The 121896-nt window shown below is 43.3% G+C and overlaps 1 protein-coding gene across 1 annotated transcript; it reads right to left on the bottom strand.

The window, feature by feature from the left end:
- Nucleotides 1-371: 371 nt before the first annotated feature.
- Nucleotides 372-94382, bottom strand: Gldc (glycine decarboxylase). Its single transcript, XM_070033232.1, has 25 exons — nt 93922-94382; nt 93280-93358; nt 69639-69774; nt 60329-60493; nt 57204-57281; nt 55428-55575; nt 54860-55056; nt 54058-54154; nt 48670-48775; nt 47798-47937; nt 46403-46483; nt 44697-44794; nt 43863-43947; nt 43648-43689; nt 42124-42266; nt 31160-31235; nt 24224-24349; nt 21798-21947; nt 18050-18162; nt 17386-17527; nt 14742-14853; nt 6329-6424; nt 3367-3539; nt 1819-1899; nt 372-1094 (listed from the first exon to the last, which is right to left on the bottom strand). The coding sequence occupies exons 1-25, from the start codon at nt 94183-94185 to the stop codon at nt 951-953; spliced, it is 3072 nt and encodes a 1023-aa protein (XP_069889333.1). The 5' UTR covers nt 94186-94382; the 3' UTR covers nt 372-950.
- Nucleotides 94383-121896: the final 27514 nt, after the last annotated feature.

Genomic DNA, 121896 nt, shown 5'->3' with positions numbered 1-121896 from the left:
TAGACTAAGGGATTTGATGTGTATATGTTAGTGCGTGCACATACACACATGCACATGCTAGCACACACTGGTACTGGGGCTTGAATTGTTTGGGCAGGGCCCCTTAGATTTTTCACTCAAAGCTGGTACTCTACCACTTGGGCCACTGATCCATTTCTGGCTTTTTGGTGGTGAATTGGAGATAAGAGTCGCATGAACTTTCCTGCTCAAGCTGGCTTCAAACACTGATCCTCAGATCTCAGCCTCCTTAGTATAGGATCACAGGTGTGGGCCACTGCCTCCTGGCCCAGGCTACAGGTTCCTGCTGCCCTTTAGTTCCTTCCAAATTTGGGCCATGAAAGAAGTCAAAATAATAAAAGTGGAGAGCAATCTTCAAATTGATTTTTTTTATTAGAATACTAATACATGCAGATAAAAAACAAAAAACAAACAAAAAAAACCACCCACAAAGAAAGAGGAAAACACTCCAAAATGCTATTACAGATTAGGCAAATTAGTCAGGAATGAGAGTTCCCTCAATGTGTACAAAATGTAAACATTTGCCCTGGGAATTCCTGCAGATGGCCCAGTCCACATGGACTTATTTGGAACAAAAAGATGTCTATTGAATCTCTAGTAAGGCTAACATTTGCAAACTTCTCACATTTGAAAGTTAAAATTGCTAGCACATCCATACTTTCCTACACAAAAAAATGAAATGGTTCCCAATCAAGGCAACTAGAATATCACCTGGTACACGTGGAAGCAAAGTATGGAAGACAATCAATCTGCTGCCACGCACTAAGGCTACCTGTATTTACATTTACCTCACCAGAGATTACAAAAATATACAGTATATAAACCCCTACTGAGGCTTGGGAGACCAAGTATTTCTTGCTTATAGCAAATGTTCCAGTGGATGGCATCAAATCAGTCTCTGAACTTAGCGAGAGGGGCAGGGGGAGGGAGGTCTAAGAAGAAGCCCTTTTTTGTTCAGAAAATGGGGATTCATAAACTTCCATGGGTGGGCAGGTACAAACCAGGTGCTGATCTCCATATATGTCATCAATCCGAGCAATGGTGGGCCAGAATTTGTTCTCTGGTTTCACAAAGGGCTGGAAAGGACGAAAGATGGAAATGTTGTAGAACATTCTGTGCTTCTCTTGGGGGCAAGGGGGCTAGTTACAGTGGATAGTCCCACAGCCCCAGATACTATCAGTCTAACAATGACTAAAAGCTGCACTGTCAAAAAAAGAAAATCCAACCTTTGAGCACTATTACTATGCCACCCAGACTTCAGGGAGAACTTTCTCCCACTAGGAATTGGAATGCATAAAGCATATGGCCCTTGAGGCCATCTCCCTGTTGGATATGGTAGATGACACTCTAATATACTGATGGGAACACCTATTCTCATTTTCTCCTCCATGTCCCTGTGCCCAGTGTTGATGCTCTGACTGACCTCTGACCCCTGAATACCAATTGCTTTGCTTCCTCCTCCTCGCCCCCACCCTGAACTCAGCCTGGGCACTGTCCCTGAGCTCTTTCGTGCTTAAGGCTAGTGCTCTACCACTTTGAGACATAGCTCCACTTCTGGTTTTCTGATAGTTAACTGGAGATAAAGAGTCTCAAGGTCTCATGCCCCTCAGATCTCAGCCTCCTGAGGCATGAGTCACCAGTCCCCAATGCTTTGCTCTATTGATCATGATTTACATTTCTCAAGATGGCCTATGTACGGTTTCTATTATGAGACTGTAACAGGGGGAACCTCTAGGGCGAGCAGGTGCCTATGCAAGGGACCATCATGACAATGGACTCTTTCAGCCTCAGTGAACTTACAAGTGGGAATGCTGCCACCTCTCTGGAATATGGCCGGTCCCAGTGGGAGGATGTGACGCAGGTCAAGGAGTGTGGAGACATCTGAGACAGAAATACAGGCGGCAAGGGGTCAGACCAATGTGCTGTCCCCTCCCCCACCTACCTCAACCACTGAGCTTCCACCAGAAGCTTAAATTTGGGGGAAGGAGGTAAAGGAAATCTTTTCATGGTAAACTTCTTCAAACAGTGAAAAAGCAGAGTAATGATACACTGGATAAATCCACCACTTAGCAGCAAAGCCAATAGAGCATTTTATATTTGGTTTACCTTTTAAAATAGAAAATATATCAAAATAGTAAAGTAACAAATAAATACAATGATAAATATTAGACACTGCAAGCTGACTACACATGCCCTCTTCTACAATTCATTGCCTGCTTTCCTTTCTCCTCAGTGACAAACTTTATTGGAACTTGCTCTTCTTATGTTTTATTCTATGTACATGTAAGTAAACAGCATATGTTAGTTCAGCATACTTTGAAACCTATTTATCTATAAGTATCATGTTCTTCGAGATTGCCATATTTTAAGACTCAGCAATATCTAGGATGAAAAGAAATATATGTGACAATAAAAATACACATACTGCTGGGTGCTGGTGGTGCATGCCTATAATCCTAGCTACTCAGGAGGGGTGCTATGTGAGGATCATTCGTGGTTTGCAGATAGTTCAGGCAGGAAAGTCTATGAGACTCCAGTAAATCACCAAAAGGCCAGAAGTGATTTATCTCCAATAAATCACATACCCCAAAAAAATCAGAAGTAGAGCTATGGCTCAAGTGGTAGAGCACTAGATTTGAGCAAAAAGGAGCTCAGAGACAGTGCCCAGACCCAGAGTTCAAGCCCCAGGAGTAGAAAAAAAAAAAAAAAAAAGCAAGCATATATTTATATACTACTCCACTCTCCCGAAAACATATCTAGCAAGGTGCCTGCCTTCTGCAAGCCATTGCCCCTGCAGCCCACCTTCAGTGAGGTGGTTGTGGGCCCGCAACATATTCTCCATTCGTGACCCTCCAGCTCATTCGTTTAGGCACTCTGACCAGTTACCAAATTAACATGCATTAGTGCAGGTACAGCACAAACCTTTCTGTAACTGGGGTTATACACATTACAAAACATCCAGGTTCAATGAAATACCAGTTCAGTTGTTCTCAGGTACCTGCCCTAAGAACTTGTGTTTATACAGTTTGTGAGCCAAATGTATAAATTCTATTTTGTTCCAATACTATGACAGTTCAAAGAGACACAAAAATGACAAGAATTCTACCCTGAACAGAGTCCCTCCCCTCCTGTGGTAATCAACTGGGTGCATGTAAGATATATAACACCCCTATATACCTGAACAAACACTGTCAGTGTTCAAGATGGCTTATAATTAAAGACTGAGACTTTTCATCTCATTTTAGGAAAGAATATTGCTATCAATGAGAGTCCAGAAGTGGTAGCACACTGTCCAGGTGCCATTTTCTACTCAGGGAGGTTTTGAATCAACTGCCAGCACATACACACCTTCAGTGGATTGACCCTGGGGTCAATGCGGCCCTCCTCGATGTCAGCAATTTCCTGCCGAATGTTGATCATGGCATCACAGAATCTGTCCAGCTCTGCCTTGTCCTCTGACTCAGTGGGCTCAATCATAAGAGTCCCCGCCACAGGCCAGGACATTGTGGGAGCATGAAATCCTGCAAAAGGAGACAGAACAACTTGCCTCACTCACTCTGGCCTCTCCCAGATTGGAAAAGCCTCTCTCTCTCTCACAACTACTGAAAGAAATACATTTGCATGCATACACATGGAGATTCATGTCTGCGCTGCTTATAGAAGAAAAACAGAAACAAACAATATCCCACAATGGGGAATTAGCTTAGCAATTTTTTTTTCTTTTTTTGTCCAGCCGTGGAGCCTGAACTCTGGGCCTGGGCGCTGTCCCTCAGCTCTTCAGCTCCAGGCTAGCACTCTACCACTTGAGCCACAGCTCCACTTCTGGCTTTTTTCTTTTTGCTTATGTGGTGCTGAGGAATTGAACCCAGGGCCTCTGGCATGAAGGCAAGCACTGTACCACTGAGCCACCTTCCTAGCCCAGCTTAGCAAATTTTACAGAACACCTCTTCAATAAATATACAACCACTGAAAAGAACATACATTATTTTATTTATTTATTTATGCATTCATTTATTTTTGGGGGGTCGTGGGCTTGAATTCTGGGTCTGAGCACTGATCCTGAGCTCCTCAGCTCAAGGAAAGTGCTTTACCACTTGAGCCATAGCACCACTTCCAGTTTTCTGGTGGTTTATTGGAGATAAGAGTCTCACAGAGTTTTCTGCCCCAGCTGGCTTTAGACCTCGATCCTCAGATCTCAGCCTCCTGAGTAGTTAGGAGGATTACAGGCATGAGCCACTGGTGCCAGTTACATTCATTTTCTTTTATTTAGATAAATATTCATTAATAATTAAGTTAAAATAAAAAAGCAAACTATACCACCCAATATTACCCCCTCCTTTTTTTTGTGCCTACTATGTTTCACACGTCAGGATAATTCTGGCTTTAGAAATCCTATCAAATATCATAATAGTGCTAAGAAGGGAAGGAGGGAGAGAAAGAGGGATTTCTGCTGCCAAGTTACAGAGCTGCCAAAAAGAGATTATGAGGAGCTAGTTGCTAGTTCCATCAAGAAATGCTTTCTCAGCTGGGAGCCAGTGGCTGACACCTGAAATCCTCCCTACCAAAGGCTGAGAATCATGATTTGAAACCAGCCAGGGCAGGAAAATCTGAGACTCTTATTGCCAATGTTTGACCAGAAAAGCCAGAAGTGGAGCTGTGGCTCAAGTGGTAAAGCACCAGCCTTAACCACAAAAGTCCAAGGATAGTGCCTAGGCCCTGAGTTCAAGCCCCAGGATAGACACAAAGAGAGAGAGAGAAAAATACTTTCATGTTTAATATTAGTATAACTGCATAATAAGAGCCAGTGGTTCAGGCCTGTAATCTTAGCTACTCAGGAGGTTGAGGTCTGATGATCGTGGTTCAAAGCCAGCCCAGGCAGAAAGTCCACAAGATGCTTATCTCCATAAACTATTCAGAAAAAGCAGGAAAATGGCCTGTGGCCCTGTGACTCAAGTGGTATAGATGGCTAACCTTGAGCACAAAAAAGCTAGTGACAGTGCCCAGGCCCTGAGTTCAAGCCCAAGTACTGGCAAAAAAAATCAGTGAAGAGAAGAGTGAATCACACACATGGGATTTACATTATGATGCAGTAGTAAAACTATTAAATTTTTAAAATTCACACTCCTTAAAACAAGTCATTAAGATTCAAATAGAAATAGCATTAACACAGAGAAGGCAAAGTTCTCTCCACCTTCATATTTTTGAGAGTTAAAAGATCTTTGATATTATTATTCATAATACTAATGTTACGTTAATGAAGGAATGAGGGCTGTGTTAAATAACACATAATATACCAATAAGGCTCCCACATCTGTCAAAGAAAGGTACTTTTTCTTTTTTGGTTTGTTGATCATAGGGCTTGAATTCAGGGCCTGAGCTTCTGTGCTCAAGGTTAGTGCTCTACCATTTGGGGCTACAGTGTCACTTCCATTTTTCTAGTGGTTAATTGGAGATAAGAGTTTCAAGGTCTTTCCTGGCCAGGCTGACTTTGAACCGTGATCCTCAGATCTCAGCCTCCTGAGTAGCTAGGATGACAGGCGTGAGCCACTGGCACCTAGTGAAAGGTGCATTTTCTTTTTTTTTTTTTTAAGTAAGAATTACTTATTCAATAAATTCCTTCATTTATTGACAAATTTAGTTCAAAGTTTCATTCATTTTTTTATTGTGAAAATACTGTACAGAGGGGTTACAATTAAATGGGCAAGGTAATGAGTACATTTCTTATCAAGTATTGTTGCCTCCTCCTTCATTTCCCCTTCCCATCCCTTCCCATCTCTGCCTCCCTGCCCCGCCCCTGCCTGCATTTCCCCCCCACACCCAAAGGTGCATTTTCTTTGTAGAACCAATACGCATCTATTTTCTTCCATCTCTGAAACAGCTATTCCATGGCCAGAGTGGTTCTAGAACTGCAGTGCCCTTTTGTGTCTACACTTCCACAGATTATTTGTTCTACCTCATTCCCTATTCTACCAACTTATATTTTCATGGGCTCTGTTTATGGGATGCAGGATAGGAGTAAGAATTTATCAGAAACACTAGCAACGAACAGCAATTATTTGCTTGGAATTAAACAATTAAAGATAGGTTTTCCGGGCTGTGAGGGATGCAATCTATTTTTTAATATCTTTAGAAGGGCAGAGCCAGTATCAGAGTGGAAGGTTTTTCATTATTATTTTAAAGGTTGCTAAAGTCTAGGCTCCCCATTGATTCCACGGATCAATTTACTGTGATGCCTATACGTTCTGTTTGTGCTTTGAGGAAGTAATTCAAAGCCAACAAGGCCAGCTGCATGAATGTCTCGGCCACTTACCGTAATCCTGGAGTCTCTTGGCTACATCCACTGCCTCAATATTTGCAGACTTTTTGAAGGGCCTTATGTCCAAAATAAACTCATGAGCCACATAACCTGTCCAGGAAAATGGGTTTAGCTCAAGATTAGTATCGGCTTGCTGTTTTACCCAAGTAAATGATTCAGCTCTTTATGAATATCTGTGAGGATCAAGAGACTAAGAACATTCGGTAAGTTTCTCTTATATTAAGAATAAAGATTTCATGTAATCTTAGTACATTGTATGTCTGATTGGCAATGACTTAATGGAAGATGGAAAGCATTACTGAAACATTCCACCAGAGATGTCTGGAGATGAGATTATTTCTACTCTGAGAACCTTAAAACTACTTGGAACAATACGCATGTCTTCACATTCCTGGTCCTTTATTTCTAGAAATAAAGATCAGTTGATACCCTGCAGCGACTTTATCCTCAATGTCAAATAACTGTTTCTTCTGAATATATGAAAATATTTTTAAAAAATAGAACAGGTATGGAATTTTATATGATTTCTTCAAAGCAGCTTGTGAAGTTTTGATTTCAAGCTGCAGACTGAGAATTAAAAATAGGCAGCATTGTCACGCTGGGCACCAGTGAGCGATTCACACCTGTAATCTTAGTTACTCTGGAAGCTAAGAGCTGAGCCAACCCATGCAGAAAACCTCATGAGATTCTTATGGCCAATTAATCATTGAAAAGCTGAAAAGTGGTAGAGTACTATTCTTGAGTGAAAAAAAAATCTCAGTGCACAAGCCCTGAGTTCAAGTGCCAGGACCAGTACCAAAAAAAAGATACTATCAAACAAGACACCAGGAGTGGTGAGGAGTTCATGGTAGTGTGGGACAGCTCACTTTGTTCTAGTTTCTCTAGGCCCAGGAAGCAACCTCCTCAGCATGAGCTACTAACTGATGAGGATAAAGCAGTAAGTCAGCATTTAGACAACAAAACAACATTCCTTCCCAGATTTTGTGGTCCACCAACTGATGTTTCCTTTGAGGAAAGTTTCTACCCAAGAGACGTGAACGTATCCTTTTTAACCTGCTTTCCTAACTCTCACCCAACAGTGAATCAATCCACTGACAGACTAGCAGAGCAGACCTGAGTTCTCAAGCTTGGGAAGAATAGCTCCAATCACAACAATGAACAGCTCAATACTCAGCTCCACTAATAGCCTCAGAGTTGAAGAGGAGTGTGTGTGAACCACTTGCTTTCTGTATAATGAATAAACTGGGATACATTGCCTTTGCTTGTAATGTATCTGAGAATCAGAATACATCCGATCTGCATATTTTTTTAAAAATATGCTTTCAGGACTGGGAATGTGGCTGAGTGGTAGAGCACTTGCCTAGTATGCATGAAGCCCTGGGTTCAATTCCTCAGCACCACATACCCAGAAAAGGCTTGAAGTAACACTAGCGCTCAAGTGGCAGAACATAGCCTTGAGCAAAAAGAAGCTCAGGGACAGAGTCCAGGCCCTGCATTCAAGCTCCAGGAGTGGCCAAAAAAAATAAATAAATAAAATAAAAATATGCTTTCTAACAATGGTGGAGACAAATCAGTTAAAAGTGTGAACAAATACAGCCAGGGTATTTACTATGTAAAAAAAATGAACCATGGGACTTGTGGGCAAGGACAGAAGGGGGAAAGCAAAGGAAGGGGTGACATTGTCCAAGAAAAATTGTACTCATTATCTGAATGGACTTGAAACCCTTCTGTACAACTCCTTAATAACAGCAATGAAATTATTTTTTTAAGTGTGATTCAAAAGGAGAAGAAAGAAATAACCAGTGGAATGTTTCAGAAGGAAACCATGAAATTTTTTCAAGACCTTACTGTTCATTTCAGGCCTCCTAAATGCCCAGCTACACGTCCCCCTTTTAGACTCCAATGGCTCTGACGGACATGCAGAGAATGGGGGGTGGATGGGATGTCAGCGTGGGAGGAGATGCTGGAGTTGCTTGGCAGGGAGAGAGGAGTCTTCCAAGCAGAGGTTTGGTAATAGCTGAAAGGCACCAATCAGCCAAGCCCAACCCAGCACTGCTAATACCAAGACTTTATCTGCAGAGGTCCCCACCACAGCCAAGTGGTTTGGGAAGGGCTCCATTTCAAACATGAGGCTCAGATGTTATTTTCTGAATCCATACTCTGTTGCATCAGATGGAAACTGTAGTACAATTTCAGCAGCTCTCTTTCTACGTAAGCACTGGAAGGGGTGAAATTTAAACTTGGAGGTGTCACAGCCAAATTCCAAGATGCTAATCTTTGTTTCTTTTAAGAGAAGATCAACCAATTTCCTATGACATATGATGAGACAGGGCAATCTGAAATTGTGCAAACTGATCAGTGGAGATTTTCTTTTCTTTTTCTTTTGTCAGTTGTGGGGCTTGAACTCTGGGCCTGGGCTCTGTCCCTGAGCTCTTCAGCTCAGGGCGAGCATTTTACCACTTGAGCCACAGTGCTAGTTCTGGTTTTCTGGTGGTTAATTGGAGATAAGAGCCTCACACACTTTCCTGCCCAGGCTGGCTTTCAACCTCAATCCTCAGATCTCAGCCTCCTGAGTAGTGAGGATTACAGGCGTGAGCCAATGGCCCCTAGCTAGATCCTTTGTGCCTGGGTTTACATGTGCATCCTATCTCCACCAAAAGATCACGAGCTGTTACCTTGATGAGTTACTGTTTCTCCTCTCTTTCCCCTCTCGCTGTGTACTGTCTCTCTCTTTTTCCAGGGTATTGCTATGTAACCCAGTTTGGTCTTGAATGTATGATCTCTCTGCCTCAGCTTCCTGAGGTATACACCAACACTCCTGGCTTTCTTTCTACCTTTTCTTGACTTTTTTTTTTTTTTTTTTTTGGCCAGTCGTAGGGCTTGTCTGGGCTTGGGCGCTCTTCAGCTCAAGGCTAGCGCTCTACCGCTTTGAACCACAGCGTCACTTCTGGTTTTCTGGTGGTTTATTGGAGATAAGAGTCTCACGAGGGGCTGGGAAGGTGGCTCAGTGGTAGAGCGCTTGTCTTGCATGCATGAGGCCCTGGGTTCGATTCCTCAGCCCCACATAAGCAAAAAGGAAAAAAAAGCCAGAAGTAGCCTACGACTTGACCAAAAAAAAAAAAAAAAAAAAAAGAGTCTCATGGACTTTGCTGCCTGGCCAGGCTTTGAACCATGATCCTCAGATCTCAGCCTCCAGAGTAGCTAGGATTACAGGTGTGAGCCACTGGCATGCAGTTGAGATTTTCATTGTTATGAAAATCATTTTTAGCTGTTTATTGCGGGTCTAAGAGGACTGGGAAGTGGAGGTTGTGATGTTGGAACCAAATTCCCCTCAGGTACTGGCATGAAAACAACATGGGAATGTGTGATGTGAAAACCCTCCCTGAGAGCAGAGACTAGACCTTACTCACTCAACATCCTCAAAGAGCTTGTCTAGGAATGCTGGAACTTGGTAATTACTTTGGAAAGGCTGAGTGGCCATCAGCTCCTTAGCTCTTCAGTGGTACTCCAGAGACCATGACTCACCAAGTCAACACTCCAGCCGGTTTTCCTGACAACAGGTCAGATACTTAGCCTTGGACTCAGCAGGGTCACTAGCAAGAGGGGGATACAAGGGCCCAGCAGCCTCTAAGACCACCTGGAAACCCCTGTAGGAACAGGAATTTGTCTAAAGTAAAACTGGGTAGGCATATAGGAATCTAAAAGGTTCAATGCTGCTGTACTAACAAAGTTGCCACTCCTGCTGACAGGAACTGCCTTCGGATCTCAAAGTAAGCTGACTTCACAAGATACGACATCAGTGAAGTTTTGTTTCCCGCTTTTAGTTTATTTATTTTTGCCAGTCCTAGGGCTTGAACTCAGGGCCTGGGTACTGTTCCTTAGCTTCTTTTGCTCAAGGCTAGTGCTCTATCACTTGAGCCACAGCACAGCACCACTTCCAGCTTTCTCTGTGTATGTGATTCTGAGGAATGGAATCCAGGGCTTCCTGCATGCAAGGCAAGCACTCTACCACTAACCCACGTTCCCAGCCCCTAGTTTTGTGGATTTTTTTTTTTAAATCCTCTATGGGGCTCATGCCTGTACTTCTAGCTGTTCAGGAGGCTGAGATCTGAGGATCTTAGTTCAAAGTCAGCCCACACAGGAAAGTCTGTGAGAATCTTATTTATAATTAGCTAGCAAAAAGAGTTGTGATTCAAGTGGTAGAGTGTTAGCCTTAAGCAAAAAAAGTTCAGGGACAATGCTCAAGCCTCAGAATTAACACAAAAATATATTAAAAATCCTCCTTCAAGGTTTATTACCTTGGGGCTCGGGGAATGGCTCAAATGGTGGAGCACTTGTTTGGGAAGCATGATGCCCTGATTTCAAACCCAGGCCCCACAAATAAATAAAGTACCAACCTAAGCTATAATTCCAAGTCAGGAGGATAAACCAGAAGGATTATGAGTTTGAGGCCAGCTTGGTAGTGAAGCCAGTAGGGATAGGGATGGAGAAATAGGAGAGATGGGGGGCAGGGGATCTTACTTGAAGTTATTTCTTTCTTTCTTCAACCTAGTAGAATAAATAATTGGCTCTCTATCCCAATTGTTCCTGTCACTTCTTACTTCAAAAAACCATAAACCCTGAAGGTTTAACTGGTATTCAAATCTCTCATAGAAATGGCTCATAGAAGCAAGACTGGAGTTCATTAAAATGACTGCCTCATAGTCATCCCTAATTCCAACGTCCGATTTAGAGCTGGTAACTATGTCTTCTAGTATTGCCTACACATTTTAGAATACAATGTGTTTACTGGAACATTTCTATTTTGGGCACTCAGGAGGTACACTGGCGCTTGGTTTTTAGGACATAAAATACTGTCTCAAATTGTGAAATGAATGTGTTTACCAGACCATCATGAGACAATTTTTGGTTTCATGAACTTTGGGATTGAGTAATGAAGTCTGTAATCACCAATTTATTTCTGCTTGGGATAAAAACTATTTGTTATTTAATTCTTAAGTAAAATGTCAAAACAAATGGAAACTTCATCCATCTCTTTGGACTGCAAATCCCCTTAAGGCATGGAGAATCTGCGCCTAAACAACAATGCAAATATAAGCACATATTTGTCCCTCTCTCTTCTCTCCTGAGACACTATAACCATCATGACTCAGCTGGTGGCTCTTGCCTGTAATCCTAGCTACTCAGGAGACTGAGATCTGTAGATCACAGTTTGAAGCCAGCCAGAGCAGGAAACTTCATGAGACTTTTATCTCCAAAAAGTGGGTCTGTGGTTCAAGTGGTAGAGCTCTAGCCTTAAGAGAAAAAACTCAGGGGACACAAGCAGGCCCTGAGATCAAGACCTAGACCAGGCACAAAATACAGACAAAAAGCTAAACTACACTGCACAAATTGTGGTCATATTAAGCTACTGAATTGTGTACTTTCAATAGGCAAATGGCTTCATGTTTTTGTATTTTACAAAATTCTTATATTAAGCAATATTCATCATTTGAAAAACTGTGCAAATATTTAAGCCAATCTTTTTTTTTTTTTTTTTTTGGATCCGGTCGTGGGGCCTGAACTCTGGGCCTGGGCGCTGTCCCTCCACTCTTCAGCTCAAGGATAGCGCCTCTACCACTTGAGTCACAGCGCCACTTCCAGCTTTTTTTGTTTTTGTTTATGTGGTGCTGAGGAATTGAACCCAGGGCCTCAGGCATGCAAGGCAAGTGCTCTACCACTGAGCCACCTTCCCAGCCCTAAGCCAGTCTTTAAAGTAATTATACAAATGGGATAGACTTCACAGCACAGGAACTATATTTGAATTAATTAGTACCTCTAATAGCTTCTTTCATACCCACTTCAGATAGTTTATTGTGTTGCTTAGAGACATATTGTCCACCACTTTTTTTCCCCTGAGGAATGTTCCTAATCAGAGCTCCTGATTAGTTCTCTATTTTCAAACTCTAGAACCACCTCTCTGGATTTATTGTACTGATAAGGTCAGACCAGCCTTTAAATTATAGATCACAGCTGTAGATGCACATTCTGTGTGGGCTGGAAAAACAAGAACTCGACAGTATCGCTGCGCTGTTGCCAAAGGTCTGGGCCAGCTGGTGACTGATTTCTGCTCTATTTCTGTTCCATAGGTCTGCCTGACCTCTATTCCCTCCCCTTTCCCAGGAGCTTCCATTCACTTTGTTGTCAATGTAAAAAGAACACATAATGCCATTCTGTTGAGACAGCCTTACAAAACTTCCCCAAACCATAAAAGTCCCCTTTTTCTTCCTACATTGTCTGTTAAGCCCCTTTCCATTTCTGCTCATTTTCTATATCACCATTGTGCCCAAACTACTTTCAACCAAAGGCTTCATTGTTGAAGATAAAGGTTCTCTTTAAACTGCCTAATATCAAGATGAACTGTACTCATAATCTGACTTGAGTTGAAACCTCTTAATATAACTACCTAAAAGTAAAAAAACAAAAAATAAAAAACTCAGCCAGTCCTGGTGGCTTACACCTATAATCCTAGATACTCAGGAGATTGATCTGAGGATGATGGTTCAAAGCCAGCCCAAGCAGGAAAGTCCATGAGACTCTTATCTCCAATAAACTATTCAGAAAAGACCAGAAGTGGCTCTGTGGATCAAGTGGTAGAGCATTAGCCTTGAGTCAAAGAAGCTCAGGGTCAGAGCCCAGACCCCTGAGTTCAAGCCTGAGGATTGGTACAAAAAAAAAAGGTTCATATCACAAAACCAGACATGTCATTCATATCTTAATGAAGCCAGGTGAAATATAAATACACAAACTAAATAATATAAAATTAAATTAACATCAGCCTCATGCCTCTTACAGTCTGCCTCTGGTTCTCCTGTTATACAAAACCACTTACTGACTGCATGGGGGAAGGCCAGGCGTGGACACTGAGGAAATGAAGCAGACACTAACCTGCCCTTCTGGAGGATGAGGTCTGCCATGGAGGGACAGACACCCCTGGGGGGAGAATAACTGTTCTGGGCAGGGAGCTAAGAGGAGGCAGGTGCATTCTCCAACAGGAAAGGGAGGCTTGAGGCAGAGCCAGAACCAAAGCAGGTTTTCCAGGAAGAGGAACTAGAGAGCCCCGTCGCAGTGCATCTGCTGGCCTGTACAGGTGCTTTGCTCTCATTTCTCAGAAGTAAATCCTAGAGACTGCACATTGGATTCTGTGGCTCTAATCAAAAATCTGCAAAAAGCCAGGCATCAGTGGCTCATGTCTGTCATCCTAGCTACTCAGGAGACTTAAGATCTGAGGAGCAAGGTTCAAAGCCAGCCCAGGCAGGAAAGTCTGTCAGACTCTTTTTTTTTTTTTTTTTGGGGGGGGGGCGCAGTCGTGGGGCCTGAACTCTGGGCCTGGGCGATGTCCCCCAGCTCTTCAGCTCAAGGCTAGCGCTCTACCACTTGAGCCACAGCGCCATTTCCGGCTTTTTTCTTTTTGCTTACGTGGTGCTGAGGAATTGAACCCAGGACCTCATGCATGCAAGGTAAACGCTCTACCACTGAGCTACCTTCCCAGTCCCATCTGTCAGACTCTTATCTCCAATAAACCACCAGAAAACTGGAGAAGTAGAGCTGTGGCTCAAGTTTAGTTAAAGCTCTAGCCTTGAGCTGAAGAGCTTTCCAACACCTTTAAGTTCCAGGCTACCTTTCTACCCTTACCCTCATTGGTTCCTCCTCTTACCCAACTTAAACCCACCAATACTCAGGCCATTCAGCAAGTCCCTTTTTTTCTGGCTTACTCTGTATCTGTCTACTCAGGACCTGGCCTGCATATTTTCCTTCCAGACTCATCTCAAATAACTGCTTTCAGAAGGCTCGCTTATCCATTCTACCCTGCTTCTAAATTGTTCTGCATTCTTGGGACAACTTTGTAGCACTTTATAGGTCATGGTTTTTCTGTGTATATCTCTCAGTGGTGTGGGGTCCTTGTTGAATTGGGCAGTGTAGACTAAGTGCTTAAGAAAGTCTTGTGTATAGTGACACTATTGACTAACTTGAAGTTATTTTCAAGAACACTACACCTTTCTCTGGTGTGAGTTAAGAAATAGAAGTTTCTCTCCCTAGCTGGGCACTAGTGGCTCACGCCTTGTAATCCTAGCTACTCAGGAGGCTGAGAGCTGAGGATTGTGGTTCAAAGCCAGCCTGGGCAGGAAATTTGTGAGACTCTTCATGTCCAGTTAACCACCAGAAAACCAGAAGTGGCACTGTGGCTCAAGTGGTAGAACACTCACCCTCAGCTGAAGAGCTCAGGGACAATGCCCAAACCCAGAGTTCAAACCCCACGACTGACAAAAAAGAAAAAAAAGAAGAAGTTTCTCTCCCTTTTCACAAAACCACACCTAGGTCAAACTTACTTTGACAAAGGGAAAAAGCAACATGAATTAATACTTGCCTCTTGCACCCCTAAAAAGGACTCTATAGTGTTTTTCTAATCGCTTGGCCATGTAGTTGGCATTTAATATAGCCATTTCCGTGGCCTGTTTAAGGCCCTTGCCTCCCATCATCTGCAACAAAAAAAAAGAGTCATTAATCACTGAACAGGTGAGCCCAACCACACACCACTAGCTAAATCCCACCAAAAACAAAAAGGACATCAGCCTACCATAACTGTGGATTAAAGATAAATGGATAATTCCCCTAGGAAAGACCTGTCAGTCTGTCTAGGCCTGAAATAATTTTAGGTTTTCTCTGATAAGCATTAATTTTATATTTTTAAGAAGCCATAAGATGGGCACCAGTGGTTCACTCCTGTAATCCTAGGTACTCAGGAGGCTGAGATCTGAGAATCATGGTTCTAAGTTAGTCCAGGTAGGAGACTCTTCTCCGTTTAACTCTTAAAAAGCTGGAAGTAGAGCTATGTCTCAAGTGATAAAGGGCCAGCTTTGAGCAAAAAAGCTCAAGGACAGCACCCAAGCTCAGTTCAAGCCCTAGAATTGGCACATGCACATGCACATGCGCGCGCGCACGCATACACACGCACACACGCACACACGCACACACACACACACACACACACACACACACACACCATAGTACCAATGCTTATAATGGGGAAAGTTGGCTACTATTATTAGAGCGGTTATTAGGTTTTTGTTTGTTTACTGTGAAATTGAGGTATCTTGGCCAATGACAGGAATCCCAGGAGATCTCAGTCAGAATCTCCAGCAAATTGATTTTGTATGGTTTGATTCCTATGGTCCACCAGTGGAGGTTGTTTATATTTTAACTGCCAGGCTCAATATTATCTTTTTCTGGTCCCTGCAATGATCTGGGGTAAATATCACTAGGAAGGAATTTAAAATGAAGATTATGTAGATTTTCATTGCCAAAGGAGCTCATAAACGATTGCAGTTCAACTTATATCAAATTTATAACTAGGTTAAACACCAAATAAGACAACAGTAGTACTCAAGTACAAAGTAAGGAGAAGACATGTGTCTCTCCCAAGCTAGTAAAGAAAGGATTCCTATAGTAAAAGTTAGAACTTGACTTGGAAAATTTAAAAGAGCAGAATTTGGATAGGCAGAAAAAAGGGAGAATGTACTCCAAGCAAATAGAATTAACAAAAGCCAAGGTGCTTGTAAAGGTTAAAATTTGTTTGTGACTTATAAATAAGTATCACTATCCCACAATGCTGTGAAATTTATGTAATCACTTAATCTCAATTAAAAAAAAAAAGTCAAGGCGCAAAAAAAGGCACAGAGCTACACCAAGGAGTCACTGCAGGTGAGGCAGTTGGTGACTGTGCCCTTTCTAGGAAGGACATCAACCCATATATCAGAGTCACCAAATCTTTCTCGAGATACTGACATGTATCGTATCCAAGCCCAACTCCACATACATTGAGGTGTACTTTTTTAAACTCTGAAATGGGGCCAAGCATATGCCAGTGAGAACCAGCAGCAAAGAGGCTAGGAAACTGGGAGAGGCAGAGGATCTTAGCAGAAGTGGAATGTCCAAGATCAATTGTGGCAAGGGCAGAAGAGGCTCATAAGAGATTCTGGTGAATAACAACCATCTGAAATAAGAGAAGCCCCAAGGTTGCAGAGCTAGCTTAAACACTGCTTTATTTACTTCATTTTTAAACTGAAGCTGTGTCTGATTTTCCAGGCGTATGGCCAAACTAGCCTCAGGGTATTTATTTCCTATATGTGGGAAATAATCTCCAATCCAAATACATTCACACAAATAACCCAGATTTTCAGGATCCAGGGATCAAAGGGATATGACGATTTGATTCTGTTTGTTGTTTTAGTTACTATTATTTGCAAAACAACTTGAGTATTATTTTAAACAGCAGGTCCCAATCTCTGAAGTACACAACAGTTGCTCCAGCTGTTGAGAACCTTTCCATTAAAAATGTTAAAAGGTAAGCCGGGCACCCAGTGGCTCACACCTATAATGTAAGGTAGAAGACTGAGATCAGGGGATTTTTCTTTGAAGCCCCAGGAGTTCCTGAGACTCTTATATCCAATTACCCACCAAAAACCTGGAAATAGAGCTATGGCTCAAATGGTAGAGTTGGAGATAAAAGTCTCAAGGACTTTTCTGTCCAGGCTGACTTTGAACCACGATCCTCAGAACTCAGCTTCTTGAGTAGATAGGATTACAGATGTGAGCCACCAGTGCCTGGCCAAGCCAAAGAGCTTTTGAAGCAATTTTTGTATTATCCTCCAGACTGCCAAGAATATAGTCCTAAAATTTCTACCAGGATCTCAATGAAGTGCCATAATGAGTATGTGCACTACTTTTCACTGCAAGGGACTAAATCCTTCAGGAAACCAAATGTTGTGTCCAGAACATCCACATGACTCATGGGACTTACGTGTGTCTAGAAAATGGCTGTGGTGCACCAGTTTCTCTGACGCTAAACCCAGTATGAGACCCCAGTGGAAACAGCACAACAAATAAGAGATGAAATGGATTTTAGCTATCTCTGTAGAAGATTTTTTTCCATCTGTCATCAGCAATCTCAAATCATGGATTCTATCATTTTTTTTAACCCATATCAAGCCAAACAGGTTCTCAGGGCTCACCTTAATGTAGGCCCATGAAATGGGCAAGATGGAACTGGAGCCCCATGGGGCTGCACTGATGGTCCCAACAGGCCACGTAGTCTCCTCCGACGTCATTGAAACAATGGGGTGGCTGGGCAGAAAGGGAGCAAGATGCTTCTTCCTGGAATATATTCAGGAAATGTACCAACACACAGTCGTAGCAAACACAAATTCTAGGCCCTCTCAGGAAGCCCTATTTCTTTCTGAGTTTTTGGTTTTGTTTTGTTTTTGGTGCCAGTTCTGGGGCTTGAGCTCAAGACCTGGGCACTTGCCCTGGGTTTTTTGTGTTCAAGGCTAGCACTCTTATCACTTGTGCCACAGCTCCAGTTCCAGCCTTTTCTAGTTGTTAACTAGAGATAGGAGTCTTATGGATTTTCCTGCCCAGGCGGCCTTTAATCCAATTGATTCTCAATGGAACTATTAGCTGATTTTTTAAAGAGAGAAACAGAAGCTTCAACATCTAGATTCAAGTCTGAAATATACTTCCCAGCACCAATATTGCAGTCGGATCCCTAATCCTCAAGTCCTCTGTAAGTGCTGGGTGAGGAACTATATCCTTGGCACTTGAGCAACTTGCTAGAAGACTGAGTTTGGGCCTACTCTGTCTCCAAAGACACTCTGAAACCGACAGCCCAGAACTCACACTCCAATGGGACCCATGCCAGGACCACCTCCTCCGTGGGGGATACAGAAGGTCTTGTGAAGATTTAAGTGCGAGACATCAGACCCAAAGTCTCCAGGACGACAGATTCCCACCTGCCCAAAGGGAAAGACCAAAAAGATAATAAGCATTAGGAGCTAGGCAGGACCCTGTGGATGGCTACTGTTGCTGCTGCTCCTCCTAGAGGAAGGCAGGGAGGGATACACTCTCCATTACAGCTCAATTCTACAGCAAAACCTGGGATCCCATAGGCACAGTGAGTGGGTTTCTATACAAACCTCAACTGACCGTTTTAACACAATTCAGTTTTTAAAATACAGGTTTGAATATAGCTATTCCTAATTAGCCACCCAAGAAGGTGAAGATGAAGCATCAGTAATCATGAAAAGGCAGAGCCACATTCCTATTGAAACAGGCAGCTTTGCCTTTCTTTCCCTGCACACTAGCTCTGGGTACTGTGTACATCACAGAATGGGCCCTTGGATGTTTGTTTGTTTGTTTTGGGGGGGGCGGGGGTCCAGTCATGGGGCCTGAACTCTGGGCCTGGGCGCTGTCCCTGAGCTCTTTAGCTGAAGGCTAGCGCTCTACCACTTGAGCCACAGCGCCACTTCAGGCTTTTTCTGCTTATGTAGTGCTAAGGAATCAAACCCAGGGCCTCATGCATGCAAGGCAAGTGCTCTACCACTGAGCCACCTTCCCAGCCTCCAGAATGGGCCCTTGGGCACCTTAATAGAAGAGTCCAGAGGATGACTAATTGAGTGGGAGAAAGTGAGGCTGCTGGATTTCCTGAGATGATCCAGATAACAGTCATGAACACCAAACTGGTGTATTTGCTGCTTTGACATTTAAGACTAATTTTCATTAGGGACCAAGATAATTTTGCTTTATGCTATTGAAGACAAATCCTGGACTACAGTCATGAAAGGAACAAGACAAAAACAAGGAAAAAAGAATGGAAGAAAAAAAGAAGTGGAAAAAAAGGAAGAAGGGAGGAAAGAAAAAGAAGAGAAGGAGGGAGAGAGGATAGGCAGGAGGGAGGAAACATGGGAGGGGAAAGGGAGGGAAAGAGGGAAGAAGAGAAGGAAAGAGCATAAAAAGAGGGGGAAAGAAAAGGAAAAGAAAGCCAAGTATGGTGGCCAGAATAGACCAAAAAATAAAAAAATCCCCTGTGCACCCAGGTATGACAAAGTTCTGTGATTCCCATCTAAGCAAGAGGCCACAGGTAGGAAATTTGAGGTCTGACACTGGCCTGAATGAAAAAATGCAAGACTGGGGCTGGGAAGGTGGCTCAGTGGTAGAGGCTTGCCTTGCATGCATGAGGCCCTGGGTTCAATTCCTCAGCACCATATAAGCAAAAAGAAAAAAAGCCGGAAGTGGTGCTGTGGCTCAAGTGGTAGAGCGCTAGCCTTGAGCTGAAGAGCTGAGGGACAGCGCCCAGGCCCAGAGTTCAGGCCCCACGACCGGACCGCCCCCCCCCCCCAAAAAAAAATCAAGAATAGGACTGTGACATGGATCAAGCATAAGAGTTAACAAGAATGAAGCCCTGAGTTTAAACCCGATGCCACCAAAAACTGAGACAGAAAGAAGCCACCAAGAAGCTGAGACAATTCTCAAGCACAGGAAGCTACCTTTCTTTTTTTGATAGTTGTTTGAGTGGCTCAAATTCAGGGCCGAGGAGCTGTCACGGAGCTCTTTTGCTCAAGGCTAGTGCTCTGCCACTTTGAGCCACAGTGCTACTTCTGGTTTTTGAGTGGTTAATTGAGATAAGAGTTTCACAGGGACTTTTCTGCCTGGGTTGGCTTTGAACCACAATCCTCAGATCTTAGCCTTCTGAGTAGCTAGCATTACAGGGATGAGCCAGCATTGCCTGGCAAGACTCCTTTCTTCCAATGGCTCCCAGCATTTCCCAGGAGGTTCATATTACACAGACCCTCAGTACCACTCCTCCTGCCCAAGTAATGAAGAGTAGACCCCGTGGGGCTGTTTTAAAGCAGAGGGAGCTGAAGCTAGTGAAGTAGATTATCCAAGGTCAGGAGAGATCCACTGCAGCCAAAACTTGAGTCTAAACTCCATCAGACAGGGGATCAGGAGAACTTTTTTGATTGGTTGTAGCCCCAGAGATGGCACCTCCTGACTATCTAACTCACCCTTGCTTCCTTTCAACCTTTATACCTCCTTCCAAGCAGTACCTATCACCTCCTCTAAGATACATATTCCAGTGCAGAACTTAGCAATAAGAAAGTCAATGTTCAGCCAGGTGCTGGTGGCTCTTGCCTGTAATCCTCGCTACTCAGAAGGCTGAGATCTGAGAATTGTGGTTCAAAGTCAGCCCAGGCAGGAAACTCTGTGAGACTCTTGGGGGGGGTTTTGTTTGTTTGTTGTTTGTTTTGGTCAGCCATGGGCTTAAACTCTGGGCCTGGGTAGTGTCCCTCAGCTCTGTAGCTCAGGCTAGAGCTCTACTACTTAAGCCACAGCACCACTTCTGGTTTTTCTGGTGGTTTATTGCAGATAAGAGTTTCTCAGAATTTCCTGCCTAGGCTGACTTTGAACCATAATCCTCAGATCTCAGCTTCCTGAGTAGCTAGGATTACAGGCAAGAGCCATCAGCGTCCGGTTCTGTGAGCCTCTTATCTCCAAAGTAGCACTGTGGCTCAAGTGGTAGAGTGCTAGCCTTGTACTGAAGAGCTAAGGGACAGCACCCAGCCCAGAGTTCAAGCCCCACAACAGACCAAAAAGAAAAGAAAGAAAGAAAGAACGAAAGAAAGAGAGAGAGAGAGAAAGAAAGAAAGAAAGAAAGAAAGAAAGAAAGAAAGAAAGAAAGAAAGAAAGAAAAAAAGAAAGAAAGACAGAAAGAAAGAAAGAAAATGGGGCTGGGAAGGTGGCACAGTGGTCTAGAGCACTTGCCTTGCATGTCTGAGGCCCTGGGTTTGATTCCTCAGCACCACATAAGCAAAAAGGAAAAAAAAGCCGGAAGTGGTGCTGTGGCTCAAGTGGTAGAGCGCTAGCCTTGAGCTGAAGAGCTGAGGGACAGAGCCCAGGCCCAGAGTTCAGGCCCCACGACTGGACCAAAAAGAAAGAAAGAAAGAAAAAAAAAAAAAAGAAAGAAAGAAAAAGAGAAAGAGAGAGAAAGAGAGAGAGACAAAGAAAGAAAGAAAGAAAGAAAGAAAGAAAGAAAGAAAGAAAGAAAGAAAGAAAGTCCACATTGGAGTGGACATGCAATGCCCAATGGTAGAGCATTTGAGCAGCATGTGTAAAATCCCTGGGTTTGATCCCTAAGACTTGGGTGGAAAATAAAAGAAAAAGTCAGCCTCAGGTCTGCTTAGCTATGAATTCAGCATCATAATTCAACAGGGCTCTGGAGAAGCCAGAGGGGAATTTTGTTTTGTGTGTTTGTGATACTAGGGACTGAATTTAGTGCCATATGTATATGTATATGTGTGTGTGGGGGGGGGGGGGGGGGTCGGTCATGGGGGTCTGAGGGTCTGAACTCTGGGCCTGGGCACTCTCCCTCAGCTCTTCAGCTCAAGGCTAGCGCTCTACCACTTGAGCCACAGCACCACTCTGGCTTTTTTTCTTTTTGCTTATGTGGTGCTGAGGAATTGAACCCAGGGCCTCATGCATGAAAGGCAAGCACTCTATCCCTGAGCCAGCTTCCCAGCCCCTGACTTTTATATTTTTAAGTGTCTACTTTTCTCAGTGGAATCAAAGGAGCTCCTCTCAAGATCCACACCTGAGCATTCATATTTGCCCCATCAAGGTAAACCTGTCCTCCATGTTGGTGGATAAGGGAGCACACATCTCCGATGTTCTCTTCAAACACTCCATTAGTGGATGGGTATGTGATCATGATGGCTGCCAGGTTCTCCTTGTGTTTATCCACCTGTGGGGGGAGGGAGACACAAAGGAAGAAACATTTATTTCTTGGCCAAACTCTGGCTTTTTAGAGGATTAAGAAAGATGAAGTCTTAGCCTTTGCATTCTTGGCACTGCCTCAAAGTACAAAGATAGTAATAAAAGATCCACAGCCATTTCTCCCTCATAAATTGTGCTAAAGAAATAGCCAGATCTTTTAAGGCTTGGACTCTATGGTCAGAAACAAAAAGACTCCTTAGAGTATTTTGGGATATTCTGGGGGCCAGCTTTCTAAAGTGATTTTCCTTTGGTACATTTTCCTAATAATTACTGTTGGCATTTTTAGTTCTAGACATGAGTATTCTCCCAGTTAATCTCTACTCATTTTGTCACATCCATTCTTAACCCCTTCTCCTTTATTTCTGTAGAAATTGAAATTCCTATAAGAAATGTTACAGTGGGGCTGGGAAGGTGGCTCAGTGGTAGAGCGCTTGCCTTGCATGCATGAGGCCCTGGGTTCGATTCCTCAGTACCACATAAGCAAAAAGTAAAAAAAAAAGCCAGAAGTGGCTCTGTGGCTCAAGTGGTAGAGTGCTAGCCTTGAGCTGAAAAGCTGAAGGACAGCGCCCAGGCCCAGAGTTCAGGCCCCACAACTGGACCAAAAAAAAAAAAAAGAAATGTTACAGAAAGCAGGAATCTGGACTTATTAAATATACTCATTGCCAAGAAAAAAAGAAAGAGGAAGGAGGGAAGGAAGGAAGGAAGGATTACTATTCTGATAAAAAAACAAACAGGCCGGGCGCTGGTGGCTCTCGCCTGTAATCCTAGCTACTCAGGAGGCTGAGATCTGAGGATCACGGTTCAAAGCCAGCCCGGGCAGGAGAGACCGTGAGACTCCTATCTCCAATAAACCACCAGAAAACCGGAAGTGGCGCTGTAGCTCAAGTGGTAGAGCGCTCGCCTTGAGCTGAAGGACAGCGCCCAGGCCCAGAGTTCAAGCCCCACGACCGACAAAAAAAAAAAAAAAAAAAAAAAAAAAAAAAAAAAAAAAAACAACAACAGGGGCTGGGAAGGTGGCTCAGTGGTAGAGTGCTTGCCTTGCATGCATGAGGCCCTGGGTTCGATTCCTCAGCACCACATAAGCAGAAAAAGCTGGAAGTGGCACTGTGGCTCAAGTGGTAGAGCACTAGCCTTGAGCTGAAGAGCTGAGGGACAGCACCCAGGCCAAGAGTTCAGGCCCCAGGACCGACCAAAAACAAAAAAAAACAAACAAAAAAAAAAAAACCAACAAAAAAAATCTCCTTTATTTTTCTGTTAAGGAAGGTGAGTGTATATAAAAGATTTATTTACTTCTTGGGTTTTAGTTGTTGCTGCTGCTTTTAAAGATTCTTTTCTAGTTAGCAAATCAGATCAGTCACATGTGGAAATGGGAGGAAAATAAGTCATATTCTACATCAGAGATTTAATAATTACAACTACCAGACCAGAATATTTGTTGGGAAAAAAAAGTTTGTCTGGTGATGGAAAGACTAGGGGGTAGATGAAAGATGAGCAGTGTGTATTTTCAGCTTTCCTTTGAAGGCAGTTACATGACGTTCCCAGTCTCCATGCCTAATAACCCTGACAAAATCACATTGCTATTCCACTGATTTCCTTCCCTCTTAAGATGCAGCCTCCAGTCCACTGGTAGAAAGCAGATACGGTTGCTAAGCAACGTCTTCCTGCAGGTTGGGAGGTTGGGAGTGGGGGTTGGTTGTAGGAAACAGGGTGGAATGCTGCCTGGAATCTAGCTCTGTATGGCTGGGTTAGTAGCAAACATTAATAACAAAACCCCTACCTTTGTTCTTCAATTTCCAATGCAAACAGTGAATCTAATTAGGATTATCAACTTGATTAAAGGCAGAAGATGGGGACTGAGAGAAGGTTGGGAAGAAAGAGGCAGGCAGGTCCTGCAAGAAGCATACCCTTACTACCACTGTGAATAATTCATTCAGTGACTTTAAGGCATGAATTAGAGAGTGGGGATTTCAGTTTAAAATTGGTGAAGGGAGGGGACCAAGCAGACATCATCAGCTTTATTGGGGGCCAAAACTATGACCATGGCTTTAAATTTTTTAATTTTCTTAGAGACTGTTAGGATTCCTGATTTTACCCCATTTCCCCCAGAACCACTCAATGGAGGAATTGACGTCCTTTCATTAGAACACAAGAGAAGATACTGTTGACCCAACCCATCAGGTCCCTCCCCCAGACCTCTCCCCACCCCACACCTCCTCCATCTGTTGTTTTGGGGAGGCTGCGTACCATGGCACTGAGGTGAGCCATATCAATATTCCCATATTTATCCACCTCCACAGGCTGAATCTTCATGCCTGCCATGTGAGCACTAGCAGGATTGGTTCCATGTGCTGATTTCGGAATGAGGCAAACCTTGGGAATAGAAAGAAAGGATACAAAGAAGAAAAGCAAAGATCATTAGGCTATTAATCGTGACAGAAAAGTCCTACAATATGCTAGTAGCACAAATTAAGAAGGGCACCATCTGCTTTGATTGAAACTGACCGATAGTGCCTCAAACATCTGCTATAATTATTATTGTTATTACACAATGTCCCAAAGAGGAGTTTCCATTTGAGTCCCAATATTGTTCCATAAATGTCTTCTCTCATCCCAGCACACTAAAAACAGGCATGTGCTCCTGAGCCTTATTCAAACCCTGTGTCAATGATACCGTGTGGGAAGCATCTTATAATAAAACATTTGACTGGAAGTTAAACCGGAAAATTCAAATGCCCATATCTCTGTACAGTGTTGCTCCTGGCTCACCAGGACAGACAACAATGACCGAATCCCAGCACCAATGCACCAACACACCAACATGACAACCTATATCAGATGCTTACTCTGCTACGAATTTGTGGGCTACACTATGAAACATAAAATAAGCATGAAAACTAATCAAAGTATTTGCCCTGTAATCACAGGACTTGCTCACTGATAACACTGTTGCATGTAAGAAATGAATGTCTGGAAGCTAGGTGCCAGTGGCTCACACCTGTATCTCTAGCAACTCAAAAGGCTGAGATCTGGGAGATCACAATTTAAGGGTTTACTCAAGCAGAATAGTTCACCAGACTCCATCTCCAAAATAGTCAACAAAAAAGTAGGGCTTGGAGGCATGGTTCAAGTGGCAGAGCACCAGCCTAGCAAGCAGGATACCTTGAGTTCACACTCAAGCTGCCCCATCTCCAAAAGAGAAATCTATGTCTAGAGGTTTAGAAAGACATTTGAAATAGAAAAAAATAGGGTGCAGCTTCAAGTTGAAGAGTTTGAATGACAAGTCTCAAGAGTTACAAACTAGGACCTCAAAGATGCACTGGAATTTTATTTGTTCTTCAGGGCTGGGTATTGATCCCAAGGCCTGTGAGTGCTTGGTAAGTCCCTGTGTTAGCTTTTTTGGAAAGGTGGGTGGTAGGTTCAATGTTAGAATTTCTAGATGGAAATCACATTTCATTTCTTCCACACCATTATACAAATTCAGGCAAGCACCTATGCACTTGTAGATGTGATGAACCAACAGGAAAGGACAGCAATGGAATGCAATGAGACAAATCCATTGCTTATCCTAAAAATGGTCTTCATTTCTCTCATCCTAGAAGCAATGTTGCAATTCCTTTGAAAAGAAATGGATAGACATTATAAAAAATAAAAAATGTAGTGTTATGAAGAGAAAAACACAGTAATTTCCTCAAAAACAGCAAAGTAGTCTAGTTAAGAAAAATGTATATGTACAAAAAAGAGAACTTGGCTGGAAATGTGGCTTAGTGGCAGAGTGCTTGCCTAGCATGCATGCAGCCTTGGGTTTGATTAGCCAGAAGTAGTGCTAAGGCTCAAGTAGTAGAGTATTAGCCTTGTCACAGAGAAGCTTAGGGACAGAGCCCAGACCCTGAGTTCAAGCCCCAGGACTGGAAAAAAAAGAGAGAGAACTTGAGCCCAAGGCAAAGTGGAATTGCTAATATTCTGCTGACAGAAAGTCTGTGACTTTTTCAAAGGCCACTGGTCTTATGCTGGATATGCTGTTTTATCCTCAAATGCTTTTTTTGTTGTTTAAATATTTCCCTTTTGCAGTTAAACATTTTTTTCTTTAATTTCTCAGGGCCAATGTCACTATTTTCTCCATGATATTTTTATTCTAGAAAGGATCATTGGATAGAAGATCCTTTCAGAACAGAATATAAAGGAAGGAAAAAGGGAATATTCAAAAGGAATGTAGCTCATACTTGTAATCCTAGCTAGCCAGGAGGCTGAGATCTGAGGCTTACAGTTCAAAGCCAAACAGGAAAGTCCATGAGACTCTTATCTCCAGTTAATCACAGAAAAGTCTGTGGCTCAGGTGGTAGAGTGCTAGCCCTGAACTAAAGGAGCTCAAGGACAGCACCCAAGCCCAGAGTTCAAGCCCCAGGACTGGCAAAAGAAGATGATGATGAAAGATGACAAAGAGGATGATGATGAAGGAGAAGGAGGAGGAGGAGGAGGAGAAGGAGGAGGAGGAGGAGGAGGAGGAAGAGGAGGAGGAGGGGAGGAGGAGGAGGAGGAGGGGAGGAGGAGGAGAAGAAGAGGAGGAGAAGGAGGAGGAGGAGGAGGAGAAGAGCAGGAGCAGGAGGAAGAGGACATGTCAAAGAAAAAAAGAAAGAATACAAAGTATTTGTAAAAAGCCAAAATTAAAAGTAATGGGCCCCCAAGGATACTCAGATGCTCTAATATTTGGAACCTGTGGTTTATCCAAAGGGAGTCTAGCTTTAGGGGGTATTTTATAACCATTTAGATGGGTGTTATAGTCTCTTGATTTCTAGAGGGCCTGGGACGGAATGGGCAGAGATCATCCTGAAAGCCCTGCTGAAAGGTTGAAATATTATACCAGGTTTTGGTGGCTCATGCCTATAATCCTAGCTCTCAGAAGGCTGAGATCTGAGGATCCTGGTTTGAAGCCACATGAGGCAGAAAAGTCCATGAGACTCTTAACCTCCAATTAACCAGCAAAGCTGGAAGTAAAGCTGTGGCTCAAGTGACACAGCATCAGCTACAAAACAAAAACAAAAACAAAAAACAAAAAACAAAACTGTGGCTCTGAGTTCAAGACCACACCCACACAAAAAGACAGAAGAAGGATTAGGAGGAATGTTTCTATGCTGATTAAGTTTCTATTTGGCCACAGTGTCCAAGGCCACTAATGTGTTTCAGGCAGCTGGAAAGAGAAGAACATTCCATATATGAAGGAAACAGTCTCTGAATTGCAAATTTGAGTTAATATTTGAATAGCATGCTGATCTTAGTTGTAAAGTGTTTAAGACTATGTCTGATATTGCTGTTACATAAGATTTTTATTAGAATAATTTATAGGGCTGGGAAAGTGGCTCAGTGGTAGAGTGTTTGCCTTGCATGCATGAGGCCCAGGGTTTGATTCCTCAGCACGACATAAGCAGAAAAGGCTGAAAAAGGCTAGAAGTGGCGCTGTGGCTCAGGTTGGTAGAGCACTAGCCTTGAGCTGAAGAGCTGAGGGACAGCACCCAGGCCCAGAGTTCAGGCCCCAGGACCGACCCCCAACCCCTCCCACCAAAAAAAATAGAATAATTTATAATCAGTAAACGGTGAACTCAGACATTCCCCTTTAGAAACCTCTGCAATTTAACCTAAGAAAATAACTCTGTGTGTGTGTACTTAGTACTGGGACTTGAACTCAGGGCATGGATGCTGTCCCTGAGTATTTGTGCTTAATATTAGTGTTCTACTACTTGAGCCACAGCTTCACTTCTGGCTGAGTTCAAGCCCCATGACCAAGCAAAAAAGAAGTCTCGGACTTTGCTGCCCAAGCTGATCTCGAATTGTGATCCTCAGATCTCCACCTCCTGAGTAGCCAGGATTACAGGTGTGAGCCACTAGCGCCTGTCCAAAAATAACTTTGGGAGTGTGTGTGTGTGTGTGGGGGGGGGGGGGGTGAAGAAACAGTTTGAAAAAGAAAACCATCAAGAACCCAGGCAGTTCTATAGCACATGATTTCACCCACATGCCTTTTCAAGGAAAAAAAAAAAAAAAAGGATAGATTTTACTGGATTCCATCAGAGTCTATTGTGTGAAGACAGCTGCTTCAGAAATACTGATGTGGAAAAATCTTCCCTGATTATTTAAATAATAAGTCATTTTCTTCTTAACTAAAAAAGCTGGCCTTAATTAGTCTTTCGTCCAGAAAGATGGCAACATTTCCAGAATAAGGAGTGGTGTGTTTCTGCATGCTCATGTCTTCCCGGCCTCTCTGTTCTCCTCACTGTCCCTACAATGCAGAATCCCACTCGTTCTCTGCCCCTCCGATTAGAATGGCTTCTTAGAGACAGAATTCTGTGACAGCAGTGAGGACAACAGTGCCAGGACAAACATCATCACAAGAGGATGGGAAGAGAAGGAAGGACTGAAAAACGGTGAAAGGGAATTGGAGATAGAAGAGTATGTCGTGGAAGTATACTGCCTTGGCTAAACCAACAGATTTCTCATTGTCCTTGCCCTTTCTGGCTTGCTTCCCAACTCCTGGACCTTCTCAGCTACTTCCTGGCCTCTAAGTGGAAAATTGAGAAAACTGGGTGTAAAACATCATAGTAGAAAGAACCTGAACTCTAAATTGTCATGGGACATAGGCCTTCCACAAACAATGCAACGTGTGGTCTGTCTGCCAGCCAATGTGGATGGTCACACCAGAAGAAAGTCTGTGAAGAAGACCAATTCCCTTTCCAAGGAACCTAGAGCCTCAGATAGGTCATGGTAAAAGATGGGCATAACTAGAGCTTCAAGGGTGTCCTTAGTGCTTGCAAACCATGGAAGAAAAACAGAAAGGAATCACGTGGTGTCAACTGACTAGACAAGTAGAGATACAACATCTCAATATTCCATTCAAGCGTTGAGTGCCAGGCACTGGTGGTGGCTCACACCTATAATCCAAGATACTCAGGAGGCTGAGATCTGATTGATGTCCGAAGCCAGCCAGGGCAGAAAAATCCGCGAGGCTCTTATCTCCAATAAACTACTCACAGAAATCTGGAAGTGGCACTGTGGCTCAAGTGGTAGAGTGCTAGAAGCTCAGGGACAGTGCCCAGGCCCTGAGTTCAAGCCACACACACACACACACACACACACACACACACACACACACACACACACACACACACACACACACACACACACACACACACACACACACACACACACACACACACACACACACACACACACACACACACACACACACGAGTTGAGCTTCTAAAGTCCTTAGAAGGTTCAAAACTTTTTTTCTTAGAGTTCAAAAACATTAGGAAAGCTAGTGCTGCTGGTAGCTCATGCCAATAATCCTAGTTAGTCAGGAGGCTGAGATCTGTGGATCTTGGTTTGAAGCCAGACTAAACCAACAAACCTACAAGATTCTTATTCCCAATTAACCACTAAAAAAAAAGGAAGTAGAGGTGTGGCTCAGGTAGTAGTAGAGCATCAGCCAAGTTAACATGAAACCCTAAATTCAAGCTCTAGAACTAGTTCAAGAAAAAAGACCAAAAACCAAAGCCAAACACCAACAACTCATGCCTGAATTCCCAGCTACTCAGGAGGCTGACATCTGAGGATTGTGATTCAAAGTCAGTCTGTGAAACCCTTTTCTCCAATTAAGTACCCAAAAAAGCCAGAAGTGGAGCCTGTGGCTCAGGTGGTAGAACGAGCCTTGAACAGAAAAGCTTAGACGATGCCCAGGCCCTTATTTCAAGCCCCAGGGCTGGAAAACACAAAAGAGGAAAACCCTAGTGAACAAACCTAAATGGGATTACCAGAATCTGCATCTGTCTGAGCCATCACTCAATTTCCCTTTGCCTGATAAACTCTCTCTGAAGATGGCCAGGTTCTGCAGCTTACTGAATAATGAATGGCTTATTTTTTTAAAAGTGTCTAACAAAATCACTCCCAAGTCAGGTGTGATAGAACACACCTATAATCCCAACACAAAGGAGGCTGAAAATTTAGACTTCCATGCCTTCTTAAGATTACACAGAAAGATCCTACCTCAAATAAATAAATAAATAAAATTATATATATTTACTTAATAAGGAGAAAATCCTAATCAAGCCTTCATATATACCTATGGAAGGCCTTCATACATTCCACATACTTGTGGAATAAGGATGAATACTCAAGGGACAGAGAGAGAAAAGATTTCTTCCTTTCCCCTGAAAGGGAAATGAAACAGTGTCAAAATTCCTCATTGCAAAACTCAGGCCACTAGTCATATACAGTCTTACTGTTTTAATCCACTCAATGCCACTCTCTTGAGCAGAAACATCCTATACCCTTTTCTGGAATTCTCCTAGGATGGGCAGAAGTTTTTGCCCTGCTCTTGGATCCTACCCTATGCTCCAAGAACTTCCAACTTCACAGCTTAGCAGAAGCCCTAATATGGCACTGGTCACCAAAATGAAGGAGCTAGAAATGCACACCTCCATCAGCCACAACCTGAGGCCCACATTAGCTCAAAAAGCACAGTTTTTAGGGATTAATGGTGCCCACTAGCACCTATGGGTGCCCACAAAGGCCTCTAAGAGGCAATGTGGGTTCTGAACACTAGAATCTTTTCTCCAAAGCAAACAATAAAGAAGAAACATGAACTTTGCTCTACATCTTTTTGTTACTGCCTCTGCTTAGATCTGAGAATCATCTAATGAGCAATTTATTTGTTGAAGAAATGTTTTTTCAGCATATATATGGTGAGCACTGTGCTTAGGCGCAGCAGGGTTTACAGAGGAATTAATGTGCTCTCTGCCTTTCATCCAGGCCCAGGGTCAGGGCTGAGCCAAGGAGAGAGGCTCACCATGGTCACATTCCTACCCCTTCCTCCCCCCTGTTCCCTAGAGAGAGCAGTTCCTCAGCCAGCTGGCTCACTTTTACATGCTGGGTTTGCACAAAAGCCTTTTATCTCTGAATGTTTTCCCTCAAAATGGTTAAGTAGATGTCTTGGAGGCAAAGATCCTAACGGTCAGTTCACAGAAATTTGTTTCTTGATGATACATACTGCTTCTCCCCTCACCCCACCCCACCCCCGCCCGCCCCGCCCCATCTGCTTCCAAGAATAATGAGTATATCCCATAAGATGAACAGGGCCGGGGAGCTGAGCCTACTGCTCCCTCATGGTAACAAGTACCCCCTGTCCATTCTCACCGTTCTCTGTCTCTCTCCTTTCTGGTCTAAGTAGGCTCGGATAGTGGCCAGTCCAGCATATTCTCCCTGGGCTCCGCTGCAAAGACAAGAAAAGAAATAGCAAGGTTTTGGACTCTGTCAGTATGCAATGAGCACTAGTCATGTGTTCATCAGTGTATGAAAAATCCTGAACCACCAAAGCAACAGTCTGGCACTACAGCTTACCCAATCTTACCCAGAGGCTGACTTCTAAGTTCAGGGCCATGTATCAATAAAGTCTTGATTGTTATTATTATTATTGAAAAATTTTAAATGATATCAAAATTGGGATACACAGTGTATATAACTATCACTTAGTGTACAGAAGAACAAACTTATGGTCAAACCTTGTTTCCTATCATATCCTTCACGAATGCCTTCATGCCAAATTAGGTAATTTTTTTTTTTTAAGTTCTGGTCCTGGGGCTTGAATTTAAGGCCTGAACCTGTGCATTGTCCTTGAACTTTTGTGCCACAGCTTCATTTCTGGCTACCTTGAGATAAAAGTCTCACGGACTTTCCTTTCCTGGCTGGTTTCGAACCACAATTCTCAAATCTCAGCCTTCTGAGTAGCTAGGTGCCTTGCAGAGCCAGGCAATCTTGAAGCAAACCTCAACTATCCTATTTTATCTGCCTAAAACTTCAATAGGTATCTTTCAAAGGTAATAATTACTATTAAAATACATAGCTGCCATCACAATGATCACATCTTGAGTAATAAATTGTAGTGTTCTGGTATTATCAGATGCATCAGTCGGGATCCGGGCTTTCCCAGGCCCTGCAGGCACATGGTTGGTGAAGATTGCCAGACTCATCTCAACAGCCCAGGCAGGCACTACTTTAGCACATGTTTTAGTGACGCACATTCCTGTGAGCAATGCTGAGTCAATTGCAGACTAGTATTTAATGTCAGCACCTCACGCGGGAAGGAAGTTAAGTAATAGAGTTTTGAGTCCCACTCAAAACGTCTATGTCCTCCCTTCTAAGCACACTTGAGATGTATACCCTCAGCCCTAGTTTGCACACGATGAAACTGAGCTCTGAGTGTTACAGATCCAAAGGATGACTAGTGGAGACTTCAGTACACTGCTTGGGGAAGACACTGCACAAGGAGTTATGCACTCCTTTGCAGGCAGAGGTGTTCCTGGGAGCACACTGGCTCCCAAAGATTAAAAGGTCACTGATTTCCCTTCCTAGGCTCTCATCTACTTGACTGAACTGGGAGGTTTAGTTACAAGATCCATGAAATCCTCAGACACTCAGCGTCAGCTTTCTCGTTTATGCACGACGTCAGCCTCACTCTTGCTCTCGGTGGTGTTTCAGAAAGACACCGGCTGCTCTTCTGTTGTTCTGGCTCTGAATCTCAAGTGCTAGTGCAGTGGGTGCTTTTTACTTGGAGAACAAGAAAATACTCCACCCTTCAGCAAATCACTGGCAGTCCTAGTGTCTCCCAAAGCCTCAGTGCCTTCATCTAAAAACAGTCTGGGGGCTGGGAAGGTGGCTCAGTGGTAGAGCGCTTGCCTTGCATGCATGAGGCCCTGGGTTCGATTCCTTAGCACCACATAAGCAAAAAGAAAAAAGCCGGAAGTGGCGCTGTGGCTCAAGTGGTAGAGCACTAGCCTTGAGCTGAAGAGCTGAGGGACAGTGCCCAGGCCCAGAGTTCAGGCCCCACGACCGGACCCAAAAAAAAAAAACAAAAAACTGTCTGGATCTCATAGGGCAGATGTGATAAGTAGCGAGCTAGTCTCCATCTTACCCATTCAGCAGTGAGTTCCAACTCTGTACAACCTTCCAAAAGCCACCGGTGCAGATTGTTCCCAGGGCTTACAAACCCCCAGTGGACCTGTGGTCTTGCTATACTCCTGACTCCTACCACCCTTCAGCCATCAGGCCTTCATCCTTCCCTGAAGCATACATGGCAAGCCAGTTCCAGCACTCCTATGTGCCTTGTGTCGGGGAAGCTCTCCTATTGATCCTTGCACCCCAGACATCTTCACAATAGACTCAGCTCCAATGCTGCTTTCTCAAAGAGGCCATCCCTGCAAGAGTCTTGCCTGCCTTGTTCATTGTTGCATTCTCTGTACCAAGAAGTCTGGTAAAGAAGGATATTCACTGAGTATTGACTGAGCGAATGATCCTCTGCCTTCCACAACCTTTAATAGTTTTTGTCTTATTTTTTGTGCTGATCCTGGGGCTTGAACTCAGGGCCTATGTGCTGTCCCTGAGCTTTCTTTGCTCAAGGCCAGTGCTCTGCTGCTTGAGCCACAACTCCACTTCTGTCTTTTTTGGTGGCCCACTGGACATACAAGTCTCATACAACTTTCCTGTCTGGGTTGGCTTCAAATTGTGATTCTCTGATCTCCATCTTCTGACTGGCTAGCATTACAGTCTTGAGCCACTGTCCCCAGACCTCACAGCCCTTTTATTCCACATGCTTAGCTGAAAAAACCATGATGGGAAATGATTACAGTACTCTCATGCCTGTATGACACTGCATGCCTGTTTCCTCTCAATCAGAGGCTAAATACAATAATCATAATCATCATCATCATCATCATCATCATCATCATCATCATCAAATGCTAAGGAAATCTGTTCAAATTGAATTCCAATATTTCAGTCCAAGAAATGAATATGAATGCCATCCTTTTCCTCCTATTTTAACCAATGTATTTTCTATTTACGCTGAATTTTTCTCAGAGTTTTATTTAAGGATGAGAAGAGAATGTTTACAGCTATGAGCCAGATATGCAAAAGGAAGACAACGTACTATATAAAGGCCTGATTAGAAATGCTGGCTGTTTTTTTTCCCTTAGATATTCTTAAAATCATCTATGTTACAACTATTTTTTTTAAGTACAAATAATTTAAATACCACACAAACCTTACTACTAGGAAATTATTAAAATATTAGTGCCATCTATTGGTGGAAAAGTATTATAAAAAAATAACTGCAGGCCTGGGAAGGTGGCTCAGTGGTAGAGCTCCTGCCTTGCATGCATGAGGCCCTGGGTTCGATTCCTCAGCACCACATAAGCAGAAAAAGCCACAAGTGGTGCTGTGGCTCAAGTGGTAGAGCACTAGCCTTGAGCTGAAGACCTGAGGAACAGCGCCCAGGCCCAGAGTTCAGGCCCCAAGACAGCAAAAAAACAAAACAAAACAAAACCCTGCATAGCCAGGCACCTGCAGCTCACGCCTGTAATCCTAGCTACTTAGGAGGATGAGATCTGAGGATCATGGTTCATAAACCACTAGAAAACCAGAAGTAGTGCTGTGGCTCAAACAGTAGAATCTTGAGCTGAAGAGCACAGGGAAAGCACCCAGGCCCAGAGTTCAAGCCCCACGACTGACCAAAAAAACCCTGCTTATTTGCATAATCCATCTAGAGAGATTATCACTACTATATGTGAAGGAGCAGCTAGGACATCTGTTTAAGATGAAGGGGTAATAGCTTTGAGCTACAGAGCTGGCTGCAGGAAGGACTAGACCAGGGCGTGGGGAAGTTAGGGCCACACAAAGAAGAACAAGCTTCTCCTAGAAAATAAAGCCCTCCTGTGTATGTTCACTCAGGCAGAGGAAGGAACTACTGTATTTTATGTGTTATTCAAAAATGAGGGAAAACCAGCAGACAACGTCTAAAACCCAGACTCACACTACAAAGAATCCATGAGAAACTCCATAAAGAACAAGAGACTAGAACAGCTATGTAATTACACAAATCACCAAAGCCTTAGCCTTATCAGTATGCTTAGCATGCTCAAGCCACCTTGAGTTCAATCCTAGGACCAAAAATGGTACAGCCCATAAAATTACAAATAAATAAATTGGACTTCATCACAATTACAAACATGTACTCTTTAAAATGCTTTGTTGAGCTTGGGGGGAGGAAAGGAGGGAGGAATGGGATGGAGGGAGGAAGGGAAGGAATGAAGGAAGGAAGGAAAGAAAGAAGGAAAGAAGGAAGGAAGGGATCAGAGCTATTCAGCCACTAAACATTCATTAACAGAGACATGTGGCCCAGTTCCAGCCAATATAATATCCAGCCCAAATCTGCATAAATCTAGAACCCAAAGAATAGACAGTTAAAGATTTTTCCATCTCTAGTATGAATCCACATTTTTCTCTAATGCTAGCAGCTAGCTCTAGTCTGGCTCATCTCTGAAGTCCAATTTTCTAGCCTTTAAAAAAAAAATCACCTCTGCAAATTTTCCAATAAATTGCTTTTCAGCTCAAGAAAACCCAAGACATTTTCCATAGCTAGCAACCAGGAACTCTTTTATGGGGAGTGTTATTAAAACTCTCCTGTCACACCAATGTATTAAAGTTATTCATTCCTAAGAAAACCAACAAAATGGTTTGATTTGGGCATCCTGGAGCTTCTTTTGCTTGTAGTATCAAAATCTTCATTGATCTTCTACCCCTTTGCAAAGCTGTTTGGTTTCGAGTAAATGATCCCTCTGGATCCTAGTTACCTCATCTGTCACATGCACTGAATGCAACCTAATCCACACAGGTGAAATTAATGTTTTTTTTTTATTATTATCAGAGTAATACATTTATGTGATTTTAAAAATCTCTTTTTAAATTCATTCTTTTAAATTAATTATTATTTGAGATTGTTGGATGAGATAGGGTCTTGCTTTTTGGCCCAGGATAGCCTTAAAACAAGATCTGCCCACTGGGCAAATTCCCGAGGCTCATACCTCTACTCTGGAGTCTGAGATTTGAAGATCTGGGCTCAGAGAAAGCCTGGGCAAGAAAGTCTGTAAGAATCTCCAATTAACCACCAGAAAACCAGAAATGGTGCTGTGGCTCAAAGTGGTATAGCTCTAGCCTTGAGGGAAAGAGCTCAGGGACTAGGCACTAGTTCAAACCCATGCCTGACAAAACAAAAACAAAAACAAACCAACAGAAACAGAAATGCAAGGCTGAAATTAAGGCTGAAAACCACTAGAACGAGCAAGGGATTGAATCAGCCATTCAAGAATGTATAGGTCTGCATTCCATCACCTTCCCTTTCTTTAGATGTTAAATAAGGTACAATTCCCCTAGGTGAACAATTTGTCTGAGAACAGAAGGTCTCTAGTTTTATTAATCTTTGACTAGTGAGGATATTCAGGAAAAAAGAACACAAGGAATAGACATAAAGCCACCTAAGACTATGTTCTTAAATGATAACATGGAAACAAGCTAACTGGGAAGTTGCTAGGTACATATAGGACCAGCTTAGTTTCTGGTAGCTATAAGTATTCCTAGGATGAGATGAAGACCTTCCATTGAGTCTTTTTGTTATTGTTGTTGATTGTGGGGCTTGAACTCAGGGCTTGGGCGCTGTCCCTGAGCTATTTATGCTCAGTATGGCACTCTACCATTTTGAGCCACAGCAGAAGCTTAGAGATTAGTCTCAGAGACTTTCCTGCTCAGGCTGGCTTTGAACTTAGATTCTCAGATCTCAGCTTCTTGAGTAGCTAGGATTACAGGCGTGAGCCACCAGCGCCCAGCTCAAGTGAGTCTCATAGTTCCAATCTACAGTATGTCAGATAGAGGAAAGGGAGAGGAGAGAGAAGAAGTAGAATTCCCTCAAAGATAGCTTTCTTCACCCTGTTTTCTCTTTTTCTTGACATGTGTAATCATTCCATATTTGGGGCTTACACGTCTCCAATGTCTGGCCTTCAGAGCATTCCCATTCCAAATTAAACAAGAGCTAAGAAAGGAGGGCAGAGAGATGGCAAATAGTAAGTACCACCCCTCCTTGCCCAAAACCATCTGTGATATGCACAGGATGTTTGCCTGGGCTTCAGTTTCAAAGTTCAAAGAGAGAAACTATGAATAGTAAATAATCCAGCTGAAATTGTCCTCTGTGGTGCTCCTCAGTCAATCCCTTCTCCAACCCAGTGGCAGCTCACAATCCCTGCTTACAGATTCTGCTGCTTGGTTACTGCGGGAGAAGACTAACATGTAATTGGTCTGTGCATCAGTAATCCTCAGAGCTCCCAGATAATGAATGCAAACAGGCAGCCAGGTCTGAGAACTTTTAAAACACTTTTATTTCTTTTTCTATTTTTTTTTGGTCAGTCTTAGGGCTTGAACTCTGGATCTGGGTGCTGTCACTAAACTTCTTGTTTGCTTTTTTGAGTAGTTATTGTAAGAGTTTCATAGTTTCCTGCCCAGGCTGGCTTCAAACCACAATCCTCAGATCTCAGTCTCCTGAGTGGCTAGAATTACAGGCGTGAGCCACTGGTGTCCAGCTTAAAACACTTTTCACAGTGTGGTGTCCAGCATCACCTGGGAATTTGCTAGAAGTATAAATTTGGGGGCCCTTTCTCAGACTGATTGAGTCAGAAACCCTGGGGCTGAGCAATTTCAGAACCCTTCCAGATGATTCTCAGGCACAGTAAGTTTTGAGAGTCACTAGCAGGCCTGGTCACACTTTAGACTAAGAACCTTCTCAAGACGAGACTCTGGGAAAGCAATCCAGTGTCCATCTCAATGTTATTAATGATCACAATTTGCCAGTTTAAAAAACAAACAAACAAAAACAAAACACAAACCATTTTCTCAACTTTAGAAGCCAAGTGATTTAACTGTAATTCTGTCTTGGCTTTCACTTGTGTGTCCCATGGAAGGTGTTAACTATTCCTGTCTCCCTTAAACATTATAATTTTTTTTTTTTGGGTCCGGTCGTGGGGCCTGAACTCTGGGCCTGGGCGCTGTCCCTCAGCTCTTCAGCTCAAGGCTAGCGCTCTACCACTTGAGCCACAGCGCCACTTCCGGCTTTTTTCTTTTTGCTTATGTGGTGCTGAGGAATCGAACCCAAGGCCTCAGGCATGCAAGGCAAGCGCTCTACCACTGAGCCACCTTCACAGCCCCAACATTATAACTCTTAACCAATAACTCCTATGCACTTGTCTGCTGCTGAGGAATTTTAAGGTGGCAAAATGTTACAGGAACAAGTCAAAGTGAATCATGTTTTAAGCTCAGTGGAAGATGGAAAGGGAATTCAACATTATTTGACTCTTCTCTGCACCAAGTTATAAAGAGCTTGTGGTTTGAGCAAATAAATGAAAAATCAGGGACAAGCTTCAGCACATGAGAGGCTGAAACAGGCGTAAGATCTTGTCTATCCCAAGCTATAAAGAGACTCCCTGGGTTTGTGATTTGACCAAATAAATGAATAACTAGGATAAGGCTCATGACAGCATAAGGTTCTTGAGAGGCTGAGGCAGGAAGATCAAGAGTTTGAGGGCAGCCTGACATGCACAGCTCGCAAGAACCTGTCTCAAAAATTAAAAAAAAAAACAACAACAAAAACCTGAAATAAATGTTATGTAACACATATGGATTACAACAATTGTAAAAATTAACTTTATCACTAAGGCTATTTCCTAAATGTTGCATTTATATTTTTTAAATCATAGAGTAACACCAGAGTAAACATCTTCAGATTCAAACCTGTTTCATGACTAGACTCTTAGGAACATATAAATAGTGTAACTAACTCCAATTAGGTATAAATCACCATTCTAGGAGATGGTGTGGGACAGTTATGACCACCTCCTCTGTGAACAGCACTTCTGTGGTGATACAGTGCACTAAATTCTTTCTCTGTGCCATCCAGAAATCTTGTCTCTTCATATAATGAATATGAAGCCCATCTAAATCCCTCAGCTGTGACACTAGTCAACTGTAAATAATGTTTAGATAGTTCTAGGTTACAGAACAATAATAAAACCAGAATATACAATATATCCATGCAGAGGCTAGCACAAACAAACCAAAACAAGATTGTAACACTGTTAAAAATAACAGTAAGGGGCTGGGAAGGTGGCTCAGTGGTAGAGCGCTTGCCTTGCATGCCTGAGGCCCTGGGTTCGATTCCTCAGCACCACATAAGCAAAAAGAAAAAAGCCGGAAGTGGCGCTGTGGCTCAAGTGGTAGAGCGCTAGCCTTGAGCTGAAGAGCTGAGGGACAGCGCCCAGGCCCAGAGTACAGGCCTCACGACCGGACCCAAAAAAAAAAAAAAAAACAGTAAAAAGATCACCTCACTGATACGGAATATAAGTGCATCCTTTCCTCCTTTCCCTGAAGCATGGCCCCAACTAACAAAGTATTTTACCCTCTGACATGGCAACACCTTAGGACCATGAATATGTCAGACAAGCCTAAACATGGTACACAGTCCATCTCTCTCATTTTATGGAATGGATGCTCTATCAGTGACTCTGGGGAGCTAGATAAGATCACTTCCAGAAACTCTATCCTGATAAAGATCCCTAGGGCTGGGAATGTGGCTTAGTGGTAAAGTGCTTGCCTAGCATGCTCAATTCCTCAGTACCACATAAACAGAAAAAGCCAGAAGTGATACTGGCTCAAGTGGTAGAGTGCCTTGAGTTAAAGAAGGTCAGGAACAGTGCCCAGTCCCTGAGTTCAAGTCCCAGGACTGGCAAAAAAAAAAAAAAAATCCCTAAACCTCCTGTAAGACTGGAATGGCTATCAATAAAAAGAATGAGAAGGGGCTGGGAAGGTGGCTCAGTGGTAGAGCGCTTGCCTTGCATGACTGAGGCCCTGGGTTCGATTCCTCAGCACCACATAAGCAAAAAGAAAAAAGCCAGAAGTGGTGCTGTGGCTCAAGTGGTAGAGCACTAGCCTTGAGCTGAAGAGCTGAGGGACAGCACCCAGGCCCAGAGTTCAGGCCCCACGACTGGACCCCCCAAAAAAAAAGAATGAGAAAAAGGAGAAAAGGCTGGTGCTTCATGCCTGTAATCCTAGCTACTCAGGAGGCTGTGATCTGAGGATCATGGTTCAATGCCAGCCCAGGCAGGAAGTCCTCAGACTCTTAACTCCAATAAACCACTCAGAAAACTGGAAGTGGCTCTGTGGCTCAAGTGGTAGAGCTCTATCCTTGAGCTGAAGAGCTGAGGGATAGCACGCAGGCCCAGAGTTCAAGCCCTACAACTGACAAAAAAAAAGAGAAAAAGGAAAAAAGAATGAGAAAAATTAGGGCAAAGACAGAATATTGGACAGAACTAAAATAAGATGGTAGTTTTCAACCTTGGCTGCTAGTTGGAATCACTGAAGTAGCTTTAAAGACACACACTTGAGCAGGACACTGGAGGCTCACACCTGTAATCCTAGCTACTCAGTAGGCTGAGATCGGAGGATTGTGGTTTGAAGCCAAGCAGGCAGGAAAAATCCATGAGACTCTTCTAGAAAGCTAAGCTTTCTAGGATCCTGGGGAGGAAATCACCTTAACTTTGTAAGAGCTAATGAAAATGAAAATGACCCTAGGACACTGAAGATGTGATCACATTGTACCACTAGAGGGCGAAGTTTCTTCACTTTGATATTTGAATAAAAGTACATGAAAATTTGGTCAGTTCCTTCCTATTTATGAAATGAAAGATTTGTAGTCCTAATTCCTGGATATTGTAATCAGGAGGTCTGGAGTGGGCCCAGGAAATCATATTTTAGCAAGTACCAAGGAAATTTTGCTGAAAGCTTGTACTTTTTAAAGTCACTGTTTATAGATTTTTTTAAATGAGGGCTAGCCAAGCACCAGTGACTCACCCCTGTAATCTTAGCTACTCAGGAGGCTGAGATCTGAGGATCATCATTCAGCCCGGGCAAGGAAAGTTCATGAGACTCATCACCAATAAACCACCAGAAAACTGGAAGTGACACTGAAGCTGAAGTTGTAGAGTGCTAGCCTTGAGCTGAAGAGCTGAGGGACAGCACTCAGGTCCAGAGTTCAAGCCCCATAACCGACCAAAAAAAAAAAAAAAAAAGACTGAAGAGAGGAGGTCTTTTTAAAGTTTGTGACAGAACCAAAGTAGAACCCAAGCTCTTCGGGTACTACTAGACTGTGATGCTAGTTTTTGTTAGGAGTTACCTTGTGTGCTTAAAGTCTTCTTCTTTTATATTTTTGTTTCATTTGTTTTGGCCTATTTTTGAAACAAATTCTTGCTATGTTGTCTACACTAGCCTGTAACTCAGTATCTTCCTGTCCTAAGATCACAAGTGCTAAGATTACAAGCATACTCCACCACACACACTGCTATAATCTTCTTATTCTATTATTATTGTTGTTGCTGCTATTACTATTATTTCACAAGTCAGTTTGAATATAAAGCTCCTTGGTAATGGTATTAATTCTTTTTCTTTCTTCTTTCTTCTTTTTTTTTTTTTTCTTTTGTGCCAGTCTTGGGGCTTGAACTCAGGGCCTGGAAACTGTCCCTGAGCTTCAAGGCTAGCACTTTACCACTGGAGCCACAGTGCCACTTCCAGCTCTTTCTGGGTAGTTTATTGGAGATAAAAGTCTCATAGACTTTCCTGCCTGGGCTGGCTTCAAACCACAATCCTCACTCTTGACTAATTAGCATTTCAGGCATGAGCCATTGTTGCTCTGCTATAATCTTATTCTTATGTGATATCATTGACAGGTGTCAATTCCAAAGTGTTCATTTCCAAAGGTGTTCATTTCCAAAGATGTCTCCCAATGTCCAGAACCATCTGCTGTTCCCTACCACTAACAGTCTAGGTTGGATGTGTGGCTTATTATTACAGACAGAACAAGGTACTGTGTAACTTCAAAAGCTGGGCTGTAAACATTTCACAGCTTCTGCCTGCTTTGCCTTGGAGCACTCCATTTTTGAATCCAGACATCACACTGTAAAGATGCTCAAGAAACAACAGGAAAAAGCCCGTACAGAAAAAAAAAAATCAAGACCCTGCTCAGTCACCAACTACACTCCAGCCAACAAACCATTGCCAGCCTCTTAGCTACGTGAGTGAGGCCTCACCATCCTGGTGAGTAGAAATGTCCAGTCAATGCACAGAATGAAGCAAAATAATCACTGTGTTAAGCCTCTGACTTTTAGAGTGGGTGTTTTACAACTAGTCTTATATTAAAAAAAAAAAAAGAGAGAGGGGGAAAGAAATCCCCTTACCTGTTAGGCTGGAAAGAGATCTGATCATAACCTGTGAGTTCACATAAATCTTTCTCAAGCTCTCGAAAAAGCTGTTGGTATCCCTGGGCTTGGTCCAGAGGCACAAAGGGGTGGATGTTTGCGAATTCTTTCCACGTGATGGGCTGAAAAGTAAGAGGGGAAGGAAAATGTAATAACAACTTCAGTGATAATAATGATGACAACAGAAGTGGCACTGTGGCTCAAGTGGTAGAGCACATGCCTTGAGCTGAAGAGCTCAGGGATAGTACAAAGGCCCAGAGTTCAAGCCCCACAACCAACAAAAAACAGAAGAGCTCAGGGATAGTACAAAGGCCCAGAGTTCAAGCCCTACAACCAACAAAAAACAAAACAAAAAGAAAAACTAAAAAATAATAATGATGACAACAATCCCTAATACAAACAATGCCTCCTACGTGTAGGGACTGTTCAAAGTGCTGGGCATATTAACTCATTTAATTCTTGCCACACTCCTGTAAGGTACAGTCACTATGTGCACTGCACAAGTGCAACATGCATGCTTCACAATGGATTTATAAACAAGAACAAAAAGGTCCCTGAACAGACTTCTATGGACACATACTATTCCCGCTCTTCACTAAGCAGAACAAACCATGGCACGAAAGTAAATTTAAAAACCCCACGCAATACAACATGATTTCCTATGCATCATGTGAATTGTCACATTTTACCTAAGAAATACAAAAGAATAAGTTGCAGATGCTCACCCTTGTAATCCTGTCTACTCAGGACGCTGAGATCTGAGAATCATGGTTCAAAGCCAGCCCTGGCAGGAAAATTTGTCAGACTCTTATCTCCAATAAACTATCAGAAAAGGTCAGAAGTGGAGCTGTGGCTCAAGTGGTAGAGCGCTAGCGAAAGAAGCTCAGGGACAGTGGCTAGGCCCTGAGTTCAAGCTCCAGACTCATTACCTTACTGATGTAACTATAACCTCTCTGTACTGCATCTTTACAAGAAAACAAAATTAAAAAAAAAAAAAAAAAAGATAGGCTGGGCAATACAGAGCAGTCCACCTAAAATAGTAACAACATTAATTACTAATTACTAATTGATTATAATCAACAATAATGTTATTACTATCAATAATAGTAATTATTAATAATTAATTAGCAAGTTGTGAGAACTGCGAGGCATTCGCATACGATTGAGGAACAACAAGGTTAAGAAAAAGCACTTATTGGGCTGGGAACGTGGCTCAATGGTAGAGTGCTTCCCTAGCATCCATAAAGCCCTGGGTTTGATTCCTTAGTACTACATACACAGAAAAAGCCAAAAGTGGTGCTGTGGCTCAAATGGTAGAGGGCTGGCCTTGAGCAAAAAGAAGCTCTGGGACAGCACCTAGGTCCTGAGTTCAAGTCCCAGGACTGGCATAAAAAAAAAAAAAAAACATAAAAAGCACTTATGAAGTCACAGTCCTGGTAACTCCTCTGTAGTAACTAGAAAGCTGCCCCAGAAAGTACCCTCTTCAGAGAAAAGGCTACTTACCGTCAGTTCAGAGGCGCTGTTGAGCTTCATGGTACAGGATCCCTTTAGAAAACACAGGCAAAATGTATCACATTAGTGATTTCCTACAGTCCATGTATCAATCCCACCGTCTCCCCACACAGCCACCTCTTTTCCCTCTTGTAGCATGAGATATGATTCAAAGGAGTCTGGGCAGGGTAAGGACTAGAGGTGAAAAGAAAGTCAAAAACAATTACCAGTGGAATCATGCTGTGAACAAGGGAAATGTCTTTGTTTTCTAGTTTCTTCATGTAGCGGACAATATTTGTTTCTGAATGATAGCTGTGGATATAAAACACGAGGTTAGGGCCAAGAAAATTAGACAAGAACCACACACATCCTCATGAAAGTAAGACACACTGAGATCTATCTTCAAAATAAAGAGCAATTGTGACCATGGCAAACATGTCAACTACATCTGAAGAAAGGGCCTATACTCCCATAGACCTCAGAGGAGCTGATAAAAAGAAGCCATCAGAAGCTAAGTACCAGTGGCTCACACCTATAATCCTAGTTACTCAGGAGGCTGAGATCTGAGGATTGCAGTTTGAAGCCAGCCCAGGCAGGAAAGGTCATGAGACTCTTATCCAATTAACCACCAGAAGACCAGAAATAGAGCTGGAGCTCAAAGTGGCAGAGAGCTAGACTTGAACACAAAAGCCTAGAGACAGCATCCAGACCTTGAGTACAAGCTCCACAACCAGCCAAAAACGAACAACAACAACAACAAAAGCTATTTTTAAGCCCAAGAAGAAGGTTGGAAAGAAGAGGATATAGGGTTCTGGAGGAGAAAATTCAGCCTGGCCAACTTTATCTACAAATTCTCCTCTACATGAACTTACTGTGCCAGCAGAAAATACCCATCAGGAAACTAGATATGCTTGGCTCAATGAGGCATATTGATATCAGTGAGCCATAGCTAAGCCACAATAACCTAAGCTACACGATGGTTGCTGTCAGAAGTAGTTCCCCAAGGAGCTCCCTACCTTGTGCCAAGACAAAAGATATGAAAGTCATCAAGTCACACAAACCTGTTGAACACCTGATGTGTGAGAAACTGGCTGGTTCTCTTGAAGGTAGACCCCAGAATACCTCTTCTCTCTTCCCCCATGCTTTCAGCCACCAATTCCTATATGGAGAGACCAGAGAAGCTCAAGGACAGAAGTTGTACCTGGAAATGTGTGCAGACATCCAGGCTTCCAGGAAGCTAGGCCACAAATCACACAAAATGAATTACAGACTTCATTTAAAAGACAAAATGCTGGGCTGGGACGGTGGCTCAGTGGTAGAGTGCTTGCCTTGCATGCATGAGACCCTGGGTTCTTTCCTCAGCACCACATAAGCAGAAAAAGCCCGAAGTGGCGCTGTGGCTCAAGTGGTAGAGTGCTAGCCTTGAGCTGAAGAGCTGAGGGACAGCGCCCAGGCCCAGAGTTCAGGCCCCATGACAGACAAAAAAAAAAAAAGACAAAATGCAGCCAGGCACCAGGGCTCACGCCTGTAATCCTAGCTACTCAAGAGGCTGAGATCTGAGGATCATGGTTGGAAGCCAGCCTGGGCAGGAAACTCCGTGAGACTCTTATCTCCAATAAATGACTCAAAAACCAGAAGTGGTGCTGTGGTTCCAAGTTGTACAGTGCTAGCCTTGAGCAAGAGCTCAGAGACAGTGCCCAGGCCCTTCGTTCAAGCCTCATGAGAAAGACAGAAAGAAAGGAAGAAAGGAAGAAAGGAAGAAGGAAATAAGGAAGGAAAGAAAGAAAGGAAGGAAAGAAAGAAGGAAGGAAGGAAGGAAGGAAAGAGAAAAAGAAAGGAAGGAAAAAAGGAAAGGAAGGAAGGAAGGAAGAAAGGATCTTGGATGGTGATAATAGTTCTTAAATATGATATCAAGAACATGAGCAACAAAAGGAAAATAGATAAAATGTATTCCATTAATTAAAAACATTTGGGGCTGGGTGCCTGTAGCTCATACCTATAATCCTAGCTACTCAAGAGGCAGATACCTGAAGATCTCAGTTCAAAGTCAGCCTGGGCAGGAAAACCCATGAGGCTCTTATTTCCAATTAACTGCTAAAAAAAATCCAGAAGTAGAGCTGTGACTAAGTGGTAAGTGCTAGCCTTGAGCAAAAGCAGCTCAGGGACAGTAACTGAGCCCCAGGGCCAGGATACACACACACACACACAGACACACACACACACACACATACACACACACACACAATTGGACTGTCGCCACTGGTATGTGTGTGTGTACACGTATACACACACATACACACAAAAAATTGGACTATCACATATATATGTGTGTGTATATGTATCTGTGTATTAATATATTTATTTATATGTGTGTATACACACACACACACACACACACACACACACACACACATTCACCTCTATAGCCTCAAGCAGTAGCATAGTACCTGGCACATATTAGGTCCTCAATAATTACTTATTAAATGAATAAGCATCATATCTTACCCAGAATTGATTTGAAACAAGATGCCAATGTCATTAATCTTGTATTTGAGATAATTTCAATTAAGCACTATTAATAATCCTTCCAAATAGGTCCTTGATGTCAGAAGGAACAAAGGTCAATCACTACCATAAGTTGAACTGGGGGCTGCCTAGTTTCATATCTGAACTTACCCCCTAAAAGTCAGGACTACAAGAGTTAAAACAATCTTTGATACTATCTCTAACAGTCATTATAAAGAATGTGTGTCTCTATTTTACTTACTGCGGATGACTCGCAACCGAAGATCCACAACAAATCATCTAGATCTTTTTCATTGACTGTTTCATCCAAGGAAATACCAAGCTACAGAAACAAAAACAAAATGGGCACCATCAGTTCTAAACTCCAAGATCAGTGTGTAGTAAGGAGACCAGGTCTAAGTAATATCACCTTGTGACATCTGCATATCCTATGAAATAGAGCCCTCCTTGCTCTATCAACTGAGCTAGACATCTGCAATTCAAAGGTCAGCTTATTCAAAGACCTCTAGGTCTTTGGAGCTGGGTGGACAGCCCCTATCACCCAGTTAGGCATCAGGATGGCTTGTGAGAGCAAGGTGATTACTTTGGCTTGTGAGAGCAAGGTTATTACTTAGATCCAGTCTCCCTACTTCAAGTGGAAGTGCCATCACGGAGACTAAAATTCTCAGTCATGCCTGCAGAAGGTAGATCTAATACTAGCTACTCAGGAATCTGAGAGCTAGAGGACTTCAGTTCACAGAAAAGTTCATGAAACTCTTTTTTCCAGTTAACTAGCAAAGCCAGCTAGAGGCATGATTTAATTGGGAGAGCACCAGCCAAGCACACAAACTGAGCAAATCTGAGGCTCTTGAGTTCAAGCTCCCATGCGGGCAAAAAAAAAAAATTAAATAAAATAGGGCTGGGAAGATGGCTCAGTGGTAGAGTGCTTGCCTTGCATGCATGAGGTCCTGGGTTTGATACTTCAGCACTACATAATCAGAAAAAGCCACAAGTGGTGCTGTGGCTTAAGTGGTAGAGCACTAGCTTTGAGCTGAAGAGCTGAGGGACAGTGCCCAGGCCCAGAGTTCAAGCCCCAGGACTGGCAAAAAAAAAAAAATTAAGTAAGTAAACATTGATTACAAAAAATAAGCTCCATTACCTGACTTACATAACTGTACTTACATACCCCTCTGCATATTGCCTTTACAATAAGAATTTTTTAAGTTAAAAAGTCCTCAGTTATTCCAAGGCATCAGGGGTGGCATTAGGTCCGAGTTGAGCCTTATGGGAAAGGAATTACACCAGACCAGACTTCACATGGCTTAGACATCTGCAGTGACTGAAATACATAGCCACTGGAACAGAGTATGTTGAACCTCTTCTAGCCTACATTTACATTATTGTATCACAGATCACTTGTGTGAGTATCTTGAACAGTTTTAGGAATTTTGTGAAAACACACAGTCTTGAGGAAAGTTGAAAGTAAGTCTTAGTGTTTTATTTGACAAGGTCATAGTATTCCAAACTAGACATGAAAACTGCTTACCAAAATATTAAGATTGTGATCAAATTTTTAAAAATCTAAGTAAAGAGCCAAGATTTTATGAAGAGAACACAGGAAAGTATAACTGGCAAAGATACTGAAAGTTTGACTTACTGTGCCATCTTCAAATAACCGAAAATTGATTTGCCGCTGAGCAGCCCTGGCCAAAACTTCTTTCACCGAGCAGCCGCACTGAACCTTCAGGGTGTCAAAAAATAAGTCATGCTGGAGTTGATGCCCTGCTCGCCTGAGACCTGTAGAAGATAGGAGAACCACTAGCCTCAAGTACAGCACCCAGCTCCATGGCTACTTTTATTTCATAGAGAAATAAAGAGGTAACTTCTACTATAGGCTGTTCTTGATCCTGGCCAGTGTTCCTCTGCATACTTTAAAAATAAGTTAAATACATGATATAAGGGGTGACTTCCACCAAGAAGTACTGAACATTTAAATGAACATGCTAAATTATAAAGAACTTGTACAAGCTTTTAAAGTTCAGAAAAAAAATTAAATAGACAATCAGGAGGCTAAGATCTGAGGATTCTGATTTACAGCCAGCCTAGGCAGGAAAGTTCATGAGACTCTTATCTCCAATTAACTCACAAGCCACAGCTCCACTTCTGACTTTTCTGGTGCTTAACTGGAAGTAAGAATCTCACAAGCTTTCCTGCCCTGGTTGACTTCAAACAGTGATCCTCTGATTTCAGCTTCACAAGTAGCTAGGATTACAGAAGTGAGCATTTTTCTTTCTTTCTAAATGTTCTGTGTTCATTTTTTCCATTACAGCATTCATTCTTTTTGTTCTTTTAGGAGGGAGAAGAGAATCAGAATCCTATATATCCTAAGATTGATACTTAGTCTATCATAGATAATAAAAATGTTTTCATCTGACTTTTAATTTTGCAATCAGTATTGGTTATGTTCCAAGTTTTCAACTGTATCAAATTTACCAGTCTTGTTATGCCAAAAGCAGATATTGGACTTACCTTCAGACAAAATCAAAGTGGCATTGTGTACCCTTCTAGCAATATGCTCCAACCCGTGGGATCCATGGTAGATGGCAAACATAGCAGCCATATTTGCCAGGAGGGCCTAAAAGAATAAGGAATCAGGTATGAGAATGTGATTAAAAAACACAAAGGCTCAGGCTTGTAATCCTAGCTACTCAGAGGCTGAGATCTGACTATCATGGTTCAAAGCCAGCCCGGGTAGGAAAGTCTGTGAGGCTCTTATCTCCAATAAACCGCCAGAAACCAGAAGTGGCACTGTGGCTCAAGTGGTAGAGCACTAGCCTTGAGCTGACTGACAGTGCCCAGGCCCAGAGTTCAAGTCCCACAACCAAAAAAAAAAAAAAAGGCCAAGCATCAGTAGCTCACGGCTATAATCCTAGCTACTCAGGAGGCTGAGAGCTGAGGATCCTGCCCCAGGCAGGAAAGTCCGTGAGACTATTATCTCCAATTAACCACCAGAAAACCAAGAGTTGGTGCTGTGGTTCATAGTGATAGAGTGCTAGCCTTGAAGACACAGCACTTGGGCCCTGTTCAAGTCCCACAACAGAACCGCAGCTCTCCCCCCCAAAAAAATGATGGCAAGGAGAAATCATAGGTCTTAAGATGGCAAAACTAAAAACAGGAACAAAACAAATTGCTCCTTCTTCTGCCTTCCCTGTGATTGTTGGGAACCATTGTTAAAGTGCATGTCTACCTTCAAATTTAACCACGGAGGGCTGGATGCTGCAACATAATCAGATTCACAATAGGGAAGAATAGTCTGCTCCAAGCACAAAAGGCAGTATGCAACATTCAAAGCCAGTGGAGCAACAGATGTGAAGATGGAAGGTGAGAGCTGAGAATTTTACACTCAGTCCTCAAGAATAAAGCAGCAAGCAACTTCCAAATGACTCAAAAACTCAGGGAATACACTTCAGCTAACTTAACCTAACACCTTAAATAAAACAATTGAGGCTGAGTTTCAGACAAGATGAATGACGCTGAGCTGTAGTTTATTGGTAGTATGCCTGGCACACACTCGTCCTCTCTTTAATCCCCAGCACTGAAAAAATAAAATGTTAAATTTAATAACTAGGAACACCAGGTGAGAGCTGATGGTCAATGTTCAAAGACAGCCCCAGCAGAAAAGTCTTTGTTACTCTATCTCCAACTAACCAGCAAAATGCCAGACTGGAGATAGGGCTCAAGTGGTAGAGTGCCAGAGCAAAAAACACTCAATGACCTGAGTTCAAGTCCCAGTACTGGCACAAAATAATAATAATCGTAATACTAATACTAATACTAATAATAATGCGGGCAGGGCACCCGTGGCTCACATCTGTAATCCTAGCTACTTAAGAGGCTGAGAGGGGCTGGGAAGGTGGCTCAGTGGTAGAGCGCTTGCCTTGCATGCTTGAGGCCCTGGGTTTGATTCCTCAGCACCACATAAGCAAAAAGAAAAAAGCCGGAAGTGGCGCTGTGGCTCAAGTGGTAGAGCACTAGCCTTGAGCTGAAGAGCTGAGGGACAGCGTCCAGGCCCAGAGTTCAAGCCCCACGGCCGACCAAAAAAAAAAAAAAAAAAAAAATAGGCTGAGATCTGAAGATCGAAGTTGAAAGCCAGCCCAATCAGGAAAGTCCATGAGCCTCTTATCTCCAAAACACTGGAAGTGACTGTGGCTCAAAGTGGTACATTACTAGTCTTGAGTGAAAAAGCTCAGGGACAGCACCCAGACCCTAAGTTCAAGCCTCATGACTGACAATTTTTTTTAAAAAGCATAATATAAATAGTTTGAAGGTCTCGGATTTGGAGGAGGTATAAGTTCTATTCACATGAGCTCCTTGGTATAGCTTTTTATAATAGCTATCAATCTACTGAGTTATTTTTGCACAAAACAATTGTCAGATTCTTTTATAGCTTATCAACTTTATCCATATATAAGGAGATACATTCTTTTTAATAATTGTTACTAATTTCTACGGGGGCATGAACGCTTGACACGTCTGTTCAATAGCTGGTACTTTAGCACCTGAACCATGCCCCCACCTAACTCCTTTTTAAGTAAAATAAACTTTTATCTCCTGGTCCTGAGAGTGACAACCTCAATTTCAAATTCAACTGAAGCCAGGGACCAGAAGCTCATACCTGTAATCCTAACTCCTTAGGAGGCTAAGACAGGGCAGGAAAGTCCAGGAGACTCTTATCTCCGATTGTTAGAAATACACAATTACTCTCCAGTGTCAGAAATGAAGAGACACACAAGAGATAGAAGAGATTTCATCAAGGCAATTTACTTTTGTGCATAAGGGTGCAATACCATCACTCTCCCCAGAGTTAGGCTGGGGCACTGGGAAGAGCAGTTTGCTAGGATTTTATCCATATCCAAATTGCCCTCCTCTGTGTCAAGGAGTTAGGCTCACATTCTAAATATACCTGATCAAGCCGGGCGCTGGTGGCTCACGCCTGTAATCCTAGCTACTCAGGAGGCTGAGATCTGAGGATCACGGTTCGAAGCCAGCATGGGCAGGAAAGACCGTGAGACTCCTATCTCCAATAAACCACCAGAAAATCGGAAGTGGCACTGTAGTTCAAGTGGTAGAGTGCTTGCCTTGAGCTGAAGAACTGAGGGACAGCGCCCAGGCCCAGAGTTCAAGCCCCACAACCGACAAAAAAAATAAAAAAATAACAAACAAATAAATATACCTGATCACCAAGGTTAGGAAGAGGGCTGTTCTTTAATTTTTTTCCCCAAGGTTTACAGTTTTTGTTCCATTACAGCTGGAGAGGAGCAGGGCTGGGAACAAAGGTGGCTGGCAGATACAGTTGTAAGAGGCTGGTAAGCTCGGTGGAAAGCTCCTTGAAAGGGGTTTTACTTCTTTTAACTCCATTGATGAAGACTGCTCTTTCTAACAAGCAGTACAACAGACTGGGCAGTTAGTTTGTTCTTTTAACTCCTTTGATAAAAATTTATCTCCCTAACTCTGCTAGTTGATCTCAAGCAGCACACCTGGTGATTATAATTCCTTCTGTTAACTCCTTTGATACAAGATTCACGTTCCTTAGTGGCTGCTGGCCACAAACAACACAGGTCAAAAAGCTAGTCATTCTGGGAAATGTTATAAAACAGAGGCACTTTAGTTGGACAGAAAAAGATTAGCTAGCACTTCCACAGCTTTAACCATTTCCAGCTTTAACCATTTCCAGATGAGGGTCTCACTTTCCTTCCAGGGCTGCCTTCATACTGGGATCCTCAGATCTCAGCCTCCTTAGTAGCTAAGATTACAGGCAAGAGCCACAAGCACCTGGCTGTTTCTGCTTGCCTTTTAAAATTAAAAGGAGACACAGTTGTTTAGGGGAGAAAAAGCAGAATTGATAAGGTGGAGATAGGCAAATTAGACTATTTTTAGTAACTATCAAAAGATTCAAACACAAAAAGAAAAACTAAGAAATAAACTGGAAAAAAAGATGAAGTCTCCACCCTGTATATCTCTTTTTAAATGTTAAAGATTAGGTGCAAGATAAGGTACTATCTAAATCAACCTTCTCCATTGAAATGGTAAACATCTGGGAACTTTACAAGAATGGGTAAAAATATAAAGAACAAAAGGCAAGTTAGGATAGAGAAAGCCCTGCCTATCTTACTCAGAGCCTTCCTCCAGGGGTTAAAGGGGGAGTTAAAGAAACCAGACCAAGTGAATTTTCCCCCCCCAGCTCAGAAAGAACAAAGGCAGCAAGTTAACAGCTGTCAAGTTAACAGCTGTGGTTCTGAGTCTGGAACTCCCATTTCCTGCATGAGAAAGAGGAAATGCTTTTCGTTTTCTTTTTTATTGGTTGTGAGGCTTGAACTCTGGGCCCAGGCACTTTTGCTAAGCTCTTCAGCTCAAGGCGGGTGCTCTGCCACTTGAGCCACAGTGCCACTTCCAGTTTTCTGGTGGTTAGAGATAAAAGTCTCAGGAACTTTCCTTCCCTGGGCTGACTTTGAACCGTGATCCTCAGATTTCAGCCTCCTGAATAGCTAGGTTTACAAGTGTGAGCCACTGGTACCTTACATGTTTCTCTTTTTCTATTTCTCCATAACTTTGTCATATCAAAACAAATCTGTGCTAGATAAAAAAAGAAAAGAAAAGAAAAAAGAAGATGGTGGTGGGGAGAACAGAGGAAGAAATTAAAACCTTCACAGGGCATTACAGTATCAGAGGATCAAAGAAATAAAGACCAAGAAATTCCAAATATTTTGACAAATAAGGTAAAAATTGAATCTAGAATCTGTTAAAGACAACAAATAATGAAAAAATGTTTTAAATGCTTATTGTTTTTAGAGATGCAAATTGAAACTGCAATGAAATATTCACTCACTAGTATGACTATGACCAAAAACAAAAAACAAAACCAAACAACCACCACAAAAAATATAGAAAACTAATGGTGAACTGTGAACAACTCAGACTCATACTGATGGGAAATGACTTAAAAGAACATTCACCAGCCTCCCCTGACCCATACTAAGAACTGCCTAGCTGCAGGCACCATGGCATCATCTCCCTTCCCCTTTCCCTTCCCCAAATTCTTCACTGAAGCCAACCCAGGACTGGTAATAGGAATGGAAAATGGTGGACTGGGAGCATAACTCAAGTGGTAGAGAACTTACCTAGATATGGCTATTTTTGAAAACAACGTGGAAGTTTGTTAAAAAGTTAAAACAGATAGTACACGCAGCAGTAGAAAAACAATGTATTTTGGTTCTACTAAGACCATACTCTTATCCAACTACTAAGATCTTGTCATTTCAGGGATGTCCCCTGCTCAGTGGATCAACACAAGAAGGAATGGGTGATGAACTTGAAATAGGGAGACTGGCTCTGCCCAGCGCCTTCTTGGCCACATGGTGGATGGTAGGATTTGGCATCTTGTCTTCATAATGGAGGAAGCTGAAGCCCCGACATCTCAGGTAACGTGTGTGCCCAAATCCCTGGAGGCAGGGGCAGGTACTCCGATGGCATGTTACTAAACCTGTCAGTCCAGTGCCTGGGAATTGGGAGTTTCTGTGACCCTGCCCCCTGACCTGACCCTATTTAGGCCTGGACCAGCTCAAGCACCATTACCCCATGCCATATATCTTGGTGTTTATGTCCTGTCTCCTGGCTCTTCTCCAGTCACCATGGTGTCCCAGTTGGTTTGTTGGTATTGTTTTCTGGACTTCGTGGCTCAGTTTCCTAACAATGTTTAATGTATTTGCTGGCTGCTGATCTTTGAGATAGGAGTCCACCACAGGGTCACTGGCCTTTTAATAAACACTCCAAGATTCGACCTCTCAAAATGTGGCGTCTCTGTTTTCTCAGTTTATAACAAACTCAGTTCTGGGAACCATGAGGTCAGATGTGATTTACCTGGGCTGTACAGATGTTGCTGGTGGCTTTGTCCCTTCGGATGTGTTGCTCCCTGGTTTGAAGAGCAAGTCGATATACTTCTTTCCCAGTGGCATCTCTGGACCAAGACAATTACATATGGTCAGCACAGATAATCTCAACACCATGATTTGCCACAATGAACGAGCATCTTTCCTTCTTAGCTTAAGTGAACTCAGTGAAGTTATTTGGAGGTAAATTCATAACAGTTCCCAAACCATCTTCAAAGCACTGAGATATATATATAAGGCTAGGAACAGTGAAGGATGTCTTAGAAATAAACCAACCTAATGGAATGATGGTGACAGGATTAAAATTCACCCTAACCTTCTTGGCAGACAGAGAAAAAAGGGAAATAGATCCCTGAGAAAATAGTTTCTGTACCAGAAATACAGAGACTGAATGCCCATTACAAAAGAAAAAGGAATGCTAATAGTCTTACCATTTTTCTCTAAATGTTTAATATAATTAATAAATATGAGAAGACTCAGTTTGCAAGGCACCAGTGGCTCATGCCTATAATCATAGCTACTCAAGAGGCTGAGATCTGAGGATCGTGGTTCAAAGCCAGTTCAGGCAGGAATGTCCGTGAGACTCTTATTTCCAATTAACCACCAGAAAACCAGAAGTGGCACTGTGGTTCCAGTAGTAGAGTGCTCGCCTTGAGCTGAAGACCTGAGAGCCAGCACCTAGGCCTAGAGTTCAAGCCCTATGACTGACAAAAAAAAGAGGACCCACAAAGATCACACCCATAATAAAAGAGAGGAAGCGGGAGCTGCTTTACCTGGTGACCCCCACCATCCTTCCAGGTATCATCCTCACCAAGTTTTCTCTGACAGCAAAAAAGGCTGCATGTGGTCCCCCATAGCCCAGTGGCACTCCAAACCGCTGTGAGCTACCCAGGGCAATGTCCACCCCAAACTCTCCAGGGGGCTTCAAGATACACAGAGCCAAAAGGTCAGTAGCACAGCAGGTCAGGCTCTGAAAAGGAAATGAGAGAGAAGGGGTCAAAGCGTTGTTACCTTTGCAGAGAAGAGATGGAGAATACACAGAGAATAACGTTAACTCAGGCAGAATGACAGAGTTCACATTCAGGAAACTCTGTATGCTTGTGTACCCCTTTAACATTTACCGGGTAACTACAATGTTGTATGCTTGTGTACCCCTTTAACATTTACCGGGTAACTACAATGTGCCAGGAAACGAGTGGCCTGAATAAAGGAAGAGAAAGAAATAGGAAGGAGAATTCCACCATTCCATGTGATAATGGTAAAGAAACGAAGATACACCCAAAGACAAACATAAAAACTGCGATAGACCACCCTGAGCCCCCACAAAAGGAGTCTGCTTACCCCAGCCTCGTGCGCTCTTTCCACAAGCTCTGTGAAGTCTTCCAGCTTCCCCTCAGTGTCGGGGTACTGGAATAACACTCCACTCACGTCTTTTCCACTGAAGTCCATTTCATGGGGTAACTTCAGCTCAACAAGGACTCCCCTATATCTAGAAAGAGAGCAAAGAACAAACAGGCTTCATTGTATATAAATAAAACCTACCATTTCTTTTCAGTAAAAGAGCATTCATTTTCTGGGCCTTCTCTCAGTGTCATCCCACACCTTGCCTCTCTTCACCCCAAACCACTGCATCAGCTAGATCTCTCTCTTCTTCGCTGACCATTCCCCTCCGCATTAGCCTTTCCTGTCAGAACCCACTCCTGAGAGAGGGTCAAGGGCATTACTTCTCAAGGCGAAAAAGCCCAACGGATGAACAGAATCATCAGTCATTAGTCTTAGATGAATGGAAAAACCTCTGGAAGATGAGGAAGAACTTCCTGGGATTCCTAAAGGCCTCAAGTGATGATCACATGCCAGAAACGCCTTCTGTCATGGTGGGGTGGGTTTCCAAAGAAGAAAGCAAATATGCTACTCAGTGGCTAATTGTGTGGAGTCTGTTTTAGCTGATTGTAGTACTAAACAAATGTACCACACTTGAATCTACTCATGGCCATGAGATGAACTACATTGGTAGGAAATACACATAAATTAAACACAATTTTTTTCCTTCTGTTTTTCTAACTTTCCAAAATGCTGTTGAAATGATTTTTGTTTTTAAATTTTGAATAGGATCTGTCTCTGTAGCCCAGGCTAGTCTAAAACTTATTATACTATACAGCCCAGGCAAATCTCAAACTGTCAGCCTTCCTGATTCAGCCTCTTGTGTGCTGGAATTATAGACATATGCCACCACAGCTAGAAGAATTTAATATTTCAAATTTTCTTTTTACAAGAAGATGAAACCGTGCTACAACTTACTATAAAGCAAAGGAAAGCCAGGCATTAGCACTGGTAGCTCATGCGTGTAATCCTAGCAACTCAGGAGGCAGAGGTCTGAGGCTCATAGTTCAAAGCCAGCCCAGGCAGAAAAAGTCTGTGAGACTCTTATTTCCAATTAACCAGAAAACTGGAAGTGGAGCTGAGGCTCAAAGTGGTAGAGTGCTGGCTTTGAGTGAAAAAGAGCAGGGACAGTGCTCAGTCCTTGAGTTCGAGCCCCATAAAGAAAGGGGGGGGAGGGAAGGAAGGAAGGAAGGAAGGAAGGAAGGAAGGAGAGAAGGAAAGGGTAGGGAAGGGAAGGGAAGGAAAGGGAAGGAGAAAGGCAAGACAAGGCTCTGGTGGCTCATGCCTGCAATCCTAGCTACGCAGAAGGCTTAGGACTAAACATTGCAGTTTGAAGCTAGTCTTGGCAGATAAATCTGAATGACTCTAATCCTCAACAAACCAGCAAAAGGTTCAAAGTGGAAGTATAGCTCAAGAGGCAGAGTTCCAGCCATGAGAAAAAAAAGCTAAGGGAGAATGCAAGGTCCTGAGTTCAAGCCCTGGGACAAGCACAAAAAACAAAACAAAACAAAACAAAAACATAAAGCAAGGCAACTAAGCCCACCATGCATGTCCCCCTCAATTGTGACAATGTACTTACCAGAGAGATTTCCTGATGAAAGTGAGAGGAATAAATAAAACTCAACCTCCTCCATTTAAAGCAGGTTCACCTCCATTCAGATTGAAAGTGAGAAAGAGAGAAATGATAGAGGTGAACATGGTATTACCCAGTTTTAAAATACAAATAAAATTAATTACTTGGCTCGAGTCTGGACAACAGCTATTGTCTGTGGGTGGCAACGAGGGTCAACAAAAAACTTCTTCCTCTTGTTGTGTCTGTTGAAAAGAAAAAAAAGGCACATTCAAACATGAACATTTAAATCTCAAAGTTTCTAGCCAGACACCAGTGGCTCACACCTATAATCCTCGCTACTCAGGAGGCTGAGATCTGAGGACCATGGTTCAAAGCCAGTCCGGGCAGGAAAGTCCCTGAAACTCTTATCTCCAATTAACCACCAGAAAACCGGAAGTGGCACTGTGACTCAAGTGGCAGAGCACTAGCCTTCAGCTGAAGAATGCAGTGACAACACCCAAGCCCCAGAGTTCAAGCCCCACGAATGACTAAATAAATAATCAAACTCAAAGTTTTTTTTTTTTCAGTCTAAGAACGCAAAGCAAACATGGTACTGAGTACAAGTCTAAGCACAGTAGGAAATGTCATTCATTACTAGCTAGTGATAGCTGCTGCGGTTCCACTTACATCCAACTCTCATTCTAACCCCATTTAGCAATCTGTGTGTGTTTGTGACATGTGTGCACTGGTCCTGGGACTTGAACTCAGGACCTAGACCCTCTTCCTTGGGCCAAGGCTAGCCCTCTACCACTTCAGCTACAGCTCTTTCTAGCTTTTTACTGTCTAACTGGAGATAAAAGTTTCACAGATTCTCCTGCCGGGGCTGGCTTCAAACTACAATTCTCAGATCTGAGTCTCTTCCACAGGTAGGATTACAGGTGTGAACCACCAGTAATTTAGCACCACCAACTAGCAATTTTAAAATGGCCCAAATTTCGCATACTGAAATACACAGACCAAAGCTGGATCCAGGACCTACATCTCAGGAACCATGCCATGGTTCCGGGAAAAAAAATATGTGGATATAAACAGTTTGTGTCAGAAGCACATCTGGGTAAAAGAAAAAAAATATGTGGGATGTGGATGTAGGTTGTACTAGCCACGTAATTTCCCAAAAATACAGAAAATGAACACTCAACAAGGTCTTCCTTGGGAGACTAGGACTAGCAAATAACGGGTTTTACTTTATATTCCATTCAACTGACTGGATTTTTTTCACTAAGTACTGATACTACTTTTTTATTATTTAATATTAATCTCCTGGCTTTAATAACCTTAAGGTGCTAATATTTTTTTTTTTTTTTGGGTCCGGTCGTGGGCCTGAACTCTGGGCCTGGGCGCTGTCCCTCAGCTCTTCAGCTCAAGGCTAGCGCTCTACCACTTGAGCCACAGCGCCAGTCCCGGCTTTTTCTTTTTGTTTACGTGGTGCTGAGGAATTGAACCCAGGGCCTTGAGCATGCAAGGCAAGCGCTCTACCACTGAGCCACCTTCCCAGCCCCAAGGTGCTAATATTTTTATGCCTTCTGTTTTAATTTTGTTTTGTTTTTTGTTTATCTCATACCAAGGAATTGAATCCAGAACCTCATGCATGCTAGGCAACTACTCTTTACCATTAAACCACATTCCCAGCACCAGATATTACTTTTGTAATAAATGCAAACTTAATAGCATAATTTGAGTTGGAAGGACACAAAAATAATAACCTAATGTGCAATACTTTTTACAATTTGAGCCTAAATAAATCTGGAGAAACGAGATATCAAAGCTTAAATGGGGTTTGCTGTCAATGGCAGACACCTATAATCCTAGCTACTCAGGAAGCTGAGCTCTGAGAATTGCAGTTAAAGGCCAATCAGGACAGAAAAGTCTATGCTAATCTTATCTCCAATTTACTACTAAAAAGCTAGAGAAGTGGCACTGTGGCTCAAGTAGAGCACTCGCCTTGAGCTGAAGAGCGTAAGGACAGCGCCCAAGCCCAGAGTTCAAGCCCCACGACCGACCAAAAAAAAAAAAAAAAAAAAGTAACTATTTTGGGGCTGGGAAGGTGGCTCAGTGGTAGAGTGCTTGCCTTGCATGCCTGAGGCCCTGGCTTCAATTCCTCAGCACCACATAAGAAATAAGCTGGAAGTGGCGCTGTGGCTCAAGTGGTAGAGCGCTAGCCTTGAGCTGAAGAGCTGAGGGACAGCGCCCAGGCCCAGAGTTCAGGCCCCACGACCGGACCCAAAAAATAAATAAATAAATAAATAAAAATAAAAAACTAGAAATTGTGCTGTAGAGCCCTAGGCCTGAGCACAAAAGCCCTGGGATGGTGCCTAGGCTCTGAGTTCAAGCCCCAGGACAGGAACTCTGTGTGTGTGTGTGTGTGTGTGTGTGTGTGTGTGTGTGTGTGTGTGTGTGTGTGTGTGTGTGTGTGTGTGTGTGTGTGTGTGTGTGTGTGTGTGTGTGTGTGTGTGTGTGTGTGTGTGTGTGTGTGTGTGTGTGTGTGTAAGTATATATATGTAAATGAGGGCTGGAGTCTGCTAGGGTTAGGCTGAGTTCAAACTTCAGTACCATGTCCAATAATAACAACAACAACAGTGATAATGATAACAAATCACTGAGATTTAAACACATACACCTAAACTCACATGCTGTTTTATAAGGGTAAGTCTAAATGCAAATCTCTAGGAATGAGAATTAAGGGGGAAAGGAAGTCAAGAATTTGCTGTGTGAGTAGCTCATCAACTCTAAGCAGTTCAAAGCAAATCCTGCCCCTTATACACAAAATTCTCAGCTTTGTGCAACTCTGGAGAGAACTTAGAAATCTTCATTGTTTCTTCCTGAGATCAGATGTAATGAGAGCTCTAGCAGTCACCTGCTAGAAGGCAGAATGAAGCCTTACACTGAAGATAGCATAGATAGGGGCTTTGGTTTCTTGGAGGTGAGGGGAGTATACCATAACATATCAGGACTGTAATATTCAAGGGTTACTATGCCACATCTGAATTTAGGCTTAACTCTAGGCTTATTATGTAATATTATATAATGTTAAATAGTGACTTGGGAAAAAATACTATTATATGAGATCTTTTTGTTAACTGATACAATAAGTCCATGATAATACCTATCATCCATTCTCCTATGTGTTTATTAGGTGTGTGTGTGTACACTTATGTATGTGAGGAAAGTCACTGAGCTTGCATAGGTGCACAGCAGGAAAGGGACTGCAAGGTGTTTCCCTGTGGAAGGAATCCCAGGCTGAGTCTCTCACCGGTGGCACAGCTGCATGGCCTCTGCAGCTGCAGTGGCCTCATCCAGCAGGGATGCGTTGGCCATGTCCAGGCCTGTGATGTCACACACCATGGTCTGGTAGTTAAGTAAGCTCTCCAACCTCCCTTGAGACACCTCTGGCTGGTAAGGAGTATACTGGGTGATCCTGGTGGGCAGAGGAGGCAAACAGAGACCAGGTCTAAATGATTCCCCAATATGTTCACAGAAGCTCATGAAAAAAATACCTTCATTTTAAAATCGAGTGCTTAAATCTCTTGAGAACAGATACTTATATAGCACATTAGTAAGTTTCCTTTTTGACATTCATTTAAGGAAGCTCAGAATTAAATCATAGCAACAATGCTATCCTGTGCTTCCTACTTATGTTTGTATCTATTTTTTTTTCTTGAGGTGCTGGGATTTGAATCAAGAGCCTTATGCATGCTTACCAGTATGTTATTATTGAGCTCATGTTGGCTAAAACTTGTTATATAGTCCAAGCCAGCTTCAAATTCACCTCCACACCTAGCCTAGAGTGCTGGTACAGATATGTGCCACCACACCAGACTCATTTTAATAGTCTTATTGTTTACATTTGTTTTATGGCAAACAATAAAATCATAAAATTCAATTGAACCTATATGATATTATAAACAGGAATTTTACCTATTACCTTTCTTTCTTTTTTTTTTTTTTTGGTCAGTCATGGGGCTTGAACTCTGGTCCTAAGCACTGTCCCTGAGCTCTTCAGCTCAAGATGAGCACTCTACCACTTGAGATACAGCGCACTTCTGGTTTTCTGGTGGCTTATTGGAGATAAGAGTGTCACAGACGGGCTAGGAAGGTGGCTCAGTGGTAGAGCGCTTGCCTTGCATGCCTGAGACCCTATGTTCGATTCCTCAGCATCACATAAGCAAAAAAGAAAAAAGCTGGAAGTGGCGCTGTGGCTCAACTGGTAGAGTACTAGCCTTGAGCTGAAGAGCTGAGGGACAGTGCCCAGGCCCAGAGTTCAGGCCCCACGACTGGACCCAAAAAAATAAATAAATAAAAAAAAAGAGTGTCACAGACTTTCCTGCCCAGGCTGGCTTTGAACCGCAATCCTCAGATCTCAGCCTCTTGAGTAGCTAGGATTACAGGTGTGAGCCACCAGCACCTGGCTCCTATTACCTTTCCTCTAAATAAAAAAATCCTTTTCAATAGCTCTCAATAATAAAACATCAAAATACCTAATTATTCAATATGCAAATCTCCTTCCATTCATCCCTGCTTTTTTCTTTTTGACAGCTTTGAAATTAATATTTTATTTTAAGTTCCTTGATGAAGAAGTATGGTGGGAAGATGCACTAGCAAGCAGTACAATGTCATCATTGAAATAATTTCTTATAATATTTATTGGTGTGTGTCACATACATACACGCACACGCACACGCGCACACGCGTTCACACACACACACACACACACACACACATACACACACACACATATAAAGACAGAATAAATTTTTGCTTCAGTGAATTCATTGAACAGTCCAGCTTAGCAACAGACAGTATGCCAGATTCTAAGTGGGTGGTGAACTGGAATGAATGAGGTACACAATACATGATGTACACAACTAAAAAGGAAGGGTGAACAGAAATGGGGTCATACAAAAGGCAGAGACAGCAGGCAGTCGTGATCTCAAATCACACAAGACCTTCACATGGCTTGCCACCATGAACAGATGTGGCATTATTCTTGCCATATGGTTGGAATACCTGCCTAACGGGAAGCTTTCATTAAGCTCAGAACCATCATTTCATATGTAACAGACAGGTAGGCAGGCAGGCAGGCAGGCAGACAGATGGACAGACACACACAGAGGTATGTGTACAGGCACATAGTAGCTAGCTTATCTGAGAAACAGGAATGGTTAGTATATTCACAGTTAGATCTAGAACAAAGAGAAGCTTTCTTCCAAAAGAACTCAGGTCAGGTTGCTGGTGACACATACCTGTAAACCCTAACTATTCAAAGGATGATACCTGAGAATCAGTTTGAAGCAATCTGAGAGAATTACTTCCAACTAAATAGCAAAAAGCTACTAAATAGCAAAAAGCTGAAGGTGGAGGTGTGGCTTAGTAGTAGAGTGCCATTCAAGTCAAAAAGCTAAGCAAAAGCTGAGCACCAGTGGCTCACACCTGGAATCCTAGCTACTCAGAAAGAGAGCTGAGGATCACGGTTCAAGGCCAGCCCAGAAAAGTCCATGAAACTCTTATCTCCAATAAACCACCAGAAAAACCAGAAGTGGTGCTGTGGCTCAAGTGGTAGAGCTCTAACCTTGAGCTGAAGAGCTGAGGGACAGGACCCAGGCCCAGAGTTCAAGCCCTACGACAAAAAAAAAAAAAAAAAAAAGCTAAGCAAGTGTGAAGCCTTGAGTTTAAGCCCCAATACCAACACACACACACACACACACACACACACACACACACACACACACACACACACATTCAGATGGTATCTGTATCTATATCCACTTTTTTTCAGTCTTGGCACAGTACTTAAAATAAAAATAACCTTGGGGGCTGGGAAGGTAGAGCAGTAGTAGAGTGCTTGCCTTGCATGCATGAGGCCCTGGGTTCAATTCCTTAACATAAACAGAAAAAGCTGGAAGTGGCACTGTGGTTCAAGTGGTAGAACACTAGTCTTGAGTTGAAGAGCTATGGAACAGTGCCCAGGCCCAGAGTTCAAGCCCCAGGACCGACAAAAAAAACCCAGAAACACAAATAACCTAGTAGTTGCAATACATTTGTGTATATTTGACTCCTGCTCAAATATCTCTGTTGGTTCCCCATCCCACAGGAAAGAGCCCTGAATTTAATGAAGACAGTAATTTACAACTGAGATTACTATCCTTGCAATATCAGCTGTTCTATTTATTTATTTATTTATTTATTTATTTATTTATTTATTTATTTATTTATTTATTTATTTATTTATTGTGTGTGTGGACTGTGGGGCCTGAACTCTGGACCTGGGCGCTATCCCTCAGCTCTTCAGCTCAAGGCTATCACTCTACCACTTGAGCCACAGCGCCACTTCCCAGCTGTTCAATTTATTATTTTCCTCTTTTGTCCAATCTTCCTGCCTATATGAAACCCTTTATAACCCTAAGGTCAGGTTGTTAATTATCACTGTTAAGGGTAAAAAGCAGCCAGGCACTGGTGACTCATGCCTGTAATCCAACTATTCAGGAGGCTGAGATCTGAAAATTATAGTTTGAAGCCAGCCTGGGCAAGAAATTCCACGAGATTCTTATCTCCAATTAATCACCAGAAAACTGGAAGTAGACCTGTGGCTCAAAAGTGGTAGAGTGCTACCCTTAAGTTTAAAAATTTAAGGACAGTACCCAGGCCCTGAATTCAAGCCCCACAATGGACAGATAGACCCCCAAAAGAGCCAGTGGCTCATGACTCTAACCCTAGCTACTCAGAAGGGCTGAGATCTGAGGATTACACTTTGAAGCCAGCCAGGGAAGGAAAGTCAGGGAAACTCTCATCTCTATTGAAAACTACCAAAAAGAAGGGGTGGGGGTGGAGGGTGGGAAGCAAAACAAAAAAAAAAACTACCCAAAGAAAAAATGCTGGAAGAGGACATTTAGCTCAAGTGGTGGTAGAGCACTAGCCTTGAGCACAAAAACTCAGGCACAGCGCCCAGGCCAAAACTTTAACCCTCAGAACTAGCCAAAAAAAAGGTAGAGCTTTAAAAGTGTTCTTTTACAAGATGACAAGCCTATGATTCCCTCCTTTTATTTTTTCCTCTGTAGTCTACTGGGTTTGCTGTTGGTTTTTTTTTGTCGGTCGTGGGGCTTGAACTCTGGGCCTGGGCGCTGTCCCACAGCTCTTCAGCTCAAGGAGAGCGCTCTACCACTTGAGCTACAGCGCCACTTCCGGTTTTCTGGTGATTTATTGGAGATAGGAGTCTCACGGTCTCTCCTGCCCGGGCTGGCTTTGAACCGCGATCCTCAGATCTCAGCCTCCTGAGTAGCTAGGATTACAGGCGTGAGCCACCAGCGCCCGGCTTGTTGTTTTCTTTTGTGTGTGTATGTTAGGTGGAGTTTGAACTCTGGGCCTGGGTGCTGTCTCTCAGCTCAAGGCAAACACTCTACTATGTGAGCCACAGCGCCATTTCTGGTTTTCTGAGTGGAGATAAGAGTTCACAGACTTTGCTACACAGGCTGGTGATTCTCAGATCTCAGCCTTCTGAGTAGCTAAGATTACAGGCGTGAGTCACTGGTGCCCAGCTTTTGTTGTTGTTTTTTTAACTCTATGAAAATAAACATTAATGTTCCTAAGCAATGATCTATGAGTCTCACATTGATGAGTCATCCTCAGGCCTGAAGACAACGCTGATTCCAGGGGAGCTTGTCATTATGCCTACAAGTTTGCCTCATTTATGTAAGATCATTGTCATGAAGAAAGCTATTCAGGAGGCTGAGATGTGAGGGTCACAGTTCAAAGCCAGCCTGGACAGGAAAGTCCATGAGACTCTTATCCCCAGTTAACTACCAGAAAACTGGAAGTGGCACTGTGGCTCAAGTGGTAGAGCACTATCTTTGAGCTGAATAGCTGAGGGACAGCACCCAGGCCCAGAGTTCAAGCCCCATGACCAACCAAAAAAGAAAACTGTGAATTGGGTGACAGTGGCTTATGCCTTCATCCCTAGCTACTCAGGAGGCTGACATCCGAGGATCATGGTTCCAGTAAGGCCAGGCAGGTAAGTCTGTAAGGCTCTTAATTAACCACTAGAAAAGCAGAAAGTGGTGCTGTGGCTCAAGTACTAGAGTGCTAGCCTTGAACAAAAAAGAAGCTCAGGGATATACTCAGGCCCAGAGTTCAAACTGAAGAACCAGCACTTAGAGGAAGGAAGGAAAGGAGGGAAGGACGGTGGGAGGGAGGGAGAAGGAAAAGGAGGGAAGGAAAAAGGAAAGAGGGGGGAGGGGAGGGAAAGGAGAAAGAAAGGGGAAGGGGAAGAGGAAGGGGGAGGGTGGGAGGGAAGGAAGGGAAAGAGAAAGAGAAAGAGAGAAAGAAGGAAGGAGGGAGGGAAGGATGGACAGAGAAAGGAAGAAAAGAAAGGAACAAAGTAAAGATAAAAGAAAACTGTGAACTGGGTACTGGTGACTCACACCTATAATTTTAGTTAATCAAAAGGCTGAGATCAAAAGATCATGTTTAAAGCCATGTTTGTTTGTGTGTGAGAGAGAGAGTGAGAGAGAGATAGAGAGAGCAAGAGAACCTGCATATCTAATCAAGTTTTTAGTTTTGCTCAAATAGGATGCTGATATATACAACATGGTAGTGACAATTTTTCCAAACTAATCATCACATCCTTTTGTTTGTGACTTTTGAAATTGGGAAAGAATTGGGGTTACAAGAGAACATTCATGAGATTCTCTTATTTTAATCTCATTGCCAAAATTATACAAAACAGAAAGCCACAACAAAAATGTATATGTTCTGGTATTAATTACTGGTGCTATCAGCAGTTGAAAACTTGGAACAGTAAAGCATATGAAACAAATTCTAGACCTGGTATAAATTTCCTGTTTTAAGCCCAAATGTTTGTATTCTTTCGAGGCTATGTGGCCCATTTATTTTCCTGTCACGTCACCGGAATTTGTTGGCTCCATTGCTATGGAAACCATTCAGAAGGCTGATAATGTGGGGTCTACCACCCACGTGTGTTCAGCCCTCTCTCCCTATCAGCAGTGGCAGAGTACAGCCTCTCTCTCTCTCTGTCTTGGGTTCAGATCAGATTTCAGAGAATGAAACAAAACAATATTCAAAATGTACCCCAAAAAAACCTCAAAGACTGAAAAAGGAAGACAGTCTCACTCCCAAAATGCTGGCTCTTTCTAAAGTAAATGAACACAAATTGAACAAAGCACTTACAGCCAGGGAGCAATATGGAGACTATTCTTTATGGCCACCAAGAGCCAAGGCCCCAGGCCAGCACTCAGACAGCGGGAATGCGGCAGCCCATTCATGAACATCAAAGGCTGTTTTTATTATTTTCTTTTTTAAAGGAGAAGAGAGACAGTCCATTTGCTTTTGAAATCAATGTTGGACTTTCCCATTCAAACTTTTACCACTACTGAAACAAAAAGGGAACTCGCCACAGTGCAAACGTATTCACTCATATATTTCCAAAAGAAAAAAACTCCCTTTTTCATGGCTCTATTGTCCTGGTATCTTATTGATTAAAAAGTTGAACGTATTAAAACTTTTATTGAGGGCTGGGAAGGTGGCTTAGTGGTAGAGTGCTTGCCTAGCATGCATGAAGCCCAGAGTTCAATTCCTCAGTACCACATGAACAGACAAGCCGGAAGTGGCACAGTGGCTCAAATGCTAGCTTTGAGTGAAAGGGACAATGCCCAGGCCCTGAGTTCAATCACCAGGACTGGCAAGCACCTTTGTCATCCTCCCTTAGGATGATAAGGCAGATGTGGGGTACTACTAGATTTGTTCCTACAAAGATGTGACATGAATAACTTCATCTAGGACAGGGCTCTCTCATCCAGAAGCATAGGTGCACTTTCAGAAAAAGACAAAAGGTCAAAATGTTTATTTATCAAAGTCTCCAGGTTTGTTTATTTGGAACATGTACTAGATGTGTTATACTCATAAATTGACAAAATCCTTTTGTACAACGATTTAAAGATAATAAAAACATAAACTTGGAGCTGGGAAGGTGGCTCAGTGGTAGAGTGCTTGCCTTGCATGCATGAGGCCCTCGGTTTGATTCCTCAGCCCCACATAAGCAGAAAAAGCTAAGTGGGGCTCAAGTGGTAGAGCACTAGTCTACAGCTGAAGAGCTGAGGGACAGCGCCCAGGCCCAGAGTTCAGGCCCCACGACCGACAAAAAAAAAAAAAATTCAACAAAAATTAAGAATAAAGAAATGGGCACCAGTGACTCATGCCTGTAATCCTAGCCACTCAGGATCTAAAGATCACAGTTCCAAGCCAGCCTGGCCAGAAAGTCCATGAGACCTTATCTCTAATCAGCCACCAAAATGCTAAAGTAGAGTTTAGCTCTAATAGCAGAGCACCAGCCTTGAGAGAAAAAGCTAAAGGACAGTGCTCAGACCCTGAAGTCATGCCCAGTACCAGTACAAAAATAAATACTGGTGGCTCACGCCTATAATCCTAACTACTTAGGAGGCTGAGCTGAGGATCATGGTTCAAAACCAGCCTGGGCAGAAAAGTCTGTGAGACCTTATCTCTAATAAGCCACCAGAAAACCAGAAGTGGCACTGGGGCTCAATTGGTAGAGTGCTTGCCTTGAGCTGAAAAGCTCAGGGACAGCACCCAGGCCCAGAGTTTAAGCCCCACGACCGACCCCCCCCAAAAAATGTTCCTATTGATAAGTTGCATGATGTTCAATTAACTAAAAGTTGATTTTCTATGTATGTTAAACTGAAACACAATCTCTGAATGTTTGGTACCAACCTATGAATTGCACAGGCAACCATTCACTCTATCCTTATTTAAAAAAAAAAAAAAAAAAAAAGGGCTGGGAAGGTGGCTCAGTGGTAGAGCGCTTGCCTTGCATGCATGAGAACCTGGGTTCGATTCTTCAGCACCACATAAGCAAAAAGAAAAAAGCCGGAAGTGGCGCTGTGGCTCAAGTGGTAGAGCGCTAGTCTTGAGCTGAAGAGCTGAGGGACAGCGTCCAGGCCCAGAGTTCAGGCCCATGACCGGACCCAAAAATAAATAAACAAATTTGAAAAAAAAAAAGTTCCCACTACTGGAAGAAGAAACCCCTTACAAGACTGTGGAAGCAGGCAGAAAGAATTTGAAGAAAATTAACAAGTTCATAGATGTTCTTAAGATCCACAGACTCCTGGTGTAAGCCCATTAAAGATTATGCAAAAAAAACAAAGTCTTAGCTTGAAATTCAAGTTACCCCTTAAACACTAACTTTATTCATTTTTTTCTTGGTCCTGGGGCTTAAACTCTGGGCCTGGGCGCTGTCCCTCAGCTCTACAGCTCAAGGCTAGCACTCCACCACTTGACAGCACCACTTCTGGTTTTCTGGCGGTTTATTGAAGATAAGAGTCTCCCGGACTTTCCAGCCCGGGCTGGCTTTGAGCCTTGATCTTCAGATCTCAGCCTCCTGAGTAGCTAGGATTATAAGCATTAGCCACCAGCTCCGTCTTTGAAACACTAACTTAATAAAACAACAACAACAACAACAAACCACTGAAGACATTACCTTTCCCCGTTTTTTATTGCTACACTGGAAATAAGTATATTCTTGTATTCCCAAATAAGACCTCCTCCTTCGCAGACTAAGACATCATTTAAAATAGTTTTGATTTAAATATTCTCGTATATGAAAAATGGCACTAATCCAAAAAAAGAGGGAAAAAAAGTTCTTCCATAAAACATTCTTTCCCAATGGACACATCTGCCTTCAGTCACCATTGGAGCCATAGCCCCAGCCTATGGAGGGATGGCCACAGTGTTTTCCTGTTTGATGGTGGGGTATGCACCTCTATTTGATTCTTTATGACATGTAGCACAGCAACAGAAACATCAAACCAGTATGGTAGTAGGCTTGGGGTTTTTTCCTTAATTATAGGAGAAATGATTCAGTTATATGCAATCAGCGTGGACCTGGTGTGCACAGAGGACACAGACAACAGGAAACAATGCGCATGCATATGCACACTCGCTCAATTATCTGATTGGAAGACAAGATCAATGGAGCATGCACAGCTCAGGGCCTTATCTTTTTAAGAGCCCCAAGTGTTATAATAAAGCTGGTATGTATTATGATGTCCATTTATTTTACATGCTTGTCTCTTCATTTTCAGTGGGTTGTGAACCCTGAAGTATTAGGGAAGGGAGGATGTGTTATCTGTCATCTTAAGGTCAATGAAAAGGACAAAGGATTGACACTCTCTCCCACGCTCCTACACTGAGTCACTAAAATAACTCCAAACTCAGACATAGCCTGAAACCTCAGGATCTCCAAAACTGAAAGTCTCTCTACCTACAGATTTGACATCCCACAGAAAGGCAGCATAGAGATTCAGCCATAGAGAAGACGTAATCATCAGCACCAACAACTTAGAATTCTAGGTTTTATATGGCTACGGTGGGAAGAAGGCTCAATTTCCTCAACACTTGAGTAAGGAAGTTTTTTTTCCCAGCCAGGTCCCTGGAGCATAGTGACAGCAGTGGGGCTGAGTATCATATCACTGTGTAAGTTCTGAGACATATGGTGAAGGATCCTGGTATGTCTGTTCTCTAATCAGCAAATACATTACCATCCTGAATTCTCCAGCAAGTTCCGCAAAATGGTTTGTGGCACTGAGCAGTTATAATAGCCCATGCCGATATACGATCTCCAGATCTGGTTTTGGCTTGAAATAGCATGGAGAGTTGCAAGGATTTCATTTTCACCTGATTGGAGAGAGAGAAATGTTAGAGAGAAAACACCCCAGAAGGGAGCTCTGATTAGAATCTACAACACTGATTTTTGCCTGGGTATGTGCTTTAGTGGTAAGAGTGCTTGTCTAGCATGCATAAAGTCCTGGGTTCGATTCCTCAGTAACCATATAAACAGAAAAAGGGGAAGTGGAGCTGTAGCTAAGTGGCAGTGCTAGCCTTGAGCAAAAGAAGCTCATGGACAGTGCACAGGCCTTGAGTTCAAGCCCCAGGACTGGCAAAAAGGAAGAAAAAAGCCTTGAGTTCAAGCCCCAGGACTGGCAAAAAGGAAGAAAAAAAACAAACAAAAACCTTTGTTTGAATATTTGAGGGAAATGTAATTATCAATCCAACCAACACTATGTGCTACATGTGGTGATCTAGGTGGGGAAAAAAATCTTTAAATAGCATTTAATTCCTAAGAATTTTTTGTTTTTTACTCTTCATTTTTTTAACCACTTGCCTTATTACACGTTTCTTCTGTTCCCTTTTCATTTCAGCTTATATTTACTCTAAATAGGATTTTATCTTGTTCTCAAGTAAATCATATTTTCTCTTTTACATTTCCTTTTACTCCCTGAAAGCTCCCAAAATTGTAGTGTTATATCCCACATAACCTATATTTTCTGTTATTGTTCTGCTGCATCAGAAACTTTCCCTTTGGGTCACTGAAAGGGCTAACTTAAAAAATAAAATCACCAGGCTGGGAAGGTGGCTCATTGGTAGAACCCTTCCCTTGTACGCATGAGGCCCTGAGTTGGATTCCTCAGCACCACATAAGCAGAAAGAAAGAAAAAGTCGGAAGTGGCACTGTGGCTCAAGTGGTAGAGTGCTAGCCTTGAGCTGAAGAGCTGAGGGACAGCGCCCAGGCCCAGAGTTCGGGCCCCACAACCAGACCCCTCCCCCCCCCAAAAAAAAAATCACCCAGCCAGTGGATCATGTGCATAGGCCTAACTACTTAAGAGGCTGAGACTGTGGTTTGAAGGCTCTGACCAATAAAAGGGAGTTTGTGAGATTCCCTTTTCAACACATAGCTGGCACAGTGGCGTGCACTTGTCTTCCCAGCTTCGTGGAAGGCTATGAAGAAGAAGGTTATGGTTCCAGGACAGCCTGGGCAGCAAAGTTTGGTGAGCCTCTGTCTCTATAGAAGAAGCTGAGCATTATGTACATACTTGGCATCCCAGATATAACAGGAAACTTAAAATACATAAATCACAGTTCAAGTGACCACCTGGACAGCAGACAAGACCCCTTCCAGGTACTGGTGGCTCATACCTGTAATCCTACTTCTCAGGAGGCTGAGATCTGAGGATCATGGTTCAAAGCCAGCCCAGTCAGGGAAGTCTATGAGACTCTTATCTCCAATTAACCTCCAGAAAACCAGAAGTGGCACTGTGGCTCAAGTGGTAGAGCACTTGCCTTGAGCTAAAAAGCTCAGAGACAACGTCTAAGCCCAGAGTTCAAGCCAACAACAACAACAACAACAACTAGTGCAAAAAAGGGCTGAAAGCATGGCTCACGTGCCTGCAAGTTTGATGCCCTGAGTTCAAGCAAACAAACAGAAATTACTCAACAACATAAAACATCCGTTATAATAAAAACATCTGCACCAGCATACCTGTCAAGGCACTTAGTTAATAAAGTATAATATAAGGCTGGGAATGTGGCTTAGTGCTTGCCTAGCATACATGAAGCTGTGGGTTCCATTCCTCAGTACCACAGAAACAGAAAAAAGCTAGAAATGATGCTGTGCTTCAAATGGTTGAGCACTAGCCTTAAGTAGAGAGAGTCAGGGATAGAGCCCAGGCCCTGAATTCAAGGCCCAGGACTGGCAAAAAAAAAAAAATTATAAACTAATAAGAATTATAAATATCAGTTGGGCAACAGTAGCTCACATCTGTAATTCTAGCTACTCAGGAAGCAGAGATTGGAGGATCAAGGTTTGAAGCCAGCCCAGGCAGAAAGATCTGACAGACTCTTATCTTCAATTAACCAATACAAAAAAGGCTAGAACTGGAGGTGTGGCTCAAATAGAAGAGTGACAGCCTTGAGTGAAAAAGCCAAGCAAAAGCACAAGGCCCTGAGTTTAAGTTCAAGTACCAACATCCATAAAAAATAATTATTCTTTATCCTCAATGAAAACACCCTCTATGCCCACAGATATACTCATCCTTACTCCACACATGTGTATAGTAAGTAAATTCATAAGCAATGTGTCCTTCTGCCACAGTAGATGGATTTAATGAAAAGTCTCTAGCCAGGTGCTGGTGACTCACATGTGTAATCCTATCTACACAGGAGGCTGAGATCTGAGGATCCTGGTTCAAAGCCAGACTGGGCAAGAAAGTCTGTGAAACTCTTATCTCTAACCACCAGAAAACTGAGAGTGTAGCTGTGTCTCAAAGTGGTGGAACTCTAACCTTGAGCAATAAGAGCTTAGGGACAGCACCCAGGTCCTGAGGTCAAGCCCCATGGCTGACGAAAAAATGTCTCTGTTGCCTTCTTCAGTGAGTTTATGAAATAAATAGAAATATAAAAAGTCAACATCTGAGGAAACAGGCAAGGATAACTGCAGGAATAACTGCACAAGAAATCCAATCAACTTTCTGAAACAATCTTCTTAGAAGCAGAATGATTCACAGGCTCTGTAGGAAAGGAAATTAATTAGCAGTGCCTGGCAGGCCAGGCAAGCTTCAATTAAGATCCTGTATAAGAGGAACAGGTCCCTGGTATCCATTATGCTATTGGGACAAAGGGTCCAGCTCTCAAATGAGGACAGTCTGTGAAGGGGGTTGCCTGTCAATCAGTAGTTCAGCCTTTAGAAGTCATAAGAATATTTTCTAGAAGGAAAATAATGACTCTTTGTACATTACATGAAGATTGTTCAAGTGTTGTAGAGGGATCACAGAAGAGAGATGCGGAACAGGAAGACAGCCAAGGGCCAGCACAACCATCTAGGAAGGAGATGGGCAAGAGGAGTGTTTTCAGTTGCACCCTGTCCCCCAAAGTGATGCAATGAGGTCTCACTCATCAGTACTGTAAATGTAACCATATTTGGAAGTCAAGACTTCCTGACACAATCGAGTTTAAATGTGACCATACTGAATTGGAATCATCCCCAATCCAGTGACTGCTGGCCTTATAAAGAAGAGGAATGGGACACTGGTGGCTCATGCCTATAATCCTAGCTGAGATCTGAGAATTATGGTTCAAAATCCTGGCTCAAAGTGGGAGGGTGGTAGTAGCCTTGAGCAAAAGAGCTCAAGGACAGCACACAGGCCCGACTAAGTTCAAGTCCCACAGCTGACCAAAGAGAAAAAGAAAAAGAAAAAAGAGGAAGGAGTTTGGACTTACATACACACTACCTAAGAGAATGCGTGTTGTAACAGAAGCAGAGATTTTAATGATGCATTTATCTACAAACCAAGGATTGTCAGCAAGGATTCATTGCTTGGTGAGAGCCATGGAACAGATTCTCCTTCAGAGCTCCAAAGTGGAGCCAACTTTGCTGTGCTTAGTGAAGGTACTGTAAATCTATGTGTAGAGTGCTATCACTTCCCCTCCCTCCCCAGATTCTCTCTGGCTAAGATGTCAGGCAATTATCACCCTGAGTGTTGCTCATTCATTCTCATGGCTTAAGACACTGAAGGGAATGGAGTCTTACAGTCATGTTCTACTACTAGTTGGGTGGAAATAACCAACTCAAGCTAATGTTAAACTGGCTTTATGCTTTATGCATCTGAGATGATAATAGGTAGTTAAAATAAAATCAGGGGACTGGGAAGTTGGCTCAGTGGTAGTGTGCTTGCCTCGCATGCATGAGGCCCTGGGTTCAATCCCTCAGCACCACATAAGCAGAAAAAGCTGGAAGTGGCTCTGTGGCTCAAGTGGTAGGGTGCTAGCCTTGACCTGAAGAGCTGAGGGACAGCCTGCAGGCCCAGAGTTCAAGCCCCGTGACCGACAATAATAATAATAATAATAATAATAACAATAATAAATAAAATCAGTAGGAGACCAAAGGATTATTTAGATGTGCAGTTTTCATAGTTAAACCCAGAAGATTCTTTCCATACAATAGTATCTTACCACTTCCCTGTCCAATAAGAACACATGGGGCCTCAGAGACAGAAATTTGGCTAATGTGTCCTGTAGGGTTCCTTATTAGGTCGAATTATCTGGAGAATGCACTTCAAGGACTCAAATTCAGGAGGTCGGGGAGATGAACAGAAGCCATGGAGCTCAAGGTCAGAATCTGAAGAGTTCTGATCTGAGCCAGATCCTAGTGGCTCACATCTCTAATCCTAGCTGCTCAGGTGGCAAAAATCTGAGGATTGAAGTTCAGAGAGAGCTGGAACAAGGAAAGGAGACTCCTATCTCCAATTAATGAGCAAAATCTGGAAGTAGAGATATAGCTCAAGTGATAAAACTGGAGCAAAAAAGCCAGCTTGGAGAGAAAATAAGAGATAGCACCCTGTCCCTGTACCAGCACACACACACACACACACACACACACACACACACACACACACACACACACTCACACACTCACACACTCACACATACATACATACATGCATACATATATAAAACAGAATGAGTTAGCACCTATGTATCAAGCTACTAGACATTTGAGCCATCAGGAATAGAATTAAGTACCTGATCACAATTCCTAAAGTGTAAATGGTGTGAGAAGACTCTCCCACTTGTTTGTCTATTGCTTACCATGACCAAACTCCCCATATAAAAGCCATAATGGTCTGTAACGTGATTAACAGAGAGTTAAGCTAAAGTACTGTGATAAAAATCTGAGGCCTGGGCTGTGAAGGTGGCTCAGTGGTAGAGCGCTTGCCTTGCATGTATGAGTCCCTGGGTTCGATTCCTCAGCACCACATAAGCAGAAAAAGCCGCAAGTGGGGCTGTGGCTCAAGTGGTAGAGCGTTAGCCTTGAGCTAAGGAGCTGAGGGACAGGGCCCAGGCCCAGTGTTCAGGCCCAAGACGGGCAAAAAAAAGGCCTTACCAGGAGCCAGTGGCTCACATCTATAATCCTGGCTACTCAGGAGGCTGAGATCTGAGGACTGAAGTTCAAAGCCAGCCCAGGCAGGAAAGTGTGACTCTTATCTCCAATTAACCACCAGAAAACTGGAAGTGGCACTGTGGCTCACGTGGTAGAGCTCTTGTCTTGAGCTGAACAGCTCAGGGACAGCGCCCAGGCCCAGAGTTCAAGCCCAATAGACAAAAACAAAACAACAAAAACCCCACACAGCTTAGTGTTTGAATTGTTTGAAATGATTGCTCACTGGTTGCACTCATGAAATCACATTTTGACCAAATCTACAGAACATCTAATACATATATTTAGGAACTCCAGGTTTACTATTGTCATAAATTATGTCGAGAGCAATGGGCAGAAAGGAGAGGCAAGGGAGAAGCCCACAATCGGAGCCTATATGCTGAAATTGGACTTAGCAGAATCTAGTGTCTAAATCCAAGTTTTGGAGCACAAGTGAGTCTAAAAGCACCAAGGCATGCAATGCCCAGCACTGTCCTTTCACATATGCCTTGGGAAATAATTCCCTTTCTAGAGAAAATAGCATGGGTCCTTAGTTCTACAGTGGAGCTTTTTTCCTCCTTCCTAGTATGAGAAGCATCATAAAGAGGCAATTGTGTCATCCCACACCTGGGCAGCAGTACAAGGAAACGGTATGGACACAAGGAAGAAGACAAGATTTCCCCCAGGCCAACCTCACGACGGTGCATGCACATTCGGCATCCATTAAGAACCACTTGCAGAGAAACTCTTACATTCCAGGTGCCTGCCTTTAGTCAGGCAGAGTGACCAAATGCTGAACTCTCAGCCAATGGCAGAATTCAAGCAATCCTTCAGGAACCTAAGCAGTAAGTTCAGACATCTGCTTCAGACTTTGTTTATTCCCATCGGCAAATATTGCACAATGCCTTGGTCCTGATTTACCAAGAACAGAGTTCAGTGGCTTCTTGCAATGCTCAAGAATCACAGGTGAGAACTTATACTGCTCCTGCTTCTCAGAACTCAGGAGAATTGCTTCCTTGCTCACTGTCATTCCACAGAAGTCTTTCTAACAGCAACTTGCTTGCCACTGTGCACCAATGTCAAGAACTGTGCACAGGGGCTGGGAAGGTGGCTTGGTGGTAGAGTGCGTACCTTGCATGCATGAGGTCCTGGGTTCAATTCCTCAGGACATAAGCAGAAAAAGCTGAATGGCACTGTGGCTCAAGTGGTAGAGAGCTAGCCTTGAGCTGAAGAGCTGAGCTAAGGGACAATGCCCAGGCCCAGAAATCAAGCCCCATGACCAACAAAAAAGAAGAAAAAAACAACAACTGTGCACCAAAAACCACACCAAACAAATGACTTCTAACAGAATAAGTTAATTTAGGTATAACATACTTGACTCATTGCTAGAGCTAGTGGTGTGTGTGTGTGTGTGTGTGTGTGCACGCGTGAGTGCGCATGTGTGTGGTATGTGTGTGTGTGCACACGAGCATGCGCGCACACCAGTCATGAGGCTTGAACTCAGAGACTAGCTCTCTACCACTATAGCCACTTAGAAGCTCTACTTCCAGCTTTTGTTGGTTAATGGTAGATTCAAGAGTCTCACAAGAGTCTCACAGAGAGTATTATTGATGGCTCATGCCTGTAATCCTGGCTACTCAGGAGGCTGAGATCTGAGGATCATGGTTCAAAGTCAGCCTGGGCAGCAGGAAACTCCGTGAGATTCATCTCCAATAAACCACTCAGAAAACTGAAAGTAGCACTGCGGCTCAAATGGTAGAACACTTACCTTGAGCTGAGGAGCTGAGGGACAGTGCCCAGGCCGAGTTCAAGCCCCACCACTGACAAAAAAAAAAAAAAAAAGAACCTCACTGACTTTCCTGCCCAGGCTGGCTTTAAGCCACAATGCTCAGCTCTCAGCCTCCTGAGTAGCCAGGATTATAGGTGTGAGCCACCAGTGCCCACTTTAGAGCTAGGTCTTGATTTCCCACATATTAATTTGCATAAGAACTGGGTAAATGTACTGAAATGGATGGGCAGACTATATAAGGCAAAGTATATGACACATCTTTTTTTTTTAACTTTTTTTTTTTTTTTGGTCGGTCATGGGGCTTGAACTCTGGGCCTGAACGCTGTCCCTTAGCTCTTCAGCTCAAGGCTAGCGCTCTACCACTTGAGCTACAGTGCCACTCCCAGTATATGACACATCTAAACACACAAATTCACAGTTTCCCGCCCTTAACCTATTATTCCACACTTCACAATTATATGGAAAAATGTATCCTTCTTTTGCATATCAAAATATTACACCTAAGGTTCTATGCAGTGTCTATATTATGCTATTGTTTTTATTTTTGAAAGATGTAAACATATACCTATGTATATGATATACATACATTATGCATATGTTTACATATATAAATTTATATATATATATGTAACTGCATATATATGCTTGTATTGAACACAGCATATGTAGAATGAATCCAAAAAAGTCAAGGTTATGAGTGAAAGGACTTTTGCTTTTCCTCATATATCTTTTGATGCTTTTGAGTTTTAAACCATGTACCTATATTATTCACAGCAAAATTAAATGACCCTGTCAAGCCTAGCATACCATATTCTTGCTCAGAGCAGCCACTAGCCAGTGTCAGAGCCTCCTTCTGTGTACTTGGCAAGACACTAGGAAAAGGTCTTCAAGGAAATCATCAGGCCTGAAACCAACACACTCATATTTGAGTTTGTCCAGACAGTGTCATCAGTTTAAGAAAGGCCTTTCTCTGCCAGGGAAGAAGAGGAAAGCTGGGGCCCAAATGTGAGGACAGAAATGGCCTTGGCAGAATTTTCTTGCCAACATGAAGATCCTGGGCTTCAAACCCAACCAAGGGACAGGGTGGGGTTTTAATCATGATTAATAAACTATATGGGGCAGTATATGTGAATTTTTTTTGGGGGGGGGTCCGGTAGTGGGCCTGAACTCTGGGCCTGAGCGCTGTCCCTCAGCTCTTCAGCTCAAGGCTAGCGCTCTACCACTTGAGCCACAGTGCCACTTCCGGCTTTTTTCTTTTTGCTTATGTGGTGCTGAGGAATCGAACCCAGGGCCTCGAGCATGCAAGGCAAGTGCTCTACCACTGAGCCACCTTCCCAGCCCCATGTGAAATTTTTTTTTTTTGCCAGTGGCTCATGCCTATAATCCCAGCTACTCAGGAGGCTGTGATCTGAGGATCATGGTTTGAGCCAGCCCAGGCAGAAAAGTCCAGGAGACTCACCTCCAATAAACCACTCAGAAAAAGCCAGAAGTGGTGCTGTGGCTCAAGTTAGCCTTGAGCAAAAAGAAGCCAGGGACAGTGCCAGGGACAGGGCTCTGAGTTCAAGCCCCACAACCAACAACAACAACAACAACAACAAATTGAGTGGAAACCCAAACTGGGGTATAAACAGCCTCCTAATGCTTAACCTTTCCTTCACATCTACTAATAATTTGTAACATCCTTTTACTAACCACATAACCACTTGGCTTAAGTCCATTTACCTAGCCCATGTTTCTTCTGAGCAGAGGAGTGTTTTACCAAAATCTATTCAATCACAGAATTTGTTTATCATGGAAAGCAAGGCAAACCATATGCTGCAGAGTTTAGAATGAAGGCCTTTGGAGACTACAGGAGAATGTGGCCAGGGCAGTGGCATCATGCAGAACTGACCTGGGGTTATGTCTCCTCTCACCCTAGTCCTGTCAGGCTTCTCCTTGCCTTCTTGCCCAGCCAATAAATGGGCTAACTGACTAAGACCCCCCCGCCATGACTCATAGGGGCTAGATTCCTCCTCAGAGCACCTCTACTTCCTTCAGCTCCAGGAGCTGTAGCATATTCTATTTCTAATGGTTCCTTGGACCCTTGTCTACATGTGATCAAGCCATCCTTGCAATCTATCCTCCTCACTCAAAAGACACAGCTTCAAGACCCCACCAGCTGTAGGATCATTAGAAGAGTGATCACAGCAGGGAAGTGGGGTTGACAGAACAGGGTATTATTTTTTTCCATGGATTGGCTCACCCACACTCCTTTCTGTCCTCTCATCACTTAATCTATAAATGTTTTTTAAGAAACATACAGCGAAACCATGAAATTCATAATCTTTGTGTGACACACAAAATGACCTATATAACTAATCAGGCCAAGTGATTAGATTGAAATGAGAATCAGTGGAGGATTTGTTTGTTCTCTTTGATGCCTTATGGGTACATTGTTATGGACTGAAGAACAAGAACAAAAAGGGAAGAGAATGTTCTAAGAGTCTAACTCAAACACCTTGAAAGAAAGATAATTTTTTATACATCAACAGATAAATCAAAGGGAGAAATTTGTAGTTCAATCCAGACTCTCATCAAGTAAATTATAGTGTCTTTGTACGCAGGCCATAGTGGGATCTAGGCATATAGTAGGTGCTCAGAAATACAGGAGAATCAATATTGTCATGAACATTCACCTAAGTTCTCAAATATAGATAGCCCAATATTCTTAATAACTCATCCATTATAGAAACCATAATGAGAAGTTAATACATTATTTGCCCATTTGTTTCAACCACGTTTCTAAAGCAAAAACTTTAGGGAACATTCATAAATGATAACTTGCTACTATTAAGTTAGTTCTGTGAAATAATAGTACCTAGTATAATTGCAGGTTTTCAGAGATTTTTTTTTAAACTTGTTTGTTTATGTGTCAATTGTGGGGCCTGAACTCAGGCACTAGGCCTGAGCACTGGCCTTGAGCTTTTTCACTCAAGGCTAAGGCTTGAGCCACAGCATCACTCCTAGTTTTCTGGCGGTTAACTGGAGATGAGAGTCTCTTAGACTTTCCTGTTCAGGCTGGCTTTGAATCTCCATACTCAGATCTCAGCCTCCAGTAGCTAGGATTACAGGCATGAGCCACCAGTGCCTGGCAAAATTTTGTTTTATTAATTGCTCATGTTCAACAGGCACTAAAAATCTTTTCTACAAAGTTCTTGGGTTTTTTTTTTTTCCGTAAAAAAAAATCTGAGCTTAATAAAACCAACAGTATAAAGGAGTTCCAATGAAAGATGCTAAAGTAGAGAAGATGTTGCAGGAACAAGACTTTGTTGGGGGGCCAAGTAACAGTGGGAAGTAGAATGAAGATGAATTTGGTTGAGGTAGGTTACATTTTCTTGAAGGTATCAAAACAGAACAAAGAAGTCTGTTGGAATTGTTTTAAGAAGGGGAGAGTAGGAAGCTGGGAATGTGGCTTAGTAGTAGAGTGCTTGCCTAGTATTCATGAAGCCCTGGGTTCAATTAGTCAGTACCACATAAACAGAAAAAGCCAGAAGTGGCACTGTGGCTCAAGTGGTGGAGTGCTCCCCTTGAGCAAAAGAAGCTCAGGGACAGTGCCTAGGCCCTGAGTTCAAACCCCAGGACTGGCCAAAAAAGGAAGGAAGGAAGGAAGGAAGGAAGGAAGGAAGGAAGGAAGGAAGGAAGGAAGGAAGGAAGGAAGGAAGGAAGGAAGGAAAAAGGAGGAGGAGGAGGAGGAGGAGGAGGAGAAGAAGGAGAAAGAGAAGGAGGAGAAGGAGAAGGAGAAGGAGAAAGAGTGTAGGATGGACAGAGTGACACTGGAGGTGGTGTTGATCAGGATACACTGTATATGTGTGTAGATACGTTACAATGAACCACTCCTTCTATAACTAATATCTGCTAATATAAATGAATGAATAAATGGAAAATGCCTGAGGAGTGGTCAAAATGAGATCATATGAATAATGTCATCCAATATTTTAATGCATATAAAACAAGGGATAGTTGCTAAGTGGGTGGAAGAGAACATAAAGAATTCAGAGCATAGACCAACTATAAGTAATAGCCATCTTGCTGTGTAGTCCTTGCCCCAAAGCACCTGAGTCACTTAGTAGCAACTCAAGTCCCTGCTACTGGTCTCAAGAAGCTGGTCATTAAGCCTCTAAGCACAATGTGGCTGGGGCTACCTGCCCCACCTCTCTGAACCCAGATGACCTGAACTGGCTAGCTGACCTGAACTGACTAGTGGACCTTGAAGTCCTTGGCACTTGATTTTGCCATCCTCAGCCTCAGCTGAACTCAATCACTGCATTTCTCTGTTCTTGCTCCCAGATAACTAAAATGATGCCAAGAAGAGGAGACCCTGACATCACAAGCCTTACACATCCATCCATTCAATCCCAGCCAGTACTCTGTGAAGACTGGCCTCTGTTTTCACCACCCAGATTTGCAAAATATATAGTTCTGAAATTCTTCTGAGGATGGCTCATTCTCACCCTTCCTGCTTCTCATGCAGAGATTATCAATAGGCAGTTTTTCAACTCCTCCTACCTCAGAAGGTCCTTATGTAGATTTTCCCCCTCTTGTAGCTAAGAAAGATCCAGAATATAGCAGTGGGGTTGTTCATGGCTGACAATGCCTTTCTGACTCTTATGACTTTACCTCAGATTGCTCTTCTCCATTGTCTACATGCCATTTTCCTTATCATCCTGGCTTCTTTCTTCTTTCCCCACTCTCCATGCCTAGGAAATGGTCACTCCTTAGAAATTCACCCCCGAGTCTCACTGAATCTGTGGCATCCTCTGATCTCTCTCCTGAGCTCCAGACTCAACCCCCAACTCTTACTTCACTTACCAAGTGTAGGTTCCTCAAGCACCTCAAACCCAATTCTGCTTAAGGAGGCTTTATTCTCTCCCCTTTCTCCAGGACCTCACCTTCTCCTGTACTCTGTTAGTGATGTCACTGTCACTATAGCCTAGAAATGGGCTGACAGCCTCACCTGCTGCCTCCTGGGGACCACCCATATCTATACCAGAAGCATACTTCCACGGGCCAGCCTGAGCCACAGACTATATCCAGAAGAAAAACAGATCAACTTGCAGTCTTACAAGACAGAGGACAGCTCAGAGGGGCAGGTGTAGCTCAAGAACTCCCAAACTCAGAATCATGATCAATCTTACTTCCATCTTTCTGCCCTTCCATGGAGGTCAGACCTGCATTAGTTTTGCAGGCTCCTATTCCCACCTCCAATAAATTCCTGTGTATCTCATTCTTTGGTATCTACTTCCTGGTGGAACTAAACTAGCATACAGTTAATTAATCATTTCTAAATCCTCACAACAATCTTGCAAATGGTTTCTTTGCTTCTGATTTGCAAAAAAGACTGAATCAGCCAGGCACCCCTGGGCTCATATCTGTAATCCTACCTACTCAGGAGGCTAAGATATGAAAATTGCAGTTTGAAGCCAGACCAAGCAAGAAAATTCATGAGACTCTTATCTCCAATTAATCACCAGAAAACTAGAAGTGGCACTGTGGCTCAAGTGGTAGAGCTCTTGTCTTGAGCTGAAGAGCTCAGGGACAGCTCATCTAGGTCCAGAGTTCAGCCCATGACCAACAAAAAAAAGAAAAGAAAAGAAAAGAAAGAAAAGAAAAAAGAAAAGACTGAATCATATCTTTTCCTTTGAGCCAGTTTGGGAGCTTGAACTCAGGGCCTGGGCATTGACCCCAGAGCATTCTTGCTCAAGGCTAGTGTTCTACCACTGGAACCACAGCTCCACTTCTGATTTTGGTGGTTAATTGGAGATAAGAGACTCAGGGAATTTTCTACCTGGGTGGCTTTGAACCTCCATCCTCAGAGCTCAGCCTCTTTTGAGTAGCTAGGATTACAGACATGAGCCACTGATAATGCCTGACCCTTCTTATAACTTTCAAAATCTCCCCATGATACAGAAGGGAAAAACTCTTAATGATGCAGCCTCTAGATAGTGGTCTCATATTCTGTTTTCAATATCTTTCTGCAACTTCAATGTCAATTCACACCATCTATTCACCACTCGACAGATTCTCATTCTATCCCTCAGTTGATGCCATAAGCACAGCCAAAGCAGCCATCCTATGTGTGGAATCATAGAACCATTGCAGAAGTATCCTCTTATTGGGTATAATCCATAGTAAAGATTCCTATCTTTGTTACCTTTTAGCTCCGGACTCTTGCACACCCAGTGCTCTAAAGCAGTATCTGCCATAGAAGACTGTCAATAAATAAGGAGTAGAAGCAGATGGAGGAAGCTGTAAAAGCAGAGTTGGTAATCTTATCTCAACCCACTTGTAACAAAGATAATAGGAAATATCAACTCAAAACCCAAATCAATAAGTAGCCTGGTTCTTTTTTTTTTTTTTTTGGTCCAGTCGTGGGCCTGTACTCTGGGCCTGGATGCTGTCCCTCAGCTCTTCAGCTCAAGGCTAGCACTCTACCACTTGAGCCACAGCGCCACTTCTGGCTTTTTTCTTTTTTCTTATGTGGTGCTGAGGAATCGAACCCAGGGCCTCAAGCATGCAAGGCAAGCGCTCTACCACTGAGCCACCTTCCCAGCCCAGTACTCTGGTTCTATGTACCTTCCTTCATAATCTTCTAGAATAACACTGGACTTACAATGCAGTATAACTGATTTTACTTTATATATTTTTATTGTAAAGATATGATTTTACTTTTATAGCTCTGATGTTTAGAAGTTACACAAAATTCATTGTAAGTTCAACAGGAGGGGCTGGGAAGGTGGCTCAGTGGTAGAGGGCTTGCCTTGCATGCCAGAGGCCCTGGGTTCGATTCCTCAGCACCACATAAGCAAAAAGAAAAAAGCTGGAAGTGGCACTGTGGCTCAAGTGGTAGAGCGCTAGCCTTGAGCTGAAGAGCTGAGGGACAGCACCCAGGCCCAAAGTTCAGGCCCCATGACCGGACCCAAAAAAAAAAAAAAAAAAAAAGAAATTTGTTTAATTCAAGGCTTGAACTCAGGGTCTCATGTTTACTATGTTCACTATGTGTAATGGTGTCTTACCATGTGGGCCAGGCCTATAGGCTTGCTTTTTGCTGCTTACTTTGGAGTTCTTGTCTCCAGCTGGTGTTGAACCTCCAGATCTAAGCCTCCTGAGTAGCTAGGATCACAGGCTTGAGCCACCAGTGCCCGCATCTACAGATTTGTGTGTATGTGTGTGTATGTGCTGGTATCAGTGCTTGAATTCAGGCCTCATACTCTTGCTTGTGGCTGGCACTCTAATACCTGAATTATGCTTCCAGTCTGGCATTTCACTGGTTATTTTTGGAGATGGAGTCTCAAGAACTCTCTCTGCCAGAGCTAGTTTTAACCCACAGTCCTCCAGATCTCAGCCTTCTGAGTAGCTAGAATTATAAACACAAGCCACCAGAATCAGGCTAGTGGATTTTTAAGGCAGTGAAACTATTCTGCATGCTACCCTAGTAGACATAGAGCATTATACAATTGTCCCAACCCATAGAATGTGTAAAGACAAGAGCCCTAATGTAAACAATAGATTTGAGAGAGAAACTGATATACTAGTTCTATCACCTATAATAAGTTATCATTCTGTGGGGGGATGTTGATCCTGGAGGAGGTTACATCTGTGGTGGGGGGTGAGGGGGCAGGATGTATAGGAAATTTCTGCACATTCTGCTCAAATTTTCTGTAAGCCTAAAAGTACTATAATAAAAAAGTCTATTTGTAGCAGGGCGCTGGTGGCTCACGCCTGTAATCCTAGCTACTCAGAAGGCTGGGGATCTGAGGATTGCACTTCAAAGCCAGCTGGGGCAGGAAAGTCCATGAGACTCAGATCTCCAATTAACCACCAGAAAACCAGAAGTGGTACTGTGGCTCAAGTGGTAGAGCTCTGCCTTGAGCTGAAGAGCTCAAGGCCACTGCCCAGGCCCAGAGTTCCAACACCACAAGCGACGTCAATAAAACAAAAACAAAAACAATACTTTGTAATATCTACAAATTGCTTACCCTCCTCTCTTCCTTAACAAGGTAAAACTAATTTCCTACCCTTGAATACAGACCAGATTCAGTGATGGACTCAAACAGAATATGGCTAAATGTGTGCTACAGACTTCCAAGGTTAGGTATGCAAAGAATAGCTTCTGCCTGGATTGCTGTCTCCTTGAATCCCAGCTCTGGGGGAAACCAGCTGCCATGTTGGAAAGATCCTTAGGCAGCCTTATCTTCCCTAGCAGCACCATCATCAACTTACTGGCAGTGTGAAAGAGTCCTCCAACCTAGCAGAGTGCCCATTGTGTGAATGTGAACTCACCAAGATCCAACCAGAATTGTAATTCTTGGCCCACAGAAACTAACAATAATAAATGTTTATTATCATTTCAAGCCATTGTATTTTCAATCATTTCTTCTGTAGCAAGGAATAAACTATACAACACTTTTTCCAAAAGAATCATTTAAAAATGTTAAGGGATGTTGTAAACAATATATTTATATTTATTTATATTAAATACCTTCACTGAATATGAATAAATGCTAAGATCTTTGTGTATGTACATGTGTGTTTGCTGGTTTGGGGGCTTGAACTCAGACTCTGGGAGCTATCCTTGAACTTTTGCTCAAGGTTATAAACTACCACTTAAGCCACATTGCTCACTTCCAGTTAACTAGAGACTAAGAGTCTCATCAACTTTCCTTTCTGGTCTGGCTTCAAACTGTGATCCTCAGTTCTCTGCCTCCTGAGTAGCTGGGATTAGAGGTGTGAACCAATGGAGCAAGGCCTAAAATCTTTTTCTTTTTTTTTTTTTGGCCAGTGCTGAGGCTTGAACTCAGGACCTGGGCACTGTCCCTGAGCTTCATTTGCTCAAGACTAGTGCTCAACCACTCAAGCCATAGCGCCACTTCCGGTTTTTCTGTTTATGTGGTGCTGAGGAATCGAGCCCAGGGCCTCATGCATGTGAGGCAAGCAGTCTACCACTGAGACACTTTCCCAGCCTCCTAAAATCTTTTAAGAGGGAAAAATGTTATATGTTCTGTTCTTTGTCTCAATAACATGGTCTGTTTGGGCCCTTATTACCATATAAACATGTCTATATCCTTTATGTTAAAATAAGAAAACTCAAAATATTTTAATTATACTCAATATTTTAATATATACTCAATATTTAAATTGTTTTAATTTCAGTATACTAAACATATACTTAATTATACTGTAGAAACACTATGACTTCTAATCTGATATTCTTATTATAAAAGAAAATTATTATTTATTTTTATTTATTTATTTATTTTTGCCAGTCATGGACTTAACTCAGTGCGTAGGCACTGTCCTTGATCATCTTTTGCTCAAGGCTAGCCACAGTACCACTTCTGGCTTTTTCTGTTTATTTAGTGCTGAGGAATCAAACCCAGGGCTTTATGGATGCTAGACAAGCATTCTACCACTAAGCCACATTCCCAGCCCAATAGAAAATATATTATAATTTATTTTAGTATGTCTTTTAAAGTAAATTGCCCAGATGGGCACTAGTAGCTCACACCTGTAATCCTAGCTACTCAAGAGGCTGAGATCTGAGGATCACGGTTCAAAGCCAGCCTAGGCAGAAAAGTCCGTGGGACTCTTATCTCCAATTAGCCACTAGAAAACCAGAAGTGATGTGGTGGCTCAAGCAGCAGAGTGCTCACCTTGAGCTGAAGAGCACACAGAGATATCGCCCAAGCCCAGAGTTCAAGCCCCACGACCAAATAAATAAATAAATAAATAAATAAATAAATAAATAAATAAATAAATAAATTGCCCCTTCACTATGATTAGGATATAATTCCACCTTAACCTGTACAGCCACAAATGATGACTGCAATATTCTAAGATTGTAACAAGATCACAGCACATGCTGGGTACTGGTGGCTCATGCCTATAATCTTAGCTACTTGGGAAACTGGGAAACTGAGATCTGCAAATGGTGGTTCGAAGCCAGCCCAGGCAGAAAAGTTCCCGTGAGACTCTTACCTCCAATTAACCACTCAAAAACTGGAAGTGGTGCTGAGGCTCAAAATGGTAGAGAGCTAGCCTGGAGCAAAAGAGCTCAGGGACAGTGCCTAGGCCCTCAGTTCAAACCCCACAACCAACACACAATACAAAATCAGCTACTGTTTTAGAAATCTGTTTTCTACCCAGTTTCACATCACTTCTAAACACTCAAAATTTTTAATCCATAGTTTTCATGAATCCTGGGACTTTCTCACCTTCAGACTCAATTTATATTAAGGAGATAAAATAGGAGCTGAGGTTATACCTCAGGGGTTAGAGTGCTTACCTAATGGGAATGAGGTGGGTTACATACACAGCACAGGTAGACAGAGAGGGACAAAGAGAGATTAGATAGATAGATAGATAGATAGATAGATAGATAGATAGATAGATAGATAGATAGATAGATAGACAGATAGATAGATAGATAGATAGATAGATAGATAGATAGATAGATAGATAGATAGATAGATAGATAGATAGATAGATAGATAGATAGGCAAGATGAAAACTCCTGGGAACAATGCTTATGAATCATGTATCCTCTCGGTGCTGCAATTTTGGCAACAGGGTGACTGTCATAACATATTATTCTTATCAACAGGTATTAGCCTAATAAGAATTAATGACAATGCCAGCACTGGTGGCTCACAACTGTAATCCTAGCTACCCAGAAGACTGAGATCTGATGATTGGTTTGAAGCCAGCTCAAGCAGCAAGGTCCATGACACTCTTATTTCCAATTAGCCACCAAAAAAGCAGAAAGTGGAGCTGTGGCTCAAGTGGTAGAGAACTAGCCTTGGGCCAAAAAAGTTCAGAGACAATGCCTAGGCTCTAAGTTCCTTCAAGCCCCAAGTCTAGCATGCATGTGCGTGCGCACACACGCGCGCACACACACACACACACACATGCACGCACGCACGCACGCACGCACGCACGCACGCACGCACTGGAACTGTTATCCATAAAATGTCTAGGAAACTTAAGTTTTCTTCCATAAAATAAAAAATCTAGGAAGCCAGCCTGCTTCCTGGGTCAGAGTTTCAGAAAACCAGGGTGCTATTCTAACTTGATAAAGTGGGAAACTGAACAATAATTTCTTTAACTGGCTAAAAATGGCTGATAGCTTTTCTAATTTTTGTCTTATTTCCAAATTAGGACCAACCAGAATAAAAGTAAATATTCAGCTGGGAATGTGGCTTAGTGGTAGGATCCTTGCTTAGCATGCATGAAGTCCTGGGTTCTATTCCTCAGTACCACATAAACAGAAAAAGCCAGAAGTGGTGTTGTGGTTCAAGATGTAGAGTACTAGCCTTTAGCAAAAAGCAGCTCAGGGACAGGGTCCAGGCCTGGAGTTCAAACCCTAGGACTGGCAAAAAAAATAAAAAATAAAAAGTAAATATTCACCACCTAGCTAATCACATTGGATAATTGCTTCACTTCTAGTTAAACCTCCTACAGCTTCCCCACACGTACAATCTCCCATACCTAAAACCTTCCCAAGCCTAGAGCCTCCCCATGCCCACAGCCCTCAATCATGATATACCTGAAGACTTCCCTTTACTCAATTCTAAAGTTATTCTCTCCTCTGCCATAATTCGAGTATGACTCCTGCTATGCCAAGATTAAAAGGCCTTTGTTTTTCTCATTTGGTTAATGTTCATTTATTTCAGTAGTTACTTTCCATGTAGTTGAAAAGTAATACCTAGAGGAAGACAGGAATGGCCAAGAGAGCCTTGCCATGACTGAGAACTCCAGGGAGCTGATGGGCAAGTGCACTAGGGGTCAGTTCGGGGAGTGCCTAACGTGACTGGGGTAACAGTGACCATATACAGCTGCATTACACAATGTCCCCTCCCTCTGATCACTGCCCTCCATTAACCATTTATTAAACATTCTAAAATAATGCGTGTGGGAACATTCAGTTCTCACAAGTCCATTAGAAATCGCATTCTGACAGCTCAGCGCCTCAGTTCTGGCTCTAGCTGAATAATCTGAATACAACAGGTTTCATTAAGCAATGTGCAATTTTCTGTAAACTTTAATCCCTGAAGCTTTTGTCAAGTTAGTTCAGTCTAGTTCCGTCTAGCTGCTTTGAGATGACTTCACTAAAACCATTACACAGCTAGGCAAGGCCATAGCTAAGCATGTATGCTTGGTTGCTCAAGTACTTTCCAACTATTTATAAAGTTCTTTCCAATGTTATGAATACGTAACATCAGAAAATGTAAAATGAAAAGCTAAAACCATTATTAATGGTACCATTCAGAGCCAAAGTTCCCATGATATGAAATAAATCTTTCTGGGTTTGTTTTGGGGAGGGGGCAGGGGCAAGTGGGAGGGATGGGAGTTACAAAACTTATGTACTTAGAATTAAACTGATAGGGTTTTGAACTGAGCCACTCTGCCTGGTTCTGTGAATAATGACTTTCTTTTTTTTTTTTGGGGGGGGGGGTCGGTCGTGGGGCCTGCTCTACCACTTGAGCCACAGCCCAGTAGTTCTGGCTTTTTTTTCTGCTTATGTGGTGCTAAGGATTGAACTCAGGGCCTCATGCATGCAAGGCAAGCACTCTACCACTGAGCCACCTGCCAGTCCCTGAATAATGACTTTCTATGAGGCCAACTGGTGACCAAAGGTAGTTTATCAAGGTATTTTCTAAAGAGAAGGGCTATCCTTCATGACTGATGGGATGGGCTGTGCTTCCTGGATGGTGTCTGGGCCCCTCTGTCCTATACATGAGGATCCCTCTGCCTGGGGTGCCCCCCCCAATCTTGTCAGCCTATCAAAGCTGCACTTCTGGCTGGGATGTGGCTTAGTGGTAGAGTGCTTGCCTCACATGCATGAAGCCCTGGGTTTGATTCCTCAGTACCACATAAATAGAAAAGGCCGGAAGCGGTGCTGTGGCTCAAGTGGTAGAGTGCTAGCCTTGAGCAAAAGCTCAGGGACAGTGCCCAGGCCCTGAGTCTAAGCCCCAGGACTAGCAAAAAAAAAAAAAAAAAAGCTGTACTTCCCCTGAGTGCTCCCATACCTGTGCCACATGCGCTCATGTCCACTGGGGCAGTTAGCATATGGCAGAGTGATCCCAGTGTGGCTGGAATGTCCTGGAGCTAAGCTGCCTGGGTTTGCATGTGCATCCTGGTGAGTTACTATTTCTCCTCTCTCTCTCTCCTCTCTCCTCTTCCTTCTCCCTGCATGCTGTCTTTTTCTCTGGGTCTTGCTATGTTCCCCAGGTTGGTCTTGAACTCACAATCTCTCTGACTTGGCTTCCTGAGGTATACACCACCACTCTTGGCTTTGTTTCTACTTTTTCTTTTCTTTCTTTTTTCTTTGTCAGTTGTGGGGCTTGAACTCTGGGCCTGAGCACTGTCCCTCAGCTCTTCAGATCAAAACTAGTGTTTTACCACTTGAGCCACAGCACCATTTCGGTTTTCTGATTGTTTATTGGAGATAAGAGTCTCATAGAGCCGGGCGCTGGTGGCTCATGCCTGTAATCCTAGCTACTCAGGAGGCTGAGATCTGAGGATCACGGTTCAAAGCCAGCCCGGGCAGGAGAGGCCGTGAGACTCCTATCTTCAATAAACCACCAGAAAACCGGTAGCTGTAGCTCAAGTGGAAGAGCACTCGCCTTGAGCTGAAGAGCTCAGGGACAGCACTCAGGCCCAGAGTTCAAGCCCCACGACTGACAAAAAAAAAAAAAAAAGAGTCTCATAGACTTTCCTGCCTGGGTTGGCTTTGAACCATGATCCCAAGATCTCAGCATCCTGAGTAGCTAGGATTACAGGTGTGAGCTATCAGCGCCCAGCTTGTCTCTACATTTTCAAAAGGTGGTATAGTGGTGTTTGCCTATAGTCACAGCTACTTGGGAAACTAAGGTGAGACAAAGAGACTCTGTGCAAGCAAATACTTAGTTCAGAATTCCTGTCTGGGGCTGGGAATGTGGCTTAGAGGTAGAGTGCTTGTCTCACATGCATGAAGCCCTGGGTTCGATTCCTCAGTACCACATACACAGAAAAAGCTGGAAGGAGCACTGTGGCTCAAGTAGTAGAGTGCTAGCCTTGAGCAAAAGACACTCAGGGACAGTGCCCAAGCCCTGAGTTCAAGACCCAAGACTGGCAAAAAAAAAAATCCTATCTGATTCTACTACAACATCATGTGAAACCATGTACGGATGATGCTCCATATTAAATAGAAAGGCTACTATTAAGTTTACATGAACCAATTTTCAGACCTCATGTGGAGAACATTCATTAACCATACATGGCATGGGCCCAGTTCAGAGTAAATATTCATGTCCTGCAAATACACCATCTTCTATGCTGGGACCACCTTCACTGGACAGCCTGTCCATTTTGGGGTGGTAATAAGGATTGGGGGGAGTGAAAGTTTACACTCAAGTAGTAAATTACTTATCAGAAGCCTCCTTCCAAAGAGAAAAAGGGGAAGCCCAGCACTGGTGGCTCATGCTTATAATCCTAGTTACTCAGGAGGCTGATATCAGGATTGCAGTTCAAGCAAGCTCGGGGCAGAAAAGTCTGTGAAACTTCTAGTTCCAATTAACTACCAAAAACTGGAAATGGAGCTGTGGTTCATGTGGGAGAGCGCCAGCCTTGAGTGAAAAAACCCAAAAAGGAAGGCCCTGAGTTTAAGTCCCAGTACCAGCTCCCATGCGGGGGAGGGCGGGGGGAGGGGCGGGGGGTGGCTGCGAGAGGCTGCGCGCGCATGTGCAAGCAAACACACACACACACACACACACACACACACACACGAAGGGGTGGATATTGGATGATCAAACTACTCATCTGAATAGAGTCATCAATAGAATATACAACTGTGACTGGGGCTTGAATTCTGGGCCTGGGCGCTGTAGCTGAACTCTTCAGCTCAAGGCGAGTGCTCTACCACTTGAATCACGGTGCCACTTCCAGCTTTCCAGTGGTTAACTGGCTGGCTTTGAACCGTGATCCTTAGATCTCAGCCTTCTGAGTAGCTAGGATTACAGGCGTGAGCCACCAGCACCCGGACTTAAAGCACAATGTTAAATAAAATAAAATAAAATAAAATAAAGGTAACAAGCATTCTGACTGAGACTCAGTAAGGCATTTACTTGTTCAAATATTCACCTGAAGCTTCACTTGTTTTTGTACTTTCATTCAATCAGACTTCTTTTTTTGGGGGGGTCCGGTTGTGGGGCCTGAACTCTGGGCCTGGATACTGTCCCTCAGCTCTTCAGCTCAAGGCTAGCGCTCTACCGCCACTTCCGGCTTTTTTTTTCTTTTTGCTTATGTGGTGCTGAGGAATCGAACCCAAGGCCTCAGGCATGCAAGGCAAGCGCTCTACCACTGAGCCACCTTCCCAGCCCTCAATCAGGCTTCTGATTTTCTATATTTGATTTCCTGAGATCTCTAAGTCTCAGTTTAACAAATTTTTTCTGTGACCAAGCTCTAGGCCTGCAGATTTGAAAGCAACAGGGTAGCAGCCTTCAGCATAGCTTGAGGCACAGCATGAGCCCACCAGAGGAGAAACAGGCTCCACACCTCAAAAACCTGAAAACAAAACTGTTAGTCTATTGATTATTTCTTGTTAGTCTATTGATTATTTCTATCACAGAAACTAAACAAAACAGCAGTTCTCCAGTCTTAACTCCAGCAGTAAAAGAGATTAAGTACTCTTTAATTGGAAATTAAATAACCAAGTGAGATTTATATGTTTATATTGTTTGTTTGGTTTAGAGAGCTCCCCAGATCTGGAGTTTTCACATGGATTATTCTTGGTCTGCACTAAGGTAAAAAGGTACCTGGAAGTGGCAATCTTTAGACCATTAAAACCATTTCAGATGTAAAATAAAATTCTAAAGAAGGCTAAGAGGAAGTAGAGCTACAGCTCAAAGTGGTAGAGCACTATCTAGCCTAGAGCAAAAGAGTTCAGGGACACCGCCCAGGCCCTGAGTTAAAGCCCTACAACAGACAATAAAATAAAATGAAATAAAGAAAGCTTTTCTTAAAAGAAATAAAGAAGGGTATGAATAAATTGAGCTTTCTTAAACAAGCTTGAATCTGAGTGCTTTTCTCCAAAAGTGATTCAAAATAGAAAAGTATCGCCACCCCTCCCTACAAAAAGTAATAAAATCGGGAGGGAAGAAAGGAAAACAGTTGGAAGCTACTTGGACATTACCTTTGGGCTAGGGAGGCCAAATGTCTGGGTCTCCTTCCGGGGCTGACTCTTTCCTAGCTGACTTCTAACTGGTAATTTCTTTTATTTATTTTTCCCTTTCAGGGTCTGTCCTGATTTGCAAAGAGATGGAAAACATTGCCCATGGGGTGCCTGGGAACTAGGGTTCCCCACCACGTGATTTCCACCTGGCTTTCCCAGGGGAAGCTTGTGGATTCCTAGGGGACCCTTGGGGTAGGAAGAGGGAGAGGAAGAGGTTCTGGTGGATTTTCTACCTTCTCAGGACTGTAAGGTGTGTGCTTGCTTTTTACATTTCAATTAACTGTATAGTGTAGCCAGTGCGGGGGAAATCCTACCCCCACCCCCAGCCAGATCTTGAGATATCAGAGCCGGCAAATCGGCTTGAGCCAGCTCCAGGGAAGCCGCCGGGCCACTTACAAACAGGGTCTTCCATTTTCAAAGGTCTCTTCAAGCGGATGCTGGCGGGGACTGTCTTCTCAACGAGTTCATCCATGCTCTGAAATCAGAACGCAAGCGGGTGAACACCAAAGGCAGGGGAAAATGTCCCCTAGGGTAAAGAGTCACCCCTGTGTTTTGCATCTACAAAAAGGCTGCGGGAACCTCATTTCAGTCGCTTCATTGGGATTTCTTTTAAAGGGGAACTTCGAGCGAACCAGGAGCAAAAATCATGAAGCCCGGTGGTGAATCAACCTCTTCAGGTTGGATTTCCGTCGACAAGCTGGCAGTAACCGGCCAGATCCACCCTGAACCAGGAGGGGGGTCTTTCTCCATTTCCTGCCAAGTTTTGGGGCTCCTCGGTTGGGCTGGCGGGGGGTGGGGGGGACAAGTTTTTAGGCATCGGTTTTGAGGCCCAAAGGGCGGGTGGTAGGAAAAAGTTAAGCTGAGGGTAGGAGACGACCCCGAGCCCCCCACCCCCACCCCAGACGCAGCGCAAGAGCTGGTCCGCGCCACGGCGTGGGAGACCCACGCGAGGGACTGCCGAACTCGGGGAGGTGCAGCCCGGAGGCCGCGGGGCAGGCAGGGCGGAGGGGCCCCGCGAGCCCCCCCGGAGGTCCTTACCGCCAGCCCCAGGGCCTGTAGCATCTCCTTCTGGTCTTTGTCCCGGGGTCCGATGTGTCTCTGAGCGAAGTCGTCGTGGCGGGGCAGGAGGCGCTCGAGAAGGCGCGAGGCCCCGGCGGTGTCGCTGTCCCCGCCGCCGCCGCCGCCGCTGCTGCGGTCCCGGCTCGGTGGAGCCCAACTCGAGCCCGCGCCCCGAGCCAGGCGGCGGCCGCCCCCGACGCCGCGGCCCAGGCGCAGACCCCATGCCTTGGCACACGACTGCATGGACGCTCCCAGCCCGCGGGGGTCCGCTGCGCTCGCCGCCCTCTTCTGGCCTCAGTTTCCCCCCCACCCCACCGAGTGGCCCGCTGGGTCCTGGCCCGGCGACCCTCTACTCGGGTCGGCCTGCGGGAGCTCGAGCTGCACGCTCGGGGTTGGGGGCGATGGATGAGTGTCGCGCGCGGCGCGGACCGGCGCCCCAAAGTTGCGGCTGCCGGGGAGGCACCTGCTCCGCACACTTTAAGCGTCGCCGGGAGGCGGGCGGTGGGATGGGGCCAGGGAGCCCTTAGCCAATGAGAGGGACGCAGGCCGGACAGTCCCCGCCCCTCCCCTCCCTCCCGGCTCCTCCCCTCCCCTCCGCTCCCAGCCTTTCCCCTCCGCCATCACCCCCCCCCCCCCCTGCCCCGCGGGTCCGCTGTGTCCCTCGGCTCCTAGCCAGGAGCCTGTCATCCCGGGTCACGCTGACGGATGCTCCGTGCGCCCTGGGCCCCGGCGGGGAAGCCGGGCCGGGCCTGGCATCTGGGGTGGGGGCGAGGGGGTGGGCAGCCCTCAGACTCCAAGTTCCCTGGGACACGATCTGCACACACTGGGCAGACTCGGAGAGTTGGTTTAGTCACGTAAATGTCAGCTTTATCTTTGCCTTTCGTGTAATGGCCCAGTACAGGGCATTCCTTTCTTTAGCGTTGTTAGGTTGTAAGCAAAGGACCCAACCTCGCAGCTTCCGAGTTCTCCACTCGCGACACTGAATAGTACAATTAATTAATTTATTTGTTTTTGTCGGTCGTGGGGCTTGAACTCTGGGCCTGAGTTCTGTCCCTCAGCTCTTCAGCTCAAGGCAAACGCTCTACCACTTGAGCCACCTTCCCAGCCCTGAATAGCGTTTTTAAAAGAGGTAAATGAGAGAGTTGGTATTTCTTACTGAGTAGCTTGGAAGGAGAGGCAGGGGGAGGCGCAGTTAACTACAGAGCAAACCCAGCGCCTCAAGCTTACTAGGTAAGCAGTCTACCACTTAGCTAAATTCCAGGGCCCCTTCTCTTTTGCCCACTAGAAAGATACAGCTCTCTGGGCGCTATCTGTCCCAAAGATTTCAAAATATCAGGATTGTCTTTTGTTTTTCTGAATAAACCTAAACAGACTGTAAATGGAGTTAAAGTATGTTCAGAAAACAAGCCTTCAAAGATAGGCTCCTAGAGTTAACTATCTAACTTTTATGTTTATAGTCAGTTATCTAGCCAGAGCCTGGGGCTCCTGCCTGTTAATCCTAGCTACTCAGCAGGCTGAGATCTGAGGATCACGGTTGGAAGCCAGTCCTTGCAGAAAAGTTCCCAGCAGGGGCTCGGAAGGTGGCTCAGTGGTAGAACGCTTGCCTTGCATGCATGAGGCCCTGGGTTCGATTCCCCAGCACCACATAAGCAAAAAGAAAAAAAGCCGGAAGTGGCGCTGTGGCTCAAGTGGTAGAGCGCTAGCCTTGAGCTGAAAGCTGAGGGACAGCGCCAGGCCCAGAGTTCAGGCTCCACAACCGGACCCAAAAATAAAAAATAAAAGTTTCCAGCAGACTCTTATCTCCAGTTAACCAGGTGTGGATCTGTGGCTCAAAGTGGTAGAGCCCTAGCCTTGGGCAAAAAGAGTTCTGGGAGTTCCAGCCACAGGACCAACAAAAATACATTAATAAAGTCAGTTATCTTATAAGTAGTGGGATTTAGTAGAATGTTGGTCTCGGGCCTAGAATGGGAAAGAACTTTAGTTTTCAGAAGTGGAGTTGTAGGTCGGTCTCCGGTGGCTCACGCCTGTAATCCTAGCTACTCAGGAGGCTGAGATCTGAGGATCATGGTTCAAAGCCAGCCCGGGCAGGAAAGTCCGTGAGACTCTCATCTCCAATAAACCACTAGAAAACCAGAAGTGGCACTGTGGCTCAAGCAGTAGAGGGCTCACCTTGAGCTGAACAGCTGAGGGATAGTGCCTAGGCCCAGAGTTCAAGCCCCACGACCAACAACAACAACAAAAAAGTGGAGTTGTAGGCTTGGCTCAGTTGGTAGAACACTGGCCTATGAGTGAAAGCAGCAGATACCTAGTTCAAATCCTAGTCTCAGACCTAGAAAAGAAAACAAAGAAAAAGAAGAAAGGAAGAAAGAAAAAATTCACTAGTGATTAGTGTATTTATTGAAGGCAGATCTTTGATAGACCAAATATTTGCACCTTTCCTTCTTCCAGTGGGGTACTAAAGAACTGAAAGGAAGGTCCAGCTGCTTCTAGATGCCCAGAGAGTTTATAACAGGTCAGAAACCTAGAGAGCTTCAATGTTTCAAAAGAACCCCTTGACTTCTGTTGCTACATGAAAAATGTCCTTCAGAAATCCTTGGATAGGGGCTGGGAAGGTGGCTCAGTGGTAGAGTGCTTGCCTTGCAATGCATGAGACCCTGGTTCGATTCCCCAGCACCACATAAGCAAAAAGAAAAAAGCCGGAAGTGGCGCTGTGGCTCAAGTGGTAGAGCGCTAGCCTTGAGCTGAAGAGCTGAGGGACAGCGCCCAGGCCCAGAGTTCAGGCCCCACAACCGGACCCAAAACAAACAAACAAACAAACAAACAAAACAGAAATCCTTGGATACAAATGGCATCGGATCCTGTAGCTACAATGTTTGATCCTGTAGATTGCCAAATTTCCAACCCAGTTGAATCCATAGCCTTATTGGTCTCATATATGAAACTATAGGATTAATCAGAAACTTAGAATGGGGGCATTTTGATAGTTTGGAATTAATACAATTTTTTTTTTTCGGTCTTGGGGCTTGAACTCTGGGCCTGAGTGCTGTCCCTCAGCTGTTCAGCTCAAGGTGAGCACTTTACTGCTTAAGCCACAGTGCCACTTCCGGTTTTCTAGTGGTTTATTGGAGATAAGAGTCTCACTGACTTTCCTGCGGGCTGGCTTTGAACCGAGATCCTCAGATCTCAGCCTCCTGAGTAGCTAGGATTACAGGCATGAGCCACTGGCACCCAGAAATACAATTATTTTAAACCCTAAAATTCTACTGAATCTCCCTTGCCAATGGAACCAGCTCCTCCTTCCTCCTTCCCTCTTTGAGAGGCTAGCCATAACTTCTGTGAAGATCCTATAGTGATTTCTTTTCTTTTTCTTTTTCTTTCTTTTTCCTTTTCCCTTCCTCCCTCCCTCCCTTCTTTCCTCCCTTCTTCCCTCCCTCCCTCCCTCCCTCCCTCCCTCCCTCCCTCCCTCCCTCCCTTCCTTCCTTCCTTCCTTGCTTCCTTCCTTCCTTCCTTGCTTCCTTCCTTCCTTCCTTCCTTTCTTTTTGCCAGTCCTGGGGCTTGAACTGAGGGCCTGGGCACTGTCCCTGACCTTCATTTTGTTCAAGGCTAGCAATCTATCACTTGAGCCATAGCACCCCTTCCGGCTTTTTCTGTTTATGTGGTACAGAGGAATGGAACCCAGGGCTTCATGCATGCTAGGCAAGCACTCTGCCACTAAGCCACATTCCCAGCTCTAATGATTTCTTTATAGGCATTAATTTTGCAAAGAGATATCAGTACTTCTTTGCTCCCTGGCCTATAACTAGAATGAAATCTAAGCATACTACTAGACCGAGAGTAAGCTATCTGAGTGCGGACTCTTACAGTCTAGCAGCTGTTCCTAACAGTTAGTATCACCACAGGATTTTTTTTAACAGATGATAGTAAAGATTGATTTATTAGGAAAGTAAAAGTACACCTTGAGGCAGGGGTACTGCAGGTGTGTCAACTTCCTTAATTAGGACAGTACCTTGAGGGTGAGGCAGGTGTTTGGATACAGGCCAGGAAGGCTTGGAAGCTGTTGGAGTGAAGGGCATCGTCCTGCAGGGGTTACTAAATTCAGAAAACTGAGAACCTGGGGGCTGGGAAGGTGGCTCAGTGGTAGAGCGCTTGCCTTGCATGCAGGAGGCCCTGGGTTTGATTCCTCAGCACCACATAAACAAAAAGAAAAAAGCCAGAAGTGGCGCTGTGGCTCAAGTGGTAGAGTGCTATCCTTGAGCAAAAGCAGCTCAGGGACAGCGCTCAGACCCTGAGTTCAAGCCCCAGGACTGGAAAAAAAAAAAAAAAAAGAAAAATATTTGGTGTTGGGAAAACTGGCCATCCATAATGCAGAAAACTAAAAGTGGATCCTGTTTACCACCACACACCACTATTAATTCAAAGAGTATCAAAGACCTCAACACCAGCCTCAAAACTTTGAAACTGGGGCTGGCAAGGTGGCTTAGTGGTAGAGTGCTTACCTCCTATGCATGAGGCCTTGGGTTCAGTTTCTCAGCACCACATAAGCAGAAAAAGCTGGGAGTGGTACTGTGGCTCAAGTGGCAGAGCGCTAGCCTTGAGCTGAAGAGCTGAGGGACAGCACCAGGCCCAGAGCTCAAGCCCCACAACCAACCAAACAAACAAACAAACAAACTTTGAAACTACTGCAAAAAAGCATAGGAGAAACATTAGAACTTACAGGTATAGGTAGAAACTTCTTGAATAGAGTCCCAGGGATACAACAGATAGGAGAGAGACTTGACTGGTGGGACATCAAAATAAGCTCAGCTTAAGGACATAGCTACTGAACTAGAAAGACAGCCAACAAACTAGGAAAAGATCTTCACCAGCAATATAGTAGACAAAGGCCGAATATCCAATGTATACAAGGAGCTCAATAAACTAATCCCTCCCAATGATAATAAACGAATCACTAAATGGGAAAAGGAGCTAAGGAGAGACTTCTCAGAAGAAGAGGTAAGAATGGCAAAGAAGGGCTGGGAATATGGCTTAGCAGTAGAGTGCTTGCCTAGCATGCATGAAGCTCTCAGTACCACATGATTCCTCAGTACCATATAAACAGAGAAAGCCAGAAGAGATGCTGTGGCTCAAGTGGTAGAGTGCTAGCCTTGAGCAAAAGAAGTTTGGGATCAGTGCCCAGACCCTGAGCTCAAGCCCCAGGTCTGGCAAAACAACAACAACAAAATTAAACTAAACATAGACCTTCATCATCACCCAGCCATACCATTCTTACGCATCTACCTGAACATCATGAACCAGGATATGATAAAGACACCTTCATATCCATGTTCATTGCTACACTATTCACAATAGCCAAGATATGGAAACATGCCAGATGCCCCACAATAGGTTAGTAGATCCAAAAAATGTGATACTTACATACCAGGGAATTCTACACAACCATTAAAAAGAATAAAATAATGTCAATTGCAGGGAAATGTACAAAAGTAGAACAAGTCATGTCAAGTGAGGTAAGTCAAACTCAGAGACCAATAGCACATGTTCTCTCTGATATGTGGAAATTAGATCTAAAATGCACTGGAATATGATAAATTATACAAGATTCTAGATACACACAGTGAGACCAAAAGAGGATATTCCCAGGAGAGAAATACAATGGCACAATGCCTAAGTGCCTCTTCATATTCATATAAAATAATATACATACTGAAACAAACTTCAAGATATAGAAAAAAAAGCCCTCTTTTTTTTTCTTTTTTAAATTTTTAGTTTTTGATGATTCTGTCTTCTTTACCTTATATATGGTATATATGGTATATATACCTTATATATGGTATATTCAAGTGTACATCTTTGAAAGGATTAGGGGGAGGGTTCAGAACTCAAGAGAAAAAGGGAAAAGTGCAGCAGTACAGCTCACTGGACATTGATGAACGTGAACTATAATATTCTCATGGGTAGAGATGGGATGGCGGGTCTGGGAGGGAGGGAACAGAAGACACTGTATGAAAGGAAATGTACTCATTACCTGATTCTTGTACTTGTAATCCTTTTGTACATTATCTTTATAATAACAATAAAGTAAATTAATTTTTTAAAAAATCCTACTTTGGCCTGGTGGCTTGGCTCTTAAGGAAAAAAAGAAACTTCCTTGGGTTAAGAAAGGACCTGGAATCCTGAGGAGTAGATGTAGATCCAGGCTTGATTAAGGATACTTGGCATCAGTTTATAGAAGACTTTTTTTTTGGGGGGGGGGGGGTCCGTCGTGGGCCTGAACTCTGGGCCTGGGCACTGTCCCTCAGCTCTTCAGCTCAAGGTTAGCGCTCTACCACTTGAGCCACAGCGACAGTTCTGGCTTTTTCCCCCCTGCTTATGTGGTGCTGAGGAATCGAACCCAGGACCTCATGCATGCAAGGCAAGTGCTCTACCACTGAGCCACTGAGTTTTTAAGACATTTCTTAAAAACAGCTCTACACCACTGTAAACTTTGTCAGAGAGGTTTATATTACTACCAAAGGCATTTCATAGATTCTGAGCTGGAATGCAATGATGTAGTGTTATTTTAGCGAATACAATGCATGCTTGCTATCACTGCAAACACCTTATGACAACAACTTACAAACACTGAAGTTAGGCGATTAGAGAAAAATGTTAAAGAGGTATTGGAAGATTTTGCTGAAGATGTGGATAAGAAAGTTAAGTTACTGGCAAACAAGTCCAACTGGCTGAAGACCTCAAGAAAGTCAGAGATTCGGGCTGGGAAGGTGGCTCAGTGGTAGAGCACTTGCCTTGCATGCATGAGGCCCTGGGTTCGATTCCTCAGCACCACATAAGCAAAAAGAAAAAAAGCCGAAAGTGGCACTGTGGTTCAAGTGGTAGAGCGGTATCCTTGAGCTGAAGAGCTGAGGGACAGTGCCCAGGCCCAGAGTTCAGGCCCCACAACTGGACCCCCCCCAAAAAAAAAGAAAGAAGAAAGTCAGAGATTCAAGAAAAACTTGATGCTGGGGCTGGGAAGGTGGCTCAGTGTTAGAGCGCTTGCCTTGCATGCATGAGGCCCTGGGTTTGATTCCTCAGCACCACATAAGCAGAAAAAGCCAGAAGTTGCTCTGTGGCTCAAGTGGTAGAGTGCTAGCCTTGAGCTGAAGAGCTGAGGGACAGTGCCCAGGCCCAGAGTTCAGGCCCCACAACCGGACCCCCACCCCCCCCAAAAAAAGAAAAACGATGCTTTCATTGAGGCTCTTCATCAGGGGAAGTAAATTGTATTAGAATCCTCATAACTGCCTCTGCATACATCTGAAGAAACAAAAGGTCAGCCTTTGTCCTGCCTCTCTTCCTTCTGCTATTCCACCTTCTTAACATACAATAAAAGTCATAGGGGAAAATAAAAAAAAAAAAAAAGAAAGGATTTGTAAAATGTAAGGTTTTGTCTTAAACTAGTTTCTTTCCAAGATGGAATTACAACATGCACCCCAAACTGTTTGAGAACTAGATGGTATTGGTATATTTTGAGATTACTTGTGTGCTGTTAATCTTATTTCAAAATCACCTTATGTAAATTACATCGTTCACTATTCAAACTAGCCAAGAGAACAGATTGTGAACCTGGCTCAACCAATCTGAGCAGAGGGGCAGGGCCTACTGCATTAGGAATAAATACCTGGGGCTGGGAAGGTGGCTCAGTGGTAGAGTGCTTGCCTTGCATGCATGAGGCCCTGGGTTCAATTCCTCAGCACCACATAAGCAGAAAAAGCTGGAAGTGTTGCTATTGCTCAAATGGTAGAGCACTAGCTTTGAGCTGAAGAGCTGAGGGACAGTGCCCAGGCCCAGAGTTCAGGCCCCACAACCAGCAAAAAAAAAAAAAAAAAATAAGGAATAAATATCTGAACAGACTGCCTGCTCTGTTTGCTTGATTACCAGATTTTTGGCTGTTGGCGCACCTTTCAACACAGAAGGAAATTTAGCCTCACTAATACAATTATTTTTTGGTCAGTCATGGGGCTTGAACTCCCAGTCTAGTTGCTGTCTCTGAGCTCTTTTGCTCAAGGCTAGTGCTCTAGCACTTTGAGCCGTGGCCCCACTTCTGGTTTTCTGGTAGTTAAATGGAGATAAGAGACTCATGGGGACTTTACCCATCAAAAGATGGCTTTGAACCCCCATCTTTAGATCTCAGCCTCCTGAATAGCTAGGATTATATGTATGAGCCAACAGTGCCCAGCTGAGACAATTCTTTATTTTTTTGTCTATCATTATGATTTCCATCCTTAGAAAGCATATTATAACATAATAAGGGATAATTTTTTTCTTTTTTCTTTTTCTTGGTCAGTCTTGGGGCTTGGACTTAGGGCCTGGGCATTTTCCCTGAGCTGCTTTTACTCAAGACTAGCACTCGGCTGGGAAGGTGGCTCAGTGGTAGAGTGCATGAGGCCCTGGATTCGATTCCTCAGCACCACATAAACAGAAAAAGCCAGAAGTGGCACTGTGGCTCAAGTGGTAGAACGTTAGCCTTGAGCTGAAGAGCTGAGGGACAGTGCCCAGGCCCAGAGTTCTAGCCCCACAACTCACAAAAAAGAAAAAAGAAAAAAAATTAATGGGGCTGGGAAGGTGGCTCAGTGGTAGAGTGCTTGCCTTGCATTCATGAGGCCCTGGGTTCAATTCCTCAGCACCACATAAGTAAGAAAAGAAAAAAGCCAGAAGTGGTGCTGTGGCTCAAGTGGTAGAGCGCTAGCCTTGAGCTGAAGAGCTGAGGGACAGTGCCCAGGCCCAGAGTTCAGGCCCCAGGACCAGACCAAAAAAAAAAAAAAAACTATGCTAAGTTTCCATCTCACCTCAGTTAGAATGTCCCTAATTAGAATGGCATTCACCAAGAAAATAATTAAAGGAAGTGACAAAGGCCTCAAATATTTTGTGGGACTATAAGCTAGTTTAGCCATATGTAAATCACTCAAATAATTAAAAATTGACCTTTCTTATGACCCACTATACATTATTGGGCATATATTTGAAGGAGAAAAAAATCAGTATCAAAAAATATCTATATAGGGCTGGGAATGTGGCTTAGTGGTAGAATGCTTGCTTAGAATGCATGAAGTCCTGGGTTCGATTCCTCAGTACAACATAAACAGAAAAAGCCATAAGTGGTGCTGTGGCTCAAGTGGTAGAGTTCTAGTCTTAAGCAAAAGCTGCTCAGGGACAGTGGCCAGACCCTGAGTTCAAGCCCCAAGGTGGGGGAAAAAAGATGTGATCACATACATAGATACTATATCTATCTATTGCAAAGTGTACATTAGAGTATTAGAATGTTAAAATAGAATATTACATTGTCATACAGAAAAATGAAATCATATCATTTGTAGGGAAATGGATGCAACTGGAAAAACATCATCCTGAGTTAGATCAGCCAAGTTCAAGAGCCAAACAGCATATATTTTTCTCATATGTGAAAGCTAGACATTTATACATATGGCTGGGCACCATTGGCTCATATCTGTAATCCTAACTACCCAGGAGGTTAAGAACTAAGGACTGGGTTCAAAATCAGCCCAGACAGAAAAGACCTTGTGAGACTCTTATCTCCAATTCACCACTTAAAAACTGGAAGTGGAGCCAAGGCTCAAAGTCGTAGAACTTTAGAATGAAGCCAAAACAGGTCAGGGATAGCAGCCTGAGTTCCAGCCCCACAATCAACAACAGTAACAACAAAACAAAACAAAAACCACACATGTTTATGGACATGTACATATATACTTATACCTGTATACATGAATGTATGTAGATCTGCATAGAACATGAGTCTAACATGTGACTTCTTAGGAGGATGAGGGTAAGGTGAGAGAGAAAAAGTAGAAGTGAATAACTTTGAAATACATTGTAACTGTATATGAAATCTTACAAAGAATCTTAATGTAGCTTAGTGGTAAAGTGCTTACATGCATGAAGCCCTGGGTTTGATTCCTCAGTACCACATACACAGAAAAAGCCAGAAGTGGTGCTGTGGCTCAAGTGGTAGTGTGCTAGCCTTGAGCAAAAGAAGCTCAGGGACAGTGCCCAGACCCCGACTGGCCAAAAGGAAAAAAAATATATATAGAGAGAGAGGGAAAGAGAGAATCTTCAAGTAGACAGAACTTGAAATAGTTAATCTGGAAAGCTAGATGGCCAGAGACACAGATTTCATTGATTTGAGGATAGTAGCTAGTGGTGTGTAAATAATAGGTTAAAAAAAAAAAACAACTGCCGGGCATGGGTGGCTCACGCCTGTAATCCTAGCTACTCAGGAGGCTGATCTCTGAGGATTGTGGTTCAAAGCCAGTATGGGTGTAAAGACCATGAGACTTGTAGCTCCAATATACCATTCAGAAAACCAGACGTGGTGCTGTGGCTCAAGTGGTAGAGTGCTAGCCTTGAACTGAAGAGCTGAGGGACAGTGCTCAAGTCCAAAGTTCAAGCCCCACGACCAACAACAAAACAACAAAAACAACAACAACAACAACAAAACCTGACAGCCCAGGCAGGAAAGTTGGTAAGATTCTTACTTCCAGTTAACCACAAGAAAACCAGAAGTGGTGCTGTGACTCAACCTGACTGGAGGGACAGAAATAAAGTGGTGAATTTCTTAGAATGAAAGATAATTAACTTTCCATGTGAACATTTACCAAGCTACGGTCCTACAGATAAGGCTCCTACCGAGTAAGTGGACAAGATTATTCATGTTGTATATGTCAAACACTCCAGTGCTTTTTCCATGAACTCTTGTTCAAAATAGCCTTGGAGCTTTGAATTCCTCTTCTGGGATGTCTTAAGGCACTCAGGATGATGCACCATTTCACATACCATCACAGGCTTCTCTGCAATACAGTTTCCAATAAAACTAGGCAGTCCCAGCTCCTGTTAGTAGGACTGTTTAGCTTTTTACAAAGAAAGCTGGGAAAGCACCAAAATCAGCCATGATGTGTGCTCAAGCAGACTTGAAGAGTTCACGCTGTGAGAGCTAAAATTCCTGAGATTGTCTAAAACAAAAACATCAACAGGGTCTGTGGTGGCTCCATGTGTGCTGAAAGTGTCCTTATGAGATCAAGTGTGTTTTTCTTACAGAGAGAAAAATAAAAAATAAAAACACCTGAAAGCATTGGGGGCAAAGACATGAAGTCAAAAAGTTGAAAATGACACTTTTTAGAGTCAGTTTTTAAAACTCTTAAAGGGACTGGGCACTAGTGGCTCAGACCAGAAATTTTTTTGAACTGTGGCTAAAAGAGGTATAATGCTTAAGTGCAAAAGCTCAGTGACAATGCCCAGGCATAGCATTCAAGCCCCATGGCCAACCACAAAAAATAAACATATAAATAAATAATCCATAAGTGAAGATGTGGCTCAAGTGGCTAGCCTTGAGCAAAATAGCTCAGAAAAATGCCCAGGTCCTGAGATCAAGCCCCAGAACTAAATAACTAAATAAATACATAAATACTCTGAAGGGTTCCATTGGTTCATTGGTTCCATTGACTGGAACATTAAGACTACCACATGGATATTGGGGTTCTTCATGACACTGAATCAATAAGTGAAGAAAGGGATTGTGAATATATGTAAGAAATAGAATAAAGGAATAAAGAAGACTAGATCTAGAATTCTAGTGGTAAAAAATAAAATTAGGGGATTATAATAACCCAATAAAGATAGAACCAACAAGAACCCAGACCTTTCTGAAATGTAGGTTTGGATCTTTACTATAGTTAAGAACTGTTGTCCTTCTAATCTCTGCCTCTTTAGTAGTTGGGATTACAGACTTGAGCCATCATGCCTAGCTTTTGTTATGTATACACTTTATCAATCAATTCCCTTTTTCCCCCTTTCCTGAATCATTTTATATAATATATGTTTGCTGTATTGAACCTTGTGAATTAATCCTTAATGTAGACTACCAAAGGAAGATTGTGATTGAACTAAAAATGGATACAATGACTGGAGTGAACAGTAACATGAAATGTATTTTGGTCTTTCTTCCCAGTTTATGCACAGGTTTCTTAAAATGCTTGGATTTTTTCCTAAGTCACAGCTTCTTGAGATAGTCTCAGTATGTAGTTGAGACTGGCCTTGAACTCTTTATCCCCTGCCTCAGTTTCCTGTTAGGATTACAGGTATGTGACACCACACCCAGCTTGTGACACCACACCCAGCTTTCTTCCTCTGAGATGGGGTTTCATAGACTCTTCTGCCCAGACTAGCCCAGAACCATGATCTTTTCTTTCTTTCTTTCTTTCTTTCTTTCTTTCTTCCTTTCTTTCTTTCTTTCTTTCTTTCTTTCTTTCTTTCTTTCTTTCTTTCTTTCTTTCTTTCTTTTTCTTTCTCTCTTTCTTTCTTTCTTTTTCTTTCTCTCTTTCTTTCTTTCTTTTTTTTTTTTGCCGATCGTAGGACCTGAACTCTGGGCCTGGGCACTGTCCTTCAGCTCTTCAGCTCCAAGGCTAGTGTTCTACCACTTGAGCCACAGTGCCACTTCCAGTTTTTTCTGTTTATGTGGTGTTGAGGAATCGAACCCAGTGCCTCATGCATGCAAGGCAAGCGCTCTACCACTGAGCCACCTTCCCAGCCCTGAACCATGATTTTTCTAATCTTATCTTATCATGTGTCAAAGATAACAGATACATGCCATTGGTTAAGAAGGGTGTCTCAGTGGTATACCTGATCTTGCTTGGCTCAAGTCTTGATCCTCCTGATCTCAGGTTGCCAAATAGCTAGAATTACAGGTGTGAGCTATAAGTACCTGGCCTCATCTCTATCTTTTTGTAATATATTGTGTGTGTGTGTGTGTGTGTGTGTGTGTGTGTGTGTGTGTGTGTGTGTGTGTGTGTGAGTGAGTGCCAGTCCTGGGGCTTGAACCCAGGGCCTGGGTACTGTCCTTAGCTTTTTTTTTTTTTTAATATATTTTTATTGTGAAAATGCTGTACAGAGGGGTTACAATTACATGGGTAAGATAATGAGCACATTTCTTATCAAGCATTGTAGCCTCCTGCTTTGTTTCCCCTTCCTGTAGCTTCGTATCCTCCCCTCCTTGCCCCCCCCCACAAACTCCCCACCAAAGTTGTAAAGTTCATTTTTCGACATAACGACTTGTACATCTCATTGTTGCAATGGGTCCTCCTGTATCCCTGTTTTTACAATTTGTTTTTTCCCTTCCCCTCCACATATACCAACATCATATATAGTGAAAACAGGGGTTGTACAATGGGGGAGGGACATACACGGCAACAAAGACATAATCTTATAAATATGTTAGAAACAATTGTTTGAAAGATCTCTCTCTCTCTCTCTCTCTCTCTCTCTCTCTCTCTCTCTCTCTCTCTCTCTCTCTCTCTCTCTCTCTCTCTCTCTCTCTCTCGTCAGTCGTGGGGCTTGAGCTCTAGGCCTAGGAGCTGTCCCTGAACAATTCAGCTCATGTCCTTAGCTTTTTTGAACAAGGCTAGCACTCTACCATTTGAGCCAAACCTCCACTTCTGGCTTTTGTGTGTGTGGTTTAGTGGAGATAAGAGCCTCACAGACACAGACTTTACTGCATAGGCTGGCTTTGAACTGCAATCCTTAGATATTGTCTTCCTGAGTAGCTAGGATTATAGGTGTAAGCCACTGGTGCCCAGCATATGATATTTTTATGATAATCAGTAAATGAATTTTCCCAAGTTCTATTGGCTATCAAATAAATAGAGCGAAACCAACATGGTAGAGCATAAGTAGGGTGGTTCAGACTAGTGAGTGACCAGTTTTTTGTTTTTTGTTGTTGTTGTTTTGTTTTGTTTTGTTTTTGGTCTGTCGTAGGGGTTGAACTCTGGGCCTGGGTGCTGTCTCTCAGCTCTTCAGCTCTAGGCTAGAACTCTAGCACTTGAGCCATGACACTACTTCCAGTTTTCCTGTGGTTAATTGGAGATGAGTCTCACGACTTTCCTAGCCGGGCTGGCTTTGAACTGAGATCTTGGCCTCCTAAGTAGCCAGGATTATAGGCATGAGCCACTGGCACTCAGAGTGAGTGACCAGTCTTGAAATTAGGGCTGTCTCTGAAACTGAGCCTTCTACCTATGGGAATCTTATGCTCTCTCTAAGCGCAGATCATCAGAATTGAACAGAATTGTAAGATACCCAGTTGGTATCTGCTGGTGGAGAATTGCTTTGTGGGAGGGGGGAAACCTATACATCTGGTAACAGAACTTCTCAGTGTCAAATATGCATGTAAAAATCAACATCTATTTTTTCCTTTTATTTATTTATTTTGGTATTTGTTTTTCTGCTTATGTGGTGCTGAGGAATCAAACCCAGGGCCTCATGCATGCAAGGCAAGCATTCTACCATTGAGCCACCTTCCCAGCCCATATTTTTTTCCTTTGTGATACCTGGCATTGAACCTAAGAATTTCAGGTGTGTGCAATGAGGCAGACTGTAAGTTTTTGTTGTTGTTGTTTGCCAGTCCTGGAGCTTGAACTTAAGGTCTGTGCACTGTCCCTGAGCCTCTTTTGCCCAAGGCAAGTGTGAGCCACAGCGCCACTTCTGGCTTTTTCTGTTTATGTGGTACTAAGGAATCAGACCCAGGGCTTCATGCTTGTTAGGCAAGCACTCTACCACTAAGCCACATTTCCAGCCCCAGATTAGAAGTTTTATGTGGACCACAGGCATTCTACTGTTAGCTGCCTGTCTGGTACAGCAGAAGAATGATGATTCTGGTGGCCCCTTCCTATACCCCTGAGCTGCATGGTTTTCTAAGAAAACAGCAGTGATGTAAACCTGGAAGGCAGCCAGATTCCTGGATTTCTTCTCTTCCATATTGTAGAGCTAACCTTCTGCTTGTAACATCCAGGGTGATCTCTGCTTTCCTGGTTGGATGCTAGTGGATGTATATTCCTGTGTCAAGACGTCATACAAAGCTCATCACAGACATGATTTGGAGAGTCATTCTCAGTGGCTGAGAGTTTCTGAACCAAATCTCAAAATCCCATTTGCATGGTTCATTTGAACTCCTTGAACTCCAACAGCCCCTTACTGAGAGTTTTTAGATTGATGAGTTGTATCTGGGAAAATGGCCAACTTCACAATATTGTTAAGTTGCATGAGTTTCTCCTAACAGTTTTCACTTACCACTGCCCCTTTCCATTGGACTGCCATGTTGTGTGTGTGCACGCGTGTGTGCATGCCAGTCCTGGAGCCTGAACTCAGGGCTTGGGTGCTGTCCCTGAGCTTCCTCCTCCTCCTCCTCCTCCTCCTCCTCCTCCTCCTCCTCCTCCTCCTCCTCCTCTTCCTCTTCTCTTCTCTTTCTCCTTCTCCTTCTCCTTCTCCTTCTTCTTCTTCTTCTTCCTCCTTCCTCTTGCTCAAAGCTAGTGTTCTACCACTTGAGCCACAGCTCCACTTCTGGCTTTTTCTGAGTAGTTTATTAAAGATAAGAATTTCATGAAGGGGGAGCTGGGAAGGTGGCTCAGTGGTAGAGTGCTTGCCTTGCATGCATGAGACCTTGGGTTCAATTCCTCAGCATCACATAAGCAGAAAAAGCCAGAAGTGGCGCTGTGGTTCGAGTGGTAGAGCACTAGCCTTGAGCTGGAGCTGAGGGACAGCGCCCAGGCCCAGAGTTCAGGCCCCATGACTGACCAAAGGAAAAAAGAAAAAAAGAATTACACAGTGGTAGAGTGCTTGCCTAGCATGCATGAAGCTTTGTACCACATAAACAGAAAAAAGCCAGAAGTGGTTCTGTGGCTGAAGTCGTAGATTGGTAGCCTTGAGCAAAAGCAGCTCAGGGACAATGCTCAGGTCCTGAGTTCAAGTCCCAGGTCTGGAGAAAAAAAAAAGAAAAAGAAACAAAGAGAGAGAGAGAGAGAGAGAGAGAGAGAGAGAGAGAGAGAGAGAGAGAGAGAGAGAGAGAGAGAGAGAGAGAGAAAGAAAGAAAAGAAAGGAAGGAAGGAAGGAAGGAAGGAAGGAAGGAAGGAAGGAAGGAAGGAAGGAAGGAAGGAAGGAAGGAAAGGAAAGGAAAGGAAAGGAAAGGAAAGGAAAGAAAAGAAAAAGAATTTCATGGACTTTTCTGCCTGTGCTGGCTTCAAATTTCAATCCTGAGATCTCAGCCTCCTGAGTAGCTAGGATTATAGCTGTAAGCCAACAGCACCTGGCCTTATTCTTTTGTTGTTGTTGGTGGTGGTCATGGAGCCTGAGTGCTGTCCCTGAGCTCTCCAGCTCAAGACTAGCGCTCTACCACTTGAGCCACAGTGCTACTTCTGGGTTTCTGGTGGTTTATTGAAGATAAGAGCTCTTCTCGTGGACTTTCCTGCCCAGGCTGGCTTTGAACCACGATCCTCAGATCTCATCCTCCTAAGTAGCTAGGATTACAGGTGTGAGCCACCAGCACTGGCTACCATGTTCTTGTGACTAGAAAAAAACATCCTAATGTGGATACATGTTGGACTTCTTTTGTGTGGTTGCATTCTTAAACAATCAGCACCGAGTATGTAAATGTAACAATTATGAGGTATTCTTAGGAAGTAAGTAAGTTCTGTCAAATTATTTTTCCTGCAGAACTAAAATGTAACTAAAGGCAGTTGAAGTTAATCAGTCAGATAAAAGGATATTCTGAGCAAAGAAAGGTGTCCTTGATGGGCTGGAAAGAACAAGAATTTGTCCCAGCTCACGTCATATGTGATTGTGAAACAAGCATGATCAACATGCTTATTTAATTAACACTGTTTGGAAATCACAACTCTATATTTGAAGCTCAAAGCTGCATACAGTGGAAGGCTGGAGGCATTGCTCAAGTGGTAGAGTATACAGTGTTGAATAAGAGAAGTAAAAATTCATTATTTGTAAACAACTACTTCTAAAAATAGAAATAATCTACTGAAAGCAATTCAAACTAAGAATAAGTGTTCCAAGACAGCTGGTGGAAGTTTCAACAACTTTTCCTTTACATCAGCAATGATATCTTAGCACATGCAGTAGGAGAAAATTGCATTTATAATAGTACTACACTGTAATGAAAATATTTGGGAATAATGTTAAAATTAGTCAAGATTTATAATATAAAAATAAAACTTTACTGTAAGTCATTAAATAGCATTTTAATAAATATTGAGAAAAGACTATCCTATAAAGAAAACTTAGTCAGGCACTGGTGGCTAATGCCTGTAATCAATCTTAGCTACTCAGGAAGCTGAGATCTGAGGATCATGGTTCAAAGCCAACCCCAGAAGGAAAGTCTGTGAAACCCTTATCTCCAATTAACCACCAGAAAACTGGAAGTGAAGCTGTTGTTCAAAGTGGTAGAACACTAGCCTTGAGCAAAAGAGCTCAGGGACAGTACCCAGGTTCCAAGTTCAAGCCCCATGACTGAAAAAGAAAAAAATAAACTGCATAGAGTAAACCAGTCACTTGCAATAAAAATTTAATAACAACTTTGGAACTTAAGAAATTGTCCTAATTTTTTAAAGATTATTTCTATTTGAAAATGCTAAAAACAGAGGGGTTACAGTTATATAAGTCAGGCAAAAAGTATATTTAATCTGAAAAAATAAATAAGAAATGATAGGCTTTGCCGGGCGCTGGTGGCTCACGCCTGTAATCCTAGCTACTCAGGAGGCTGAGATCTGAGGATCGCGGTTCAAAGCCAGCCCGGGCAGGAAAGACTGTGAGACTCCTATCTCCAATAAACCACCAGAAAACCGGAAGTGGCGCTGTAGCTCAAGTGGTAGAGCGCTCGCCTTGAGCTGAAGAGCTGAGGGATAGCGCCCAGGCCCAGAGTTCAAGCCCCATGACCGACCAAAAAAAAAAAAAAAAAAAGAAATGATAGGCTTTTTTTTTCCTACATAAAGAATAATGAGGCCAGATGTATGCTAGCCTGAGCTACATAGTGAGACTGTCTCAGGAAACAAATAAAATAAAAACAAAAAAAACACGAATGAGACCATGTACTACATGACACTAAGGAATTCTTTTTTTTTTTTTTTGGTCCAGTCGTGGGGCCTGAACTTTGGGCCTGGGTGCTGTCCCTCAGCTCTTCAGCTCAAGGCTAGCGCTCTACCACTTGAGCCACAGTGCCACTTCCGGCTTTTTTTTTTTTTATGTGGTACTGAGGAATCGAACCCAGGGCCTCATACATGCAAGGCAAGTGCTCTACCACTGAGCCACCTTCTCAGCCCCATCATACTAAGGAATTTTTATTATCCCAACTATGATATGGTATACTGGACAGTGTACTTAGGTCTATGAGAGGCATAGTATGTACTTTGAAAGTGAGGTTGTGATGTTTCAACCTGTTTTGAAATGGTACCAACCTGTAGAAGATAGCTTTATCAAGTATGTCAAATAACATATCAAGGTTGAATTCAGACAATGGAATGGGTGTTCACTTTGTTATCCTTTTGATTATTTTCCTTTGGGAAATTTTTATAATAAAGTAAAAAAGAACAAGGAGGAATGAAGCATAAGTATAAGGGACATAGGTCAGAGGAAAGAATCAAGTTAACAGGTTTTCTCTTCAAGGCCCAGTGGCGCTAAACCTCTAGTAGATCATATTGGAGGTATGGATTAATCCATATGAAGGAACTGTTCTGCAGCCCGAAGCAAATGATCTAGCATCTAATATCTTCTTGCAAAAAGGAAATGGCATGGGCTAGTTTTATGGATTTCTGGAATTTCCATTTGCACATGAGTTATACAAACCTTGTTAGAATTAGATTCGATCATGTGACAGAAAAACCTCTTAAATAAGGTTTTTTTTTTCTCATCTAAATGAGCTCCAGACCTTGATAGTCAAGAACAGCTATGTTGGTCTTACAAACCAGTCATCAGGGACCCAATCTCCTTCTTTTTGCTCTGCCATCCTCAACAGATGCCATCCATTTCATAGCCTAAGGTTGATTCAGCCTCCAGCTATCACTTGTACATTCAGTCTGACATGCAAAGGAGAAGTACAGCATATGAGTCTATGTTTTTCTTTACTGTGATGAAGTACCTGAGATAGGCTACTTAATAAAGAAAACAAGTTTAGCTTTATCACACCAACATTTTTTAAAATAAGTTTTTTATTGTGACAATACTGTAGAGAGGGGTTACAATCACATGAGCAAGCATTGTTGCCTCCTCCTTTGTTTTTCCCCTACCACCCCTCCCATCTCTACAACTACATCCCCCCCAACCCCGCCTAAATTGTAAAGTTCGTTTTTCGACATAACATCTTATACATCTCATTGTTGCAATGGGTCAACCTGTATCCCTATTTAAGCAATTTGTTTTTTCCCTTCTGCTCCCTAAATTATACCAACAAATACAATGAAATACAGTGAAAACAGGGGTTATACCGTGGGGGAGGGACATAGAAAGCAACAAAAAAAACACGTGGAACCTTATAAATACATTGAAACAATAGCAAGAAAGAAAAAAAAAACCACTTGTGTCCTTATCTTGGGGTTCATTTTCTTAACATCACATTATCTGACCTTTTCTGCTTGACTCATACATATACTAGATATTGCAAATAGGGGAAACCATGGGACCTATGTTTCTTTGCGCCTGGCTTACTTCACTTAATATAATTTTTTCCAAGTCTTTCCATTTCCTAACAAATGGGGCAATGTCATTCTTTCTGATGGAGGCATAGAATTCCATTGTGTATATATACCACATTTTCTTGATCCATTCATCTACTGAGGGGCATCTAGGTTGGTTCCACATCTTAACTATGGTAAATAATACTGCAATAAACATAGTTGTGCTGGTAGCTTTAGTGTGGTCTTGTTTGTGATCATTCAGGCAAATGCCCAAAAGTGGGATTGCTGGATCATAGAGGAGCACTATGTGGAGTCTTTTGAGGAACCTCCATACTACTTTCCAAAGTGGTTGAACAAGGTTATCCTTCCACCAACAATGAAGTAAGGTTCCCTTCTGTCCACGTCCCCTCCAGCATCTGTTGTTATTAGAGTTCTTGATTATAGCCATTCTAACTGGGGTGAGGTGATATCTCAATGTTGTTTTGATTTGCATTTCTTTTATGACTAGGGAGGTTGAGCATTTCTTCATGTGTCGATTGGCCATTCTCATTTCCTTTTTTTTTTCTCTTTTCTTTTTTTTTGGGGGGTGGGGTGGGGTGGGGATCCAGTCATGGGGCTTGAACTCTGGGCCTGGGCGCTGTCCCTCAGCTCTTCAGCTCAAGGCTAGCACTCTACCACTTGAGCCACAGCGCCACTTCCGGCTTTTTTCTTTTTGCTTATGTGGTGCTGAGGAATCGAACCCAGGGCCTCATGCATGCAAGGCAAGCGCTCTACCACTGAGCCACCTTCCCAGCCCTCTCATTTCCTTTTCAGAGAAGTTTCTCTTTAAATCTTTAGCCCCCTTATTTATCAGGCTGTTGTTTCTTTGAGGATTTGTTGTTGGGGGATTTAATTTTTTGAGTTCCAGGTATATTTTAGATATGAGACCCTTGTCTGTTGTATGGTAGGTGAAGATCTTCTCCCAATCTGTGGACTTTCTATTGATCTTGCTAGCCATGTCCCTTGCCATGAAGAAGCTCTGCAACTTTACGCAATCCCATTTGTCCAACCTTCCCTTGATTTGTTGTGTTTCTGGGTTTCTACTAAGAAAATTTCAGCCTGTTCCAAGGAGACCTAAGGTTTCTCCTATTCTGTCCTGTAATGTTTTCAGAGTGTCTGCTTTGACTCCATTTGGAGTTGATTCTGGTGCAGGGTGATATATAAGGATCTAGCTTTAGTTTTCTACAAGTATCTCACAAACATTGTAAGCACAAGGCCCTGAGTAACACACACACACACACACACACACACACACACACACACACACACACACACCTTATATGTCAGTTATTTCCTTTCTTGTTGCAAGTGGAAATGATTTTGTTTGGGTGCGTGGCCATCCCTATCCAGCTTACATTTCCTTTGCAACTGGTTTCCTTTGCAACTGGTATCTGTTTCTGGCTACTGAGATACATGGAATTTTTGCATACAAATACCATGGGAGAAAATACATTTCCTATACTACTGTTTGAAAATTATTGATAACTCCTTGCCCTCACGCAGGAGGTTTCTTCTGAAACTGTTCAATTAACAGTACTAAGATGGTAGAAACCAGCTGTGCACAGTGGCTCACATCTGTAAACCTAGCTACTTGGAAAACTGAGATTTGGAGAACTGTGGAGCAAGGCCAACCTGGATAAAAATGTTCATGAGACTCCATCTCCATCTCCACCAATAAAAAGCTAGGTGTGATGCTGTGCACCATAATCCTAGCTACGTGGAAAGTATAAATAGGATTTCCATCCCAGCCAATCTAGGCAAAAAGTGAAGCCTTATTTGAAAAATGACAGAAGCAAAAAGGGCTGAGAACATGGCTCAAGTGGAAGAGTATTTGCTTAGCAATGTGGGGACTTGAGTTCAAACCCTCATATTGCAAACAACAACAAAGGGCAAAAACCTTATCTGACTATGGTATTTAGGGGTGGGGATTTTGGAAAGTGATCAGATTATTTAGGCCTTTGGTATAGATTTCCCATCATTAGGTCAAGGTAACTTAAGAAAGGGAGATAAAAGTCCACATGCTAGCAGCCAAAAGTTTGAGCTAACCTGAACTAAAGTTTAAGCTTAACTAAATGTAACTAAAGTTTATGGTAGCTCTTAGCTATTTGAGAGGCCATCATCCACTCCCTGGTGACAACAGTTTTGCAGTCCTAGATTCAAAGAAGCCCACAGTTCTGACAGCCTTAAATCCAGGGAAGGGTGTGTGACTGGTGACTTCCCTTGCACTAGAACAGAAATCAAATGTATTACTCCCAACATCTCAGAGTGCAATACGCAGGCGCCATCTTTATTTTATTTATTTTTTGTCAGTTATGGGCTGGACCCTGGGTCTGGGTGCTGGCCCTCAGCTCTTCAGCTCAAGGCGATGTTCTACCACTTGAGCCACAGTGACACTTATGGTTTTCTGGTGGTTAATTGGCAATAGGAGTCTCACAGACTTTCCTGCCCAGGCTGGCTATGAACAGTGATCCTCAGATCTCTGAGTAGCTAGGATTACAGGCATGAGCCACTGGGCAGGTGTCATCTTGGGAGAGGCTTATTGTTTGAGATTGAGTCAAGTTGGGACCTGAAAACAAGCAACAATCATACCTTAATGTGCCTAGGGCCATCTTTCCACAGTATCTGGGTGGGAGATAACCATGAGAGGTAGCGGTGGATAGAGGAAGACTTACATCTGGACATGCTAATTTTAGGCAGTGGAGAACTGGGGTGTGGAAGGGTCACTGGTTGATAGTCCTACCTGCTATAGTAAGAGTTTATATCTTTTCTTCTTTGTGTGAGTGTATGTCCATTGGGGGCTTGAAGTCAGGGCATGAATGCTGTCCCTGAGCTTTTTCACTCAAGACTAGTGCTCTACCACTTTGAGCCACAGTGCTACTTCTATAGCATTTCTGTATGGTTTCCTATCCACCTGGGGACTACTGTAGCTCATGGCCAACACATTGCTCATCCTCTGGAGCTGCCTCGGTGTCTCCTGTGATTGCCTGTGAGTGGGACCCAAATCTTTGAGCCCAGGCTGGAAGAATTGCTCCATTGCCAAGCCTCTTCCCTTCTACAGGAGCTTCCACTGTTGGGAAAGATCCAAAATTATTGAGACTGGCAGCCGGAGTGCTGGGTTCCTTCCGTTCCTCTTTTCCCCGCAGATCTCAGCATTGCTTGCTCCCCTCACTCTCTGACAGACTCCCAGGTTTCCCCTCAGAACCAATGCAAACTTCAAGTAAGAATCATTATAAACTTAACCAGCCCTAAAGGATTTCAATAGATGCTCTTGCTGGGCTCTGTGAATTAACTAGAAGTCCCTGAACTTTGTATATGTGTTTTATGATCTGAGTTATTCCCTGCGGTGGTCACTTTACAATACCTTGGGATCCAGGAAATAAAACATTCAGGGATAAGTTTTGTGTGTGAAAGACAAGCTACTTCTCAAAGAGGTAATGCTACCTCCTCCTCCTCCTCCTCCTCCTCCTCCTCCTCCTCCTCCTCCTCCTCCTCCTCCTCCTCCTCCTCCTCCTCCTCCTCCTCCTCCTCCTCCTCCTCCTCCTCCTCCTCCTCCTCCTCCTCCTCCTCCTCCTCCTCCTCCTCCTCCTCCTCCTCCTCCTCCTCCTCCTCCTCCTCCTCCTCCTCCTCCTCCTCCTCCTCCTCGTGTGTGTGTGTGTGTGTGTGCGCGCGCACACGTGCCAGTTCTGCGGCTTGAACTCAGGGTCTAAGCACTGTCCCTGAGCACCTTTGGCTCAAGGCTAGCACTCTTACCGCTTGAGCCACAATGCCACTTCTGGTCTTTTCTGAGTAGTTTATTGGAGTTAAGAGTCTCATGGACTTTCCTGTGTGGGCTGGTTTCAAATCATGATCTTCAGATCTCAACCTCCTGAGTGGCTAGGATTACAGGCATGAGCCACTAGTGCCTGGCATTATTATTTTTAACTAGTTGTACAAAAGGTTTTCAATTCAACATGTACATTTATGTATACAATGCAACTTGTACACACAATTCATAATTACACATTCATAATTCTCCATCTCTCACAACTCTACCTATCCCCTCAATTTTCCTACTTCTATTTTTATGTACGTACATTTAACATTGTGAGTTCATGTACCCATTTGTTCTCTCTGAAAGAATTCTCTCCTGCATATACCATACTTATTTAACACCTTGTGTATAGATGTATATAATTCATCTTATCATCTTAAAGAGACAAAAATAGACCACTTTATGCAAGGAAAGGAGAAATGCCCATGGTTCAGGAAGAAAAGAGCTTATTGGAGAGAAATCAAACTGACAGCATGCAGAGAAAAGAGAAAAAAAAAAAAAAAAGAGGGCCAGAACCTGTGGTAGAGTAGGATTGTACAGGGAAAGGCTGAGAGGCGTGACTACAGCAGATGGGGAAGTGATCTCTCAGAGCTTGGGGAACCTCTCACTGTCTGTAGGAGGGAAGGAGGTGTGACTGGGGCAGTTCAGGAAGTGACCTCGTAGGAGGGAAAGAGGTGTGACTGGGGCAGTTCAGGAAGTGGCCTCAGTGGATGAGGACTTCACCTCAGAATCTAGGGGCCTGAGCTGACTTACAATCAGGTAATTGACAGGTGATTACTGGTTACAGGCAGGTGATATCTGGTAAGGCTACATGCTGTCTTTCACCAAGAGGAAGGGGGAAGGGAAGTGATCTCCTGGGCAGACTAACACTTTTATTCCTATTCTGTTCCAGTAATAAAATGATAACTTCATCTGGGACAAGACTGAGATAAAGGTCCTCAAGGCCAAATCTATGACTTGAGGCTGTTTTAACTATGCACATCTTTCTCATCCCCTATTTAATTTAATTCTCCTTATTTAACCTGAGGCCAATGTCTGTTCCCCAGGACAGCTGAAGATCATTAAAGTGCTGTCTTCCCATGGCAACCATGCCTTCACCATGCCTCTATTTGACATATGGGGGCAAGTGGACAGACTTAATATGGGCCTCTTGAATTTTGAGCCTGGAGTCTTAAAAACTCAGTTTAGGCTTTGGCAAGTCAGCCAAAGAGAAAATTTGCCTTCTAGCCACTCTTAGCCACTTGACTTTGATCAGAGAAGAAAGATGGAATAAATGTATTTGGTTGTTTTGTTATTGTTGTTGTTTTGTTTTGTTTTGGGTCATGGGAATACTTCTGGTTTTCTGGTGGTTTATTGGAGATAAGAGTCTCACGGACTTTCCTGCCCAGGCTGGCTTTGAACTGTGATCCTCAGATCTCAGCTAGGATTACAGGCATGAGCCACTGGTGCCTGGCATATTTGTGGGGTGTGTGTGTGTGTGTGTGTGTGTGTGTGTGTGTGTGTGTGTGTGTGTGTGTGTGCGTGTGTGTGTGTGTATTAAATTTTATTTATTTACTTATTTTGGCTAGTCCTGGAGCTTGAACTCAGGGCCTGGGCACTGTCTCTGAGCTTCTTTTGTTCAAGGCTAGTGCTCTACTGCTTGAGCCACAGCACCCTTCTGGCTTTTTCTGTTTATGGGGTACTGAGGAATTGAACCCAGGGCTCCATGCCTGCTAGGCAAGCACTCTACCACTAAGCCACATTCCCAGTGGAATCATTTTTTTTCCCCAGGGACATTTTCCTTATCTTTCTACTTTGGTCAGCGGTGACTGCTTTTTACCACTGTTTAGTGAATTGGAGAAATGAGTTAATTTACAGGCCTTTATTGAATTGCTAGCAATAGTGCACAATTTGATTTTGCTTTCTAGTCAATTGTTTTGGCCATTTTGTTTTGGCCAGAAAAATTTAAAAACTATTTGTGTTGTCTTGTTCTTCTGTTGATGGTGTTCTTTGGGCAATTTGAGCTTAGGCTATTTGACAGGGAATCTTGATATTTCTTTGTTGTTTGAACTCTTTCAGGATATTTGGACTTAGTTTTTTCTTTCTAGAAGGGAAACTGTAAACAATGCAGAGCCAATTAGACTTTGTCAAGGTATAAGGATCAGGGTGTTTGGGAGATCTCTGTTATAACTTGCTTACAATTAAGTGCAGCCGGGCGCCAGTGGCTCAAGCTTCCTAATTGCTCAGGAGGCTGAGATCTGAGGATCATGGTTCAAAGCCAGGCCAGGCAGGAAAGTCCGAGAGACTCTTATCTCCAATAAACCACTAGAAAACCGGAAGTGGCACTGTGCCTCAAGAAGTAGAGCGCTCACCTTGAGCTGAAGAGCTGAGGGACAGCACTCAGGCCCAGAGTTCAAGCCCCATGACCAACAAAAAAAATAAAAAATAAAAATTAAGTGCAAAGTTTATCTTGTCCCCTAGGGTGACTTCTACCTGATTGCCAATGATTTGCACTCTGAATTAATATAATTTTTTGTGTATGTCTCTTAATCTGTGTCTATGACAATTTATGACAATTGGCTTGATGGAGGTTACAATTTATTTATTTATTTTTGGTCTGTCTTAGGGGTTTGAACTCAAGGCCTGGGGTCTGTCCCTTAGCTCTTTTGGTTAAGGCTAGCACTCTACCACTTTGAGCCACAGTGCCGCTTCAGGTTTTTCTGGTGATTAATTGGAGATAAGAGTCTCATGGCCTTTTACTATCTGGGACTGGCTTTGAACCATGATCTTCCATTTTAACCTCCTGGGTAGCTAAGATTACAGCATGAGCCACTGGTGTCGGCTACAATACTTTCCTCCTCCTCCTCCTCCTCCTCCTCCTCCTCCTCCTCCTCCTCCTCCTCCTCCTCCTCCTCCTCCTCCTCCTCCTCCTCCTCCTCCTCCTCCTCCTCCTCCTCCTCCTCCTCCTCCTCCTCCTCCTCCTCCTCCTCCTCCTCCTCCTCCTCCTCCTCCTCCTCCTCCTCCTCCTCCTCCTCCTCCTCCTCCTCCTCCTCCTCCTCCTCCTCCTCCTCCTCCTCCTCCTCCTCCGTCTGCTGCTTCTGCTGCTTCTGCTTCTGCTTCTTCTGCTTCTTCTGCTTCTTCCTCTTCTTCCTTTCCTCTTCCTCCTCCTCTTCCTCCTCCTCCTTCTTCTTTGTGGGTTGTGGGGCTTGAACTTCTGCAGGCTGGGCACTATCCCTGAGCTCTTCAGCTCAAGGCTAGCACTCTACCACTTGAGCCACAGCTTATGGTTTTCTGGCAGTTTATTGGAGATTAGAGTCTCATGGACTTTCCTGCCTGGGCTGGCTTTGATCCATGATCCTCAGATCTCAGCCTCCTGAGTAGCTAGGATTACAGGCATGAGCCACTGGTACCTGGCCAAAATATATTTTTTAAAACACTAACTCTCTGTCTACAAAAAGACTTAGAGGCACTCGTGGCTCATACCTGTAATCCTAGGTACTTGGGAGACTAATTATTACCAATCAACTACCAATTAACTACCAAAGAAAGCTGGTAGTGAAGCTGTGGCTCCAATGGTAGAACACTAGCTTTGAACAAAAAAGCTGAGGAACAGTACCTAGGCCCTGAGTTCAAGCCCCAGGACAAGCACCAAAAAAAAAAAATTTTTTTTTTTGGGGTCCGGTCATGGGGCCTGAACTCTGGGCCTGGGTACTTGTCCCTCAGCTCTTCAGCTCAAGGCTAGGGCTCTACCACTTGAGCCACAGCGCCACTTCTGGCTTTTTGTTGTTGTTTTTTTATGTGGTGCTGAGGAACCGAACCCAAGGCCTCATGCGTGCAAGGCAAGCACTCTACCACTGAGCCACCTTCCCAGCCCAAGCACCAGAAATTTTTAAAAACTAAAACTGAACTAAATCAGAAAATTGTATTTGGTTTAACTATTTGTATCTATTTTAAATGACTATCTTACTTAATTCAGTTGCTAGTGGCTTATGCCTATAATTTTAGCTATTCTGGAGGTTGAGATCTGAGGATTGTAGTTTGAAGCTAATTCTCTAGAAAAGGCCATGAGACTCATATTTCCAATTAGCCAGCAAAAAGTTGGAAATGGAAATGTGGTCCAAGTAGGAGAACATGATTCTTGAATGAAAAAGCTAAGAGTCAGGCACTGGTGACTCATGTCTGTAATTCTAGCTAGAGTCAGGAGGCTGAGATCTGAGGATTGCAATTTGAAACCAGTCAAAGCAGAAAAGTCTTTCAGAGGGAGAAAAATGAGGGAAGGGGTAACAAGTTAAACAAGAAATGTAATCACTACCATACTTATATAACTGTAACCCCTCTGTACATCACCTTGACAATAAAATTAAAAAAAAAAAATATGAGAGTCCTCTCTCCAACTAATCACCAAAAAATCAGAAGTGGAGCTGTGGCTCAAGTGGTAGAGTGCAGCCTTGAGCAAAAAAGCTAAGCAAGAGATCAAAGCCTCGAGGTTAAGTTCCAGTACACACACACCCACACACACATTCACACACACAATTTTTTTTTTTTGGGTCCGGTCGTGGGGCCTGAACTCTGGGCCTGAGCGCTGTCCCTCAGCTCTTCAGCTCAAGGCTAGCGCTCTACCACTTGAGCCACAGC

This window comes from Dipodomys merriami, unplaced genomic scaffold (genome assembly GCF_024711535.1).
Source record: "Dipodomys merriami isolate MVZ:Mamm:240054 unplaced genomic scaffold, mDipMer1.0.p SCAF_22, whole genome shotgun sequence".
Classification (NCBI taxonomy): domain Eukaryota; kingdom Metazoa; phylum Chordata; class Mammalia; order Rodentia; family Heteromyidae; genus Dipodomys; species Dipodomys merriami.
Note: the sequence above shows the minus strand (reverse complement) of the source record. Positions and strands in the feature narration are given on the sequence as shown.

Coding starts and splice junctions, on each gene's coding strand:
- Gldc (XM_070033232.1), bottom strand. CDS start 94,185: ATGCAGTCGTGTGCCAAGGCATGGGGTCTGCGCCTGGGCCGCGGCGTC. Junction 55,576..57,203: donor GTTGTCCAGACTCGAGCCAA/GTAATTAATTTT, acceptor CTCTCTTTCTAG/ATATAGGGGAGTCCTTGTTG. Junction 24,350..31,159: donor AAGGAGAGAGACAGAGAACG/GTGAGAATGGAC, acceptor TCTATTCCCAAG/GTTTGCCTCATTCCGAAATC.